Source organism: Trichoplusia ni, chromosome 1 (assembly GCF_003590095.1).
Source record: "Trichoplusia ni isolate ovarian cell line Hi5 chromosome 1, tn1, whole genome shotgun sequence".
Taxonomy (NCBI): Eukaryota; Metazoa; Arthropoda; class Insecta; order Lepidoptera; family Noctuidae; genus Trichoplusia; species Trichoplusia ni.
In genome coordinates, this window is record NC_039478.1 from 6,254,161 (window position 1) to 6,398,339 (window position 144,179).

A 144,179-nucleotide genomic window follows, 5' to 3' on the forward strand; every position below is an offset into this window, starting at 1 on the left:
TTTAGATTACAGTTTTTTTACTTTAAATTAATCTCATTCTAACACTACTTTGATACACAATAATAGTAACAGAACAATAATTATATGAGTTATGTATTTAATTTTATTTACGAGATATTCCGAAAAAAAGAAGGAATGATTGTGTAAATACACAAAAAAGGTAGATTATCTATTTTTTCAAAGTCAAAAACATGCACTAAATTGTAAATGTTTGCTCTTTCATAAAGGTGTCATTGAACTCTTGTCGGTACACATTTTTTGTGAACTGGAATGTCATCTCTAGCTGAGATGAGAACATCCGACTCGGGGAAAAAGTATGTTCCCAGCATAGTATTTTATTTGTTATTGGTTTTTAGTAGTCTAAGTATATTTAGATGTTCAACATAATGTGTTTTGTTTTGTGGGTCGTACCTACTAGACTTCATAGTACAAAATAACCTGCGTAATTTTATTATAGGCTAATAAGTTTGCATTGTGCGGGTATAATCCTAAAATAGCAGTTTCCTTGATGATTTTTTTTTCATTTAGTTTGATGGTACTTAATAAAACCCTTTTTTTGTTACAGGTAATAGAATCAACATAAAGTTTATCAAAACGCCATCTAAGATTCAACAAAAGAAGTAATTTTAGCGTAGTATCACTACTCGATACTAGATGGCGCTTTTGTAAGTGAACATTCAACAAAATAATATTTTAGTTCTTAAAAGTATTTTAAGTGTGCTATATTTCTCAAAATAATTGCCGTTAAGGATTGAAATTTATAAATGTAATTTGAATAATCAAATTAAACATTTTTTATCAATAACGTCTTAATAACAAGCAAGAATTGTTGACACCTATTTCTAATAGATGGCGTCATAGAGTATTGAAGTTCTAATGAAAAAAATGAAAAATAAAAATACATGTTATAAAATTGCAATTTGAAAGTTAAGAAGTAGTAAATATTAAATAATGTAACAAACCTTACGAATGAAATATTTTAGAAAGATGTGCAATTCATTAAAGATTAATTGATTGATTTAATTAAAGCAGTTAAGAACAATAGCAAGAACGGCCTAACAAGGCAAGTCTATCGAGATGAAAACATTGATAAAATACAACAAAAATTATACTTTTCGATAATTTTCTTGAAACCGCTGAACACTAAACATTATCGTACTTACACCTCAAGACTTAAAATGATAACAATAATTATAAATAAATCACTTGAAAATAATCAATCACAAAGCATTCGTATTTCAATCAGAATAAGTTATGCTACATTTTAGTGGCCACAGTTGAAGACAGAAATAGTGTTGTCAATTGCCATTTTTGTTGTTCGAGTAGGCGTTTCGTCCTTTGAGTGTCTGATTCGGTCTGAATCTGTCCGACTCTGTCTGACTCCTCCGCTGGCATCAGTTACGCGCGTCCCGTCTAGTTGAAAGCAGTAAACCTTACTGGGTGCACATGTCGGCTCAATATAAATTTATTGTCCTACGTCTTGAGGCACTAACGCACGTCCCATGCTGTTAACGAAGTGACACTTAAAGTAGAATTGTAAAACGTATATTGTGATAAGGCTATTTTTGGATATCAGATCAATCGGTCTCTATCGCCTTTGATTAATTTGTGAATCGAGTTTTTTAATCAGTGCGGAATTTGTGTGGATTTTGTTGTTGTGATTTTTGAGTGACTTTTGATTTTTTTTTGGTATTCATTGGTAAGATTGTTTTTTCTATTTAAATTATTTTTAAACATACTCGAAAACCTTTACGTCTCAGTTCAAGAGAAATCCTTTTTATAGAAACAAATAACAAAACTACTCACAAAAACAAAGCATTTTTTAAATCTTCCTTTTTCAATATTTTTATTTTTTTAACGAAAAACTTAATACCATGATAATTACACAATAATACTGATGCCTAACAAAAAAAAAACTTAAATTACGTTGTTACCTTTTCAAACTAACAAACATGACACGCTCTGAGCTATAATTAGAATTAATCACACTCGATCACTTAACACGACAATCACATATATTGACTTACCGGTGTTTTCTTAGTCATAAATGTAATTATTATAATTAAAACAATTATTCCACTAATGATTTCATAACGAGCTTTCGTATTCTTGTTAAATAAAATGTTATAAGGTAACTTGTTTTAACTTGAAATTTAATGACTGTTATAAAGACTTGAACTAAAATGTATTAAATATTTCTGATTACATTGCAATAACAATATATTTCTGTTTCACATAACTTGCATTGTTCACTTAAACTATTGAAAGCTTGTATTCAGATCTATACATAGTTATTTATCAGAAACACTCAATCGAAAAACGAGGATAATCTATTGCATTGAATCCAGAAACTTCTTGTTTCACTCCAGCACTTCGTGTTTTTACGTACGTACGTTTGTAGGCATATTAAAAGAAAAACAATATTTCTTCTTGAGTCCAAGTGTAGGACATTTCCACTGTTAAGTGCTCGCTTTTCCGAAACACGTAAGAAGGCTTCTTAGACATGATTAATATTTGTACTTGTGTCAAAGTTTGGTCCGAACTAAGATTCAAGCAAATGCGTACCTAATAGTATTGAATTAAATTAAATTTAATGCACATTTACCACAGCAGATTTTAAAAATAAGCTCTGATTTTCTGCCACCATGCCACGTCCTTAAGTAACAGAATAGCAAAGCGGAAAGTGGAAGCGAGACAACGCACTACACAGCGTATAGCGTCATCTCTTTTCCACAACAGCACCAATATTACTTTAACAAATATTGGTAAGACCTCAGAACCTCGTTTAGTTTTTCTCGTCGCTTATGACGCGTATCAATTAAATCGCCCTTAAAATGTTGTGATAAGATACGATTAATTGCCGGTCGCCGTTTGATCTCGTTGCATTCGATTGTTCCAGTATCTAACTGGCTCTGCAGCTGTGCCTGTGGCCGCTGATAAGCACATCTACTTGCTATGTGATAGCTCGAGGACAAGTTGTTCAAAATTAATACATAGATTTCGAATTTACGATGGGTTTCGGTAAAGTCTGAATTGTAATATTTTATTTTAAAACTAGCTGTTGCCCGTGACTTCGTCCGCGTGGTTAGAAGATAATACAAGTTATGATTTATACCTGCCCTGTTTTTTCCACATTTTCCATTATATCTTTGCTCCTATTAGTCGCGGCGACGGTATATAGCCTTAAACCTTCCTCTTTGAATGGTCTATTCAATACAAAAATAATTTTTGTTTTTTTTCAATTTGAACCAGTAGTTCCTGAGATTAGCGCTTTCAAACAAACAAACTCTTTATATATTAGTAAAGATAAATAAAAAAAAGCGCGTCTAAGCGAGTTTGACATATTGTTAAATATAATAAACCATCACGCTGTGACTAATAGGAGCTAAGATAAAATGGAAAATGTGAAAAAAACCGGGCAGATATACCTAAATCATAACTTATTTCTTCTACCGACGGGGACGAAGTCGCGGCCAACAGCTAGTTTTTTATGACTAATTAAAAAATTAAAAAAATACCAAAAATTTAAAAGTGAAGTGCAATGACCTTTATCTTTTATGATTAGATACTAATTCGTGGACCATATTGCGACATCTATTTCGGTGATCGACCAAAAGATAAGGCTCATTTGCAATTACTTAATTAAAGAAGCGAGAGATGATGATTTTCATTGATTAAGAAACAAATGTCTTATTTTTGACCGATATATCTAATCTATAACACACTTTTGGCCGAAAATATCTCATATTTGACTCCATCAAATTCTAATAATTCAAAATTGTTAAATTTATACAAACACTACTACAATACCAAAAGAACGATTTTTTTGGTAAAAAAATACTGTTAGGTCTGAAAAAACAATACACATACTAGAATAATAGAATTAAATCAATTCTAAATTCAATATCAATTGCTAACTGCTAACCAACGTATAAAGATACCAAACTGCATATGATATGAATAATTGTGATAATTCCGCTCGACTATTTGCTATCAATAATGCGTGGGTTCAAAGAGTTCCATATTATAATGCCTCCGTAACCATGATATTACATGAATGCAGTTTATTGTGACTAATAAGTCTTTAAATCATCTATACTGTATATTATTTGCTGCAAAAAAAAATAAGTTTTTAAAATGAATATGTTACCTGTCAAATCTGTAATCTATCTTTGTAATGACTGATCATTGACTACGTTCAAGTCAAACTTCCCTTAATAACTTCTACTGGTTAAAGTCATTTATAACCGATTGAGTCGTCAACGAATGGTCCAGAGTCTGGGTGTCTTTGTGCATGTGTCTTGAATATTTGTGAACCCGTGAGACAAGCATTAAATTCCTTAGTTTGGGTTGGTTTCAAAATTATCATAATTATGATATATGTTTCTGTATAAATCGGAAAGATTGCCGTCAAAACACTCGAAGATTCAACTTTGAAATATAATATTTTTATTCCATCTCAACCGAGAAGAATCACGTGGTAATTCTAGGCATACTATACGATGTCTGTTTTGTATGTATACCCGGTAACATATACCTACATCATGTTTGTGTGTAGAGTTGTGTGTATAGCAATGTATCGGTATCACGAGGTTTCAATTACAACCGACTCGCTAAACGAACTGCCGGCGGCATTAATACGTCATGAAGCTTCTATTTAAAAGACAATTCACGTCTCTTGAACTCGATTAGTTAATCGATAAATTAGAATTCAAATAATTCGAGTCGATTAGAGTTGAAGCGGTATTTGATTTAATAGGTTCTTTTTGTGGTAAGCTTATGAATAGTCACGTGATAAATAAGAATCATACAATCGAAGACTGAAACTGAACGATATTTTGCTTCATCTTTTCTATCAATTAACAATATTTTTTTTTAAATGTCCGAAATATAAAGATTTTATAAAATGAAATCTTAACATGCATCTAAACATTGCATTGAAGCTAATATAGATTCATCTTTCAATAACCTTTTGATCGAATCAACATGATACTGTCAAAAAAGTCATGTTATATTTTCTCTTAGAAAAATGCCGTGTCATTTACTTACATTGCAGATATAATCTTACACTATGGAATACTATACGAACTCTAAAAATACTGAAAACGTAACTCATCCGGTATTTTCCGTAGAAAGAAAGATTATGAGATGACAAATCACGATCTATTAAAAAACCGACAACTGTCAATTCGTATGATCATGTATTCGGCGATTTAAAAGATAAAAGAGATAAATAAATGTACTCACGATACTATGATGGGAAATCCCACACGTTGCTGGAATTTTCTTATATTTATCGCTCTAGAGTGGAAAATATATGTACCCAAGTTAATTCTGACTAGAAAAATAGCTGCGTTGATAGCCGAGTGGTTGAGTCGCGGGTTCGATCCCCGCATAGGCCAAGCATATTTGTGTGATCTACGAAGGCTTGTTCTAAGTCTGTATGTCTTGCGCAAGTGATTTTTATTTTTGTAAGACCCCCGCGACACAAGGATTACATTTTGTGCTAAGGGAGGCGTTTTTTTAAAGTGAAATCGAAAAATTGTTTCTACATATTTTATTATAATGTATACGTATATACTTATAAAATTGACTAAGCAAATACGGTTCATTGAATCACAAAACCATTTAACCACTTACACATTTCAACCAATTTGCCTCATTAAATAATCTACGAGCAAGTTTGGCAGCGGCAAGTTATTAAAAAGTTGACCACGCCCTTTGGCCACTTCCAGTGTAATACAGACACCTCGCTGTATGAAAACTGTCAATCAAACGAGAGACCTTTCCATAATACGTAAACCTGATATAAACCTGTATCGCTGACGTGAAATAAAACCTTTTTTAATAAACATTTTGAGAAAAATGGCTACGTTGTGTTAACGCAAATATAATAAACAACAGTATTGCTTTTCTCCCCCGAAAATTCAAATTTAGAATTTTCTATTGCTAAAAAAGTAAACCACTGACAAAGGGCGAGAGATTTTTTTATGAAATCAGAACATAGAGAAATGGTGATTAATGTATTATTTTTGTAATTAGTTCTTTAAGTTTCTTTTTAAAATTTCCTGTGCCCATAAGTAAGACATATTCAGGCTCATTTTATTTCCTTGTTGCTTTACAGCCGATCTTAAAAAGCTTAATAAATTCAAGAATCGCTCTTTATTTTTAAAACAAACACTACTGGTTAACGTTTTTGACAGTTATAACGAAAGCCACATAAAATAAAATATAATATGCCGTTATAAAATAAATGTCAAAAATAATAATATAGCAATAAAACGAACGACTTTATTTAACTTTTAATAAATCGTTGGTAAAGATAAATGCTGCTGAAAGTTCACTGGTTCTTTTAAATTACTATATTTATAATATTTATGTATTTTTTTATGAAAGTTGATACTCAAGGCAGTTAGGTTTTAGATTATGTCAATATTTGTCTTTTATAATTGAAAAAGTGGCTTATTATCTTATAACTCAATATGTTAATTGACAACTTTTGGCATTATTTATATTTTATAATAATAATAATGGCTGCGGAAGTAGGAAAAAATATATTACTTTTATCCCTCTTTGCAACTACATATTTATTATATTTTTCACAACGTTGTCCAGGCGTTTTGAGGTTGTTAGACTACTTTAACACATATCAACCTGTTCTAAATACTATATTATAGATATTTTTCACAAAAACACAAAATAAATTGTTATTTCTCCTGTCTGGGTATCCAAACCAGACCTGCGGTACAACCAAGGCCAAGGATACAAATTTACTATTTGATAAATTACTTATCAAACTTATCACAAAAGAAAAATCTAGAATTCGGATATAAGTAATGATGAATTGTAAATATATACAAATTGTTCTATCTATATACAATCTCGTCGTGCGCACTTTGTCTATTTGACAAGTTAAGATCGATCTGATTTATTATTCTATTTGTGATTTACTATTTGATCTCAATGCCATGTATGTTAGATAATATATTATATTCAGTGTTAGCCATTTTATATTCAGTTTAAAAGTTATCTTGGAAATCAAAGGTTAAAGCAGGCTGAAGCTTGTGTTATTGCATGACTGCACATTGAAAAAATCAGCTAAATTATCTCTCTTATTTTATAATGTAAAAGTTATATAAAAGTTGTAAAAGAAAAGGCATTTTGAAAGGAAAAGCGAAGGCCTTATCCTAGCAGGATCGTACAAAGCTCTATGAAAAAAGATATTGTTGTAATAAAATTTCGACTGACTACTAGAAATACATTTCTTACAATTTTCAGTAAATTTCATTTCATCTTACGTCTGTAGGTATATTTATTATTAAATAAACATCCTTTTATGAAGTATGAAATAAATAATGTTAGTGCGGAAGTAAGACTGTTTATTAAATCTCGCGGACGTGACGTAACACCTTAGAACTAAAATCTTTTTCATGTCTACAATAAACATTTTTGAAAATTCTTGAAGATTCCCGATGATGAAGGTGTTAATCAAAAATAAATTTCTTGTTCTATCATCTCAAATTATCACAAATGAGACAAAAGCAAAGGCACATTGTCATTGTGGCTATAACAAAGCAAGCGATCCAAACATGAAGATCACATTTTAGCAGTCCATGTTTGTGCGCCTGCGCCGGTTTTAAACAAAGACTTATTCTTTGGGATCCATTTTAAAGACAAATAAGATAACTTAATATAATTATTCGAACATACAAGAGCAAATTTTTATTCCACTGTTAAATAAAACTACGCTAATTATGTGGAAAATTTTCAAGGGATTTGAGGATACTGTCAATTTAACATTGCTATAGAATGGAAAATTATTAAAAAAAAATGTGAAATGATATTCCGAATGACAAGTGACGTGACTGAAGTGTCAGTTCATTGGAGCGATTTAATTGGCTTTGGAGCTCGAAGAAATTAAACTTGAGCTTTTAATTAATAAAATAAAGAATCTTTATAAAAAAAACAAATGAAATCTACCTTGCAATTGTCTTTTGGATTAGAGTAGATATCATAAGAAATAAGGGTCTTTTTTAAATTAAACAATTTTTTAATCTAGTACGTGTTCTATTTTGAAATAACCTATTTTGTAAAAAAATCCGGAAACAAAGTTTCTTCTGCGCTCTTTTATGAGAACACTTCCTATCAATAGTTATCTGAAATCATTCAAATGTAACGGCCGTCGGGCAGACACGACACCTGACGTCGTAATTGCGTTTATACTTAAATAAAACGCTTCGGTAGTTTAGTTATGACTGTAAAATGTACGTGCATATAATAATAAATATGAAAAACAGTGATATAGATTGAATAAAGATAGCTTTATACTTATATTGTCTGAAATATTCAAAGAAAGATGACGTAGTTAACATCATGAATCATATCTTTCTTAAGAAATAGACGACTAGCACTTAGTCCTGTACCAACTGTACCATGACTATTTACTAGACAACTCAAACCAAAAAAACATTATTTAGTTTTCAGAACGTCATGTCAGTTAGTGAACCGCGTACGAATTAATTTCTGACTTATGAAAAGGAAAGAGTTTATAAATGCCAGTCTTTCCGAAGAAAAAAAACATATTAAACAAAGATCAAGTAAGCTACTAAATATCCACTAATTTCGATAATTCAGTGAAATTTTAAACCCACAAACTGAGTAGAAACAGGAATAGCCGCGGCATAGTCATGTATTGTTCAATTAAGCGACACGGTCACGCTTATTTCATGCAGTCTGCTTTGACAGCAACTGTTGTGTACATTGTGCGTTGTATTCAGTAGACATTTGCCCTAAATACAATGATAAATGTTTTGTACAGCATACGATTCTTTTATATGTATATTGACGTTTTGTGTCCGGTTTTACTATTAAGCGTGCGTTTGTTAAGGAAAATGTAAAGGTAGAGTTCTAAAAAAATAGGCTAATTAACAACTCCATATATTTAATATGGGTATGTTCAATTTTTTTCTTTTTTTTCTTCACCGTTCTGCATGTGCTGCATTGTGCAGTTAATTTATTATCAAATGAATTACAATATCGAAAAAAATCGAGTAGTCAAACACTGGTACTTAGCTGAATGAGATTAGACTGGCAGCCGATCCCCGACATACTTTGGAAAAGGCTAGGATTATGACTAAAGTTTCCTTCTGGTACTGAATTGAATCCATTCAACACATATTCTTGAATACCTACACTGGCATTTCTCAGTAGTGTTATATCAGAAATCTTAATAATCCTTTTGCGTCTCGCAAGCTGGACTGGCATGCAGACGTGCAGGTCATAACAAATAGATTTATTCACAAACAAGAGATTACCTGATCAACTTCAAATGAACATAAAACGCATCAGGTTTTGTTATAAAAGGCGATCGTCAATTGTTTAACACGAAAAGATGACGTTTTTAATTTCTTTCTAAATTTTTAATGGCGATAATTTCTTCCTTAATATTATAAAGGTACGGGAATTTTATGAGCAATCTCAACATTGCCTTGTAAAATACCGAGCGATACACATTTATCCACGTTTTAATATACTTAGGTTTTTTTTTGTTTGTTTGATCGTTCAAGGGTAGCTTCAAAGCCTTGCATGACAATATTGACAATGCAATTTACAACTATAAACGACTTGACCGGTTTTGATAAAATTGGAATGGAGTGACATTTAAAAACATGGATTTTTTCAATCTCTTGATATTTTAGTATTTTGCTTTTATTATTATTTAAAGTCAAAGCCTAATGTGTACCAGTATCTAGATACACAGGTTATTTCAACTCTACAAGTCACCACATACATGCATATATCGCATTAGAATCACAATGAGCAATTACGCTAATGACTGATTTAGCTCGTTAGAAGTTTCCGTCCAAAGACTAACGGGCTCGAATAAAAAAACTATTAATATTATTAGTTATTAATAGCCATAATTTAGCCGGCACGTGTTAAAGAAAATGAACAGGCGAGTCAGTGATTGATGTAATTAATACAAAATGATGTGTTGATTAGGTTGTAATTTGTTTGTCTCATAGTACGGTAGCTAAGATATATTGAAATCCGACTGATGTAAAACAAATGTATGCGGATGGTATACTTTTTTTAATAGATGATCACGTGGGTTTAGGTTTTAAATTAACTTCGAATAGATGATGATCCATTGACTTCACATTTTGAAGAGTTTGTTGTATCTCTATTTGTTATTTTTTTATGTTTACTTAGCTGGAAATAATCAGCGTCGTTGGTTGCTGCTAGTACCGTAGCTGTTATTAAAGTATCTGACAAATTCTAAAATTTGCATTTAAAGAAGTCCTTATTTTGTTTCATTTCCAGGTCTTTTTTTATTTCACGATGTATTTTTTTTATCACCAATAAATAATTAAATACTCCTTCATTTTATTTTCGAGATAATATTCTTTACCGCCATTGAAGTCAGCATGTCGACGCCTTCACCCAAAAGCGGTGATGTAAAAGTCGGACTTAAAACGTTTAAAATGTCTCAACATGTGGTCAATGGCGATTAATCTGTCAATGACCACCCATTTCGGGTACAAGTTCCGTCTTATGAGCTTAAGCACTGTACCGACTGTCAATCCAAAGTCTTTACAAGAACCAGTATTGTGAGCTCTTTAAGGAGGATGGTTGTGAATGTTAAAGAGAGATAGCACTAAGCATAGTGTTGTGTTTCGACTCACCTCCTCAATAACTACAGTCCCGCTTTAAGAGATCGTGGTAAGCATGCAAGAGACAGGCCGTAGTAGTTCAAGTTTACAAAATATGAGAAAACGAACTTTAACGCTTCGAGTTTTTTTTATTTGGGTGACTTCTAAAACAACAAAATTAATATGTTAAGAATAACATATATTCCTCACATCATACTATTAGTGCTATATCATACAGCTCAACAGAAACACTCGGATATGAATTATTTTTAAAAACAAAAACGTACAACCGAAAGACGACTTAAAGAAATTTTAATTCGTCTAAAAGAATCAACAAAATCGGTTCATTCTGTTCAAAGTTAAGAGGCGACAAAAAGACGATATCTTGAGAACCTCCTTTGAATTTTGGTCTGTTGAAAACAGTTGACTATCGTAGTTACTTGACATAAAAGTTGGAAGTGGCCCAAATTCGTACTCCTTAATATTCGTCTCCAAAGTCAGTGCACACGAACCTGTGTGGCTCAATTATTTAATGACCCAAACCGTTGCGGAAGTCCCTTATTCTGACGAATATAATCTAACTGTCGTATTGACACACCGCCGACTCTTGCGAGAGCTATGAATAAAAATAGGACAGCGATCGGTTTAAATCATGAAAGCATGCTTAAGGAAAATTGCCCTGGAAATGTGTAATTAATGTGTCAGAGAATATTTCATTTGACGCTGTAACAGGTTTAAATTCCAATCCAACATTTAATTTCATGAGTTATGAAATAAGAATTTCGAACGGTTTCTCTGTCGGTGCGAATTACAAAGAGGCTGGTATTCGTATACATCAAATGTGTTAATTAAGGTATCTGGAATATAGTGTTATGAAATATTCAATTTTGCGTCTACCAAATTTTGAGACAATATCGCAGAATTACTGACAAAAGCTACCGACGCCATAGAGGCAAACGATTAACTGATCAAAACAACACTAAATTGTTATTAAACACTTTGTTTAATAGCCTACCAGACAATGAAGAACAATTATTCTTAATTCCAAATAAACGCGATTTCACTAAACGCCACGTCACACACACAGCCGCCTCGTTACTCGTAAATCACATAATTGTACATGTGACAACCCTGGAGATAAAGAGAATTGAATTTAATTGACTGTTCTAAAAATAGTCCGGGATTTAAACTAACAGGGCTGTCACGTAGACGAAGCGTGATGAGGCCCTTACGAGTGCATTGTCTTGTCTTGTATGTGATATCTTGTAGTCTTTTGTTTTTGTTCCCGATCCTTGATGGGCTTGATTGAAATAGGTAGCTGTCTTTATTTGGAAATTAGGAGTTATTTTGTTCGATGATTCATCGATCACCTAATTAAGCAGTGATTCTGCAGTTGTGGAAGTGAAACGGAGCGATACTCGATGTAGAGCTGAATCTTTTTCCGACATCTGCATTTACTTATTTACTAGCTTTTCGGTCGGCTATATCGCATTTCCAAGAGAACTCTTCAAAAGTCCGGGTTATAAACTATGCTTTGCTGCTCAAGGTCAACTCTATCCCTGTACCAAATTTCATTAAAATCAGTTCAGTGGTTTAGACGTGAAAGCGTAACAGTCAGACAGAGTTACTTTCGCATTTATAATATTAGTAGGGATTTATTTATTAGGATACCAATTAGAACGGTAGGTATATATCAGTATATCACAAAAACAATGTTGTACCATGAGAAAGTGAGTTATAATAAAGTCACTCAGTCATTAAAAGGTGATGGTAGAGGTCCAGAACCTATAGATTCATTATTGTTCGGCATTACCCGCTTCTTTTGAAGTGCTCGATACATAACGATACATAACTATCATAGTTTTATGGTCCAGTTTTGATTAAATACTACGATGAAGTCTTAACGACTATTGCCACGATATAATCTATATTCGAGACAGCTGTACTAAAGTGCCTAGATATGCAATCCTCAATGCAAATGGTACTAATAAGTGCATATTAGGTACAACTTTATCGTATTGAATGGCATGAACTAACTACGTCAATTGTGGTACTATTGAAATCTTATCTTGCAGTTGCAAGTTTTAATTAATACAGAATTGTATTGTATGGTTATATTAGAATTATTATTGAAACATGTTTTATTCAAAATGTAGAGTCGCCGAGTGATATATTGATACAACTTTTGTATAAAAAAATAAAGTGTAAACATAAAGAAAATTATCTAATTATCGTATATCATGTTGACAGTTCTAAAACAAGAATTACGTAATATTAATCAGATTTATTTCGATCTTAAAGATATTTCGGTTCTCATTAAAATAAATGAGGTGTTTTAAAACTACAACTAAATTATGCTTTCCGCTGATGACTAGATTATTTACATCTCCTGTTTAAAAACTAATAAGTTACTTGTAGAACGTGCGAAAATCTGTAAAAAAGCTTTAGGTTAAAGTAGGTATCGAAAAAGGAAGTCAAAATTTCACAATCCTTAATACATTGCGCTATCCTAAAATAGTAGTGATTCAACATTAATATCAAACTAAATGTCACTTAGTCGGTGACATGAAAAAGGGAGTTAGTCTGAGACAAAGGCGTAGGTAATAGTCGCCTTATATTATTAGAATTGCAATAATTGTGATTTTGTGTCTAGAATAAACAGAAGTACACATTTTAGAAGCATATAAGTATAAAACTTTGAATCCAATTTTGTCTAAAATTATATATCATTATAGCGCTAATATAAACAATTATTAAAGAAAATTGACCCAAAAAATGAACTCAACCCATGCAATTATTTTATATGACGATACTTTTAAATAGTTTTATTGGAATTCACTGATGATTTAGAAAAAAGTTCGTCATTACTATGAACAGAAGCCATATGTTTAATATGAAGGTTATCTATTCAAACAAACTGTTTATTAGGAGCATTGGTTTTCCCATGCAATAAGTTGGTGTTAATAATCGCCCTGTAAAACCCACTTTCGACTTGTAGCAATGAAATATGACTCGGAAAGCGGTTACGCACGTAATTGTATGTGATATAAAAGTGATTTATGTATGGAATTAGTCTCTACTAGAAACTGGTATTAAAACTAGTCAGATCGGGAGATATAGTCGAACAAATATACGTTTTTAATATTGACATGCGCGTGCACTTAACGTCAGTTTCGTAGGACATATTCAATTAAGCCTTAGGTCTAGATTGAGTGAATAAAATTGATCGGATTTTAATGTGCTTTCTTGAACTGTGTTTGATTATTCTGTAAAGTCCGCCCCTCTAGCCAAGTGTAATTTCTGGGATCGTAAAAAATAACCTTTAAATATACGGAAATAGTATTTCATTTCGCTTAGTCTTACTGATTTTCTTTTATCATACGAAGTCATGAAAGGCCACTTTCCAAACTTGGCCAAAGGAGTGCCAAACTTCTAGTGACTAAAACCCACCCATGTTCCTTCCTTTGCCCTTCTTGCACCGTGGCTACATTTTGCTTTTACTTTTACTCTTACTGTCATATCCATCATCTCCGTTTTACGCGTACTTATCAGGATTGCCCGACTACATTGTCATTTTAAAATTCTGTGCGATGCTTTCATTCTGCACAGAATACAATTGAGGAGAGAGATTTCACAAATTGATACTTTTATTAATTAGGGTAAAATAAAACCTAACAAGAATGAAAAAGAGTAAGAAATTACATGTTATCTTAGAGTATAAAGAAGCCAAGCATAAAGGTCAAATTTAGGATTCTTTTAAAATTTTCCTCAAAACCCTTTCCAGAACATGAGGTCAAAGATGAAAGACAAAATAACTTAAAAGTCGTCCATTTATTTAAAAACTGTTCAATTAACTTTTAAAAAATAAATATAAATTTAAACATACAACTTAAGTGTGCAATACTTTACAGTGGAGATCAATAAACATTGTTGTAAGTTTAAACATAGCTTGTTAAACAGATTTAACGAGTAGGTACGCAAACACATATTTGGAACTCGGTAACCAGGCGAAACAAGTTTCGGTATCGAACAACGATATTGAAGGGCGAGTCAATCTGCCAAGATTATCTGAACATCCTTAGTGCTTTTACGTTCAAGTTCATGTAAAGATGCTTAATCCTTTGCACAGAGCACACATTAAAAAAGTCTTGAATAATCGCTTACTAACCTGCTTTACACGTCCACTGTGCAGTGTAAAATCGTAATTAGAACAGCTACTTGTAAAATTGTAAGGTATTAAATTGTGGTCATTAAAATAATTAGGTACAAATAAACGAAATGAATTCTTATAGGCGACGGGCGTGGCATACCAAGCTATATTCAGCTGCATTCCGCCATTGTGTGCATATGAACCGCCCTTTACCTTTGATGATATTTTATGTACACCCACCGGAACTAAACAATTAAGTACGGAACAAGTACACCTACTGAATAAACTGGAGTAAGGCCGTTTATGATTAACATTTCATTGCGTCAATGCCTTTGGTTCGTCCTTAGAGAAATTGTGAATGTTGCTTTTGAAAATATCTATCCTTTATCCGATTAATGACTGGCATGAAGACGCATGGCTGATACTGTCCGTCACTGAAAAGCATGACGTTACACAAATATATTATGTACTTGTAAAAACGTCGTAAATTTTAAGTTTTACTTTAGAGGAATTCGGGTAATAGCTTTATTTAAGTTTCCCAGAAAAATCCACACGAGCAACCGATTCCGAACGTCTGTAAGTGAATATTAAATAAGATATTAAAATATTTCAGGAAAATTTTGAAGTTCGTGCATACAGTTATGAATTCTTCATACGAAAATTAGTAAAAAAAATCATATGGATTTACATTTGACATAGATTGCTAACCGAATATTATATCGTCAAAATCAGCTTTGTTTAATAATAAATAGTTATATGCTTATTAAAGGAATTAAAATTTGCTTACAGTTCAAAAGAATACTCATCGATTTCTTCGTATTGTACCAGTACCGAAAGCATCAATTGTCTTTTTCTGTCTGGCTTCACTGTTGGCAGGGCAGCTGTCTCTTCATGTCTGCCAATTAAAATTAACTACATACCACTGTCTCCATTTGTAAAATTAACATTAATAGCATCTGATGAAATTAATAAAATGTTTTATCCATGCAATGTTTGTTTCAAACTATTGCTAGTTTATTCCTGTAGGACTAAATATCTCTATCGGTTTTAATGCCGAATTCTTCTTTTGCATGCTCTTAATTCCGTCTTCGTGCATTTCAATATTTACGTTCATCTCGCTTTGATATGACAATTTCATTAGTATTGGCTGTTTGCCCTGGGTCTGTCGCTTCCACCTTATTTTCTTCAACAACAATACTGTTTGTACAGTTAAAAGTGTCTGCCTTACTTTTAAATGTCTTTTCTATATTTAACTCCACTTTCTTTTTAATTAAGCCCAAATGGCCTTAATCGTGTTTTTGTAATGAATTCCAAGCTATTTTTATTACTAGGCTATTTTAAATAGCATTCATATCTTAGTCTTTATTTATTTGTGTTATTATTGCATTTCAATCTTTCAAATGTCAAGTGTCCAGTGAGAACTGATTTCTCAATGCAGAATCTATTCAGATACATTAACTTATCTAGCTGAACACATGTTTGTTTATGACTTGTGATTTTAATGAACCGGTTTCATATATTTAAATACAGTTTGAGGGATTATCTGTAGTACTATTATTACTTGCTATATGTGCATCAATATGCATACTTTGCATTACGGAAAATTTGTACTCACGTGTTTATCGTAAACAGCCATTAGTTTTGAGGCCAGCGTTAGCAATGACATTTTCTTGCAGTCTATCAAAGAGCAATTAACGGCTCTACGTACTTATGCTTCCTATCAAAACCGTTGTGTTGTCTTACTCCAAAGTAAACGGTTCAATTGATTTAGTAATATTGTTAAATCTTTACAATATCATATCAATTGTCTGTCCTCGTGTTATGTCAAATAGAAGAGATTGTCGATAAGATACGTGCGGTCATGTGGCAGACCGATTGCGTATGAATCAGGTGATCAGTGATCTTACTTACCAGATGTAAACAGATACAGCTTTATCGCCCCTTAAACTAGGTACAATGATAAGGTAGCCATTGTATTTAATGTCAGTTTGGATGTAGAGTTATGTTTTGATAAAACACGTCTTGTACATTCTCATGAGCGCTTTCATATATTTTCTCAACAAAAACAACGGAAACATTAGTTTCTGTGTTAATTTAATTAGCATAAAAAACAGTTTCTAAAATAAAATGGTAAAAACCTATATTTTCTTTTAAGGCTAAGTTATTTCAGTCGTTTGCTATTTTAAAAGATTTGTCTGGCCTATCTAATTCCAGATTACATTGATAATACTATCTAGAATTAGGTAGATACCAACTCAAATCACTGAATCTCACTCTATTTGTTTTGATGGCACTTGAAAAAAGTATCATTTCAAAACTAAGTTCAGCATGGATTTAACATTCATTCTGCTAGGTAAAAAAAATTATATATGAATGTTTAGTCTCAATGAAATGTTGTTTTTCTTGGTTATTATGATTATGTACTTGATAAGTAGTGTTTGTAGTAAAGCAAGAAAATAATATTTTCAGGGCGGTGCCGAGGCACGCGGGGCTGACTCCACGGCAGCGGACAGGCGGCGCGCGCGTATCTCCACTACTCCGCTCGTCCGCGCCCGCGCCGCACGGCTCGCACGCACCCGACCACACGCATCCTGTGCCCTCCCGAACCGTACTCGCGAACCGTTACCAAACAACCGCAGTGACAGTGGACATAAAACTACCTTAACTATAACAAAAACAAGTGAAATCCTCAGTGATTCCGTTTAGTGCTCGGTAACCGAGTGAATGCGCGTGTGTTTCGACACCCTCTGCTTTGGATCGTCACAGCGAACAGCTGCTGACGATGAGCCGAGGGCCTTAGTGAACACTGGTGGAGGAGCGCTTACCGTGGCGCCTACAGTGAACGGCGATAGACGTGCTTTAAACGAGACTTATAGAGAGATCGAATTAAATGGTATAATGGGGACTCCTAGCGCTATGAACGCGGATTCAGAGAATTGTGTTGCTAATGCAACGATGGCGAACGATATGCAGCCTCTCATAGAGAGGATCCGAGAACTGGAATCGTTGCTGAAGCAGCGAGACCAGGAAATGCTGGAACTGCGCTCGCAACTCGATAAGTTGCAGAGCGTGTTCCCGTACCAGCAGTATGCCCGAGGATCGAGAGGTCCCAGGAAGCAGAGAGCCCAGGGTATCTCTGCCGAGCCACAGACCAGCTCGTCTCTGCAGGACCTGACTCACCAAACATTCCCTATTTACGACAAGAGCGAAGCGTAAGTATCATTTTGTTATCAATACTCGATAAACTAAACAAGTTCACATTCATGAGATAACGAATAAATTAGGTAATGTATTGCTACAGTTAACAATCATGTTCAATCGTATTTATTTAATAGTAGAATGAAACATTATACATTTGGTCGTAAGTCGGTAAAAATCTTGACTGGGCAGATAATAGTTCATACCTTTTCCGACTGGTGGGAGTGAACGGACATACTCAGAGTGTTAATTAAGTTGCACCTGTTGCGTGCAAACCGATACTTTAAATAATAATACACATAAAGTACAATGCTGGCGTAAAATCTTGCGTAATCCCTTGACAGACCACCGGATCTAGTCTTAGTGACACTAGCTTTAATAATTTTGATAAATGACACAGACATTTGACATTCCATTTGTCGATTGCGTTTTGTTTGCAAACAAAGGAATCCTCCAATCAATCTTGATAATGACGTACTGTGTAAACGCATCGAGCTCATTCCAATTCCAAACATCGATAAGATCATTACAACGACATAGATATTTCAAATTTAAATACCTATCTAGGAATGCTGTCACTTCGAAAGTCGGAAGATTCAAGTGACCACGTGGAACGTTAGATTGTTTATTTAGGTTAATACCACTTCAAATGGTGCGACCGAAAAAAAGATCTAATAATAATCAAATCAGAGCCGTTTAAGAACAGCTAATAAAGACAGACAAAGTTAATGAGATTAGTGGCACTAATGTCCGAATTTCCCGAGCAAGTCCACATAAATCACAAAATTTTCATAACGTAGCTGGAATATTTGCAGATAATCTCAAATAACTTGTAAACAGTTTGCGTCATAATATACAGGCGAAGATAGTTTGCATCGCTTCAAATTGAAGTGACGACAGCGTTAATTTTTGAATCGTGACGGACAAATTTAATGGCCACAAATTAGCGTAATAACCTCTAATTTAGTTATGTAAATAGTTTGACATTCTTGTATAAATATCAACTGAAATTTTAAGGTCTTCGATATTTTCTTCGACAAGTAGAAAAAACAACAAAATTAGTTTTATAATTTTATCAGATTCTTTCAAAAACTTCCACGTGTTGAAGTCTTCTTAGTAAAGTAAATAAACTAATTAGTTGACATTTTGATTACTGTTGTGTATTTTGACAACTTGTCTTATAAAAATAGAGTATAGTTTATGACATAAGATTCACTTCAATGTAATAAATTGATAACCCAAGAAATGTTTGTATACAGTAATCGTAACGCTTTATAATAAAAAAACAACTGACTGAAAGTGACAAAGGAGGAAACTACTACAATATTATTTTTTAAAAGAATGTATTATGGTATTCGAATTGTAAAAATGTACTGACTTTTTAAAAAGGAGCAATATTTTAAAGGCATCAACGTGGCTAACTTAAAAAACAAAAAGTCAAAATAATACATTCATATATAAAAAATCCATTGATTATTTTACACAAAGCTTGCTTATCAACGGAATCTGTTACATGGTATTAGTATGCTTAATCAGAAGCCATTTAACCGACAAATGCAACAAAACGAGGTGTAATAGTGTGAACGATATCATGAATTTTAATATACCCATTAGTATTCGAACCGATGTCATATGGGAAGGAATCCAAGCCCATGTCATTTATCCTTCGCGTTTACCTTCATCAACAATATTCAGTCGCAAAAACAAACTGCAAATTAAATTGATATTACGCATAATATCGCAGTTATTTTAATTAATTTGACATTTATGGGCTTCATTCTCGGCTCAATTAGTATGTGGACATAAGTTTGCGATTTTATTTTAATCCTAATCGATATTCCAAAGTTGATCTGAATCTCGTAGTAGGCCTACCATATTCCGCAAGTACTTGTGATGTTACGATTTTGTACCGCGTTCTTGAAAAGGTACGAAAAGATCTAGATAAAGTTCTACGGGTTATTCATTAGCATTTATTAGCAGTTTAAAAATACAGTCAAAATGTGGCGGTTCAAGGCGAATAGATAACCTTTATGATTGTCCTTATCATGTCCCATCGCACTCGTAGGCTTCAAACGTTTTTATTCCGCAATGTCACATTTTTTATTTGTCTTTAGCTGCCGGTTATGAGTTTTTACCTCAATCTGTTCTAAAACGGAGGCGAAAATTTTAACCTTTCAATGTAAGGCGGTCACCATGACGGTTGACATTTACTGAGACAGATTTGTATTAACCACAAGGGCTAACAGAATATAAATTGACTCTTGGTATTCCAAGAAAACTGAAGGCATCAAAATAATTATACCTATGTGCTAGTAGGGTTAAATTAATTTTGTATAGCTGTATCATTTTATGTGACCTATTGTAACGGGGCTCCAAAAAAGAACTTCTCAAGAAATCAATATTCGAATTCGAATCTGGACTGACCCGTTAATAATGATAATTGTCATTTCATGGCTCCCCTTTTTTGCTATTTAACTTGCTTTTTTTATGGTATTTCACTGGTAAGGTCAGCCAAGGCTAAGGTCGTAACCAAAAGTTTCATCAAGACTTAAATTGTTTTCTATACCCACTTTCGACGAAATAAGTAGGCGGCTACCCAATTTATCTCCAGTCTGTATTCACATATTTATCGGCCCAATGGATATTAAATAACATTTCTGTACCACTTATCCCTATCAAGCCTTTATAGATCGTTGGAATTTTGTGTCCACATGCATTCAGTTTGTCATAAACTACTATCAGCTGACATCAAATATTCTAGGCACGATAATTTGTTGCTGTTTGAACAGCAATACGTCACAAATAATAAAAGATTAGATTCAATAGTGATAACAGGTGGTGATAATTTCGTTAATGGTGGGAATTATGATTTTATTGACATTTAGTATTGTGTTAGCGTGATAAAGAAAGCGTATGCTTTTGTTTCTGAAGGTGATCTTGACAAAAAGGTGAATGGTGACACACTGTCTCATACACTTCTCTTTTTATTTCATTTAGTAATAACCATACTCGTGACAATGAGGGTTCAATATGAGGTGACATTTCAAACAGATTCTTCTTCATTAACAACATTCTTTAAAGTCTATCTTTAAAAAAAATTGTGGTTTATAGTAACCTAACCTAACGGCGACTCGAAACTGACAATGTTTTAATATTCTGCCATATATAACATTGGTTATATGTTCATTAAAATTTAATATTACGCCCGCCTCATTCATGACAAAACAATAAATGTTTGTCTTTGAACTATACAATCGGACCATGAAAAGCCAGAATAAATAAACGCAACGAGCTGGAAACTTAGTTCGAAATATGACCAGTTATTGTATCCCAACTTGGCGAGGAGAAATCTCGTTTTCTGACACGCTCCTTACAGTTTAATTGGTAGTATTTACGAAGTTATTATATTTATTTCAATTAAATAATTCTGAATAAGGTTAATAGCATTTTGCAAACTTTTTGCTCCGAAATTTATTACGACGAAAACATTACAGCTGTGACCATAGTTTTACTGGTTCTAAAAACATTGATGTGATATACGTTTGATCAAAATGAAAAACATTTGAATATTCAACAGCCGATAGCTTACACTATTACCATATTTTAAGTATTTAACGTGACGTATACGAAAGAAACACATGGAATGTGCGTAGGATGAAGAATTGAATGTTCAAATGATAGAAAGACAAATGACTAGCAACAAAAAACCTGTTGTTTTATTCTTAACATTTAGGCCCAGTGTAAACAAGAAATATACGTACTCGATGGTTTTGTCTCCAACAACACGTGCCGTTTTATGAACCTCTATGAGTTTTATGGCTTTTATCGCGTGGAGACTAAGCATAAGCAAGACTAAAGCTAGCGGTGTATCGGACTTGCTTTGCCTTGCCTCCGAAGGTTTGTGACAAACATAAAATGAATATTCAAACTAGAATATTAACGAAGATGAACTTGATAATAAAAAATACATTTGGAATATCAGAATATTCAAAGGAATAAGAATTTCTCCGTCCATAAAATGTATGTCAAGTGATTCAACGACTATCTGACTTTGTTTTATTGTTCAAGTAGGTACTATACTCTGAGTGTCAAAGAAGGACACCGTGGTTGTAACTTTTAATGAAATTGTAAGGATATCAAGAGCATTACCTCTTTATTGCAGATGCTTTATTATTGCTAATTGTGGCTAAATTAGGTCGGCGATAAATGGAACGTGTTTAAAAACGCGCTAATTAGTAAGATTTTTCAATGTAGGCGTGTATTAACGTGTTTTATTTGGTGGTTTTAATGGGAATTGCCTACTTTAATATTTATTGGTTTAACTTGGTTATTAATGTCTTTGAGTTTTTGGATATCGCAGAAACCTTCATTACGTATTTCATCGTCCTCGATTGTATTGTCTAAATTATTCCGAAGTTTTGCAATGCCGTAAAGATCTGTCATGCCGTTGGCTGTCGATTGTATTAAAGCTCTGTCCCTGTATAAGGTTATATGTAACCGCAGGTTTACGAGGTTGCGGATATCTATTAGCTGGTGCATCGAGTTCAGAGGATCGCCGTCATTAAAATGTATTTACTGTCTTTTTGAATTCGTTCCGGATTTCTGACGAGTGTTTAAATTTATTGCTACTTTTATTTTAACTTAATATTTTTATTACTTTATTTAATATTTGGATTAAAAAAATATAATTCGTCACTCTTTCCTCATTAATTTCCTCTTGATAAACAAAATGTGAGCCAGTAAGCGAATCAAGATTGAATGGCTAATGTTTGAAACAAGTAGACTTTGACCTAACCCCTTATCTTTATGACAAATGAATGTATTGCACGCTATTTAGTCAAGAACATTGAACCAGTTTTAATTTCTTTGTGGCGGCTGTTACTAGTTTAACTCGCGTTGTTCTTACTCATGTGGCTGTCTAAAGTATGACCTATATTAGATTGTGTCACAACCAGACACGATGCACCTTGATGTTACACTTTATGTGACAGGTTGACTTACTAAAAATAGAGATGGAATTATGCGTATAGAAAATTCGAATAAAATTATTATTCCATAGAAACTTTATTAAAAACGGTATTAATGGAACGATTATTTGCCCAATCAACGATCCTCAAAACTAAATATGTCATAAACTTAGATAAGCCATAAAAAGAACATTTATTACTGAGAAACAAGAAATGATAAACAAACGAGACATTAACTTTAACGACAAATAAAACCGCTCCGGGCAAAACCAATCTCTCGGCATTTAAGCACCAAAACATTGAATAAACTGACGACTTGAACGATAAGCATACAATTATTAATCGGCATACAGCATTGGAATAAAGTAACGAAATTTAAAAGTCGATTTACTTTTAAACTGTCACTTGTACCAATGTATCTGCGACTGTTGCTAACGATATTGAAACTCCTTGGTACGTTTTAATTGGTACATCAATTTTCGTTAAAATTTCTGAAGGTGTAGATTACACTAAGTGACAATGTGGGTCGTTTAAGACTGTCACGTTAAAAACTTGGCAAATGGTATTCTCAGTTGTGGTGTAACAACTAACTGTGGTAACACCTGTATCTCATAATTCTTTCCGAAAATAAACCAAAGAAAGGTTAACAATTTATTGTCTTCGAATGTTTTTAAGAATTTTACGGATTTCTTATGGGGAAATATATTATATTTGAAGCACATTTTTCACATTGGATCAGTGTTTAGATTCTATATCAATATTTGAAAATCAAAACAAACGAAAATAGTCAAGACAGTTGAAAACAGCTACTAATGCACGTTAATTATTTCTAACAGATATTTGGCATGAAATTTAGTCACAGATCCAAAATAGTCGAGCGAAAGTGATCCTAGCGTGATCGTCCCAGCTACATTAGATGCTATATATATTACTGTACCTACCCTTGCAAATAACTCTTGTATCAATTCATAATATATCTTCACCTACATTACTGTTTCTATTAGCCCTACTTCTGAAAGCCTGGTCAATATAATCGGTTGTCAAATCTTCAGATCATACCAGTCACAGGACTGGTTGACAAAATCAATCACAGCGCTTGACAAGGTTTGACTGGTGATCAACGATTCCATCTCTCCAGCCCGCCATTCATGTTCAATCGTTTGACCTTTTTGGTATGTTTTTCCCTTCATAGCAAGGAAAGTAAGTCAAAACTACTCAAAACATGACAAAGTTTGATGATTAGTTGGTCTGTATTCTAGTCCAGTGAATCTTAAAAATAAATTACGAAGTAAAGTCTCTTTAATAATAAGAAACGTTTTTTTTACGAGAACTTTTCAAGGAATTGTTTTCCGGGATAGCAAGTGATAACTCCAGCATACGATTTTATTGTTAAGTACAAAGTCATATTGACTATTCACATAAGTTCGTCAATAAGTACTGATGATGGTCGACCATTGTATAAATTTCCCATTTCGAACCATTTACGTACATTTTAATTTAAATCTTTACATTTAAAGTGTCGTTCCTTATCCTTTTCTGAATGAATGTTTACTGTTGCATTTGGAGCAATTAAAGTATCTCACTTACTTGCAAAAACAACATTCTGGTCATAATTTGAATTCTTTATAAGATACTCTTGATTATGTGTGGCATTTATTTTATCTTTGATCTGCATCAATTTATTATTGCTACCAAAGAAAACTTTATCTTCATCTTTTATAAGTTTTTTACTTCTTAGTTCATCCATCGAATCATTCACTTGTTCACACACAATTCACTTAGCCAAAATGTGACCAACATGAACCAACAATAATCATTCTGGTGTAAAGTCAAAAGACTAACCTATAAAAAGAACCCAAAAAGTAAGATGTACTTATATTTCACGAGCATATATCAACTCAGAATGGATGTTATAAATCCATAAACTGACGCAACGTAAATACACTGTAAAATAAATTTCATCCGCAGAATAAGTTTCTTCAAGCCTCTTTATCTGATAATAAACCAAGGCAGAAAAGAGTTCGGTGCACTAAAGGAGGTATTATACTTTTAATGTAGCAATTTCTTTGTCAGTAATGATGATGGAGTGATCAACCTACCGTACCTCAAGGCGATAAACTCTTATTTATCAGATAATCGTGTTTCTCACCTTCGAGTTTTGAAAACGTACGATGTCAGGTGTCGAATTACTTTTTAAATATAGGTTAATGGAACTGCAGATTTTTTTTTGTTCCAAAAGAAAATTTTGCCATATATACTATATATATAATTTTGCCATATATATAATTTTGCAATATATACTCTAAGAGTTATAGGGTCCGCCTGTTCAGAATTTTGGAAATTCTGTAATCAATATAAAGCCACATTATTTGTTAGTTTCAAAGGCTATATTGTTATGAACAAAAAAAATACCGCTTAATGAAATCAGGTAGTTCATAATGTAATTTGCAAATTAAATTCGGTCTAAATTTAGGTGTTCAATATTACTATGGATGCTATGTTTAGTCGTATTTTTATCTGACTGTGTATTTTGACCTCGCTTTAATGTTATTTTTGTTAGCTCTTAATTTTGATCTTAGATCTTTATCAACAAAGGAAAAACGCAACGGTAACGTTGTCCTATTTTTTGCAAGATATGAATCGACGATAGGGTTGTCAATAACTGCGGTATATATTAATAATATTAATTATTTTTCCTATGTTACACTTTACAATTTTAATATAGAGCTATTTTTAGTTCGTCTTACTAGTAGGTACTGTAAAAGACAAATACTGTATAGAGTCATCGAAAAAAGACGGTAATCATCAACTTTTAAATGTTTTTTCTTCATCTCTAAACGGAAAAATAAAAAAATCTACCTAGAAACCAAACTCTCATGAACGAAGTTATCATCGATATCAGATGTTTCTAGGTTACAAATACTTGACGGCTACATACATGTTATGCTCTAAGCTTACAACAATAAACATCACATAACTAAGCTATTTTAAAACGCCTTATTAACTTGAAGTGTCTAACAAGTCATAAAAACGAACAACATACGGCGGCAGTAATTAAAACACGATACTAGTGCTACAAACATGTGATCTATTATTACGCTCCTATATTATTATGCCATTAGCGACTCCATTTAGGATCCCATAAAAAAAACAATTGAATACATATCTCGAACGATTTCGCAGACAAAAGAATGGTTCTGTCTTTATTGTCTCGCTTTTCTTTCACTAGAAATATGTTAAAGAGCCGATGAAAGATTCTTTCAAAATATTATAGTGCCACAACTTTTCATACAACGCCATCTAGTCTCAAACTAAGTGAAGCTTGTATTATGACTGCTAGACAACACTTATTATCACATATAAATTGGATTCCATTTTCTGTAGATATACAATGCATGTCAACGCTGTTTCATTGAAATTGAAAAATAATATAATTTCCTGCTAACTGATTCTAGATTTCAGCTCATTTTCTTATTTACAAATAACCAATTTGAGGGACAGTAAGAGAGCTAGACAAAAAAATATTATACGAATCTGTGCTTTTGGTTTTCATGTTACTTACATTCGGATTACTCTACAAAATCCATTCCAATATGACAAGTCTCAGGTTCTTTGTTCGTTGACACTTGTCACCCCTCACAAAGACGACACTTGCTAACACATGCACGATATTTTTTGAGTAAGATCATTCATTCAATAACCAAGTGCATCATGCAAATCAGTGCCATTACTTGCCACTTGCCTTCCATCGTCGTTTTCTTCGGGGCAGCCCTGTTTCTGTGACGAATGGAACTTTAATAAGTGGCGGAAGTGTGGCGGTAGACGAGAACTGGCCTCTTCCGACTGTGGCGGGGACGAAAGCGGTCGTCTGGACTCTTCATAATGTATTTTTCATCTTACTGAGTTTTTAATTGGAAATTGGAGATGTTCTTTCTTCTGCAGGATGAAGTGAACGCTAATTACTTGTCCTTTACTTGTCCTTTAATACACCTTGTCTTATTGGCTTCTGTGTTTCCTTCTGATAACTGTTTTTTTTTATATTATGTTAGAGTATTTATTTTCTGATTTCGTCTAACCCAACTGGATTTCATTTTCCTATATATCTGCTATAAATGCTACCGCGAAGTTTCAAGCTTCATACGATCCATATCTTCAGAAATCTTATTTTAAACCAGCGTTGTTTTGTTCTGCCATGGAACTATCTTGGATGGTGAAGTATGTTAGCGCATTTTAATACTTATTTCTCTGCGTGCTAAGATTAGTACGGGATATTTCTTCTTATCACCAATGAATGTGAGTTCTTAGAGTGTCGACAAATGACCATTTAAAACGCTTCTATAACAACAACTATTACCACAGTTCTGTCCGATTTCCTGCAAATGTGTTTACTGTGTTTCTTTAGATGGCTTTTAAGAAACAAAACCGTGTTTCATTGATGGATTTACTCTGTTTTCTGCAAAGTGCTTTACAGAAACTTAGGTAATGTACGAATGAACTAGATCATTTTGAATGGGCAAAAAGTTTCTAATCATGTTCTCATTCTGTTATGTCAGTACCCTAATACCTTTAGCCATACATCAAAATTAAAACTAGAATGTTAAATTTTTGAAATACGCTATAGTCCTTCCTAATTAATTTTCAAAATCGGAATGACTTAAAGAATGACAACGACTAAGTCAAATGAAATCACGATTAAGAGCCATGTCTCTGACACAATTTTCTCTCACTTATGAAACATCTGGAATAGTGCAGAAAATTGAAACAGCTATTGAGTGAAATACCAATTTCCATGCGTGCTCATGTTGCGGTCTATGTACCTGGACAGGCTTTGTGGTCAGTAGTTAACGTCAGGTCATTGAACTTTGTAATGGTTTTCTAATAACTTCCCGACTTGCATACGCCGCATACGCGAGATATGTGGAAATGTACGGAAGGTGAATTTGTCACGGGATCATATTGTACTGCGTATGGTTTTATCGAAGAGAAATGATTGTTGGAGAACTGGCTATCGTATTCATACAATTTTTTTGGTAAGAGACTGTATCATTGTAGTATATGTCAGGAATTTCCTCCTATGCATTTTTATTACCATGATTGGCTTATCCTGAAATTTAGTGAAATTTGCCATGCTTGTTATGGTCGTTTGGGTACAGTGGTATTTCTATACTGATTGACTGGTAATAAAAAATATTCTTATATCAATGTACTTCCCACGTTCTTGAAATCTCTGATCAGTTTAAATGCACGACATTTGAATATTCAGTAGCTCTTAATCAGACCATGCGTTTCATTTTTAATGACCGAATGTTGTAACTTTTTTCATTTAGAACCAGAAATAAATTGTTTCTATTTATAAAACATACGTATACGTTTTCTTAAAGTGGGCGAGATATGAGAAGACAAATTAAGGTCCATTTAAAAGGGGGCGGCATGGGATAAAAGCAGTAAATTTTTTTAAAAATCAGTCTTGTGGCTTTGATATTGAGTTCATATTCATTTGTATGCTATAAATTTCACGGTTACATTGACAGATTAACGCGCACCGTCGATACACTGAACACATATAAATCACTTTCTGACAAAGCTGTACAACTTTATAACAGCGATAACATCTACAATCGACAATTTTATTACGATCCTCCGCGAGATTTAAATTTTGCGCAATTCTCGGTCTTATTGTTAATAAAATAATTGCTTCGTTAAATTATCGAGTTGTCAGGCGGTTACGGCTGAAAAAAAACCGAGTAAAAATTGCGGACCACCAAATAAGTGTTTTGTGAGTCGATTACTCCGCAAGCATAAATAAAATTATATGTAATTATCGAGAAATGCCGCGTTAAACCTCGAGAGAAGTTGCAAATCTTAAGAGCGGGTTTATTGAATACTTTAATTATTTTGATACGCCCAAAATTGGCCCGTTTGCAGCTGTGATATTTTCACAAAATAATAAGTGCACCTTGGGAATTTAAAAGGTTATTTAAAGTGATTAAAGAATGTTTGAAAAATTGCGTACGATGTCACTTAAACAAACCGAGTAATTACAATAACTGATTTTGTCTGGTGTTTTAAATACATTATTACAACATTACATTACAACATTTAAGTGTAATAAATGTTTTATAAACATTTATTACACTTTCTTAATTTCGACTTCTCGTACACTTGGCAAGAAACTCACCCCTGATCGACTAAAATTATGAGGTATTAATCGAAGACTTCTATTCCTTTCTGTACGAAGGATCTCTCCTAAAGGACTTACAAATTTTAACCCCCGACGCAAAAAGTGGGGTGTTCTACGTTTGACTTGAATTAGTGGTGAGAATATGCGATATGGAAATCCGATTGTTAGGTGAGAGTATCAATTACTAGAACTAGAAAGATGATTATTTTGTCATGTGAATTATTGTCGGGGGTTTCAAATTTTATTCTAGCTTCTCAAAAGAAATGTAGGACAATCCACTCACAACTTGTACCAAAACAAATACTTACTACAGTTAATACCAGTTATCATAAAGTTATCACTATAATTAAAGGTTATAAAATAAACACTTCATTTATAACTCAATAGCCAGTGTTATGATTAGGAGCACTTAATATGCATTGATTTAGCAGTATGGTAATCTAATCGATACAAAATGATTTTATTTCCTGTAAACCTAGATAGTGGAGGACCGGATCTATCTAATTACGTTAAGTCATTTATTTACATGCATATGAGCATTAATTTAAAATTGAGGAGCTTGTGGCTAAGCTGAATATGCACAAGTTGCTTGATGAGATGTTAAACTCAGCTTATGCGTTCTATAAATTAGATTTGCTTACCCCAAATTGTTTATCTTTAGACTATTTGTGCGCTCTGTGTCGCGAGTCCGACTCGCATTTGACCGGTTTTTCTTAAGCCACATGTGTCCAGATAGTTAAGATAAAATGTAGGAACCACGTCAAATAAAATTATGGCGCATTAATTCACTTCTATATTAATCATTCAAAAACAGGGCCAAAAAGCCGAAATAAGTACATTTTTAAAGGTTTTAAAGGCTTTAACCATAAAATTCGTAACGTTTAGCGCGAATTCAACGCCTCATAAAATTAATATAAAAGTTACATTTTAAATAACTTCTTGCAAATTAAACGATAAAAAAGATTGTATCTGTATTTGTGATACGATCTTAAGTGATAAGAATGATTTTATGAAGTTTTTAAGAGAATATTTTAATCAAGAAAACTGCATGAATTTTAACACCTTCAGTATCAGATATATTTTAAAAGATGAAATAAAAGTCTTTTTCACCGATTCAATTAGAAGGAAGGCTATGCGTATCGCGTTTATTGCGTGTTTGTTTATTATTCAAATACATACATTTTTCTAAAATTTATTTGAAATGAAAGGAAATAATTTAGTCTACAAATAAAATAGATCCGACATTTCTTAGCTGACTCTGAGACTTTCTTTGGTCTTCGTGTCTATAGAGAAACTTAAAGAGTGTCAATTTAAGATTTATTACAATTGTTGAAACAACAACAATTAACTGGCATATTTATATTAATTGCTTAGTAAGTTATTAATTTTAATAAATCTTAAATAGAAATACACTTTAATCCTATTATATTCGTATTATAGTTAGACCTCGAATGAATGTTGACAGTGCTAAAACAATTTAAATAAACTCATAACTTAAATGTCAAGTGAAACCAATCCTGAATACCATTGCTTCATTAGTCTGCAAATTAAATTGACTAATGGTCATATCGAACGTCATTCTCAATGATATTAAGATTTAATACGTATTTGTGGGTGTATTTCATTTCTAATTAAACAACTGGTGTTAATGACTTCATTTTAAAGATATGGATATGTTAGTTAATAAATCGATGTAATAGTCCATGCTAAATTGATTTTAGTAGTGATAATTTTGTTTGGTTTTCATATATTAGATAGTAGAGAGCGCTGAACGTTGTGTATAAGCGGTCTCCTTCAAAGTTTCTTTCAAATTCAGCTTAGCAATTTAGCCGTAAAAGCTCAGATCAGGACAAAAATAATCTTTCCCATGCACAAAATTATACTTCTTCTCTAGGATAGGACACAGTATAATTGAAAAATGAATTAACTTATCTAAGTCAAATGATTTTGATTTGAAATATAATTGATAAAGAGAGTAGTGATCCCATTCGCTATCAACACATTATTTTGAAAAAGAAATATACAAGTTTCAGGGCCAATAGTATTAATAGCACCGACACATTTAAAGCCATTGTTTTTATCATCATTTTTCCTCGAACAAAATAAAACCTGGTTGTATTTGGGTTAACTGCTCAGATTAAAATCGATCTCTTCATCTATAATGACGATCGAAGGCCCGTATCACATTAAACACGTCATTTACTATGTAACACATACATACATGTGTATATAGTCGACACATACATGTCAACGGTCCGTGTTATCAATACTTTAATCGGATTACGTCGCGCCCAATGCGCCTAGTCCAGTTTTGTTTATTCGGACTTTTAAGGCCAGAAATACATGAGAGTTGCTCAATTATTTGTTCTTATTTTGTTTTTTTTTTTGTAGTGTTAAAGCTTTGACGCTATCACGTTTAAATATACCTATGGCTCTCATCTTGCAAAGATTTCTGTTATGCTAGCATAACCTTTGGAGTGTCTTGCCGGTTCTTCGTCATATCAATGAATTGTCATGAATTGCGGATCCGCGTAATTGGAGATACTAGATCGGTAAACGTTTAAAGGTTAACTAGAAATAAAAAAGATTTTATTTTGGGCGTCACTCTTCAATAAAGAAAGTAAGTTGGGATGATTAAATTTAGTTTAGAAGCATTACGATGACCTTTTTCTTTTTAACTTATTTGTTTAATTTCGCTGCTTTTTTTGCATGTTGTTTTTTTTTTAATAATGTAAAAGACTGGTAGTTTCCTGAACCCGGTTAGACAGGAAACCGACCCCTACATCGTTGGGAAAAAGCTAGCATGATGATGATTTTCGCTGCTTTTTTATAATACAAGATTCTCAAATTCAAGTTAGCTTTTTTTAATGAACTACCTGTCGTCTAAAGTGATGTCTTGTGTACCCAGCCTTAGACAAACAGCATGACGCCCAGTTTAACACTTAGTTAGATATAAATAAATTTCACATTATATCTTATTCGGCAATCAGTCAAGGGAACTCAGTTGAGCAGACTTTATTGCTCTAGGGCATTAGTTTATTACCTTTGCATTTATACTGAATTCATTAGTATACGAGAACTTGCAGCTGTTTTCATGTTTCCATTGAAGCCCGAGGCTTGAGATAACCGTTCATTTTTATGGTTCTGTATCCAAAGGGTAAAATGGAACCCTATTGGCTTCGCTGTCTTTTCGTCTGTCCATCTGTCACTCTCCAGGGTTTGCTTTCCCATGGATGGGATTCCTGATCCTGCTATTTACAATGGCCAATGAATACATGGCAATTGGATTAAATTTTATAACATTTTTATTCTTTGAAATAGAAATTCATTGTGTTTTAAGTTAGTGTTCCGCCACCGAATTTCCAATTATTGTATTTCGATTCATTAATCGGCCATAGTAGGTAAATAGCAGAATTTTGGCCCGGGCTTTATGCCCTGAACCATGACAGCTAGTTCAAATTTTCAAAAATGTGTTGGTTATAAAAACGATGTCTGACCAATTATTTTTTTCTGATTTGTTGTTTTCTTCAGCCTATTTGTACGGAACCCTCAATGTCGCGAGAGTCTCACGGACTTGACCGTATTTATTTAATAACACTACTCATTACTTTACTACACAGTAAAGGCGGATCCTAACTGGCCTGTTTTGCTTCTAGATACGCCTAGAAAAAAAAAGTGTAAATCATTTGTGACTTCAATTTAATCATAGTCGTTATACAGTAGTGATATTCCAAATTGCAGTAATCAGAAACTTATATCTTAGACTAAATTTAAAATAGTATGATCAAGATTAGATACGGAGATCAAGTCTACCATTATTAGATAGACACTAGATCAGTTTTGTCCGTACGAGTATGTAATTTTGGGATGGTTTGTGGAAGATGCGAATTGCTTGAATAGGGACCTATTTGAATTTACTCTTCAATAAATATTGTTTAATTAAATTACTTCCCGGTTTACCAATGTTTGTTGTTTGCAATACCAGTCCATATACCTCCCACTGTGGGTTGAGCATTGATCACCACTTCACCACGCTAGCCCTCTACGGATTGACGACTTGTACTTTGCCTTATCGAACCCGTAACTCGAGAATTAAAATCCATGCAAACAACCGCTGCTTCTTTTGTTGATTATTATAATTAAATGCGTAGTTATAATAACGATATTATTATTGAGTCAATGAACCCTCGGGTTTGCCTGCTTTCCAATCGTTTCCTGTTAGTGAGGGAAATAGTTCAAAATACATCCTATTATTAGTTTTAGGTACTTCTAGACAATTGCGTATGCTAGGTGAGATGCCAATGCCATAGCTCCGAGATTTGTTATCGGAATGATTCCTCCTTTGTCATCCAAAAAATTGATCTGACCACTGTATCCTCTGCAAAAATAAGTTTTTTTTTAGATTATGTCTAAACACAGCCATGATTATTTCAATGAGTATGATGATTCCAAGAACTAAATCAGACATGTCAAAAGATACCCTATTTCAACCTATAATATTAAGTAATCTAGTCGAAAAAAGTCGAAACATAATTGCTTTGGTTATTTCACGCGCGCGCCTGTATATATGAGTTTTCGGCATAACAGGTAAAACAATATGCAAATTATTTATAGTGCATTGAGTATACATTTTGAAAATAAATATCGATGTTATTAAACATGGTATTTAGCAGTTCCACGTATTTCCAGTAATACTCTATGATAAGAATAGGTTAATAGGGAAAATATTAGTGCGGGGTACATACTCCATTTGTTTATGTTTTAACTATTTTGGTGTATCCTTATGCATTAAAACTCAGTGAGATAAAACGCGACTAGAAAAAAATTTATAACGACATAAAATTTACCCAAATGTGCCACTGAATTGAATTATCGTTTATTTTTTTAACTTGTTTTCGTATAAAACGACACACCAAGATTTAGATTCGCTATTTTGAGATTGTTTGCCTTTTTCAAAATACCTAAAAATGCCGTTAGAAATTTTTCACTTGGATTTACCTGATCTTTGTTAGCCATTATGTCTTCTCGAGGGTTCGCTAGTAAGCATAACCTTTCATTATGATTTTATCGATAGTTATCATTAGATCTCTTGGCTTGTAATAAAAAAAACACAATACAAAATATAAAAAGACACTTTCTTAAGAGCCCCCTCTTTTTGGAAGCCAAATAAAAATGTATCTAAGATATTAATAATTAATATTATTTGGACATCTCGGATAATAATTGTTACGAAAATTAGTACCAACACGTTTAACATTTGCATGAGCATCAACGCTTTTAACTGATTCCTACACTAATATCTATGCTAATTCTATAGAACCGATTTATGTCGTTTTTATAGTAGCATCCCACTTATATTCAAGACTCTAATGAGACTTCTTAGAATATATTTTACTACCACATCCAATAACTCCATATTAACTTGATAAATAGGTCATAAAACTGAGCGGTTCTTTAAGATTGATCAGTGGGTGTTAGGAATGTGCCTAATGCTTAACATCTGGAGCTAATATGGTATCTTGAAAGAAGAAATCGGCGGTTGTGGGAGAGAGACGGTGCCCTATACTGTGTAGCTGGTTGTCTCGCGTCCACACCTGCATAAGTGACATTTTGATGAAGCAATCAGCTGTCAACGTCAAGTGAACTGCAATTATTACGCACTAATACTTTGGAAGCAATGTAGAGTGAAATCGTTTACACATAATGAGCTTACAAAGTATTTAAGTAGGTACCTAATGTAGTGACTAAGATTTAAAAACAAATCGCTGATCACGTGGTACTTATGCGGGCAATTGTCGCACAACTCTCCTACAATTGAAATATTCATGAAACCACTAAAGATCATCAAATGATAAAGCACAATAAGTTGTCATTGAGTGGCTGCTCTATTTTTAGACGACACAACAAGGCACTCACTGTGAACTGTTCATCAACAACGACTACGCAATCAATTTGACCCGTTCCTCACGTTGTTAGACTATAAATTAAGCATGGCTGCCTTCGTGAGTGGTCAGAGCTATAATATGATATAGTTTACAGATAACTGAACAAATAATGAACAATAATAATCTCTGCTTTGCTATTGTTCTTGCAACGAACAAAGCGCCATCTAGTTAAAAAGTGAGTAAATTAAAGTGCCATCTGCCGTCGAGTAGCAGACATATAACTTTTATATCAGTAACCAGATGGCGCTACTAGTTAACAGTTCAAACAGGTGATCTAAATTCGTCGTCGAATTTATGATAATGTGTGTCTAAAATTCACAACCACTTTTATTTTCAAACTACATAACACAAAATATAAGTCAGGCGTGACTGTATATTTTTTCACGTACTAAAAACCTTTATTGAACTCAATTTAAAGATATTCATTATCAAGAAATTTTGTAACCTATTAGAAAATAACAAAACAATTTTAAAGGAATCCAAAAAAGAATTTGTGTTGCAATGTCTCAATGTTTACGTTTTATTTATAGCTTTTGGAGAACATTGCGGTTTTCTATGAAGCGATGGTTGAAGATTGTTAAGAACTGTTTTATGTGCGGTCACACTTCACTCTAAAAACTAATATAACGTGTATTTATAGCCACAAGTGGATAGAAAAATACACGATGGGAGTCTTATATTTAGTTTATACTTTGCTTTAAAAAACTGTTATGCTGTATAAATATTGCTAGAAAAGCGGTTGGTATCTAGGTTGGACAACCACTTACGACAAGGTTGTTTTTAACATCTAAAATGGGATCGAATTTTGAAGAGCAATAGAACCTCCTCAGTTGTTGTTAAAAGTTTGTGGTCAAGGTTGCCATAAACGCAGATTTCAGATCCCGGACATGTCAACTCATATTTTTTTAGGCACCGAAAGACTTAATTTTTAAACTCGGACTACAAATGAAAGAGCCCATCCTCGAGCACTCACCAGATACCCGACTCTAAACTAGGAAAAATAGAATTTTTCAATAGGTCTCAAAAACATGCATTCATTCTTCGGAATAGTTCCCAGTTCATAAGCATAATGACTTTCTACGCTCATAATCACGTTCAAACACTAGCGCTCTTTAAGCAATATTTATACGGAAACGAAAGAGTTTTAATAACTATTTGATCATACAAGATCAATAAATTCAATGGCAAAGATTAACCCAAAACATTCAGTACAATTGTGATCATTTACATAACACAATAGGTACGTAACTACACCTTTTTACTCAACTAAGGCCCCTCCCTCGTCTGGCCTACATTTATTCCTATTATAAATGTAAATACAACCTATAAATCTGTTGAAACAACAAACAATGAACGATTAGGCGACACTCAACACATTATGTCAACTATTGTCCACGTCTTGTACGTTTAATACTGTGAATTAGGTACCAGTATAGGCAAGCGGACATTATTAAATAGGTAAGTAGGTACCTACCTAGTGTACCTATGTAACTAGGTACTTACTACTTTCTGAAGTCTAGTAGTTTGTTCTCAGTCTGGTCTCAATTCTCTTTCTAACACCTACCATTTCTCGGCTTTATTAAAATTTTGAAAGATGCCTATAAAAAAGTTGAGCTACCCCAAATTTTCAATATGAAGAAACCACCTGGTGGTAGTAGGACTCTGAACACTGAGGATTCTGTTCAAACTCTGGGGATCTATAGGGATTTATTTTTACCTCATGAATCTATGATCGAAATAATTATTGCTCAAACTTCATTGTTATTTGTTGCTACGAAGCGGCAACAGACATCATGTGTAGTCATCACGGTTCCGTAAATGCAACTTGGTGATGGACGGACTGACAGACAGACGGACAGACTTGCCCCAGTAATAGGATTTTGTTTCACCCGTTGGCACAGTAGTAGATTACTCTACTGTGCTTTCGGTACAAAACTCTTATATTGATATAGGTACCTGTACCTATCTTATTTCGTCTTATCTTCGTGCTTTAAGAGTTCCTGCCATAGACATTAATAACGATATAACAATAAAAAACAATGCATAGTAAACTATCATAAAGGCATATAGACAAATTTGAATGCCGTCAAAAAATGCTTGTCAGAGGTAACCTCTGAATAGCCAAAAGGTAATAGTAATTTGTTTCATAGGTACTTACATACTAGTATACAATACAGCGAGATAAACACGCCATGTCCAGAAACTACGTTAATAACGAACCAACGTCTAATTACCACTAAAATTGATTAAAGTAAATAAAACAATTGTTTTTCTAAAATCATAGTTACGTTAATCGTGACTCTGTAACTAATTCCAGACAGGACAGTTCAAATCATCGGCGCGCGCGTTTTCATGTGTGCGTGCGAGTGCCATTGTGCTCTTAATACGGAAGCTCAAATGTGTGACACTAGCACACAAATGTAATCCGTTTAACAAGTGTAATGTAAACGAGGGTCACACACACATAGCGCCGTGCGCAAAGATGAATCAAATTAACAATACCTAATATGGATAGTGGAAAACCAAGTTACGTGTTTCCATTCTCAATGACGTCACAATCATCGTGTTCTTACCTAATTGTTTTCAATGCTCGGGTACATCAACAAGGATTTAATTATTCCTTTTAAAAACCGCATCTTTTCACATCATGGCAGATTTTACAGTAATTCTTTGAACGGTTTTGTTGTTGTGGGGTTAGTGGCATTTATTATTGTTATAATTTTCATAATACATGGTTTAATAAGTGGTAAATATTTATTCAATGGGTAATGAACCTAATAGTGCACTTGACATCAATAGTTTTTGCTGAGGAAACAGATTTATTCATTTGCCCTAAGCGTAGAGTTAGAGTTCACCGAACTTCGCAAGAATATCACACTAACAGGATCAACTATTTTATTTAAAACATTAGAAACTCAACAACTTTTAAACGGCTCAACCGATTTTTAACAAACATGTCTAAGAACACTCATATATATTAAATTCCTGCCTACGGATACTCCAGCCCACTTACCCACCCCACTTGCCCGTAGGGAGGGATTTAGATAACAATATCCTTAGCCTCTGGTATTTCTATTTTTGATACAATTATAATCTAAATCTCTTCAGAAGATTCAGAGATTGCCCTCCACAACCTTAGAAACTCAACCACTTTATATTATTAGCTAAGCTAGATTTTATAAAATCATTAACTATTTCGTCATCTTCGATTTCTTTTCCTCCTATATAGTCACCACGATAGTCTCTTGCATCAGGTTCCCCAATAATCCATTCTATTTGATTATATTTACGAAACATTACGTATTCGTTCAATACATTAATAAAAAATACATCTGCACATACATACATAAATAGTATCATCAGTTTGACATCACTATCACGGATAATGATGATGCCAAATCATTGCATATCTAGTTCAAATTGATTTTCATCAATGCGCGTGCATCGAGAATCAAATGAATCTATTGATTCAAATTATGTATGAATTGTAACACGTGCCATTCTTTAATTAGTTATTGTCTTTATAAATAACATTTACCGGTGACCGCGAAATTCAACCTTAATACATTGTAATACAGTCTCTAGCAATGTCAATGGTATTGTTTTAGTATCGGCGGCTTTGGCCTCATCTTAATTTTAGACGAGAATTAATCAAATCCGAAAAATCTGATAACGGCAAGAAAATTTATGGATGTTAATGAAAAACGAACTGAAGGGCTCGGGTAATTTGACATAAGCTCAAGGCTGGATTAACTAACTGAATTATAGTTTGGCCTGTAAGTTGATAGTTTTAATAAGACGTATTTTACGGAGTCTGCGGGAGATGTTAGGGAATAGTTACTCACATTTTAGTAGTTGATAATGAGAGTCTTCACCATAACAATGACATAAAATTTATAGACCATAATGCATTGAAGCAGTTTAAAGTGGGTGGAACCACACACCCATATATTACTTATATAATAACGATTATCGGTATAGCAGCTAAAACATAATTACTAGTGACGCGAGCAACACATGGCCATTTTAAACATAGTTCATTATTGATGGTCAAAACATTAGCTAAGGTCACAAACAAGTCCATTAATTGTATAACCTTAATTTTGCTAAAATTTTATAATAGCCTTGCCAAAATAGGAAATTATCTAAATAGATTTCTCTACGCGGGCGTATTATGAAGCTAGTATAAATCACACTATAATTACGTAGAAATACTTTAATAAATCATTTTTTCAATTTATCATTTAATATAATTTATCATCAGCAGACGAAATAATACCGTCGGATTTATTACTAATATTCTCTCAATTATATTGAAGTCATGATATCTTTGCTCGGGTTTTCCACAGTATCAATTTCCTCAAATGCCCCACAAGTAGGACAGTTTGATTTGTCAAGAATCAGTATATTTCAAGCACTACCAATGGTGCCATTCCATTGAGTACTTCTTTATATCTAGATCTTTACATTAAGGATCTGAAAAAAACACTAAACTAACCGATCTTATGAGATTAAAGTACTAAAACGCCAATAAAATAATATCGGAATTAGTTCTTCAATGCTGGCTGAACACAATCGTGGCCCAATAAAGGTCTTTACCCAACCCTTTTTGATCCGTGACCCATGAATCAGACTATTACACACAATGTTATATAACAATCAACTTGAAAAACCTGACGATATCGAAGTCCTTTTAGGTCTGTACAAAGAAAAAGCCGTTGTATTAAGCAAGTGATTCAATTTAAAGTATGGAATAATCATATATCTGGTTGGTGATAAAAGAATAAGTCACTTGAACATGCATTTACAAAAAAGGTTCTATAACTTAAAGACCTTTCAACGGATTTCTTTTTAGACAGGATGGATTTGTTAAGTATGTCCGCGGCAAGACTGTTTTTTACAGTGTACTTCAGTTCTTTTCGGTTCGTTTTCATTATTATGACTATGCGTTTGATTTTTAATTACTAGATAATACTAGATATAAATAAAAACCGGCCAAGTGCGAGTCGGACTCGCGCACCGAGGGTTCCGTACAAACCTGCAAGGTTTACAAAGTTCGTTCATTACGACAATCGAGTCATATAAATATATATGACTCGATTGTAAAACGTTGCTTCATGCCAAATTTCAAGATTCTAGGTCGACTGGAAGTACCCTTTAGGTTTTGATTCCCTTGCGAGTACTCGCGCGTTTCAAAATATGCAGCTTAAATTGCTGTTTCTTTTGATTGCGTTGACATAGAAGTTTGATTTTGTTACAGCTTAAAGGTATTATAGACCTGAGTATTTGGTATGAATTTCAATTTAATACCTCTACGCGTTTATGAGGAAATAGGTAGTAAGTTTAAAATTATTAAAAAAAAAATATTATGTGATGTAACTAAAAATTTATGGTTTTTGTAATTTTTCCTTTATCTATGGTATAAGACGTTGCTTCGTACCAAATTTCAAGATTCTGAGTTCACGGGAAGCACCCTGTAGGTTTTGATTCCCTTGCAAGTGTCGAAAATTTGCGGCATAAACGGCTGTATCTTTTGATTGCGTTGCCTTAGAAGTTTGATTTTTTCACAGCTTCAAGGGACAGTAGACCTGAGTAATTGATATAAATTTCAGCTTCATACCTCCACGCGTTCCCGAGAAAAAGGGTCTTGACAGACGGACGGACGGACGGACGGACAGACGGACGGACAGACGGACAACAAAGTGATCCTATAAGGGTTCCGTTTTTTCCTTTTGAGGTACGGAACCCTAAAAAGTATTAAGTACTAACCCAATCTTCAAATCCTTAGTCTGTCTCTTCTAATCAACAGCTATCATTAAAATTCATAATTGAATCGAATATTTGAAGGACATCTTTCAAAAATTCTTAGCCTGCAGCGACCAAACTAGGTTTAGTGCTGAAACTCAGGCTATCTATTGCGTAAATCCGGTCGTCAAAATTCTGGTACGTATGTTGGTAAGCCATCACGCGGTAATATCTATAGTTGACTCACGTTCAAAGCCTCGTAAGTCATTTGGACAAGGACGATAAGAATTTCGGTGACCAATGGCGTAACTCTATCATGTCTAGAATATTCCGATTGTATAATTTTAATATAGACATAGGGTTAAGGAAAGAGCTATTACTGTTTTCCTTTTAAAATGTTCGATACTGCCACGTTGTCATTTGTAAGTTAGGACCACTTAATTAATGATAGAAATAAATTTCACTAACCGATTGTCCGCCAATTTTCTACCAAGTACTTAGATACGATTTGAGTTGAAAAATCTTGCTTACTTACTTAAATTATGACATTTTATAGTCAAGTAAACTATTAAATTACTCATGCTACAAGGAAAGGTGACCGTAAGGTGAAAGCTAAAGCTGGGATTAATATTAAGATTCACGACTCTAGTTTAGTACTTATGGATTTGCCCAAAATTAAACAGTCGCTTCTTCATAGAGAAAAAGTGAGCAATACCGTTACAATGGCAAAATGTTTTACATAATCATTAGCATTAACATGTCAAGCATCCAAATAAATAAGTTTCAGGATTTAACAATCGACATCTAATTCTTGTGTATTCTCAATGTTGTCACGAAATTCTTGAAACACTTTCATGCCAGTTGCCTTTACAGTATTCAATGACTCTACAATATTTGCATTCCAGAATTCACTGCTCACCAAGCCATAATTACCTATACCTACAATATTTACAGTTTGATAGCGAACATTACAACCAATGAGATCATGTAACTGAAACTTTTGTAAACATTGTCTGATGGAAATGCCCGCCTCACTGAAGATTAACGTCAATTCGTTAACTACGGTATTAAAACATTTCGTCACATCGGACACTAGTAAGGCCCTCAAATTTGCAATTTGACCATGTAAACTACTTAAGCAATTACAGTATACATGACAATTAAAAGTAACGACTTCCACTCGTTAAACAGTCAATCAGGACGACCATAAATTATTCTGATGGCAAACACTTTTATTAATAAGCATTAACATCAATAGTATGTCAACGAATTCATCAGTGGCAATCAAGTTTGTGTAGAGAAGTGAGCGAAGACCGACTACGAGTGTTTTGCTGAGCTGAAGTGGAAATTCGCGTCGTTCCTTACTCACTTGTTCAGTATACACGCGACGCTCAAGCCGGCATAACGTGGCCTGCTGACTACGCGACTGTAATCTCATAAATCGACACCGCATGTTATTCAACTCCTATTCCAAATTAAAATCAAATTGTTTTATTTTTTTCGTAAAAAGCTAGCCAGTGTTGTTTCTGTCTTTAAACTAGTTCGAATCGAAACGTGGAATATTAAGTCTAGTTTTAATAATAAGTGTGAATTTAAGCAAAATGTCCATATTTGTTATAAAATCTCAAGTGACACCCATCAACAAACCAGTAGCGACAAATATGGCGCAGATATATGTTTATGGTCATATTCTTGATCGTGTACAATAAATTTATTGTGTGTGTGATTCTAGTGTTGAGTAAAATAACAATTACCAATTTGTCATTTCATAAATCTTCATGCCGCAGACACATTGAATATATTGGAAATTATATTTTTAGTAACATTGATGACTCCTGTGAGATGTCGAAACAATATATGCCTCATGGGAATTTTGCCTTACATGCAATAAACAAGTGGAGGAAAAATCAAATAACAGTAGTGCTTAAAATATGCATAGCACATGTTATCACATCACAAATAGATTTAAGGTAAAAAGGCTACGAGGATAAATCTAAACCTAGGCTATTTGTCTGAAAGGAAACCATGTAAACTGACTGACAAGTAGATATAGGTATCAAGCTAATTTATACGTTTGTCTATTTTTAATCCAAGATAGAATCTTTCAAATGTTTTAGAACTCAGAAATACATTTAAGTAAGGCATTAATTTTATCGACTTTTATTCAAATAAGCATTTTTAAAAACGATTTCGCAAATATAACTCAAGCAAAGACTTCTAATAAAACAAGCTTGATCGTACGTCAATTCAAAAGCAAAGACCGCAGTTGACGTCCAATCATATGATCATATACAATTGACCAATTATCACCTATTGTTGCTATGACCATTATACATCAGGGATATAATAAACGTCCATCTGATGTAACTTTATAAGTTGTTTATATCGTCCACTGTCTAAGGGCCTTCGATGTCACCTTCTTCATGATTTTCCTCTAAATTCATCCCTTTATTCAGAGGAAACGACTTTCAAGCACTCCTATTTATAACAATGAGGCGCCCAACATTATTGACTGTTTCAACAACTTTTATTGCCATTTCTATAATATTTTTATCGCGGTATAAAATTTTAGTACACATTAAAAAGCTGTAGAAGTGCCCATTCAAAGAGCAGAGGATAATCACAGATGTTTCCGGTTGATTTGCATTCAATACAGACTATTGTGACGCTTACTTATAATGATCTGAGTGAAACCGATCTCTACATAGACAATACGAATGATGATACTAAATAGGTCGAGAAATCTTTTACGACTAGAATATTTTAAGAGTTTTTCTATATGATATGTTCTACTCATAAGATTCTTAAGAGATCTTATAATCAATTATTTAATATTTTGTTCTAAAATACTAAAAATTGTTTTCGTTGACCAGTAAGGCTAGAATTGACTGATAAGTTCTAGGAATGTACTGTTTTTACGAAGTTTTGTTAAATATTTGATAAATGAACTTCTAGAAATGTCCCTAAAACGTCAACTGTGAAATACTTACGTCTGGAATACAGAAATAGCCAGCGTGTTGTCACGCTATTTTTCCAACGGAATGACACCAACCTGAAAACCGTGTTAATTTTTTAACGATCGTGACAGTTGCAGATCTTCTGAAAGCACAATATATGTCAAGGCTTCGCGAAATTATACCTCAGATTCTTTTAATTATCTACCACCAAATAAGTATTCGGAAAATGTGAATGTTTTAATAGAAACACCTGTAGCTAACGTTTCGGCGTCCGACCTTAGATTATTTTGGAATCCGATTCTCCAGCTAGATCGCTCACACGTAAATATTTGTTTAGACTGAACCAAATATAGGTATCATAAATATTTGTTGCTGTTTTCTTAGAAAATGTTGATCGAATTTGCGGATAAATGATTTAGGTGAAACCAGTGGAAATATTGTTTGGTAATTTTGAGTTCTAACGTACCTTATATTTCTTTTACGTAATTTCTATGATACCGACGCAATAGAGGAAAATAGTGTAAAATCTCACTATAAAAATACGTTTTATAATTTTCCCATCAATTAAAATGCAATAACAAACACATTTATTAAAAACCCCATTGGAATTACCTTATAGGCACCCAAGTATACTCGTAGAAAACCGTCGTCTTATTTCATGCCTCGTCGCTTATTTTCGTCAATTCATATCGTTCTATATTTCGGCTGAAGGCAATTTCGATAAAATCAATAAAAGTATTACTGTGTGTTATGCATGATGTTATGTTATAAATATGATACAATTACGCCATAAGGCTGCGCTTAATCTAATGCTTTCGGTAGTTTCAACTCTGTCGTGATAACGTCAAACGCCGTAAATAGCATTAGCCTGTAGTTTGTCAACTTTAGCCGAACTGAATTAAGGTTTGATACATACAAAAAATTTTCCTGCTTTCTCTTTATTTTACCGTTTTTTTTGGGCAATCAGAACAACCGTTCAACTTTTCGGTTTTATTAATAAGGAAATCTAAATGAAAGATAATATTAACGTTTGCTACTTTTAATTTACTTTTTAGTCAATTTTACTGTTTATACCACTCATTTTGCTAAGCATAATAGTGCTGCTATTTCTTCCGTTTCTCAAGAATAGTCGAATTTGGTTTTATGGTAACTTATCTAGCTATATTTACTCCAAAACTCACTTTATCTGTAACATCTACGCCGAAAATACATTTTTTATTGTCGAAACATTTTATCACAATTGCCCCTAAACATCTGAACGTAGCCTTAATGTAACCGCTGTGACGTAAATGCCCTGATGAAGATTATCGGCCTTTAGATAAAATTAAATAACTTTTGCGTAATGACGCTCGCTAAACAGATTTTCCAGTATATTTATAGCTGCCAGTTTATTACTATGTGATACCAATTATTCATCATCATTATGACAAACAACACTTTTTAGTACCTACACCTTCAGTAAATGGGTATAACTCGACCGGTGTTTTCAAAGGTAGACGGTGTCCAAAAAGGTACAAAGTTGACATAATCTTTAAGCCTTAAATTTTGAATTCATACGCCCTGAACACTTCGGTTATGACCTTCGGTTATAACAACTTTTAGGCAGCTGATTAGCTTCAGTAAAATCTGAAACTGGGACCAACTCTTAGTCAGAGAGGTCAGGAGGTATTTGTATAACAGGGATATAGGAAAATTCAGGACAAAGTTTTAATAAAGTATCTAAATGGTGACATCAATCCTGTTTGACTGGCCCTTTGGTCTAGGGTCTATTCGTTCGTAGCCCTGACTGTTATACCGCAGATATATATCGTGGGTTCGATTCCGTCGATACGAGACTAGATGGCATTGTGTAAAAAAAAAATATTATTTATACATATCTCCCAGCTGTTATTCGTTAAACAGTTAAACGACTATAGGTTTTAATAATGGCAAGCCTTTTTTCACCAATGACTATCCTTATTAAAATCCAATATCAGACCGTAAAGATAAAACCTAATTAATTATTCAATGAACTACACTTATTTATAGCAGACAAAATAAATCTTTAATCAGTTTCGAATACAAACGTTATTCTTGTTCCAATTTATCAGAGTGGGCTTGTTTTATCATTTGGCCAGACGATAAATGATTTCATTAAGATAAATTTTATTGAGTTATAAATAATTGGATGGGTTATTTGCTATGACGATGGGAAATGTTTATCATAGGGTTAATACATGATCGCTATTAGCTAAATTACCAGTTGTATTCATTCGTACTTCTACTTGTTTATCAAATCTAGTTTTTTAGTGACTAGTGTGAATTGCTTAGTCAAGAATGTTAGAAGGCAATTTATTTTGTGTTGTCAAAGCAAATTGTACCTACTGCTTTATTTAAAAAGTTGCAGAATTGTGATTCAAGTATAATATGAAATATGACAACGTTTAATCTAGATACAGCGCGTCTGCAAATTATGAATTAAATAACAAAATTACATATTAATAGTTCAGTTTTACGAATTCTCGCTCCACATTCATAATTGCGTTTAGATGTTAAGTTTACAACAAAAATATTGATATTAGGATTAATGTGGCAGAACACTCTGGGCTTTGGTCCAAAATTAAACAAACAGGTCTAGGTCAACTTTTGTAGTGTACGATTATTAGCCGTCGCGTGTTTTTAACATAGACTACATAGATACACACGATTGATGTAAAGAAAACTTGTAATTGATGATGTAACGATAACGATTTATCTTATCAACCAATAAAGATGTTGTGACTCAATAGCTTTTGATACTTGCGCCTCAAAATATTCTTAAGCCGTTAAAATTGTCGGCGCTATTTTTCTATATCTTATCTTGACCCGTTTCCATTCCGATATGTATTATTTCCCTATTATTGTTTGTTCTAAATCCGTTTGGAACTGAATCTATAAATACAGTGTGTGCGGTAACTTTAGCATTATTGTCTTTAACGCTAATACCATCTGTAGTAACATAGCCATGTGTAGAAGCTTCATTATCATTCCTAGAAAAATTGTTGTCAGTTTTCAAATCACGTGTTACATGTTCTCTGAGACCAAGATCGATTACTTTGTCAAGAACATTTGGCAAAATTCTAAGTATGATACTTCACATGCCAGCAATGATGTCATGGTCCAAATAGTCAGTATCAAAAAGTACTGCTGCATTGACCTTATCTGTACTTAGAAAGGCGTTAGCTTCGACCTTTACTAAAATATGTACTGTCACCTACGCTAAGCAACATGCATGTCTACATATGTTGACTTCCTTCTTAAATGTTGCTCAACGTTCAGCCATTCAGGTGTTCATTATTAGGCAGACACAATGGTTGAATGAGAAATGCTGAACATTAATATTAAGCTATGTTAACACATGTCTAAACAACTTGTCATTCTTTGATAAGAAGTTATTGTGATCGATTATGAATGGTCAATGAAATATTTATTTGATAGATGACTTTAGGTATTTGTATGAGAATTTGCGAATATATTTATTTTGTATTATTAAATACCTTATTTTGAATATTATTATACAATGTGCATGTTTCTGTCTGCTACTGCCAATTAAACACAATTAATGTAGCAAAATGATAAATTATCTCCAATTAAGCCTTTATTAATTGACTTGTGTTTCTTGATTGTCTTGTTTCTGATGGTACACTAAAACATTTCAAGGAGACAACGATTAATTCAACTAATTTCACTTCGCGTGTCCTCGCTCGAGGCTCTGAGCTTTAAGCACCAATTCGATACTTACTCTTGAACTATGCACATTTATCAGCGCCATTAATCATGTTTAATGAAAACCAATTAAAACTTAGCCTGATCGAGTCACGGCGTGCACATACTGAAACATATTCCCTACGTGTGTGCGGCGCAAGTCATTGAAAGGTTGACTCACCTACGTACTGACACACTTGGAAAACGAACAATCAGTCGCCACAACTATTAATAAGGCAACGATTCAAATACACGTCAGTCAAAGTTATTGTTATTATGTCTTTAGGCTCAACACTGGCTAGCGAAATCGAATAAAAGGAACGTGGAATTTAAAGTCAAAAACAACATGAAGTGCATTCAATATTTTATCTTTCCGTTGATAGGTGTATTGATTATACGGCAACACTGCTGAGCAGTTTCGTAAAAAATAACGCGATAGTGACATTGAAATCCGATAAATTTATAATGTGGAATTTTAAACAATAAACAAATTTAGAGGAAGTTCTGTGATTCATTTTCGAAAAAAGTGATAAAAATGGCTCAAACTCACACGAAACAGTGTCAAATAGACCATAATTACAAAATGGAGAAGAAATATCTGGAGATGAAACGGCTAGTAATGGAAAAGACGGAGGAACTGAAGAGGAGAGACAAAATAATAGCGTTACTGGAAAATGAAATCGACGAGAAAGACACGACAATACGATATTTAAAAAATGAAATAGACAAGTTTAGACAAGTCGTGAAACCTCTGACGAGACAGCTGATAGACAGGAACAGGAACGGTATAGAGGAAGAAGAATGTTTCGTGATGAAGACGCCTGGTATTGAGAACACCAGAGTGTATCATGTCGGTGAGACCAGATTGAAGAGGACTGCTATATCAGCGGAACCATTGTCCTCACTCACACAGGATTGCGAAATGAAATTAGTGAAGATACCGAAGAGTCATACGTAAGTATTGATCGATATTAAAGAAGTTTGTATTGTCGTAACAAAAAACTATCGTTGATTCGACGAAATGTATTAGACGGTGTATTATATACAGTAGGAAACTATAATGTGGATTTTAAACTAGGAATAAGAAATAAAATCAATGCAATACATATGCTTCTAGCTTCAAAGCGAGTCTATTGTAATTGCGGAAGCGAGAAAGTGCACGACACCGTGAGTACTAGCATCTTACTTCTTCAGTTAAAACAGTTCTGATGCACGAACTCATTTTAATAGTAAGCATACTAAGCCCCAATTCCGCCAATGCCTATGTACGAAATTGAAAATTGAAAATGTTCAAAATTGTTCTAAATTTCAAACGTCGTTCTTATTCATTCGTATTCTACTTAAAACATTTTGATCACTCAAACATTGAGCTATCATTACATTGCCAAAGGGTATTCAGTTCCTGGTCTATATTTAGATACACGAGCGTTTTTTACTGTAAAAAGCTGTCACTATGATCGATATCATAATTCTATTCGGTATAATGCTCTTCACCTTCAAATGAGCAAAAAATACCATGATAAAACCATAGGTCAATTGCACCAATCTCAAACCGGTTTCATAAAAAAAAATCTATAGTAACAGTAGTTACTGGTTTTTAATCATATTAACTTTGTGCTAATCAAATTAATTAGTCTATTTCAATCTTAATTTAATTAATGAATTATCTTATTAATAAACTAAAAGTATATTTATGCCAGACAAAATTTGATTGGCATCGAAACGTTGATGTTGAAAACAGCAAATTCAACGTTAACTGAATGATCATATTTCATCAGAGAAAAAAAATCCACGTATTAACAAGAATTAGACCCCATTATCTTTTGAATTACATTTCTATGAACTTCTAAAACCGTGGGTGACCCTTAGATAGTATATTATAAGTGCTCTAATTCTAATTTAGGATACTTTTTGAAATACTAACTGAATTTAAACGAATCCGTAGAACTTTTGTCCGTAAGTTCGGGAAAAAACAATCGTTGCTTCTTCCTAAACATTTTTATTTACAATGCATCACGTTTACTAATGTCATTCACGTTTTCTTTTGTAAATAGTACTTGGATTATTTACATTTTAATTCAAGTGATTTCATTGGTCACGAATAAGTACTTAGCTCGTGTTTCGTAAGTTTGTTCATCATCCTTGTGTTGTATGTGTTTCGTGTCTTCAGATCTATTTATCTTAGTTTCGACCGTGGCTTTGTAACCTCAACGTCAAGATTCGTCTTGCTTAGACAGATTAATTGCATAGGTTGGAGTTTCAAAACAAAGTCATCATTGAACGAAATCTTTACTTTGAATTTAAAAAGTTTTTGTTAATTTTAATTCTTGATATATAATATGAAATTCAATAACGATAATTACAATTTCATTTTTTTTTTTATATTCCTTATTAGTTTATTATGATTAGCTCTCCTAACACCACGTTTTCAAGTTCTATTACGGTGAGGAAAAGAGATGCCATTCTATATAGCATCTTGCTATCACGCTTACACAACCATTACAATATTTCTTTAAGTCGTCATAGAGACCCTCTGAAAATATTTTCTACGTTATTATGTCATTGGCAAGTTGAATCTTTATTTCCTTTACCTCTTTAGGCAAATAGTCACATTAATGGCACTTATTTGTATAAACAAAATCATCACATGAACACAATTAAGGCTTTAAACAACAGAAAATAAATTTTAAATTAAAACATACGAAACGTCACCCTTATACGACATCCAAGCATCCTATCCAAACAATATTTCAAATCAGACTGCACTACAACAGTCATTTAGTACGACAAGTTGTATCGATACAAAACGTCATCGATCAATCAAGGTAGTGATTGAATTTCTTCTCAGTACAGCCATCGTAAGGCATTCGCAAGGCCGACGTGTGTTAGCCGGTGTGCCTTCGTGATCCCATTTGGTATAATTACGTTTGAACTTTATGTGACACCTGGCCTCGCCAACGGCACTGGGTTCAATTTTTTTTGTAGCTTAAATTTATCGCTGCTTAGATTTTTTGGGTATGCACGAGTAAGGATTGGAAGCAGATGGATTGCCAAGTTGCTTGTTATTGTAATAGGTTTCGTGAAGCGCATTCATAATTATTTAATAATGGTTTAGTAATTCGTATTTATAGGGAGAGTCCGACTAGTTTTCATTCATCAGTATCAAAAAGTATACTAGAGTTATTAAAAAGTTTTGCACTATTTAAATACTTTAAATATGGAACTCTAAAATTCGTGAATAGCATTATTACCTTATTACCAAGCTTGCCAAAAACCATTTTTATGGGATGTTTCGCATTCATTATTTCATTATTTCTCGGAAGAATATTTCGATAGTTCGCTACATTTACGCAATATTTTGTCAATAAAGTGAATGACGCTAATAATAGAATCTATTGTTATCTTTTGTACCTTTTAATAAAGAGTCGTCTAGAATTTAAATGAAGTGTCTTTAAGTAGATAATACCTGCACTTAATTGGACACTTGTAATGATTAGGTAGCTTTGTTTGAACGGCTCTTAATTTACCATCCATTTTTGGTATTTACAAATAACATAAATAAAAAAAATGTACGACTTTCTGTCTTAGTGTAGCAGTTAAACGCTTGAAACATTTTCAATACGATTTTATCATTTGCAAAGGGGTTTTCTAGCAAAAGGTTCTACCAAAATCCGTCCAGACATTTTAAAAATCTCTTTTCTAAGAGATTTGTTTTTGGTTTTTTGACTGCTAGGTATACGTGGCCGTTTGTGTCGCCGCATTTTTCATTTTTCTATTATTTATTATTTTACGTCATTTTATATCTCAACATATATCTTTTTATAAATAAACTAGTCACCGTTTACACCATGTCCTTCTTACCCGGTAATATCATAGTTTCATCATAGACAGGCGTTAGGTATGCTTTATGATACTAATTTGCTGTAATAATTTTAAGGTTATTGCCATAAAGTTGATAGCTTGATAGCCCACTTATAATGTACCTTGTATTGATAACTATGGGAAGTATTTTCTTATGATAAATTGACCATTACGCATGACGCTGTCCATTTAGATAATATTTATGTTTTGTTTGTATCAGACTTAAATAGTTTGTTTTGGAGTGGTCAATGATGGTTGCAAATGATTGCTGAAATTGATTCTGTCAGATTCCGATTTTATGTAGATATTCAATTTGTTAATGTCTTAATGTGAGTCAGAAGTGCGAATTTAGGTTTCATTCTTTAAAAGGTTACCCTAACTAATTACAGTTTTCAATCACTGGTAACTAATGATTTTTTTCAACAACTAAATAGACTAGTGTTACTTACTAAAAATGAGATATAATTAGAATTCGTTTCAGATTTTAAATAAGACAATTATCTCCAGATTAGGAAAAAAATAATATTCTATTTTCATCGTAGGGATTTCTAATCAACTGACTTTGTAGTTTGTTTTCAACATTTCTAGTATTCATGATAGTTTATAAGGTGCACCTGTACCACCTCAGTCTGTATTCTATAATAAACGCGGAAATAGCAAACTGTTATGGTTGACTGAATACGGATGAAATTTGGCACAGATGCAGTTAGTCATTACGAACAGCGCAATGCTAAATTTCGTCGAAAGCAATTTTATGGATGCATTCCTTCCTAGCACACAGGGTGGTGCTTATGTAGCGTACTTGTGTATTATACACCTAGGTATATTAAATGCTAACTTTATGGATGGGATGGGGCTCGTTTTCCCCGGACACTGCTCTGGTGTCTCCTGTCTCCTGAGGCATAAAGCCTCAAAACAGTATCGTCGTTTTAAAAAATGTAATCTCGTCATTAAATCCAAAAAATGGCACCATAATATTTTCGTCCCGTGGCCCAAAGCTGGTAGTGCCTATGAATGTTGTACCTATACATATTCATCTGTAAAAAAGTGGGCATGCCCTGCCCAGCAACGGGATGAACTTAAAAAAAGTATTGCTAATATTTAGCTATTTAAGGCACATGGTTAGGTTACAAATGTTTACAAGTGCATTGTTGTGAACAATATGTAGGAAACGGTACACATAGGTTACGTGAGAACGCAAAAGGCGATAAGGTTCAGCTTAATTTGTGTAAAAGAATGCGAATAAAGAATTTTAATGAACCCTGAAGATCATAATAGGCGGTAATGAAAACCCCAAAAAAATAATAATTTGTGAGGATTTGCCTGAACCACGCGACAAAAATTTTTTGTAATTTTTATTTAAGTACATCATAAAATGTGAATAAGTATTATAACCTAAATCCTGTTGTTATAATATACGGCTTGCTATTACTTACTTTACAATTAATTTCATGTTTTCCTGTTACAGATCCCGGGAACTAATAAAAGGGGCTATCTTGGACAATGACTTCATGAAGAATCTTGAAATGACGCAGATCCGCGAAATCGTAGACTGCATGTATCCTGTTGAGTATGCGGCTGGTAGCCTCATCATCAAAGAAGGCGATGTTGGCAGTATTGTGTACGTTATGGAAGGTAAGACATTTTTAAATTTTATGACCGCCATCTAATGTACAATAGCGTTACTAAATCTCGAACTAGTGACATCTAGTGTCAAATAGCAGAAGCTTTACAGTGTGGTTGAGCCTACTCCTCTAGCTAGTTACGGTTCAAACTGATAGATGTCGCTTTCAATTATTTCTATAGCTGAAATGTAGATGGCGTAGTTAAAGCAGTGTGTCTACTAGATAGTAGATGGCGCTGTTTAAAAGTTTGTTGGATAGTCCAGTTAGAAAATTAAATATTAATATTGTATTGGTGTTACTATTGCACACAAGATGTCGTTTCACTATTTTGTAATTATTTTTGTATAATGCTTTGTGAGTTTACGGGTTTTACAGCGATGTGTGCCGTAATATTTTTTGTGCCGACTATTTTTTTTTAAATCGAATAATACGGGTTTACCGACAAGAGTTTAGATTAAGTACGAATAGTAAATTTCTATGAATATAAAATCTCAATTAAGTGGAAAATCAACCAATAAAGGAATTACCTACTGACACTACTAAAAATATCAAGCATCTAACTGACCCACTTTCATAACAAGAAATTAAGACAGGATACAAACTTTGTTAACATGCATAAAACACATTGTTTAAACAAACCAAGTATCTAAGTAACAACTATATTTAAACGACACTCATCCGGCGAAATTCGTTAAACAGCGACTTGTCAATGGTGTTTAGATTAGCCAACATAGTCATATTCTTAGTTACCAGTCAAGTAGACACTTTGATACTTTCCCTGAGCGAACTCGAGAAAGCGGAAAAGCAGCTGCCGCGCACCTGCGACTTTTCCTGACTGCTCATACGATATGTGCACACGTGATAGTACGTACTAGGCACTTACCTACAGGATTGATACTGACAGGGTGATAACATAGTGCACAGATAGTTTGATTATGGCTGTATTACCTCTTTTACAGTTTAAAACTGAGGTCTATTGATTCATTATTTAGACTTTAAGTAGTATACTGTACAGTGAATAAGCAATATTTTAGGTTTATTAACATTAATCAGTCCGTCGAAGTGTACTTTTATGATGAAAATTTTTAATTTTAATATTTTTAATACTATTATTTTTTGGAGCTAATAAGCTATCCGTCCTCCTGGGTCACTAGGAGGGTGGATAGTTTATTAAATAAGCAGTGTGTCAAAATTGTACGATGTCTGTTACAAAACATTCTGAATTAAAATAAAATATTTGAACTAAAAGTATCTGTTGTTTTTTCTCTTAATTACAAATATTTTGTAACTCTATATTAACTGTGAAGGTTTGAGTTTCATGGCTTAATTTCATTTTATTCGGTGTGATAACAATAATTAAAAAAAAAATCTGTTGAGAATATCTGTTTTACAAATGTTTTGCCGAAAACTATACACTGCACTATATACGCATATACTCAATATCACTTTCTTCAAATTAATTGTTTTTTATTTTGTTAATAACCTTGAAGTGTAATTAATTAGCCAGATAATAGTAAAAACAGCCTCGAAATATTACCTGTCTGATGTAGGTTACTTAACGAGTACTAAAAAATGTATTCGGTAATTATCCTCTTTGACTAACTGCTTTATTTGTACTACTACTATTACTTACTATCAAATAACTACAATTATCACAGTTAGTGTTAATTAAACCACACCTCTAATAGTTTAAAATTGCGTAAGGTAATGCTCACTACCGTTACAATAGTAAAAAATACATTATATCATTAAAAGTTAATCACTGTAAAAACAAGAACAACATCATTGTTTTTGTGCCAAATCTTTAAAAAGTTACGTAATTAAAAAAAATCTCTGCTTACCTAATACTTAGTGTTACAAAAACAGAATAGTTTGTATGTATTTAGGTTTCTTTGAGATATTTTTAGCTTTGCAATAACGAAACGAGTTTTTTGTATCCTAGTGAAATCATAGCGTCAAATATAGACAAAGGTCAAATCATTCTATTAGAGCCCTTTTTTAAGACCCTTTTTCTGAACTCCGAATCTTGCAATTAGCCCTTACAGCTACATTATATAGCTCACAGCTCGTAAATATTTTTCACGTCCCTTAAATCCACTCCCATCATGATTATAATTAAATATTTGACCAAGAAATAAACTAAATTACAACTCACGTGGGTAACTACACTTTTTTTCTATTTTATTGTACGCTTAGCATGCTAAAGCAATCGCTATTATATTATATCTTGATCAAAGAGAATATTGTTATAATAAGTTAACTATGAATTAGCTCTCTAAATTATCGGTACTAAAATAGTGTTTAGTTCGTCGCCGCGTCGGTATTCAAAAGTATGTTCAAATCACTTTCAATCATGTCTTGACACTTGTGGTTATAAGTTGAAGGCAATACTTGTTTGGAATTATCCTGCGGGTATCGACTTCCATATCTGAATATGAGTTTCAGTGAGTTACAGCCAGGTGAAGCTAGATGAATAAATCTTTTTCAAAAAGGGGGGAATTAACTATCGATTTATTTAAGTGAAGAATTAGAATTAAATTACTACTAACTACTGAACTTCTTAATAACTGTCAAACAATGTTTTAAATCGTTTTATAGTTAACTTGATTAAATTACACATTGATACTATAGCATATTTATTTTACGTCCAAGATTTTTTTTCTTAAAAACAGTCTTAAATCGAGAAGAAATACATTTTTAGAATAACTCAAGTACATGAGAGAGAATGTTTATTATCTATTAAACATCCCTAACTCACGCGTATTTATCGGGATAACCCGACTAGTTTCGGACCCAACTGGAGTGCCTATGAATACATAAGTAAAGCATTTTAAATATTTTTTTTCGATATTTTTGTTACATACTTACCATCTCTGGAGTTTCCACAATTTATAACTACAGAAAAGTATTTTCTATAAACGACCTTCATTGAATTTATATATTTCTCATAATAATATATTATTACAACAGAATGCGTCAATATAATGATTCATTAAACAAGCAACTACAAGACCTCACGTGCCTTTTAGCAAACATTCTGTTATTTCAAAACCTTGACATTAAAAGATATGGTTACTTCAAAAAATGAGCGGAACCTAATTAAGTATGTCTAAATTTAGGCAATCTACAGTCTAAACTAATATTAGCTGACCCGGCAACTGTTTGCCTTATCCCAAAATAATCGTGTATTTTTGAAGAGGGTCACCCTAATTTCTATGGATGTTTAAACAGCCTAAGAACATGTCTTATTCCTTCTAAGTAAACCAAAAAAAAAAACTGTTAAGCACCTTCAGGAGTTTGAAAACAAACATCAATTTGATTTACGGGTTACAAGAAGAGCTCTCTGTCATTCTGTCCATCTGTTACCTACTGTAAAATTGTATTGTATCATGATGAGAGACCGCTATAACTCTTTGGAGATTTTTTAAATATTAATAACTAAATAATAACACTTTGAGGCTAATTATAATATATTGAAGGCCAATAATGTGCTTCTACTTCTTCTACCGCAAGAGATATTAATGTCAACTGAATTTTATATATATACAATATTAGTATCTTGCTACCCGTTTTATTACCGGACAAACATAACAAGCGACACTGGTCATTGAAACGAAGAATAATAAAACGAATCATAAAGCTAGTTGTTGCTAAATGTTAAACACAAGGTAAACTATTATTATTTAATTGATTCCGAGTAAATAATGTCACTGAATGCGTTATATAACTATGTGCAATCATTTTCTAAGATTTTATTAGCTGTTTCTTAAATGGGTATTACTACATCGACTTCGTCACGTGATTTTATTGAGGAATTGGTATTACTAAATTATTTAAGATCATTTATACTTATAGTTCTCCGTAACTCTACGTAGGTTAAATACTTTTTATATAGAAGAAGAAACGAGTCTTTTTCATAAAAGCTATGGCATCGTAAATAAACCCATTCTCGACACAATTGATGATTTCTAGCAACGGAAACTAGTCAAAGAGAGCAAAAAGCGATTGGTCCGGTTAACTTGGTACACGGTTACGAAATGTACAAAAAGTTGTGATTGTACCGACAATGCGTGATCGGACGCCGGCCTTGACAGACAGACAATCGAGACCTTGTCGACTTTTTGTTGGCTATAATGGGTGACGTTACTCCCGGCTTATGGTCGACCAAACTATTCAAAGTGAAAGTGAAGAGCAGATGTGTGTAATTTTCCCTGCGATGCCGATGAACGATGCCAGAATTGCAGGGTTCACACTGTTCGTAGTCAGTCTTGCGATACACAATTTCAATACAAGTTTCATAAACGATTTCCAAGTCCGTTTAGAAACGTAATATCGTGTCTTTAATCGTTTGTGGAGTTTCATTTCAATTATGAACAGTAGCATCAGGCAATAAAACAACAATATTTTCTTTGACAACCTTGTGAAACGACTTGTATGTTCTATGTATAGGTACTATAAATGAAGTAGTGAAGTACTTGACAAGTATTTGTAAACATAGACAAGTGGTTCCTTTAAACATATGTTCAAGTGCTGTAGATGTTCATCCATATGTATTTGCTAAGAATGTTATTGACTTGAAGACGGTTTAGGTAGTATGAACAGAAATAACATAGAGTCTAAAAGCTTAGTGACATATGTTGGTCGAAATTGGGAACAACACTTGCAAAAAATATAAAAATTGAACACCTAACATATTTTAGACATTGATATTTTAGAAAACCCATAGTAGCAATTGACCTAGAAGGCTAAGCATAAAGATATTTTAGTATCAACTTAAAACGTTCATAAAAGAGGAAATCAAATAGATAAATGAAAATTGTCGGTTTTTTATAATGATTTCATGACATATGACACGTACAGTAGAATTATACAAAAAGATCCTAATAGTTTTTCAAGTAGTACATCTAGTTTGGTAATACCATGGTCTTAATCAATTTAAAACGTGGCAGACAAGACTAGGTGACAGATAATAATGATGCCTATTCGGCACGTATGAGGTTGTTACCCCATTTCTTCGAACACGTGTTGACCGACAATGATAAACTTGGACACAGAAATAAACTTAACATTAATGTAAGTAAGTACATTAAGTACATCAATCTCATTCGGAATTCCAAAAACACAAATTAGATTGACGACTTAACAAATACGACAGCAAATAACTAAACCGGAGCAAACGTGATAACATCCTAAAAATTCTGATCCCCATTTCCTAATAACACTAATAATTGACCAACAAAGAAACAAGTAGAATGGAGTTTCTTAGATACATTCCGTGTTTAAGAAACTTCTGAACTGATTTAATAAGTATTTTATCGACAGATAGCTTATCATTTAGCGTGAAAATGCAAGGCTCGCTACACCCCAAACAAATACCAATCTTCAACATGATAATTAAATTCAATTTCGAAGATTCTATCTGCTTTGATGTCACTGACGTCATCGACTGGCTCTCTGATACTATAATTAAATGTATTATGAACATCTTTAATTATGCCGTCTTTGTAATGATAACCAACCATCTGACCCACATTATCATGTTCAATAACGTTATCAACCGAACTGCGTCTTCCTTCACTTGTTTGTTTTGTATTTTTGATAAAACAAAACAAAATTAGATCCAGAAAGTGATCTTGTTTCGGTAATTGTAACTCTTGATATTTTTGTTCTTGGTAATGGTCACTCTGATTGTAATAACGAAAACCAACGTGAATTGATGGCAGCAAATGACTTTACTTAACTTTAACCAGATAATGAAGATGACGATGGCGAAATACATCTGATCTTATGTTCCACAGAAATCACGAACATGGTTACGTTAAGTGCGTACAAAATTGCCTATTCCGAAATTTTACGACACTAGACACATCATACTGACGCAATAGGCAATTTTCCTTTAAGTTCCACTCGCTTATATCCGTCCATTGGCCAACACGACCTTAATGTCTCGAAACATTTGAGTCTATTGTGCGAATCGTCTTAGAATCACGTTTTAATACTGACCCTATTATTACATTAGGATGTGACAGATTATCTAAGTACGTGAGCCGTTAAACAGAACTGACATGCGAAAGAAAAAAATTTAGTTCTCGGGCCCCAATGTGCGATGGAAACGCAAAGATATTTGTGTCCAGTCAAAACCAAATATAGTTTTAGTTGTAATTCTTTGGTTTAGAGGAATTTAGTCTTTATTTCTTGACTTACGAACATGTAACCTAACAAAAATGCATGCTCAGGGAATGCACTTGGTTCACACAGAATAATACCCTGAACTATCAATATTTTGGCGTCATTTGCTGACTTAGAAACGAGATCCCGATGACCAATACCAATTCCAAACATGGCGACAGTATACTTATGTCATCAATCATGGTTACGATAAAATAAGACTCAATGTTACTGGAATTTGGAAAATTAGACTGTGATTTCAAATAGCGTAAGAACGGTAGGTACGCTTTTTTTTCAAAGTTAGGTCATTAAAAACCCCCAAATCCTCATTCAAACTCTTCTTAAAACCAACAAGCATTTCAGAAATCTTGTCGTTCACTGACTGAATAACAATGAAATCGATCTCATTCTTTATCGAGTGCTTTTCAATTAGCGTGTGGTGCATTGTTTATAGTTATTTGTCTCTACGCATGCATTCTGCCTGGCTGGCCATCCGTATCGCGATTTCTCTTAACGATCTGAATACTTCTCGTTATATTTACTCTGAACGTTATTGTGACCCAATTCTGATATTGCCTCTATTAACACTTGTTACAACTGTCTGTTATTTAACAGATGATTATGATTTGGTTTCATAAGTTTAATTATAGCATCATATTATTATGTAAAACAATTCTGTTTTAGGTTAAAACTATATAGAAGATTATTATCGTTAAAGCATTTCTTGTTCATTTATATTAGAATCTATATAAAGACAAACCAATCATTTTATCGCCACATATTACGCAATTATTACCTCATATATTGCACTTATTGGATTGCTATATCAAAGTTGGAGCAGCAAAAACTGTATAACGTTAAAATATTTCTGTAAGAATCAATCACAATTACTTACAAATAAAAAATACCAAACATATCGGCCATTCATTCCGTAATGTAATAAAAATGTGAACGTATTCATTAAGGTCTTAAGGACACCCTTCAGACCAGATACGGGCCGATGACGTCACCCATTGAAAGTGCGTTATATTTAAACTGGGGGAGCATGACTGCATGCTCTTCATTGTTCAATTAGACAAGCCAACGAATGGAGTTAATGCTCGTAAAAGCATCTATTCACTCGTTCCGTCTCGACGATTGTAAACGAAGACAATAACTGGGCTCACTTTAAACTTAGTGAAGACATTTCCATTGAAGATGAGGAATTCAAAGGGGAATTATCAGCATTCATTTAGGATTAAGTAGTCTTAAATATATCGTCAACAATCTTAGTAGAAAAATGGTTTGAAGATTAGAAATCATTAGAATAGAAATGTCTAGTGCTTGAATGAGCTGTTATTATACTAAGAAAATTTCTCTTCGCACTAGTGAGAGAATTCCATCGAGTCATTGCAAAAAAGTGCACCTACAAGTGTTTCATATTTTTAAGAGTCGAGTAGTAAAAGTGAAACCATCAGAGTATTCCCAGCCTTGACCGTCGTAATTGCGTCATAAATGAAATTCGAATAAACATCTTTGATTAGCATTTCTACTTTTACTTGGACTTTCTTTGGCTGTAACCATAATTGCATGTTGTTTTCTTCAATAACTTTATTGATTTTGTTTACTCTATTTATTATTTTCTAAATCTCTGTAACTTTGTTTCTATGCCCCTTTAGTGTATAAATATTGGTAGTTTTTAAAGGAGGTAATAAAAGTAAGACGTGTACGATGATATCTTTATGATGGTTAACGTAGCGGTTATGTTCTGCACCCATTACTGCAAGTTGAGCCAAACAAAGCGAACTAATTGCTATATGAATGATTGTTCTGAAATCTTGGATCATAATAACTACTTTTGAAGAGTTACGTGATTTATTTGCACTGCTAACTTTCTTTTATATTTCGAAAAACTGACTTTAATCAATTTAATATTTTTTGCTCTCATTATTGACAGTCCTGTTTTACCAGTTTAATAAAATGTTGGTAATCGATTTGTTTCTATTTAAATTGATTCGTCATCGATATTTGTAATATTTTTATTTCAAGTTTTAGTTTTATTTATCGATTGTACATAAACACGAGTTTCATTATAATATATTAAAAGTTAGATGAGGTTAAAAAATATGTACTTTATAAAAATAAATGATAACGACCATCAAACAAACAAACTGTTTTATCAATGTACCTTAGGGACTTAGGCTACGTGTTCTGCGTTCTTTTTTAAAACCTAAAATTATAAGAAATAATTTTTTTTTTGTGTAACTTGACAAACTTGACTGTATTTAATGTCAACGTTTTCCAAACAATTATATTATTTCGCCAGTATGAATGAAGCATTGATGTCGTTCAATTGTTTCAGTATTATATCAAGTGTTTAATGTGCATACGTAAAAATGATGATTTTCATACCATTGTCTAGAAATTTAAATCAAGTTAATTCATATCGGCGTTTTATATCGTACTATACTGTTCTACAATATCTCTAGGATCAAAATTAAAAGGTTCACCACCTCGTCCACCTTTTGTGAGCTTGGAGCTTTTATTATTCAGGTAAGTATGCGTTTTGTCTCTGTCTAACGCGTTGTCCGTCTCGCCCGCACGAGCCGTCAGCCGGCTGCGTTTGCGCAGGAGTTGATCGGATCGGAGACCGGAGTAGAGCAGTAAGCGAAGCGGCGCTGACGTGATTGGTCGCCGTGTCGCCGATGTCTCGCGTTCCGAATTTAAAATAGTCGCGATCGAATTCTCTGTGAAAGAAGCGATGTGATTTGTTGATAGTTTTTTTGTTTCGCTATTAAATAATATTGCTGAGACGTTTTCTATTAACTATGGTAAATAATGTGTTGTGTTATTGTGTCAAAACAAAGTGTTTTAGTTTTCGCGGAAGCAGCTGTCGTATCAGTGGGATTTCGGTGGATTAGAAACGTGTATCCATATTCCGAAAAGGATATCGTTCGGATTTTAGATTGTTTAATGTTGCAGCAGAATTTAAATATTACTTGACACTTGAAAGAAATAAAATTTAAACTTAAAATATAAATTAATCATACTATAATATTATGCTCATGAATTTTTATAACCGTCGTGTCCTTTCGTCTGTTTCACGATTTGAAAGTAACGTTTTGGAGGCTCTCATGCACTACAAGGTTATTGCAAGCCAGTCGTATTTGCGTGCACTACCCGTGCCGTGAAAGTATTTCGGAACGTTGTCTTCACTGTGAAGATAATTTAGCATATTAATGTCCGAGACTCAAGCTTTCTTGCCTGTGTTTGGCTAAACAGTATGACATCATCCTCTTGTTAGTCGTCCTTTCAAATTACATCAGAATTGACCATTAATTCTATGCCACCGTTTCTTTGGAGTGCGTTATCTTTGAAGACTATATTGTGAACTAATTGAATCATTACCGGTTTCATAATTAATGATAGCTCTAGTACTTACTTCAAGTATTGCAATACAGTTCAGTTCGCGCTTCGGTAATTTATTGAAATTATAGTTGCACTAACACACATTAGAACTTGTTTAACGATTGGAATAAACGATTTGATATGACCGCATGAGTTATTGTCACGTTTCAATATTCAAACACAGATTAGAAAGTTACTTAGATAGCATCGACATACCGCTCATATTATTGTCTCCCTTGCATGTCAACAATACTGTACATACAAATATGATGCTATCACAAATAATAACTATAGCTATTATGACAATTATCATCAGACCGTAGAAAGTGTTTGTAACAAAGACATTTCGAAATAGGAACACCGGTTGATGATTATAACACCATGTTATTTTACGTCATAATAATAATTGCTTACCTGAAGCAAGACGAATTTGTTTGTTGAATGTCTGGTTCTGTACAGTGCGGTCTTGTTTCTACTATAATCCATGTTATCCTCGTATAATGCGCCGCGAATGTCACCATGAATAGTAACGTCGGTTGAATAGGAGAAAGGGCTACCATTGTTTATGATTCGAGTAGCTTACCGTTAGGTCTAAATAAATTCAGCGCGTGCTATTTGCGTTTCGGACAAACATATTGTAATTCTATCAATGAATATACTTCATTGATGAGTCAGATTTAACGGCAGCCGTTTGATGGCCGATGAAAAACTAAAATGCAACGCATAACAAATGAATGACGAGTTATTTGCATTGTTTTTACCATTATCTATTGCTAACGGATCCGCAAATATACGATATTTCTGAACGAGAGTACAGTAATATTATTTTCTGCAATATCATGTTCAATTCTTCTGGATTTATTACCAGTGGCTGAACATCTGATAATGCCATTAAGTCTTAATTACATGGCTAGCTCTGTTCGTACATTTGTACGATTTTTTTGGTTCCGTTGTGCTCGTAATATCCCTCAAGTGATTGATTGATTGTCTTGTGTTCACGATGCACCGGTTTATAGACACCAGGTGCACGCATTCTATTCTCTTCTAAGAAAAGGAACTTGACTTTATTTAATGCACCTCCAAAAGAATCAAGTCTTGTTTTCAATGTTTAAAAGTCGACATCAATTTTGCAAGTAATGATGATCTTGCTTTAATTCTAAATCTCCACATTGAAGTCATTTAGATTCAATTATGTTTAGATCATGAACTTTCTCGTCGGTTTCGTCTGGGGATTTTCCTTGAACATTATCTTTTACTAGTGAAAGAATGATTTACCATGCATCGTCTACAATTTCTTGAGTTCCTGCATATGTTTCTCACGTATCATCGCTGACCAGCCGACTGGATATGTGGACCAATAAACTTGTTTCAACTCGTCTATCGGTTGATGTCTTAGAAATCGTTTCCTACTAACTCGATCAGGCGTTTAATGATTGATGTTAATTTGTTACTAGTTAGCACGTATAGTTTGTTATTGTTTTCTTCACCTACATTTCATTTATTGTCATTTTTATCTATATAGATAATTACTGTTTCTTGTTCAACACTGACTTTCAATTCCGTATCTCGCTGCGCATCTGCTTTATTTTATAGCCTCGTTAAGTAGTCGGTGAAAGTGCGACAATATTAATAACAATAAACTGTTTCTGTGCGGACTGCTAGTGGCACTCACTAAGGCCCCATTATCTAATTATTACGTAATGTAATACCATTTACATTCGCCTTATGGACTCTTGAGGCCCAGTTTACGCTTCCTCGTTGCTCGTATTGGACCAACTAGGTACTTATTGTGCAATAATAGTGCTTGCGTCCCGTGTTGCGAAGTGTTGTCGAGGACAGGTCTGCCAAATTACCAATGAAGTATAACGTGAAGGTCGTGTCGAGTATAAGTGAATGTAAAATAATGTTCTTAATGATGTAGACATATATAGTTTGAATCAATATCGGTAAATTAAGCAATTCCGTAGGCTCGTATAACAATTTAGAGAGTCGTAGCATGAACATTTTACTAATGATGCAGGGAGAAATAATTGATGCAGTATTTCAGTAACTTGGTCAATATAAAAGAAGCTATGTTCAACCTCGTGACACATTCAAAGTCCTCATGTATTTTATCAGATGGTACTTCGTTAGCATTGCGGTTAACTGTGCACCTGTCGAGAAGGTGCATTCGCTTTGTATCTTGAGCAAAAATAATAGAGTTTCTAGACACGGATAAGTATAATAGTTGTTGCAAAATCATTCCATTGTTATAGGTTTACGTTAATCAATCGAACGCGCCATTCTTAACGCAATCATTTTGTAGGAAACTTGAGAAATGTTCAAACCAATTAACCTCATACGCGTGAAAATTATGGGATAATTAAGTGTGTTAAATTTTGCTGCAATATTAAATGTTAAAACTTTGTTTTATTAGATTGACTCGAGTAATTTATGTTCCTGATTATCATTACAAAGTGACAAAAAGAGCGAGTGCGTCACATTAATCTTCTATCCGACGACACACGACCGCCGCTGTAACCTTTAACAGATAGTTGATAACATCCATCCAACGGGAAAATGGAATTAACATTAGCCAATACGACTCCCATCTTACAAACGTATTGGTCACTCATCAATGTAAACGCAACCAACAACAAAAATTTGATGACACTATGAAAATCAAGCACTATCCTGGAAAAGCGGTCATGGAGGACCCGTGGCTGTCCATTACGGACAGAACTATGGACCTTGTGTACGCAGCGAACTGGGTCGGAGCTAAAAACCTAAGTTCGTATAATGAAAACGATGACCAATCAAACAGTGTTAAATTCAACTCAATATCAAGAAGCAAGTCGTGCAGAGACATTGGACGTACGAATGACAAGGATTATGATAGCAAAACATATTCATTGGAGGATAATGACTATAGTTATTCTAATGATGTTCCTAATGATAACATATCTCAATTAGCTAAATATCAACAAAACATAGAAGAGAAGGCAAGAGCAAATAATAACCTTCTGGCACAGAATAAATTGAAACATAGTTATAGTTTTAAAGATATGCCCAATGGGTACAGACCGTCTACATTAAGAAGGGTGAAACGAAGAAATTTCACTGAGTGGGATATTGAAGCATTTGCATCGAACAGCAAACAGCCACCTGTGCCCCCGCAACGTAAGGATTCGTTAAAGTATGCACACCGGCAGAGGAAAGTGGACACTAAGAAAAATTATTACCCGCTCCCCGATCCAGGAGCGGTCCCCCCTGACCCGTCTTCTGAATCTTACTACGACTACTACTCAAGAGTCAGTCAACAAAACAACGACACTGACAGTGATAAGATAAAACAGATGCAAAAGGACACGAAAAAAGATAAGACCTCACATAGCGAACCTAAACAAAATGGGAATACTATGTATCAATTAATAAATTCTATGGCAACTTTAGACTTAAGTCAAATAAAACAGAGGAACGGAAAACAGAACCTCGATATGGATTTCGAAGCGGAAGATTTAGATACGTACATGCAGCCTATTAACCAGTCGTTATCTACATGCGATCAACTTCCTAAGCACACAACGCAACTGGCAAACGAACGAAACGGACGCATCGAAGATACTAAACCTAGCTTTCGTTCTAAGTCATTGAGAGTAAAAAGCGAAGGGAGAGCGCCTCTGAGAGCTTATCTCGATGCAGTCCAACCCGAAGGAAGTTATAATGGAGTCACTGTCACTCAACCGAAAAGAAATTTGTCGCCGAGCGAACAGCTGACGTTAATGCAGTACGAAATGTTCAACGGAAGCAAAAGCCAAGCCACCCCGCCGATTGCTAATGGGTTACACTCTACTGATCTGGGTAAAGAAAGTGACTATCGGACTACAAACGGTGTTACGAAACAAATCAAACGTGATAAATATGGAAAGCAGCTTTACAATACAGTGCGAGTGAAAAGTGATGATAGGTATGACAGGTATAACGACATTATGTCTTTCGGGGCACAAAAAGACCGTATCAGTGAGGAACGTGTTACAAATGGCAATGGTGTGTTCTCTAGAAGTGCAAAAAGTTCATCTAGTGGGTCAGACTCGGATTTCTCAATACCTAGACCTAAGTTAATAGTGCCCGTTCACACGTACGGGACTAGAAAAAGGAGGACAGGTAATCTCTGTCAGCGGGACAGTAATGCGACCGAGTCGTCACTGGACGCTGGCGTGTTATTAGACGTAACACGTCTTGAAGATCCCAGCAACAAGTCCGTGGATAAATATCATCGGAATGGTGAAACAGGTACATTATCATTTTAAAATAATCTTTCCATTATATAACGTAAGCCTAGATTTATGTAACAACCTTAAAAAACTGTTATCTCGTTGATATCAGGAAGCTATTTTGATCTCAGGCGAATTGATGTTGATCGATGTATGAACACTATGAACGTGTTTGCGTCGAAGTAGTTTAGAGGTCTCGCGGATGACATTCTTAGTGACGTAACTGTCAAATACCTACACACTTCATGACTCAGAATCTTATAAGGATTAAGACACTACCTCAACAATTCTCATGTTCAACACATTGATTACTCTCGCTTCTATTATGTAAATATGGTTATTATGTCCCTTATGAATAGCATGTGAACGATAATTATTATTGTTGCTTCATTTTGTAGGCGACTTAGAATAAGTAGCAACAGCCTTAAGACAAGATATTCTATACTTACTCACTTTATGTACAAAACAAGATGCTGCCCACAGTTCTGATGTTATCGCTGTCAAATTTATAACTCCCACGTGCAATGACGTACCTCTATACGGACCCTACTTAGTTGTTAATGTGCTAAATATAGAACTGATTGTTTATCTTGATTGTCTTCCTAATGATGTTTATTATTTAAGTCTCTCAACGATTTCATTACTTTGCTTTACTCAAAATCATGATAATGGTGTATTTTTACAATGATTCGAATCTAGAAGTATATATTCACCGTAAGTGACTGTTCTAAGAGTAATCCCAAATTCCTCCGTCCTATTGATGTTTCGGCGTAACATGTGTGACCTGCAAACTTGTGCACACGAATTTAGTCTTAAAGTCCAACTGGACATGATAATAAATCTTCTATTTTCGCGTGTATTGTTTCTACATGAGCAGGACATTACGCCACTCGTACTCCATTTACGATCGAGGTTTTGAGCTCCTTGGCATCTGTATGTATATACGCAGTTTGCTAAACACACCGAGACCTGCATATCAATTAACTTCAACTTTGTATCGCCCTACTTTTAGTTAAAGTCATGCACGAATATGAGAATTAACATACTTGTAGTACAGCAATTTGAATTATTGATTGCCATTTGCAATGTATAGTTCGACGACCATAATATTAATTTGTTTACTAAGTTGTCGTAGTGGTCTTGCAGTTCTATGCATGCACTTGTGTGCACGAGGCGCGGGCTCGATCCCAAGGCAAGCAAAGTACCAATGTGGCTTTTTCAAATGTTTTATGCACTTTATTAATTATTCTAAGACACCACTGATAAACGGTGAAGGAAAACATCTTTAGGAAACCTGAATTCGAAATATTGTAATCTGAAGTCGCCAACCCGCAGTGAACTAGCGTGGTGATCAATGCTCGAACCTTTCCTATTGTAGAAGAGGCCTATGCCCAGCAGTGGGCCGTATATAGGCTGGTATTATTATTCTATTATTTATGTACCAACAAGTCATAGGCGTGGTGTAAAATTTTCATTCGTTTCGGTACTTTTATTTTAATGTAGTATTGTTATATTATTGTAAATCAATCCTTTTTTTATTTCAATACATATTAATTGAACTTGAAACAAGAAAGTAGCTTGTATCGATAAAAGAACAATGGATCTCGTGTAACACTCAAACGTAAAGAAATCGATTTGTTACGGTTAAGTTTAAAAAATTAATTAATATTTACCTCTTTCCTAAGTTAACGTAGGGTCAAAGTTTCAAGGTGCTTACTAATAATTAGCACGGACACTCGAGTGGTTGAGGTCAAGGTGTCGTGGGTTCGATCCCCGCGTAGAACTAGATGTGAATTGATTATTTGTGTGAAAACCCCCGCAACACAGTAACTATTTTTTTAATGCTTAAAAAAACTAATTAAACTTAGGTGTATTGTATAATTGAGTAATGAATTACCTTTAAGTAAATTTAACAGCCTTAGAGAATACAATGGACCACCAGTGATGGTTGTAAATTCAAAACACCTTAACTTCTAGTTATTTAAAAGTTCATTAGGTTTCAAGATATATCGTGAATGAACAATGAAAACGACGTAATAAAAAAGTGCACAGAAACATTACTTATGACCTAAAAGTGCCGCTTTGTAGTTAAAATTTAAAGATTGCAATGGTTAAAGGTGTGAGATGAAGTAGTGTTTCTAAAATGCAAATGTAAGTTAAAAATAAATTGGAAGTCATAAAAGACGTAAAAACATTTACCTTTCATGATTAACGTGAAGGAAATGATTTGTCATGTTTCTAAAAAAAGACATTAGTCACTTTTTCTTAGTATCCAAGTACATATATAGTAGACGCTTAATCTTGTTTTGAGAAACAAAATAAACTAGTTTTTTGCGGGACCATCAACAAACATACATACGAAGAGACTATTCCTAAAAGTTTGATATTTTAAAGGCTGTTATTTTAAACTGTTAGTACAAAACTGAAATTAAACCTTAAACCACTCCTTCAAAAACGAGATATTCGCAAAACATTGCAAATGTTATAATTAGCACTAAAATATGTACGCAAAATACGAATTTACAAGTTGGACATGCGAATGGTTGGTTAAGTCGTATCTGACGTAAATTAAATACTAAAGAACGAAAGTGTTTCAAGGCGACTGGCTTGTTGGAACATAGCGGGGTCAAGAGTTCGAATACGTGGTCAGGCTTATGGACTATGGACGTTTTATTGTTCAAGTATCTTTATGTGGCAGTTATAGATTATAGATTATATAATATTCCACAACTTTCACACAACGCCATCTAGTCTCAAACTAAGCAAAGCGACTACTAGACGACTGATACATGTACTTAAACATAAAATATATTATGAAATCGATATTTTGTTTAGGTACCTTCCATTGACGGCTTTGTCCCTTTCGATTGTTTTGGGAAAGAGCGAGAACTATTAGCACAGCATATACCTAAATGTGTATTAATGAGTCAACTGCGGTACAGTCTGGTACATAGCCTATAATAATTATGTCTTACGTTTAAAACCCCTGCATACCTATTTAACGTTAGGTTTTTATATAACGAAGATAATTTAATATGATGTTATGAATTACAGATCTGTGTTTTCAGCACTAGATTTTGATTTCTGTTGTGTATCTTATTACTTTTACTTAAGCTTATTATTTTTTAACACTCCTCCTCTCTTTCGGTTTCAATAAAAGCATCAACATTGTTCGTAACTCTTGCCCTAATGAAGGCATTAGCTAACGTACCGCAAAAAATATGCTAAAACATAAGCTAGAAAGTCAAAATGCTTCCCAATAATGTATTGTATTTACTTCCTAAGAATTTAACATTGTCATAATTTCACACATGATTAACCAACATGTATATTTCACGTTTTAATGTATAGACTTCGATTCGTAATTGTTGTTGTCGTAAAATGAGAAATTGAGATGTTATAACATCGAAACTTCATTTGTATTTTCGAATAGAAAATAAAATACCTTGTTTGATTATTTTTGTGATTAAAATGATCATATCTTGTGAGAATTCATAAAAACTGGTCTTTATGTTATTAAATTGGATATTAACTCAGTTTTTATGTTGGTGATGTTTATTATAAATATGTTTTTTGCAAACTTGGCCTTTACAATTGTTTTGCTTGTTTAGTAAGATCAAAGTGTAAATAAATAGACTGATCATGTAACAGTAGGTATTAATAGGTGTATCTTTAGTCCAAGAATCCGTGACGGCTAGAACTTTGTTATTTAATAAGATAATAATTAAAACAAACTTTTATCTTTTTCACGTAACGGTGTTCCGGACGTCATGGGCTCCTGGTCTATATGTAATTAGCGTTCTATCTGATTGTTATTGAACTTTGTCATTATTGACACATCGGATGCTAAATATATTCTCAATTGCTATCGTACTTCTATAAATATACAAGCCAGGCGGCACTCTCCTTGTGTGCCGATGATAAAAAAGTTAATTTTATTACTCTTCTTTAAAAGCTCTAAAGGTTAAAATTCATCAAAGTTCGATCAGCAGTTTATGCGTAAATAGTAACATTCTAGTGGCGGCTGGACCCTAGCTTAGAAGTTCTACTATAACTTCGTCAAATATGAACTAATATTCTAATATTCTGACATACTTATAGAATAAAACATCTATATTATCTAACAAACACTTTACTTCATTTTATTAAGTACCGTTAATTTCTTGACCAACCGAATTATTTCGTAACTAAATTGCCTACAGTATAAAATAAAAACGGAAAATTAGTTACATCTGTAGCTGTGACTAAATAACTAGTTTTTGGGAATCAAAATATCCAAGTCACTTGTTTTTATGCCAATGAAATTAGTTCCATTTGATTAAGTTAGGCTTATAACGCTGTCATAATTGTTTTAACCGTAGAAATGCGTCAGAGAGACTAATCATAACGTTATGACACTTATTCGGAGGACAATAAGGTCTTTTTTTTGTGTCAATCACCAAACTTTTAATAAAAACTGTTTGTTATTTCTTGTTTAACATCTTCCTTTTCTATAACAACCAAAGTTAACAAGGATATTATTCAGAATAGGAGTAAAAGTACATAAGCACTAACTACGGATAAGCTTGCATGACCATAATTCTTGAAATTCGATATCGCTATGTAAATATTTTGATACGATGCGTGTTGACCAAGCCAAGATTTGAACATCTGCTGAATAATTTAAGAATTCAACTCATACATCAAAATAATATCAAGTTTGGTAATTTGATATGGTCTTGAAAATATTTATAACTTCTAGAATTTTCTAGAAACTCTATTTTAATATCTGCTGGACTAATAATAACACTATTATTAAGTATTTAAATTCGATCTTTAAAAATGATACTGCATGAATAAAAACTATACTATAATTATTATTATCAAGCTGAAATGTTTGTTGACGACGCTCATCTTTGAAATTACTGAACCGATTTCAAAAATAATTTTACTGTTAGATAGCCCATAAAGAGAGACTAGGACAACATATCATAACGGTATTGTCAATAAGAACAGACAAGTACCTAATGCAAAATCTTACAAAAAAGGGGAATCAATCACCATTTTTGTGCAAATTACTTACTACAAATGGAAATCCAAGTGACGATCGTCATCAAAATTAATTTTATCTTTACGTAACTAATTTGGAATATAGCTAGGTAGCATATTTTAACGAATGTCACCACAATACATCTATTTAATACTTTAATCTGTCCATGAATAATTTAAAACTGTTTAATGTTTTAAAACTATTGTCGGTACTGACGTTCATTCAATACTAGCAAAATTTTCACATGCCCCTCTATATATTCTCACACTTATCTTCTCATAGTCGATAATACAACAATTACAATAGTAATCTTTCACACTTCGAGATAAGAGTCATAAAACCTGATTGTTTAGTTTTTACACTTTTGCATTATATATATTAACCCTGTCATGTCCGGCCGTTGGTGACTCATCAACGTTTGTTGGTGAATTGTCTTTACCCTCTGTACTATGAAGGTTTCATAGCAGTCATCATCCTAACCTTTTCCCAACTATGTTGGGGTCAGCTTCCAGTCTAACTGTCTGCCTATCTGACCTCCTCAACCCTTAATGGGCAACAGCCAGGACCCACAATTTAACGTGCCTTCCGAAACACGGAGGAACTCGTTATGACAAAGATGGTCACCCATCTACGGACCAACCGCGTCAAGAGTAGCTTAACCTGCGATCGATCCACTTATGCAGTTATTGCTTAGCCACGAGCTCCTCCGAAGGTTTTATAGCAGTACTATTAAAAATTTTAAAGCGAGGTGCTATGTAGCACGTAGCCCCATCTCACTTCCTCAATGACGACAATTTTTGCTTTCAGAGCTATAAGTTAGCACTCAGATCTTAGTAACCTTGAGCTTTATTATTTCAATTGATATTGAAATTTTCCTCTTTCTTAATAATTTGATACAGACTGGTTTATTCAGTTTGCTAGTCAGGTGATACAAAAACAATGTTGCTTAATCTAATATTAATAACTGGAACAAGATCATAGCTTATTTAAGACGTGCTGCACTCAATACCTTTCAAATCGGTAATAAATAATAGTTTTGCAACAACTTAACTTGCCCCCATTACAATGTAACTTAGCCCTTAGCCCTAATAACTGTTATCTATTCGCCTTTATGTATATTCATCATTTTATTTGCACTTGTTAAATCTTGACATTAATTTAGTTTTAAATGTCGAATTATTAAACGCCATACATATTCAAATGTATGTTAATAAGCAAGTGTTCTCTAAAGCTCTACATTTTAAGTGTAGGTTATTTATTATGAATATCCTTGACTTGAATATTTGCACTGATACATAATAGTTCATGCATTTCTTTGTTCATTTGTACACTAAAAACTAATTTGCTGATATAATTCATGAAATCCAACACCAAGATCGTTCTTTATTATGATTTTTACACTGCATGAAAATTACATAACCTTTCGTTTAGTCACATGACTGTTATCTCCATAAATCTTAGCGTTTTCTATTAATGCCAACAATGGTCGAAATGTCATTTTGCTTTTGGAGCAATCCAGAACCAGCTTATTCATATGATAATGAAAACAATAGGTAATCGTTTAAAGTTCGTACGATTTGGACTCTTGTCGGTGAAGCATTATCAATCCAATTTATACATTAGATCTCCCACGATTTCTTATAGTAAGTCAACAATTTTTCTATTCAACATCTAATAAAACCGTTTTGCCTAACAGAGGGTCGAGTGGAAGTATCCCGGGAGAACAAGTACCTCAGTACGATGGCTCCGGGCAAGGTCTTCGGCGAGCTCGCGATTCTGTACAACTGCAAACGTACGGCCACCATCAAGGCTGCTACTGACTGCAGGCTGTGGGCCATCGAGCGACAATGCTTCCAAACCATCATGATGCGTACTGGACTCATCCGCCAGGCTGAATATACTGACTTCCTTAAGAGGTAAGAACTATTTTACGTAAAATTAGAGTACCACAAGATATAGAGATTTCCTTTACTAGAGAGTGCCCGGTGTAGTTGGAAAGATTTTTTTTTGATAATATTATCATGATTTGGTTAGTTTTATGGTTATTGATCTTATTAATCGATTTTTATTTTACCTTTAACCATTTTGACGAAATTCCATAGATTTTCTACATCCATGAAATCAGTGCAGTAAAAGAGTGCGCTTTGTTCTTGCTTAGATCTTAAGCCGTCAGTGATTTTATGACTCTTGGTTCAGCAAATTAGTCGTGGTGATCTGACGAACACACACTTTCTCATCAAAGTGAGGATGTTTTGGTCTTAATTCGTCTCATAAACCGAGGGTCGGGTTTCCGTTAGGTTATTGGGTTAATGTGAAAATAATCCAATAAGGCTTTGCATTCTAGTTTCTTAGTTGACACAAAACTATTAAATTATAGTCACGAAAGAGTATTTATTTACTTTTAAAATTGTTTCATCATCACTGATTCTAACCGCATAATAGAAAAGAATCAACAGTATTGCTATAATTTTATTTTATACAATCATAAAGCAACCAGTTGTAGAAATCTCGCTGGTGATAGAAAGAACTTTCTCAAGCATTTGTTTTTAATTTAGATAGAACCTAGATATACCTGTTTACTTCATAAATAGCAATACGGATGCTTTAGTGTTCGTTTTATAGCACCATTCAAGTTTTAATGATTTAAAAAACCATTGAACTCACACCGTTCTATATTCTATTAATAAAAACAAGAGTCATTCATACTTGGCACAGAAATCGTTGTGTTTTTGTACGATGAGTTTTATTTCTGTGAGCTATTTCGACTTTTCTTACCAAATAAGACGCGTTGTTTACAATAACGAGGGCACTAACCCCGGAGTATGGTGACTTGACTTACAAACATGCTTGCGTACCTCGTCTATCACAACTCGATACAGACTGCCCTAATTTCCATTCACACATTTGTTCCTAAAGCAAAAACTACAGACTTAACTTATTACGTAACATATAACCGGAATGAAACGGGTTCTCAGATTAAGTGTATTTTATTTGTAAGGATTCTCGGAGGTAACTTTCATTTGTTTTTATTACCGAACAGCCGTTTCTTCATGAAAACAACATGAGCAATGTTACATACGTCAACATATATTTAAAATTATACCTAAGTATCCAACATAATTAGATGGCTCTGACGCTTTGTTATTCGCATTGAATTCTCACAGACAAATGGCAGACAGCATAGGTCTTAATAACACTACTTGAATAGGATCTGTTATCGTATATGTGTATGTACACGACAATACAAGCTTGCTTCTCGAAGTACCGATGACAGACTAGGATATTGACCTCGGGACACTTATGCAAATGCAATGGGCGTGCAATGGCCCATTCTTCTGCTTTCGACGGGCCTACACTCTCACAATACAGTCTAAACGAGAATCAAGATGTATATGAACGCTTTGAAACGCACGAACATTGATTTATTAATAACTTGAACGATGTTATTGGAGCTGTCGTCGCGAGAATCGATATCAACTTCAATCTAGTAACCCACATTCAATTACTGTATCTTCGTATAAAAATACAGTTTTTCGAACTCATATAGTTCACGCAGTTTTGAATGCAATAATTTCTGTAGTAAAGATAATAATAACACAATTGTAATATAAAATACCGGCGACAGACTTATGAAATATTAAAATGTTTTCAATGCGCGCTAGCCATAATAAAAAGTTTTATTTGAGCACGTCTCAAGTATCGTGTAACTCGAGACAACCTTCCATTTAATATCAAGGGTATCGTGTTGTAGAATGCTTAGTATCTGCTGCTTATTACAGCGAACCAGTACATATTCTTAACTCGGCGATCCATCTTAGTTGAAGCCATCATCCCCAAGATTAATGTCTCTTTCGCAATCTTCATCTAAGTTGTTTCTTTATTTTAAAAGCTGACAGCTTAATGTGAGAAAAAAAACATGATTTCTCTTGTTCTATAAACGATAAAATGATGAGATTATTAACGAGCCCACTTTGGTTGTTTCACTCTAAATTGCCCAATCAGAGGCAGTATTATGTAAATTACGAAATCATAATAAAGAAAGTTGTCATGTCTGCTCCGATTACCATATAAGTCGCAGACCGTTTTGGCACCGAACGGTTAAATTTTTACGACTTTAGAGTTAAATATAGTTCAGCAGACTGTTTAAAATCGCATTAGATATGTCACACACGTGAACACGGTTACACACGCAATTTTCTGTTTCATTCATTCGAATTCTTTGCAGTATAAGATAAATACCTTTCCAAAGTAACACGCGAATCCGTTGCTAGTATTAGTTAGACACGAACATTGTGGTGTCTACGCATAGAATGCAATATTCATCGAAGCTATCAAACCGACTATAAAACAAAGCCATTGTTGGCAAACCAGTGTCAACGCAATTGCCCAAGCACTCGCGCACAATTTACGAAACTCACTTACTGGCTAGTGAGTTTCGTTCGTCACGTTTGTAGTTGACATTTTGAGACTGCAAAATTGCAATCCTTTCACTGCAACTACGTAATCTGTATTAAGAAAGCTAAACTAGAAACACGAGAACATGTATTATGGTATATCATTTTACTCAGACTTTACTGAAAGGATCCAAGTTTAGTCTGACTCGTCAGACTGATTCATTACTTTTGTCTCCTTGCTTTGTCATTCTTTACGTAGGAATGTTGGTCATCTATGGTTTAAAGTGTATGATTTGAATAATGACGTACTTACGTGTCATTTGCGTCGTGTTGCTAAGTAATATCTCAATACTTGTTTCATTATCTTTTACGATCGTTTCTTTTACAAAGATATCTAATAGTACTACTCATTCTACTGTGAGAGGTGAACAGCTCTACACTACGCATAGCGTTGTCTCGTTCCCACCACGACGGTTCATCTTTACAAGCATATTAGGGAACCAGTTGAGTTAAAATCCTTATTAATTTTACGCCGCAACTAAGTCTGCTTAAGGAAACTTTGCAATTACTGAGTATTCCCTGGCCCATCAATAATTTTACGCATTTCGTCATTTAACAATTTTGTTAATATCATGTAAGTCTGTCGTAAAATGTGGTAAACATTGATAACGTTACTTGTATGGCTCGTTAAATATGTACAATGGATTTTATGTCTGATGAGGTGTTTAGATCATTTAACAACGGCTCATAAACAATAACTACTGACTGCTTATTGCGATGATAGAATAGACCACCTCTAGCGTTAATCTAACCTAGAGTTATCTGGTAGCTTATTCAAGAAATCGCTCACAATCGGCTAAGAGCGCGGCGTCTTTCTTTCAAAGCAACAAGGCATAGTGGCCCCTTTAAACAAAAAACATCTTGAAATTTGATTGCACGGATAGCCGAGTGGTTGAGGTCACCACGCTAAACACACTGTACGAGACGTGCCATGGGTTCGAGCCCCGCTTAGGATAAGCGTATGCGTGATCCATGAATGATTGTCCGAGTGTCTTTGTGCATGTGTCCTGTATGTTTGTGAAACCTCCTCGCGACACAAGAATTCTTAGAGCGGGAGTCGTTTTTTTTTAATTGAAAATATAATCTAGTACATATACTTAGCTAATTTAATGAAATATCGACTAGTCAGTCAATCTTCTGGTACGTATTAATGATATTAGGTTTTTCTCTATCCAAGATACCACTCATGTGCTTCTGCCTCGACATACTTTAGTTAATTACCCGCTTGTGCATTAGCATCGAGTTACACGATGTTGCAATATAATAACGCAACCAGACTTCAATTTACTTTGTGTTATTGTTGGACATTGTTTAGTAGACTGACAATCGACATTTGCCGCCGTAACGCTATATCTTGCGACTTTAACTTATAATAATAACAGTCTTTAGATGGCACTTCACTGTTTAGGGATTATTTGAAAATTGATCGTTTGGCAATTTCAGATTCGAATCGGGAATTGAGGTTTCCTCACGTTGTTTTCCTCCAGTGTATATAAGTTTTTTTTTAATTCAAAAAGTCCCGTACGGTACTTGTCTACGTTGGGATCAAACCCGCACCCCATGCGTACAAGTCTACATTTAGAACCGCAACACCACCTCGACCGTGCGTAACTTATTAGTTACTCTTTACGCGTACGATAATATTTCTTCTCGATTTGAATATTTTAGAAACGGAGTCTATACAACTAGTACCATGTAAATTCGGTAAACTGTAATTTGAATAACGAGTAACCATGACTGATAAATATAAGCAATAAAAATCAACTTCGCCTAACATTGCGGAACCAAGCACTGTCAAATTGACCGAGGCCACTGTCAAACCTTGCATTGAGGCCGGAATACTGCCAATGAATGAAAAAAAACAGTCAAGTGTGAGACGGGCTCACAACACGTGAGGGTTTCGAATAAGCAGGATAAAGATAAAAAGGTACTCATTAATTTTATGACGAATTGTCAAGTAACTTTTTATTATTCCTTGTTCAAATGAAGACATATTGCACATCATCTAATATTAATAAAAATATAGCTGCTTTACTATCACAGCCGAACAAAAAGTGGATTTCAGTAATAGGGTTCCGTTTTTACCGTTTGGGTGGTACGGAACCCCGAAAACTATTTCGTATAATGTTTTAATATTAGATCACATGTTTCATGGAAGAATTATTAATGAATACTATTAGTATGAATGTACCTTGTGTACCATCAAACCTTGCGGTTCAATGAACGACTTTGTTTCGCACGAGATTGCAAGTTAGAATCCAATGCTAGGAAGTATAAATGTGACGTTTTCAAAGTTGAATGTATTACCCTAATTCCGGAAACAAATGAGAGGCAACATGGGGCCAAATAGAAAAAATGACATTGTCACGACAAAAATTGCAAACAAGCGTAGATATTTATCAGTGCTCATCCTTAGGATATGTGCTCAGTGCTCATTCTTATATGGGATGTCTTTAATCACATGTTTGACATTTATAGGCTTCTAAATTAACAATAATTATAATACCAGCCTATATTAAAAAGTTTGACCATCCCGAAGGCGTATGTGAGTTGTCATTATCAGATTCCAATAATATGAAAACAAGTTTAAGTACGTATTTTTCATCCAACGTTAGATTAGTGATTAGACGTGTAGGAAAATACATGTCACTTTAAGAAAATCACATTGAAGATCGCCTCATGCATACAAGTCTATACTTAAAACCGCAAGGGCACCACGACAAAATTACTAATACAACAAACAAAAGACGAGCAGAATATGTTGTATGGTACTGAGTATAAATAGCGGTAAAATAATAAATATTGACATCACAAGCTTTTAGTTCACAGTGTATTGACCGTGAAAAATTGTGCGATTGTAGCAATTTTCATTGGAGCCGACTGTGACGCACAGTTACCATAATAACACGTTGTACTGCTCTGATGACTCGATTCTGTATGTTCGTTTAATTTATATCTTCTATACTAATATATACAGCTGAAGAGTTTGTTTGTTTGAACGCGCTAATCTTAGGAACGGTTCAAATTAAAAAAAAAATTGTGTCGAATAGACCATTCATCGAGGAAGATTTTAGGCTATATACCATCACGCTGCGACTAATAGGAGCAAAGATACAATGGAAAATGTGGAAAAAGCAGGGATAATGATTCCTCTTCGAGGGCTTCCATTCAAAAATTCCTAACTTATATCTTCTAACGACGCGGACGAAGTCGCGGGCAACAGCTAGTTGTCTGATAAGAGGGACATTTCTATACAGTAGTGATTAAACTATAATCAATACTTGTCATTCCAGATCTGAGTTGTAATTATTGCGTTGTGTATGCGACAATAAGGAAGATACTTTATGTTAAACAATCCTACTTCCTGTTTATTAAACGCGATAGTTTGGATGTATGGATGTTTGTTCCTCTTTCACGCAAAAATCACTGAACGGATTTAATGAAATTTGGTGCTCAGATAGTTTATTACCAGGATTAAGACATAGGATTGTTTGTATGCCAATTTTATGTTCCCGTAGGATCATTTTCGATTTGAATAGGCGGGCCTGTGGGCAACAGCTAGTCATACATAGTAGAAATAATATTTTTTCTCGTAGTTAATTTCGACTTTCAACCAACGTTATATCGAGGACAATGTATTTCTGCCTGATTTTTTATGCCCAAAGAGCATCGATCATCTAATTTTGTATGTATAGACTAACGACCTTTATTTTTTATTTCGTGTCTAGCACTGTGTCGATACTTGAAATATACCAGGATACTCATAAACAACTTATTTAATACGTCAAATAAATGTTTATCGAAGCCTATGACTCACATACGGAAACCTTGCAACGTTGACCGGACTCTCAGCGTTCACTTTCAAAAGTACCTCGCTGAATTAATTAACTATAAGTACATTAAACTGGATGAAATATAATCAGGTTATTTAATAAACTTACCGTGTATTTTAATGTAAGTTTAAAGATATCAGTGCAATAAAATGTAGGTACTATCATGTTTTTTTTACTTTAATTACAGACGGTGTATTAGGAAATTAACAATAAATAAATAAAAAGTAAATTCTTCTCATAGGCAGAGTTAGAAATATTATAATGCTTGCGAATAAAAAAAAAACATAAATAGAAAATTATATAAATAAAGTAAAACTTAACTTAAAGTTAATTGGATCAGCTAAAAAAGCAAGCAATAGGTAGACCTTTTATTACACACTTTAACAGAGCGAAATGTTTTCTTAAATCTATCGACAAGAACTTATACCGAAAACGAAACACTATCAAAAAACACAAAAAATATGACATAACATTATACAACATAACATTGCCACTCGTTTATTTTCTAACTTAGAAATTCCATAACCAACAACTGGGCACTTTCTATTCGCAAACGTAACCGAACCTACTTCTTCTGATGATATAACTATGATAGCAGCTGACTTGCTCCCGAAATTGTTTAAGTTCTGTTTTTTATTTCGATTTTTTTAAGTTCAGTATCGAAATGAAAATCGATTACCAATCGAGTGTTATCAACGTCGTCAGCTTTCGATCAAGTGTTGTTCCAAATCGTAACACTGTACCAATTAGTGCTCGGGTCGGGTTTTCGAGTAAAAACCATCGATATTAACTTAATCGGGACGATACTCGATTCTATCGAGTAAACTCGATCGAAAGCGTCTGTGAAAATTAACGTGTATTTGTTTTTCAGTGTACCGATCTTCAAAGATTTGCCAGAAGACACCCTTATCAAGATATCCGATGTACTCGAGGAGACACACTACCAGAATGGAGATTACATCATTAGGCAAGGAGCTAGGGGTGACACGTTCTTCATCATCTCTAAGGGACAGGTAAGATTACTTTTTATTTATTATTTTCCTTTTAAGAACTCGTCGCTTAGGTCCCGGCACCATAATCTAAAAACTTGTAAAAATAAGCGGCAAACCTTGATTAATCCATCAAATCTAATAACGAAAAATAATAATACTTTTATGATGTAATAAATACTTGAAATAATTACAATCTGAGATACTGATTATATTCTATATCCTGGATACTTGATCTTTAAAACCAACATTATATATGCATTGCTCCATTCTCATTAAATACAAAATGTCAAAGATAAATTACAATATTGTAATTCCTAGGTTGATATTTAAGAATCAAATCAAGGTTTCAAAAAGAAACAACCTTAGTTATAAATAACCTTGTTGTATGAATGTCTCAATAATCATAATTATTATTGAAAACAAAATGTCGTCAAGAATACGATGACAACTTTTCCATTATTTATAAATAGATGTTGTTAGTCATTTGTTTTTATCTTGCCTCGTTAAACAATTATTATCTAATCATTTTCTTGTTTAAACCAGTTTGCGGAATAGTTAAATTTATAAACATTATGGCAGTGTGACAAAATAGAATATATATATATATATAAAATACTTTTTTATTGGTAGAAACCTGATGAACGTTGTTATGATAGTTAAGTGTTTTTTATTAGAAAGAAATTGTATTTGCCATTAAATGCTATTTTTATCTCTAAATGCATTCAACAATACATGTAATTAAATGCCTTTACAAAAAGGCGAAGTTAAAATTTTACTTTGAATGTACCAAACTGTTTATTTACTGAAAAATCAATAATCACTTTTGCAAACCTATTCTCGAGTGTGTTACATTCATTTTCCAATTGTTCATTTACATACGTTTATAAAAAAAGAAGTTATCTCAACTTTAATTCCCTACTCCACAAAAAAAAAACCATTAAAAAGCCGTCGGCAAAAACAAGTTATATATTAATCTGGTCGATCTCTAAACACGACAATTTTACTATACGTGTGGACTGGACCGACTTTCGTTTGGCCCACAGTCGCCATGACTTTTTTACCTTTGACCACACCTCCGTATTTTGTAAACATATTATCCGTCTTCACGTAATCCGATGATCCGTAATCTTTTCACTTTCAAAATATTACTTTTGATTATATAACAGTTACGGCGAACAATAAGTTGTGATTGTAGAGTTAGTATTCTAGACGTGGAAAGAAACTCCAAAAAGGTTTTATTGTGTTTTCCTTAACGTGACGTGAATTTTGTATAAAAAGGACTCTCTGTTCTTCGAATGAATTTTTGGACAGTTTTTTATTACCGCAAATACTTGCATTAATATTTTTTTTCGAATTGTATTTGTGAATATCTGTCAAGAGGTATTAGAATTACAAGATTTTTGCAGTGTGTAACTGAGCCAAAAGCCATCCAAGTGCTTTGTACCATGAGCTATAAACATGCCAAAACCATGCCTGGGTCTCTGTCTCGGAATATTTTCTTCTCCTTAAAAATCTTGCAATCATTCCATATGACTCCGAGCACACGTGTCGAATATTATCTTGTGTTGTTACTTGGGTACGTTACCCTAAAACACAGGGTCTTTGATGTAAGCCCGTTTGCATAACGATATAATACCTGGTATTTTGTCTCAACCAGGCACTTTCGAAAGCCTTATAATTTCCTATGTCCACATAACAAATTGTATATAACATTCGTGCCGCGGAATGGTGACTGTGCAAGAAGTTCACCTTGGCATTTAGAATTACGTCTCCGCAAACATTGATTGTTATTCCTGCCTGGTGCAAATGCACGGGTATTTCGATATTAATATAAATCGCCCAAGTCTTGAAATGACATTTGAAATATACGTATCTATAAACATTAATTTACTATTATCTTGTTAAATTTCATTGAAAATCCGACGCATGCAAGAAAACATGATTTATTAGACCAATTTAAGTATAATTATAATTTTCGCCTACATTATTGCATTAAATAATATACATAAAAATATAGTAGAATAAAAAGTTGATTGAAAACAGAAGCTTCAACGTAACATTCGATAAGACTCATTCATTTGTTTTTAATGACAATTCATTGTCAATCACTGTATCAGTCGAATAAAACAATTGCAATCATTGTACCGACATTTTTATATAACACTGTGGTAGAGGCCAAAAGCCTGGCCATTGTGCCCACAAGGTCAGCGCACTGTGCACAAGCGAGAGGATTACAAGTATGGCATTTTGAGGCCAGATTTTATACAATTTTGTGGGAAATATAGCTCACTGTTTTTATTGTTCGAATAATTGTTTTGCGTATTTTTGTGTTGCATTAAAAAAGGGTAAAACAGGGTAACCTTGGGCGTTTTGGTTCTTTTTGGGGTCCTGTGGTACATTGAAAAATGGTAATGAATGAAGGTCGAATAAGTACAATTCTGGAAATCGACTGCAAAATAGCTTGGGATAAGGTTACTTAAACTGAAAATTTCAATAAAGTATTTGATAAATCGTTTCGTCTCTACGTCACCCTAAGAGCGGTTGCATTAAAGAATGCTTGCATTGAGTGCGCATAGCATCAATTTATGCAAGTACACGATTTTATTTACATAAAAATCGAAACGAATCGAGATATTTCGCGCGGACCAATCAACAAACATTTAGATATTGAACTAAGCTATGAATGCGGAACCATTTTGTTATTTGTCTTTGAAACTCGTTTTTATTTCAAGTGTCAAGTATACAATGACATAGAAATATAATATTTTTATTCGGCATGACGATAGACACTTTTGTCGAAATAAATACAAGTTAGGAATCTTATGACGATCATCTAATTATAATTAGTTCTCTCATTCTCGAGATAATTGTTAGACAATTTGAACAAAGTGTTGTTATCAGTCCGTTTCGAATTTACAAGGTTATAAGACAGAGCACTGTTCTAAAATCCAAGAAAATATCAAAACTAACAATAAGTGATAAAAATGAAGTAAGTAATTCTTTTAAATGTATGTAGATGATATCGGTATTTCAACGAATGTTCCCAATTTTTTTCTGTAATCGTGTTTCGTAACATGTTAAATATTAACTTAGGCTATAAAGGCGTAAAAGTCGGTCAAAGGATTCGTTACATAAATTTTATATCTGTATGAAGAAATTTGAAATTTAAAACAATTAGTACAAATACTACGGATCGCCGAATTATTGGTCAAGCGGAAAATACTAACTTAGTTGAACAAGTTGTTACATAACTTACGACTTAAAAATAAACGTTGATGTCTTCATAATAAGGTCCATTTTTGCTTATTACGAGTATGACAAATTGTTTAATAAGCCTGTACAAATGACAGAATTTGTTGAGATCTAGAATAAACCGCGATGGTGAGAGAACCTGTTATGATTGTTCCAAAGCAGCGGATTAAATGACAATTCGTTACAGCAAATGATTGCACAGATTACTCGTTACGTTTCTTAGAAAAACATTTATATTCTCAAGTCTAGCTCTTGTCTCGACCTTTAAGTCAGAAACGATTAATGTTTATAATTTAGTCGTTAGTTATAAATGTGTATTACATTACACGTTTGTATCAGGACGTGTATAGGTTCAATTTTTGGATTTATCGAAGCTTTTTTGTAAATTATATTAATATTTAGAAAATTCAAAACCGTCTACGACATATGCTATGTTGACGCAAATTAACATTGAGTTAGGTTGCGGGTGGGGTACTGCGCTGAACGGAAACGACAATTACTCAAACACCAATTACAACGCTTCCATTTTAGTACCAATTTACCAATAGGGAGTTCCTTAAAATGGTATATTTAGAATTGCTCAATAGGTCTAGTAGGCTTAGGCAGGAGAGGGTTTAATCCACTGATTTTGGAACAAAATATCAAAAGACCCTTAAAGTTTGAACAAAGTTCCTTTTAAAATTATTCGGATGACTACGTTTGTAGGAACCGTTATTGAAACTTCCTTATCTTCAATTTTCGTTGCTATCTCACGAATGTTTGTAAGCTTCACTTTTTATCAAAATTGGTTGTTTAATTTGACTAGTCCATAAAACCATTTCCGGACTATTTAAGAGTGAGAATGATGTTCTATGTTTATCTTTGACCCAGTATTTACTCAGTTTTTGAACGGGTAACTCTTTGTTTTTCCTATTTAGAAAAATCTTTATCCATATTTAGACTAAATTTTGGACTATTCAGGGCTAGGATTTATTTTCACTGTAAACCCGGATATATACCGTTCTGTTTTTCTACCGTATAACAAGCTTATTACCTAGCCTGAAATAATACGGTTTTTTAAAGCACAAAAAAACTACGAACTAAATGTAGAGCATGAAATATTTCATTATGAACACTTAATGGTATTAGTATGTGCCAACGCTCCTATTTCCATGGTTATAGGTATAACAATGACAAAAATAGCTAGTTCTGAAACGGAATCGTCTATTTTTAATGTTTTAATCCAATGCGAGGTGTGAACGTTTCGGCTATTATGTTCTTGATGCATCATTGAGTCCGCCTCGTTTCGCTTCGGTTACCGAATAACGCGGGACTAGCTTAGTTCCGGATTTATTTTGTTGTTCGAATTATTTATTTTGTTTTTATTTTTCAAGTGTTTGTTTGTAAAGCCATTTTAATTCAGAAATACTTCATTCACTTTTATTTATACAATCGGTGGCAGGCGGCCTATTACGTTTTTTTCTTATCAAATGTTTGTCTCTTTTTCGTATAACATTTAAAACAATAATACTTAAAAAAAAAACGAATATAAAGAAATCTAATTTCGAGACAATTGTAATGTCATCGTTCCATATATCTACATTCGATTGCTGGTAAAACCGTGGCTCACTGGGTTGGGTACAAGATACAATTTCGAGAAAAATATGTATGTCATTATTCAAAATAGATAGAAATCGAAAACGGCCTTAAGCAAGTAAATTATAAACTAAAGGATAGCTTCACATTGTTTGTTACCGTTGCATGTTCCATTTTTAACTGACTCAAGAAACGTAAAGAATTTATTGCCTGCCTTATCAGCTAGCTAATTACTAATTTACATAACGGAGCAAATAATTACATGGTAGTGGCTAAATTGCTGAGCTTATTATGATGGCTGAACATTAATGCCTGTTAGGCGGTGCCATACCTCACTGGTTCATCCGGAATTTAATGACAACTTTCGATGTTAGCATCCGTTTCACATTTTATAGCAATAAACGGGGTTCGTTAAAATATTTTTGTCGTTTTAATATCTTACTGGCTTAGTTGTTGTTAATTAATTTAAGGTTTGACAAGTTAAAAATATTTTATTATAAATAGATATGAAACCAAAATTTTAGAATGAATCCTGGAGAAAACAAGTTTAATCAAGCGGTAACTCTACTTTTCCTGTGTGTCCTGTTGTAGGAATAACGGATCTTAAACATGCATTTTATAACCGATCAGACGAATACCTGAAACATTTTTTGTAAGCAATACTGTTTCAACCTTACTAAGTGAATGGATAATTCATAACTTAATGTACTAAAAGTTATCTTTTATTTTTTTCAGGTGAAAGTAACTCAGAAACCGCCAAACACTAACGATGAGAAATTCATTAGAACTCTCACGAAAGGCGATTTCTTCGGTGAGAAGGCGTTGCAAGGGTAAGAAAGCTTGACATTTATTTTTTCATACTAGCACAATCCTTCGGTTATGCTTATATTTTCCATTATTTTAAGATGAAAAGTATCCTTTGTTTTAATTCAAAAATCAAACTTTATACATGCCAAATTTCATCGAAATCTGTCAAGTAGTTTTTGTGTGAAAGGACGACAAACATACATCCAAACAAACAAACTTTCGCTACGTATAGTTTTAATAGAATTCTTAAGATATTTTTATGTGTACGCTGTTAGTTAATAAAGAATGTTTGAATGTTTCTCGTCAACTCATTTGTCTAGTCAATAGCATTGTCTATGATCTTTGTTGTTTACTTTAACGATAATCTTTTGTTTTTTTTCCTGCTTTGTTATAAAGAATGATGTTGACAATGTATGTACGAGAATAAGCTAGAAAAAGATCTGAAGAATTCTCCTGTCAACAAATTGATTATTAATTGAAAGTGGGAATTCTTAGCCAATGGTTAATAAGTGCAATCCTACTACTATTATAAAGGCGAAAGTTTGTAAGTATGGATGTATGGATGTTTGTTACTCTTTCACGTAAAAACTACTGAATGGATTTGAATGAAACTTGACCACAATATAGCTTATACATCAGAATAACACGTAGGCTACAATTTTTGAGGTTTCTAATGTGAGGTTGTAAAAAAACACATTTTTTGCGCTTTCATTGCAAACGCTGACTGAATCCTACACGATATGTAGATAGAAGGCAGATGGATAGATAGAAGACAGGTATAAATTATAACTTATATCTTCTAACCACGCGTACGAAGTCGCGAGCAACAGCTAGTATCATCATATATTCATTTATTCTCTCATCACAAACTTTGCAAAAGACTAAATACATTAATTAAGTGAACAATCAAAACTTTGTGAGAGACTGGTGCTTTTCTTAGATTTTCTTGGAAATCTGTATGTATTAACATTATAATATATCAAGTTCCTTTATCAAGTCTTTCTTTATGTTTACTTCCATTTCTTTTATCAATCTGTTCCTAAAGTTTCCCATCACCATTTTCCAGGGACGATCTTCGAACGGCGAACATTATCTGTGACTCGCCGGAGGGCACGACGTGTCTCGTCATCGACCGAGAGACCTTCAACCAGCTGATCTCGACTCTCGACGAGATCCGCACCAAGTACAAGGACGAAGGAGAAAGCAGGGCACGGTAAGTCCATCTGATCATTAAGTAAGCGAATAAGAACAATACGAGAGATCCGAAAAGTAGGAGCCCCATTTTTCTTCTAAATTATGTTTAAGCCCGTTCTTTCTTAGCTACCCACTCTTAGACAGATGTCAAGAAGTAGAGATAGAAAGACAATTGGGAATATCAATGGTGTATTTAGGGTCAACTGAACAAGATAAGTTTCTGCCGATATTGGCAGGGGTATTGCAATTGTATGCCTATTGCAGAGTGGTTGAGGTCACCATGCCAAACTTTTCGATACCCGCTTAGACAAGCGATGGTGTGGACCACGAATGCTTGACGTCCTAAGTTTGGGTATTTTGTGCAAGTGACTTGAATAGTTGAATGTTTGTAAAACCCCCTACAACACAAAGAGTAAACTCCTTAGTGCAGGAGTCTTTAAAAATAGTCAGCATATAAGTTCAAGTTTATTTAAAGTTATCTTCACAATCTGTAATGGTAGTCTTATTTTTATTACAGAGGATTATAATCTTATCATGTTTTGTTTCCAATGTCTACTTTCTTATGTCAAGTTCACACAATACCAAACTTATTTTCTACGATAACGTCACAATATATACGCACTTGCTACCATTGTACAACTATTTTTACAACGAACAATAGTACTATAGGACTTAAAACAAAACGAATGGAAAAGTGATTTCACTTCTTTAATACATTTTCTCTCTTATCCCTGCAAACGATACGGATTTTAACGCACGGTAAGTTTACAGTAATTTAAAAATAATTTATTAACTTTCTACTCATCAATGTCGAATTTAATTAAAGAGTGGAAGCAAATCGGTTATTAACTTTCCTCTTTGACGTAGAAAATGTGTCTGCTGCGGCATTGAGCGATAACAATTACGTTTCCCGCGTTTTTGTTGCACAGATTGTGAATGTTCCAATGAAAACAATAGGTGCATGGCGCATCTGGATGACTTAGTAATGGATTTCGAGAAAAAACAAAAGACAAATCAATTATGTCTGATAAGAAAGTTATTATGAGTTATTGAACTGAGATTTTGGTGCTTAATGTCTTGGTCTTCTGAATTACAAAATGTACTTAAATAAAGGCCTTAGATTGAAAAATTTTCACTGGAAAAACAAATATCTGTTCAAAGTATTTCTTCAATACTTGTATTCAGAATCTAATAAACATTTTAAATCCATTAAATTCGTCGTGTATTCCAAAAACTGAGATCATAAAAAGTAACAATTTAAATTGTAAATTTCAGATTGAACGAAGAATTCGCAAACCTGCGTCTATCAGATCTCCGCATCATTGCCACACTTGGTATCGGAGGCTTTGGTCGCGTGGAGCTAGTCCAGATCCAGGGCGACTCCAGCAGATCTTTCGCCCTGAAACAGATGAAGAAGGCCCAGATCGTTGAGACGAGGCAGCAACAGCACATCATGTCAGAAAAGGAGATAATGTCCGAAATGAACTGCGAATTCATTGTCAAGTTGTATAAGACGTTTAAAGATCGTAAATACTTGTATATGCTGATGGAGACTTGCCTTGGAGGAGAGTTGTGGACTATTTTAAGAGATCGAGGTGAGTCACCTTTTGCGTTCCCGAACAAAAATAAACTTCAACCTTTTGATTCATGGCTTTCTTATGTTAATCCCGTTTTTCTGTTTCAGGACAATTTGATGACGCTACTACAAGATTCTACACAGCTTGCGTTGTTGAAGCCTTCCACTACCTTCACTCACGGAATATTATTTACAGGTAAACAAATAGCTGAGATTTAGACAAAAAAAAATGATTTCGATTAAATTCACCAGTGGCGTATTCTGCTGGAAGTTGTATCTACCATTTCTTTAGATTTTCATTTTCCATTTTTTCTGCCTCCTGACTTGCCCCTTTAAGATATCATAGTTTAAGTAGGTAATTCAATTCTGTTTTCAGGGATCTCAAGCCAGAGAATTTACTATTAGACTCGAAAGGCTACGTAAAACTAGTGGACTTCGGTTTCTCAAAGAAGCTTCAAGCAAGTCGCAAGACCTGGACGTTCTGTGGTACACCGGAGTACGTTGCTCCTGAGGTTATCATGAACAGAGGTCATGATATCAGCGCGGATTACTGGTCATTAGGTAAGGAACTTTATTTATAACAAGTATGTGCGTTATTTGTCTTAGGTGACGCTAATACGTAAGAAAAAAATCACCAAACGGCAAAAAATGTAGGAAATATGTGTTATTCCTGTTAGTTTCAATGTCTGATCTGGAGAATTTACCCATACAGAAAACATAATGTGTATAATGATTGTCATTTACGACTTATACAAGTTGTCAACTTAAAGCCGACTGATATAACGCTTGATATGGCGCATTAGTCATTAGTTTCTCACAATAGTCGCACTTCATTTGTCATTCACTGTTTTGAAACCACTTCCATCCTTTGAAATGATGTCAAATACCTATTACCTCATGATTTGACCGTGTCTAGTTTCGCTTAACGCTTGAGTAAGTTTGATGTTATTTTTTTTCTATAGTTCGTTTAACAATAGTTCTATTTCTTTAGTTTTATTTTAAGCTATAAAACTATCAATGGCCAATACAATTGAAAATGCAGCATTATTATTTACTGAACATCCTAAAACTTTGACGGACACAAAAATAAACCATTCCATGTATTTTTCGGACATAAATCATAAATCCATACCTGGTTTCAGTGCCAGTTTTTCGTTTATTATTTCGCCGTTATTCACTTTTTTCTTTCCTTATTCTAGGTGTCCTCATGTTTGAGTTGCTGACTGGTTCACCGCCTTTCACGGGCACCGATCCCATGAAGACATACAACAAGATCCTTAAGGGTATCGACGCAGTGGAGTTCCCTCGTTGCATCACAAGGAACGCAGCCAACCTCATCAAGAAATTGTGTCGCGACAACCCTGCAGAACGACTTGGTTACCAGCGGGGAGGTATCACGGAGATACAGAAACACAAGTAAGTAGAGAAATAAGTATTTAACATTTTGGGAACCCAATTGCTGATGATGATGATTGGAATCTTCTTTTTTTATTTAATCATGTATGGGAAAGTCTTATGAGGACTGGATAGTTCGACATTTGGGTATAGTGAATATTCAGACTTAAATTGTCTAGGATTAATTAAATTTTTTATCATCAATGACTTCTGAAAGCATTATTTGACAAAGAAAATGTTCTATTTTTTTTTCTCGCAATTATTTTCTTCTCATTACTCAAATGTATTTCGAAGTAGAATGGACTTGAGAGAAACCTCTCATGGACAAGTGATAACACCTAATTTTCTTCTAAATTCCAGATGGTTCGATGGCTTCAACTGGGAAGGTCTTGCACTTCGTTCCCTGGAGCCGCCGATCACTCCTGTTGTGAAGTCTCCAGTCGACACACACAACTTCGATCAGTACCCAGCTGACGGCGATGAACCGCCACCAGATGACCTTTCTGGATGGGACAATAACTTCTAAGTGTCCACAGCCCATATTCAGGCAGAAGATTCATTTCTTATAAATCACAAAAGTAATTTTAGATTTAGTCCGAGACGCCAAAAGTAAATGCAATATAATTTTAAGACAATTGCTTGTTTGGCATATATTTTAAATTTATTTTTTTCATGATACGTATGAAGTGGCAACAATTCAAGATATTTCATGTCTTAAGATGTACAAGCTTCAGCTTTTGTTACCTCTGTCCTATGGTGGAAAAGGATGGCGCTATCTGTCTACATATTGCCATCCCTCACTTTTACTGAAACTATTGTTATTCTAATGCCACAATACAGTCTTTATACAATTCGAGAATACTTTAAAATATGGCGTTCTTTATTACGTTATGTCAAGGCGAGTAAACTGGTTTCTCACATTCACGACAGTTGAAAGTTATTAATGCCATTAATTTTATAGTTGTTAGCTCTTGCCAGTTGTTTATCAACTGATAGTGTTTGTTCAGAGTCATTTGAATACAATAATACTATCATTTATTCTGGCACTCGAAAATAAACCGTAATGCCTACTGGAATAAGGTGTATAAATGCCTAATTTGCCTCGTTGTGTTTGCGTGAACATTTTATTATGTTCATACGTTCTAATTATGTACTTTATGTCAAAGGCCTAAAGTTGATTTTCGAGTGCTACGCAATTCTCTTTGCTGCGTTGACCCTAAAGCTCTGAACACCACTATATATTGTAAATAGCATAAATTATACTCTAGCTTAAAGTCTCAACTATTGAATATTATTATTTCTTTTTTAGTAAAACGTTGCTATATTATTCATTTCAACAATACAAGTAGTACATTAACAGTAATTGTATGGTTCTATTACTTTTGTACTTATTTAATCTTTATGTAAGTATGTATTTAAAAGGAGGTTTTGATTGTGATGCTTTTTGATAATGCTATAATCATGATTAATGATTGAGACAGATGAGACATGATTAATAATCATGATTTATAATAAAATATAATAAATTAAATTAATGTTTTAAGAGATTTGTGTTTATATACATATTCTTATATGAAGTACCGACTTTTTGTCACGCTTGAAGTTTTATAAGTTACAAGATTTCACCCTACTAAGGCACATTATTATATATTTATTTATTTTGACTACTTTCTGACAAGATGGTAATTCTTAAGGAATTCTTATACTTGGTGCCAACTTGATCACTACATGCTTTATTATTAGCCGTCAAGAAAAGACCAGTGTGGAAGTGAGATGCCGCTACTCACATTGTAGAGCGCTGTCTCTCTCCCACAATGTACCTTCAAATATTTTTGTATACCTGTGTCCTGTTCTTCTCTGTCATAGATGCGAATGCTTCTTATAGCGTATTAGTGGTGACCTAAATGCCAAAATATTGTGTTACCACGTTTAAATGCACACTTTTCTCTTCCTTTTTAAATATAGTTTTTAGTAATGAATTGATAATGAGCTTATTTTGAAAATTTGACCTCGCCCGCTAGCTAAACAATATTGAAACAAGGCTTTTATACTAGCCTTTTTATAAGGACGAATAACCTTCTACAGAAATAAATAAGCGTGTAATATATTTACCATATAATATCCATGGTATTAAATATTAAGCGATCAGTATCGATGTGTATGCCAACTGTTAACGTTCATCCAACGTTGGAGCCAATGTTGTTTGCAAAACCAAGGATTTGCTTTGAATGTTGGAACCAACGTTTGTAGCCAGCCCAATACGTAACTAGTACATTATGGGTAGATGATTGGTACTAACCAAGGCACAATAACTAAAAAATTTAATTATACTGTAATAGAAAGTAAACTGCAATTTTCTCCGAGATCTAGTAACCGTACTAGATTTTGATTTTTTTTTTTGGGACAATTGCAATAAAATCAAGATAGAATTGAAAAAGCTTTTCCTTAAATGATTTTCTTTTCCTCGATTCAATTGAAATGTATAATATTATAACTAAGAATTATTTTAACAAATAAATAAATATTTTAATCGTTTATACAAATATTTGGTTCACATAATAGTTACCCAATAAAGTGACAAGTAAACCGAAATATATGTAAATTTTATTTTGAATTTAATGTATTTATTAAGAAATGTATAAATAAATGTATTCAAGAGTCCACTAATAGTTATTTTAGTATGTTTAGTTGGTCATGTACTAAACTTATGAAGCTTATTGGTAGCTATCTCTGAACATGACATAATTTAAGACTTAGGTAACATTTAATTCATATTAATAGTCAATTTAATTATAAGTCTTCCATATCTAGGCGTACGCGTCATTGTAAATATTCTTTAGTAAATTTAAACGTAAATATACATCTTGTAAGTTTGAATTATAACAAAGTTTGGGTGATGCAATCAAAGCTATGTAACTACAAATATTTTTTTAAAAATTGTTATAAGAATACTTATTTTTGTAATCCTTAGGATTAAAGCAATTAATTAAATAGATATTTTATTGATTTTTTTTTTGAAACTGTAAAAAAATACACTATTTCAAATGAACTCTTGTTTTAATTAGCTTGCTTTCTTTTATATAAATACTAGCTGTTGCCCGCGACTACGTCCGCGTGGTTAGAAGATATAAGTTATGATGTATCTCTACCCTGCTTTTCCACATTTTCCATTGTATCTTCGCTCCTATTAGTCGCAGCGTGATGGTATAAAGCCTCGATGAATGATCTATTGAACACAAAAATAATTTTTAAAATTGAACCAGTAGTTCCTGAGATTAGCGCGTTCAAACAAACAAACTCTTCAGCTTTATGTATTAGTATAGAAGTATAGATGTAGTACATTTAATAAACTTAAATTAGAGAGTAGGTTGAAATATATTACAAAAACGTTGAGAGGATGCGGAGAATATAAAACTATGAAACCTTTTAAAAATAATATGGAAATAATTATACCATGACACAGAAAAAAAATTATGCGCGTCTCACAAACATTTGTCCTGGGTAGTAATCAAACCTACAATCTCCGGTATTGTATGCAGGCCCACTAACCACTTAACGACACTAAGCTTAAATTACAAGTCTTTCAATAGCAAATACTATGCACGTTTCACGCAAAACAACACAGATTTAAACAACCTTTGAAAAGAATAATTAAAAAAATATCTGGAGGTAGATCTGACAAGTAAAATTAATCCCACCAAAAACATTAAATGTAAAAAAATGCCAAGTCTCTCGATGCAGTCTTTCCATCGTAAAAAGTTTTGAGATCTCATAGAAGCCAAGTCCTATTCAAAATATTTTGTAGTTATAAATCAACATTTAGTAATTGTATCAATAGTTTTCTTTATATTATAATTATAGTGACTTGGCAATGAGCACAAGAAGAAACAAATAAAACGGCATATTTGTAGGAGTTGAAAGTTACACACACCGCATGCGTAAACATTAATATCACAAAATTAATTTTCTTTTGGTTTATCCGTGTCGTCCCAACCGAATTTCGGCAACGGCAGTCAGTCTTAGTGTACTCTCGATTCATTTACTTTCATAAAGCGATGGCCCGTAAGGTATTCTTAATTATCGTATTGGAGCATGTAGTCGGTAGTGACCATCATGATTCACACATAACAAATAATCTGATCACTGGTCTCGTCAGTAACATTTGCACATAATTCCAGGCATCAAGCAGCTTTTAATTTGTGCTCATTGCCAAGTCACTATAATTATAATATAAAGAAAACTATTGATACAATTACTAAATGTTGATTTATAACTACAAAATATTTTGAATAGGACTTGGCTTCTATGAGATCTCAAAACTTTTTACGATGGAAAGACTGCATCGAGAGACTTGGCATTTTTTTACATTTAATGTTTTTGGTGGGATCTCATTTATTTTTTGTAAGTGTATTTCTTTCTTTTTTTTTAGGTGTCATAATTTCTAGGACTTCAGCTACTGCTTTGCTTAGAACCCATTCTCTATCTCTATCTCTTTTGTTTCTTCTCTGAGACTTCGTTACTTCTAATGTAAACAAGCTTAAACTTATATATATATGCATATATATCTACTAACTTACAAACTATAGCTAAACTAAACTAAATAACACGTAAAGCTCTCCGAATATCAATTATCACTACAATATTTTTTAGTTTCGAAATGGTTTTTCATAGACAGGTGGCGCTATCAAATGAAAATTATCGAATTATTCTGAAGTACTACTTAGACTGCGCTTTGTAACGAAACCATAGCGCGATTCAGACACGTACAACGCCATCTATCGAGCGCGCATACAATATTTATCGCAATACAATGGAGTTTTAGCTTTATTAATTTAATGAATTATGAATTTTATGTATTAATTTGTATTAATGATAGTCTGTGTATTACATTTATATTATTCTTTTCTATTCTATGTATGTATTCATCCAATTGAATAGGTACTTAAACAACGAACAAAGTTAACAATGCAGTCAAAATCCATACATAATGTTCTTGCCAAACCGCAAATATAAAATTGTTTTCTATGGCATATTATTTTTTAATGTTTTTATAATTTTTCCTTTATATGTGGCTAAGGACCTATCTTGGTGCAAAATTTGAAGTTTCTAAGTCTGCTAGAAGTACCTTAGATTTTTGATGATCTGTCAGTGAGTCAGTGAGTGACAAAATGGTGTAACTTTGATCGACCGTAACTCCTAAACCATTAATTCAATTGGCATGTAATTTCGAACTTAAGCTTGTTCTAATGCCTACTATTATTCCCCGAAAAGCTAAACTCCTAGCTTTGTCCACGTCGAAGATACAGGGGGGGCGAAACAGCCGCGAATCGCTTCGAGAAAAGATGGTACGGCCGTGCCCGTTTTGCTCGAGACTTGGCAGGGGCACTGCCGTGCCCTCAGATTGTATAAATATAACGTATCAGATTGCGTAATGGGACAGAGCCAGTTTGTTGAATTTGTTGTTGTAGTTGTGTTCAAGTATTGGAAATAGTGGAAAATATAAATTTAATAGTAATCGGAAAACATGTAAAATATCCAAAAGTTTCTATTGGAAGCAGGCAACGAAACTGCTGTAAGTAGTTAACTAACATTTCTGTATTATTATAAAAACTTTCGTAATACACTAATAATTAAACAAAATAAAAATAATTCATAATTATTTATTGAATAATGGTTACGGTGATATTATATTAACATTCATAAGAATGATAATTCAGAACAATCTGAAAGCATTCCATCACAAACCAAAGTAATTTAACTGCATAAAATAATTGTAGTCCTGAATTTAGGTTTGCATTTGGCATTTCGCAGTTGGCTCCTGTATTTCTATTTACGTATGGTACAAGTTACAAGATATCAGAGTCGAAAATTAAAGGAAAATAGTTCTTATAACTCCTAATCTACTCCAGTAGCTTAAACTCAAAAAACTTTATTCCTAAGTAACCTACACACAAAAACCTTCTAAGATGTAAGCAAATGTATAGAAAAAGCAAAAAAAGAAAAATAGTTAGCAGTATGTAAGTAATATTCCCAGAAGCCAAGAAACTATTTAACCGCCGCACATATATCACCAACTAAAAGAACCGTAGAATGATCGACTTATAAATGAACTTCAATAATTCACGAACAACTTCATCAAATCCGAATCCGTAAATTGCGGCACGCTCCAACTGCATCCCGATCCGGAATTCCGCAACGAGGCCCGCTATCTGCAAGTTGTCCTTCCCGTCCTGTCCACAACTGCGGCGCAATAAAGTTGCGGCCGACACACTTAGGACCGGACATAGGCGCTTTATAAATAACCTACATACGCAGTTTGACTTGAGTGTTTATTAAGGCTTGATGACTATGAGCTTGGTGTGTTGAAGTTTTTAATTATTAGTAGAATTTCAATGTGTATTAAGAGTCTTTTAATTCAATCTTTTGGGTTCATCTACTTGGAGATGTGAGGGATAGAACTGAAGAAACATTTTTTATTAAAGACTGCTTTATGTTTTTCGGACTTCATGGTCAACTGAAATTTTAATATTTCATTACTTATTTCCGTTTATGTACCCATTACGTTTTTATTCCTACAAGATGTTCCGGAATTCGGCTATACGGCAGCATCTGAAGATGTGTTCCAGAAATTTTATAAATTAAATTTTCTGGAGTTCTAGGTAATGTTGTGAAGTGACTTATTAAATTTTACTCGTGAGTTCGACGATATTGGTTGCGTTGCATTGATCTTTGTGCTAGCGTTATCTCAATGAAGTAATCTCTTTTATTCCTTAGAAAAAGTGGAAGAGTAATTTGAAGAGAAACGTGTAGAAACACCGTAGAATCCTGTTTTAAGGCCTAAAGGCTTTAGATTTTTTTTGAAAGCTGCATTTACTAGTGTGTTTAACTAATTCGCATTATGCTATGTATGGAACAGAACTTGGAACAGAGTTTAGGGATTCATTGTTTATTCGATAAAATTGTGGTTTTCGAAATACAGTGATTATAGAGTTTCAATGTAATGTCTCTATGTCCAAAGCAAACGTGGGCCTGCCTATGCTATGATATACCCGAATACATATTTTAACGTCACCACAATCAATTAAATCAGGCAACACGAGGAAGGGTTACCTTTGTCAAAGAGAGACACAGCTACGCGCAATGTAGTGCCGTCTCGCTTCCTTCACTGCCTGTTAGCAACCGTGTAGCAAGGAAGCGAGAAATTTTCGCGCGTTGATCATTCCATTCCTGTGGTTAATGGGATAATTTGGTTCCGCAATGCAGGGGCCCGACCCTCGGGTATTGGTAATTCTATACAAATGATTGACTGTATTGAAAATAATTGTGAAAAAGAAACAAAGAGATGACTGGAAAATATTAAATTAGTTATTTTTATCCGGAAATGTGAAACTTTTGCGATAGCTATGTTCATTTAAGATTTATTTTGTAAATCGTATACATTTTGACTACACATTTCATTGTAAGCGAATTCAAGTCTATGTTAATCGTATTTGGGATTTCTCTCACGTACTTATGCACTCACTTTCTTGTTAAAATTTAATAATTTAAGGACAATTGACATTTTTGAAAGTAAAACTCTTTTTCTTTCGAACTCTGCTACTACAGTAGGTATGCGTATGCTATGTAAACTAACTCAAAAAAAGACTTACAAAAATAAGATTTTTAACACGAACTTAATAGCGTCAGATTTTTCTTTTCCAGCCTTTAATGAAACTGTTAAAAGTCTAGCCGTTTTCTAAGTTTATGCGATACATTTACTAAACTGTCTAAGTAACGAAAGTTTTCCTATTACATTAAACTGTTAAATAAAGTTGATCCATGTTCTTGTTCAAACTACGCTAAACTTTACTATGTATTATCTTTTTTTCTGGCTCCGAATTTCACCGAATAAAGAGGTTCAGCTTTTTAATTTTATACTAATTAGAGCAATTACATTTTCTAAGAATTTTTACTTTCCAGCTCGAATTTTAAAATCATGTTTTAGGAGACTTTTTTTTATAAAGTTAAAAAATTGATAAAATAAATTATAACTTCATTTTTATTGTTTATATAAGTCAAACTAACTAAGTCGTACGTCGTGGTTAAATGTATCAGATTCAGATGTTCAAGGTTGCGGTTTCATAACCAAACGTGCCTACCTACGAACGCTATGTAATTATTTAATTTTCTTAGTCATATTAGTTAAAATAAGTCATTTGTAAATAAAGGACATAGGGCAACAGGATTAGATAACAAGTGACAATTTAAGTCTACAAAATACTATATCATTTCATTTAGGTAATACTGGACGCTGGACTTTTAGTAATAGAATTCCGATTTTGTTTTTGACGGTTGAAGTCATGTCACTAGGGTTAGTGACGACAAAAAATATATAATTACAAGTCACAATTAGGTTAGTTTTAAGTTCAGTTTTTCCAACATGGAATTATCGCGATCATTGTATAAAAGTATGTCTTGTATAGCCGGGTTGAGCCTCCTCCCAACCGATTACTCGCTTGACTAAACAGTTTTACTAGTTCTTAGAAGCCGACTAATAACGAATGTGTAGTTTCAAAATGACATGTAAAAGTGATAACGTCTATCTTATTTGCAGAATAAATTATTTCATTTCTTTTCATTTCAACTAACACAATTTATACACAAAATCGTAACACAGAAAAGTCTCTTCTTTTTGAATGGAAAATCATCAAATGAGGATCTTCACGCTTTGGGTTCAGCGGAAGGGAGTATGAGACCTGTACTGACTGAAACCCTTCCTGTTTTTCCTTTACTGCGTTTTTACCGGGGCCATGGTAAACCTAACGAATAGCCCTAATAATTCCCCCTCTTACCTTACACACATTGCTTTGAGGCAAACGTGGAAAATGAATCCGTTCGGCAAATCCCAGATGTTCTACTGCCACATCTTAATGGGCCGACTTGGAGCCTACGTGCGGAAAAAGGAGCCCATCACCAGTAACCAGTAACCAGTAACCGCCACTCCATCACAACCATTATAAAACTACTTTGAAACGCGATTGTAGACCATCTCAGGTCGCGGTCAGGCGTTGAGGTACCCTGCAAATATCTCCTGAATAATCATTTATAATCTACACCCCAAAAATACATCACAAAGTTAGATTGAAGTTTACTTATTCCTAATTTTCTGTAAGCTTTCACTTTTCATTGTAGTTCATCGAGACCTTCAACCTATTAAATATTTCGGAAAATGGAGTCCAAACACTGGAACAAAGGCAAACATCATTTAATTCCGAACTGGTGTTCAAGTTTTGATCAATTTATAAACTTCCCCTAATGGAATTGCGAATTCTGGTTTGTTCTTCTACAATTAAGCCATTAAGTAAAATTTGTTATCATTAACCCTCGGGTACATGCCTATCATAGTATTGTGTGTTTTGGATCATATTTTGAACAATGGGTGGCATTAGTATCGAAGCTCCTGACTCCATTATTTGGAAGTGACGTCAAATACTTCATGAGTTATTTTCAAACATTATAAATCCTTTTGACGTAACAAAATTTCAAGCGGATCAGGACTCTAAAATGTCTAGAACAGCTTCTAATTTCTACAAATCAAAAATCGTTTTTAAAATGACACACTATGCACGTGGATCAGTAACCATCCTGCGCCATTCAAAAATCATAATGAAATGAATTTTTGAATAATATAGAAATGTAATATACGAATTTTGACTAAAATCAAATTGAAAATAGATTCGACAAGCATCAACTTAAATGCATAAAAAAGTGCATTGTAATTACTGACAACATATCAATGTTTCTTCATAAACAAGATTAAAATAGATCGGTCAACTTTCCTGCGAGCTGTAATTAACGCCGGCCTTATTCGGAAAGTACAAGGGGGCTTTGTTTGTATCAACGAAGCAAGCCTAATAACGCCCAATCACCGAGGGCAGCCTTCATCTCGACAGTATTGCTTTTGCGGAAAAGAGATACCGCTCGCGCGCTCTACACTATTTAATGCTCTGTCTCGCTTCCACAACTACAATAGACGTGACCGTAGCCTCCTTGATTTTTTTTCAGCGCCTGATTACGAAGAGCTAATGAAAATTTCATTAGATACAATTTTACGTGATTTATTTCATACTTCCGTATCTACTAAAATTCTAATAAGGCTCTTACACAATTCGTTTAATGAACATAAATATAATTGAAAATGGGGGTTAATATCCGGTTATAAAATTTTAATTGCCATTCAATATAAATATGAGTTAAAGTCAATTCAGCTCACCTTTGTGCGCGGCACCATTTGTGGGTAACCCTTGTTAAAATATAGGCATATTACGTACATTCATTTGTGTGTCACTGTAACACACATTGAAGAACTATCGTAACGCACGCACGCACACATAGCGCAACGAGTACAGATGAGTTGAACTATCTGTACTGTTTATTATGCTTAGCTCGAAGAATGTGATGTCAGGTCAGTCGCCACTATTACCTGTCCATTGGCAGTTTAGATAATAATATAATAACACCACTCTAAGATACAAGAGATAAAAACTAGCATGGCATGTTGAAAATGGGAACTAAAAGTGTAAATAATGACCAATTTGCAGCCAGCGATAATCGTGCAATTATTTTGTAATCATAGCAATTGCAATTTCTACGAATATGGTGTGGTCAGTTGGTTTGTGAATTAATTCACATTTCTTCGTTAAAGGTTCTTTTCTAAAGAATAATCAAGTCTAAGGATCTCATTAGATGTGGCGACCTCATTTTGTTCAAGATTTTTGTTTTTTTAATTCTATTTACGAAATATTCATTCAAATTCAATTTCAAGCTAAAAACGTAGTAGACTATTAAATTAATTTTGATGTAATTGGTTTGATAAAAGTTTTATTAATTTCTGATAATATTTATTCGTCATTTATATTTTAATTAAATTACGACTTATAAAATATCGCTACTAAAAGAGTTTTCTTGTTACTTTATGAAACTAAATCAAATTAATGATTTCCAAAGAACAATTAATTGTCTTTATAAATAAAACTGTTAAACAAAAGTGAAGTTTCTAACTGACGTCACAAATTTATTTTCGAAACAATATGTATTGACGTAGATTCTTTACGTAAATATTAATAAGAGCACGAAAATTAATTCAACGGTTACTGCTTCATGATTATTTCACTCTTGACCTGAGAAAAAAACAAAGGTATCATATTATTGCATTGTTCTTTGCCTTGAAATATAAGGGCCTACCGCCACGTTTAAAATAAAAAATAAATAAAATATTATTTAACTGGAGAAAGTGTGACTACACGTAGAGCGGCATCTCTTTTCCACGACGGCTATAAGGGGTAATGATCAATTAAACTCATTCCAGTTGCAGGGAAAATTTACTTATTCTTTTCCGAATCCCTCACGAGGCCATATTTCGGGATTATTACTGTACTTTTGAAATAATTTCTATATTTTTACCTTACATATATTATCATTTGATCGAAGTGACGATAAATGCAGACGTAAATTCAGCTCTATTTTTATTTATTTTATTCAATAATTTAAAAACAAAATTCTCCAGTTTTTATTGTGGAAAATACCTACACTTCTTGCATTTCAGTTTTTCTCATCAAATATTTTTAAAGAAGAATTTAAAATCGAAAAAAGCAACAAAATATACATTTTACGAAACAGAATTTTATTTAACACATTCAAAATATAGTAGGCACGGTTAACCCTATGCCTGCGTGTAGAGCCACGACCCTGTAATTTAATTTTCATAGAGTGAACTTCTCAGCTCACGTATGCATGCGGGGGTTGACAGGTTATTTACATTTCACAGAGAGGCCTCCTGTCGGCTTTTATAATTATTAATAATTTCACCGAAAATGAGAGTACGTACTTGTAAATTAGAATCTGGAATTAATTTAATAAAAAAATATTTTTACCACAATATTTATTTGGAAGACTTGTTTTGCGCATGATGAACGCAACGATAAATAAATCTTGTAGTACTTAGGGTTTAGTCCAAACAGACAGATGACGAAAAATTCTGTACAGAAAATTGGCCACCAATCAAAAAGGTTTTATTTGTTGTAGTAGCAACAATAATACATGATGTATCAAAATTTCAGTTCATGAAATACAGCCTGGTGACATGTATGTTGTTTTATTATACCACCTGAACTACTGAGCAAATTTCCATTGCAAACCGAATGGTCCTTTTAAATTGCACACAAATGTAAAGCTAAGCAATACACATGCACTGATCACGACTCTACATTGTGATAACCTATTTGTTGCTATCCAATTTCTCGTGTAATTTTCCTTCGTATCGAAGCCTCATCAAAAGCTGTCACGGAGCCATCAGCTGATACACCAATATACAGATATATAGCATACAAATAGAAGTAGCTTAGACGGGTAGAGTTTCTTTCATGAAACCTTATAGAGATTCTTACCAGACTTCTTAACAAAACACTCAATACTACCAAAATACATGCTACTAACAAAATCAATACGAATTTTTCATTTACAAAATATCTTACAATGTTGAAAAGAATAGATGTGAAATTAAAAATATTATACGAAGGTTTCCCATACAATTTTGTTCTTAGAAACGGATATATGAATACTTACATTTCTAAGGCTGTGTTATTGAACCCTGATAATGAAATAGATATACGTAAAATATGGTTGCTATTATACACGTCAAATAAAAGTTAATTATATAGAATAAGACAATTTAAATATTTTAAGTCTTCAAAATTATGATGTTTATATTACGATTAAGAAGATTCACGCATTGCCCTATGTATTTGCCCTATTTAGTACGAGTCGATTCAATTCGACGATAGATCATCGAAACTAAACGCAATCACAAATTACTACTCAAGTAATATAGTACACATTGCATTACATATTGTCACAGCAAAGAGATCACGTAAAAAGAGTTCTCACTTCCAAGCTTGTTACTATGTAAGACATTGTAGGTCTGTGTACGTACATATTGAGGATATGACCAGAGCATTTTCCACAAAGCCGGTACAATTTTCATCGTTCGCCGTAGCAGGGAACACGGTGCTACGCCAGTACCGATCGTGCACGCGGGAGGGCCGCACGCGCGCTCTTTCCCCGCCACTCGTATTACGAATCAAACGTAAACAATACGGAACACAATTAAAAGTCTAATTTCGGTACATTTAGAATTGAATGACTCGATTTATTGTTTGTTATTACTCAATTTAGTGCAACATGATGTGGTTTTGAATGGACGTTTAATGGTTTAGTGTTTTTCTGTGGGATTTTAACTGGTGAAAATTGTTTGCGGTTATTGGCTACAAATTTAAGGTAATTTATGACCTATTTGACTTTGCTTGCATACAAAAATGTATTGGGTTTTTATGTTCAATGAAATGGATAAATGATTTGGTAATATAGGTAGGTAGTTTTATTAGAGTAAAAAGTGGAATTAAATTAAATTTAAATTGTATAACACTAATTAAAACTATGTTTTAAGAATGATTACAGTATTATGCAAGTAGGTACGTACTAAAATGTGATTACCAAATTAATTAATTTAAAATTTTAATTAACTCTAACTGGTTTCTTATGAAATCACAAGTAACTGATATTAAACAGTACTTTTAACAACCGTACGTATGATTGTTCAGATTCTACCTAAAATATTTGCCAAAATAACTTTGGTTAATTTTTTAACCTATTTACATTACCGATCATGAATATTCATAAGGCCTTAAACTCAGAACATTTAAAGCTATTCAACTAAAATACTCCATAAATTCAGACACTAAGTCAGGCTTTATTTTTTAACACCAATGAGGTTCGATCTTCACGTGATTTTTATTACCTACAGTCGCACGTTCGAGCAATTATTTTATAATAACCACGATGTCAAGGCTTTGAAAATATTAAAAAAAAACTTAATAATAAGTTGTTAGTACTTAAGTACCAGTATTATCATTAATGTAAAGACACTTCATTAGTTCAACTCATAAAAATATGCAAAGCCTCGAAAGGTTAAGGTTTTATAGTGATGCATAAAATGTTATAACATTCCTGTAAGGTATTTAAATTTTATTATATTACTAGCTGACCCAGCAAACGTTGTTTTGCCGATTTTTTTCTAGTTTTTTGTATTCTTAATGCCACATTATAAAAAAAATAAAAATAAACAATTTCGTACAAAAAATAAAATATATGTTTTTAGTGTGAGCAACCCTTATCACTGAGGGGTATGAAAAATAGATGTTGTTCTATTCTCAGATCTACCCAATATGTTTACAAAATTTCATAAAAATCGGTCGAACCGTTTCGGAGGAGTACGGTAACTAACATCGTGACACGGGAATTTTATATATTAGAAGAGACGAATTGTATCACCTATGAAGTTCTTATCATTTTGTTCCATTTGTTTCACATATTGACATTAACTCTTCTTATCTCAGGCAACAGGTTTGAAGGCGACCCTGTAAATTGAAAATTTGTTAATTGAAACCTATTCTTGGATCCTATGTGTAAATCCTGGTTATAAACTATCTGTGTAAGCTTCGACTTGCCTTTTCCGTGAAAGAGGAACAAATATCCATACAAACTTTCGCGTTTATAATTTCACTAGGACGAAACTGACAAGTTAACGACACGTGGTAATTTGTAATAAAAAATTAATAAATAAATAATGTAAAATAAAATTTTGGTCTTCGTAAGCGATTGCAGAAAATCAACAGATAATTGAAAACGTGACTACCCTCGCGTACGTCAGAAAATGGCTTCATAGATCAGATTAAATTCTTAAACTTTTCCTATGAGTATAGTCCCCCATGCATTTCACTCGGCCAGTATTTTATAAATTAAATCTGTTATTTTCTCAATAAGAAACAAAATGTTAAACAAAAACCTATCTCACCTATTGTTTAATGGTCAAGTCACTCTGCATTGATGACAGAAGACTGATCTACTACACCACATAAGAAATATTTTTATAAATAATAAAACAAATGCAATTCATACATTTATTGTTACGACAATTCAAAGGAAATAATATATAATGTCATATGGAAAGATATGTTTTTAGGGTTCACTCACGAATGCCAGATTCTTTATTACACTCACCATCAACGAGCTGTATAATCTATTTAAAACTAATTTCTCCTATCCGCTAATATATGAAATACACTGCCACAATGTTGTTGCGATTATTTAGGACCCTTATGCATGACACATAAAGTTCAACAACACCTAAACACATTTGACTGTAACATGTGTAGTGTGTACTCCATCTTTCCATTCATTCACTCACACACCCACAGGTCAATGCGTGTGTGCTTGCTCGTTCGTTTGTGCTTACGTATGTTTGCAACGGAAATTGCTCGAACGAGTCCATGAACGGAAGTTACAGTCGGGATCAGAGATTCGTCCCCCAAATACTATGATGAAAGTACTAACGAATGTAGTACTAGTTTTCTTTGTAGTTGTAAAATTGTTATAATTGTAGTCGTTGTGTATCAGTTTTCAAGGCACTGCTGTTTATTGACGAAAAAGAATGTCCCTCAGAAAATTTGAATTTAGTGGGACAAATTTGTCATGTATTGTATTTTTTTTCTATGTGGTAAAAGATAAAAAATCTCCCGCTTTGGGTTAAGTAGAAGGGGGTGTCAGACTTTTACTGACTAACATATTCCTTCCTTGACAATCTCCCTCAATTTTATATCTTAAAGTGTAAACAGTAATATTTGTATTTATATTTCTACTGGTATGTTTTGCACTGAACTCCTAAACTGCTGAACCTAGTTTTAATGTTTTTGGATGGAGTATTTATGGTTTACATTCACAAATCGGTTGAACAAAAGTCTCGCACTTGACCAGTTTTTATTAACAATAATAACTCGGTAATAAAATAAAACCCACATAACTCAATATTCCGGTAAAAGTTGTTGTTGCTATGCAAACTGTGATAAAACAGTCATTCATAGAGAAACAAAAACACATCAATGAAAATCAATCAATGGGACGTCGTTGTAGCTATCATTGGCAATATGTAGGAACCAATTGAGAGGAATGGGAGTAATGTAGTGTTCTTAATATATTAACGAATGTTTCCTCCATGTATGAGTAAAGTTGGTATTTTGGAACATCATTAGGTACTGTGTTTTCATTTAAGAGTATGCGGATAGACAAAGTTTGTTTTCGTCCATAGTTTTTGGCATTTTTTTGCAATTGAAGCTTGATAGAGTTGTTTTAAGTTTTGTTAACTTCAAAACAGGTTTGAGCTTTAATAAAACCATTTGGTTTTCTTTGAAATTACATTGCTCTGTAGACAAAGAGCAATGTAAGTTCATATCGAGGACTTTAAATGTTACTGCTAGTTGTGTTATGTTAAGCTAAAAGTGCGTAAAAAATGTTTTTGCGTCTAGTCCACTTAGAAAGTTAGGAATAATCATCATCTTTTTAAAATCAAAACATTCTTAAGTGCGTGTTTCGAAATGAACAATTTTGTAGAGAAGCACTGGAAATAAACCCTTAAACTAATTTGTGAACACCATATTATTATACAATAAGAAACATTTTCGTGACGTTTAATTAATATTCGTTAAAGTAATTATCGCAACTGTTAATATTTCAATTAACATGAGAAATAAAGAGTATTAATTTAGTTACGTAAGGAGTTCATGGCCTTCGAATTAACTAGGTAACGATTTACGACTGAAATTGAAAATATTCTAAATTATCGTACCTATATCACGCTAAGGTTATTGCACTGCTAAAAATCTTTAAAGTAAACAGTGTCGAGTTTATCCACAAATGATATAGATACTAAAATAGTAAAGGAAAATCGCAAACCCAAGATTTATGAGCACTTTAACCGTCGAATAAGAAATCCACAGGAATTTTTCGATATTGGAGGATCAGTCACCAAAGAGGGCAAATAATATTTTTGTTAGTAATGCCTCCGAGTTCGAACTAGTTATTAAAAATATTCAACGAACTGTAAACAAGGCTTTTATTAAATAAAATGTTAGCTAGCTAAAAATATCGGGAGGCCAACTGAATCAAAGTTGATTGATTCCGCTCTACAATTCGAGTTAACGAGATTCAAATATAAAGGAATTATTTCTGATTGGAAAAGTAGTTCAAGAATTTCATGATATCTGTTGTTTCATCTTATAGCTCATGTGAGATAATACAAAAAAGTGGTCGGGAAAATCTACTTAGGAAACAGAAACTTCCACTTTGTGCTGCTGATGACCAACGGGGTGATTTTATAGAGCTAAAATACCAACATTCTCTGGTGCTATATAAGCCCGGTGTTACGTACCTAGTAGGTGAAGTGAATTCTATCAGTAAAACTACGTTACCTAACGGTAATAGGTGAATAGTTGATGTTTTTTAATAAGAGGAATAATATAAATATTTGGGGAGCTTCTATCCACCAATCATATTTTTTCGTCGTTTAATAAATGACTAACGCTACAAAACGGTTTGTATGCAAGTCCTATTCACATTTGACCCATTTAATTCAAGGTTTTCTTCCATAAACAAAAAAGGTATAGTTAGTTATGTTAATTGCATCCAATTTACATAAAATAGTGTCCTTTTATCCCGTTAGATAAAAAAGCGGAAACAATGCTCACAATCGTTACCAAGGTTGGAGCGGATGCGTCCCCATAGCTTTATTCTCCGTGCAATTGTAAGTCGATTGGAGGGAAGCCTTTATTTACTGCGGTGTTCAGGGGCTGAAGCAATTCATTAGGTATACTTGTAACACTACTGGTATATACGATGTATCGGTCAATTGTGTACTCTGTGACCAGGTTTTAAGTTTCAAATTTGATTAGTGTGTACTTAAAAATCTCAAAATGTGTAAGGTCCTTATTGAATAAATCTGTATTTTTGTTCTGTGTCTGGGTATAATTTATCTATATTTTGTGTGTATTTAGAAAAAAAATAAGTGTGTTTAAAAGTTATCTAGTTCTCACTATACAAGCTTTGCTTAATTTAAGATTAAGTATCGTTGCACGAAATTTGTGGAATATATCTTATTACAACCAAAAATCAGCCGTTAAGGCTTTTTTCGTACGAACGGCTAAAGAAAAACTAATACGTTAACATACCCAAATGAAATTAAATATTTATCGAGACCCGAACTTTGCCCTCTCTGCCCTTTCGCCTTTTTGTAATTCCAACTACATTTTTTTCCTTATGATACGTTCGTTTGGAAGTAATTTCTTATAGTTTTCCTACTCTACGCAACTTTTACCAGTCTGGTAGCTAAGTAAATACTACATAGTTTTTCCCTTTGCCAAAGTCCATTTTCGTAATAATTCTTTGAGATTATGAGTCTTTGACGGATATTGGATATTTTCATTTGTTACGGTATCTCGGTATTAAGGTAATATTATTTGTAATGTAATATTATTTCGTAAGGTAATATTGTTGCTTGGTTCCGGTATGAAATACAGATGAAATGAATTTCAGAGATGTTTGCGTAATTGATTTATGGGAAATGCGGCTGCGAAATGAAATTAGATGGGTTCGGGAGATGAAAAACTGATACATCTGTATATAAGTATTAAATTTAGTTAAAAACCGGTTTTACATGAAATCAAAATCAAAAAGTTTTTATTTCAAATAGGCCGTTTCTCAGGCACTTTTAAAACGTTAAATTACTGACTCTAGTTGCACGGTTCCAAAGTGTCATTCTTATGGAGAATGAAGGTAATTATTGACAAACAAGAATTTACAACCTATAGAAATACGCTGATATACTTAGATACTACATGATAAGAAGTCGGTGAAGGTGTTATAAAAATAACTACGACGACTTATTAGACATTGCGACATATTAGATTTTTATTAGACATTGCTAAAAACATATTTTTAGTTATTTCGATTAATTTGCCTTTCAATACAGAAAAATCCAAATAATTTCGGGAGCTAAAAACCACAGACACGCCAAACTTATTCGCCCCAGTGATTTTGGGTCGTTTTTAAAAAGGAGATCAGCCATCCAATATATAACAGCGAACTTAAACATTTAACACAAACACAATTTAACACACAACTTCGCAAATGACGCCACACCTTGTAAGTAATTTTACGAGTCTTTACAAATAAAGTTTCATTTATTTTAAAACTATACTCAACCCCGTTCAAAGTAGTTTACTGAAATAAAGCGCATAAGTAAAACTTAATTTTTATCACAGTTATAAATTTTGAATTCTCTTCATTTGTTCTGAAACGACGTAAAAGAATTTCGGCCTCGTAAATACTAGAGTTACCTAAGCTAAGGATTAAAAGCTACCAAAGTCCATATAAACTGACGAGAATATCTCTTGATAAACATTTGTGTAATCCACTGCTTCTTTTAATTAACGAGCCTATTATGGAAATGAAATGTAAACAAGAAATGAATGAATAACAATTTATTCAGTATGTACTTTAGCCATTCAGAAATTTCGTTTTACTTTATTTACATTCGACTTTGCTGTCGCCGACTAATTTAACATTCCAATGCCGTAGAGATTGAATAAAGCTAATTCCCGCGTATTTACTTTGCTTCAAAAGTATAACGGGAATCGTTGTGGAAGCGAGACGCCACCAGACACATTGTATCGCTCTGTCCTGCTTTCACAATGTCCTGCTTTTAGAAATCATAACACCGAATGGATATTTAAATAACAGTTTAGCGGACCACATACTATTATAATCAATTCATATGATTTTTTTAGTAATTCAGATTCATGTCATTATCCAGTTAAACTTCATTTGTATGGGTATTTAATGTATTCGCGTAGGTATACTTATCAATATTTGTATTCATATTTATCATTTTAAATACCTACATGAGATCATTCAGGACCTATACAGAATTTCTGTTTGTATGATGTCAACTCGACCTTGTCTCGTGCATGAGTTTTTTTTTGGTTTTGTTGTGTGTATAGAGTGAGTGTGTGAAGGTCTTTGCCTTCCATTTAAAAGTATTTAGTCCTACCGAAATCAAATTTATGCCCATTTCGGTGTGTACCTATTATAACTATTATTGACGCAATGGGTAACCACATGTTTTAGAATTCATTTGATAGTATATTGGCAATATTTTAAAACATTTTTAAAATAAAAGCATTAACGTAAATAATGTTGACTAACAGATTTTTAAAAACGTTTTTGTTTTTTTTTGGATGGAAAATCATGAAATGTCTCTTCCCGTTTTAGGTTTGGCGAAAGTAAGTTCCTTACATTTGGACCTATTCAGTTTTTAACCTTTTAAATGGCAATCATCATTTCATCATTGCAAACATGTGTGTCACATCATCAGTTGCAATACAGTAAATTATTGTACCGTTTTATGAAACTTGACCGAACGGGAACAAATCCATTTACATAATACATAGTGATGTGCTTATAACTTAGATTTTTGCCTTTAAGAGTTTTCTCGTACAGAAATCTCAGGAGATGTCGAAACTGTGTCGTTAGGAATTCAACGACTCGGAAAGTTTTTTAGCTTTTACTATCTTCACTAGTTCTGACATATATTGAAAGTTGTTTAATTTGTTTGTATGGGTCTGTTTTTAGGGTACCACACCAAAAGGTAAAAACGGAACCTTATTACTAACGAAAGACTGCATGTCCGTCCGTTAGGCTGTAATGCTGTTGATCTTATAGCGACAAATAATAAATATCGAGGTCAGGAACAGTTCGTACGGTCATAAACGCGACGTGATGAATTACAATATTTTGGGAGTTTTTTTAGGCAATACTTACTATAAAAAATATGTCAAAAAAAGAAAAAAAAAATACAAAGCCTTGTATTATACCGTGTAAAGAAGATGCCGATACATTTTTAAAATATAATTAAGAAAGAACTTTGAGAAGGTCGCATTAGTATTTTGGTAATAAACCTCGTGCATAAAAGTCGGAAAATCTCAATCATACCAATAAAATAGACATAATAATAAACCACGATACTTTTTATACAGCTCATTTATCCCACTACTACTACATTACTAAATTGTAAATACTAATTAACACCTCACACGTGGACACAACACATATAATATTGCTTATATTATAGATAGTCCTTAATTGCCTCCAAAGAATTAGATAGACTGCAAGTGAGCTATTACGATTGCGTTCCAGATACCGAGTGTTGGGTACACATAATCAAGTAGCAAACGTACGTACGATACACGTGTACAGTCAGCAAGAAAAGTCGGTTAACACAATCTGACTTGAGTTTTGACTGCACGGATAGCCCAGTGGTTAAGGTCATCAAGAAAACCCACTGGTAGGACAAACGTTTGTATGATCCACGTCACTTGATTACTTGTGAAATCTCCCGCGATAAAAGCATTTAATTCTTTAGTGAGAGGGTCGTTTAAAAAAAGAAAGAAAAATCCATTTTACAAAGTCCTGGCGTTAAGTGAAATTTGCTTTTACAATATAATTCAAGCATCTTTTGTTAGCTTATAGAAAAATCAATTTATTGAATTTGATTTTCGAAACAAATGAAGACACGTTTGCTTCGAAAATTTGTTTGTGTTATCCGGCTTCTGTTGCCGATTGTACGTGCGATACACATGTGTGTATTGATCGGGACCAACTTAGTTTACCGAATGTTCAAATTGTATGACATAACTAGATATACAAACAACGTTTCGGTGAAACCTATAAATGAACAAATGGCTGCAAATAAACATACACAATAGGAATAAACAAGTTTCTCCGAAATCAGATATTTTAATCCAATTTTACAATTGTTTGTCAACGATTTTGTATGGTAAGCTCTATTTTTTTATTAACTGGTATTTTTCAGATATTTTCATTTTCATGCATGCGTACATGCACAACCTGCGTTATGAAATTCAAATTTATTTTCATATCTGCAAACCAATCGGTATCTATTTTTGGTATGTCCTATATTTTTTAGATAATTTCAAAATGTATTAAAATCCTAGGCATTTTTTTCTACAAACTTCCGCAGTGGGTCAACTTCTATTAGGCTATCGCGTGCAGCTGCAAATACATCCCTTTTACAAATTACACAACAACACTTGGTCCTTTATCTTCGATAATAATATGAAGCCCAATAGCCAAAAATCCCGTAAAACTAATAAAAGTTGTGAGTCTCAAATTCCGTTGCGTGCGCGAATTAAACTAGTACTGGTAGACGTAGCGCACTGCGCAAATACGACCAGACATCGACTTAATATGTAGAACAGATTTTTAGCAAAGAAAAAAGTAAAAAGTTGTTGCTGAATCCATTAAATTCCACGATTCGCATTATGCGGGAGATTCTATCCCCGGAATCCTTACATGCAGTATAATGGGCATGCTATTGCGATTTACAACCCCAAACAATAAAAGTACCTATCTAAATAGTTTTCCCAAAAATAAACTTTGATCAACATCCTGAACAATTCGCCGTATACTCGTAAACCCTTTCTAATAAACTCTTTAACATCTCAAAGCCAAACAGTTTACAAAAAATCTTTACCTAGACCTCCAATCATCCCCATACCATATACATATCAGAATTCAATGCACAAGTAAACATAGATAGGAAAGCTTTCACACCATTCACGGATGCACAACATGTGCCTCGGATACGGTAAACGAATATTCTTCTCTTTTTATGGTTCATTTGCCGTTATTTCGACACCACATAGTAAATTTCCGCCAAGAAGGGCTACCTGCAAATAGGTTTGCTTTGTTTTGAATATTATATGATGTCGGTGTAAAACTGTTATAGTAAGGGTCTGTGAATTGGAATTTGGTAGCTAAGTGCTAGTATGTGCTTATTGTAAAAATCATGAGGTAGGTTTTATTCGTCAAAGGTTTTCCGCTTATTTGACCTACATTATTTTGTAGGAAATTCAGGCGGTTTTATTTGATTTTCTTCCAAAGATGTTTTCAGTTTATCATACTAATGGATATTAGTATTGTGCATAATAAGTACGTACTTACAACACATGTCAAAGTAAACATAAATAGTTTTAACTAATAATTCATCTACAAATCTCTCCAAATGTTATTTTAACGGAAAATAGCTGCAAAACGATAATCTGGCTGGAAAACAAATGGTATCAATTAGTACTTAAACAAACTGAGGAAATGATTTATGAAAGCTTTGCAGTATTCTGAAAGTTCGAAAAATAAATGAATCAAACAATTCCACCATCCCGGACCTTTTTAATGAGCGAATCGATTTACAAACAAAACAATAATGTATCTTAATATTCTCTCATGATTAACAAAGAGGTTTTGCTCGGGGTTCCAAACGTGTTGACGTCACTTGTCTGTAGCTTGTCTTGTGACCTGTGTGTTTCTGTCTATCAAAATATTTCAGTATGACAGACAGAATGAAGACTGGTAGTATTAGTCTGACTAGCGAGAATGAAGGTTCCGTGCAAAAAAAGACAGATAATTATCGTTGTAACAACTATGTTTTTCGTATCAATTAATATCTCATGCGTTTATAGACGACTAGCTGTTGCCCGTGACTTCGTCCCCGTGGGTAGAAGATATAAGTTATGATTTATATCTGCCCTGTTTTTTTTACTTTTTCCATTATTGTATCTTCGCTCCTATTAGTCGCAGCGTGATGGTTTATAGCCTAAAGCCTTCCTCGATGAATGGTCAATTTGGACCAGTAGTTCCTGAGATTAGCGCGTTCAAACAAACAAACACACTCTTCAGCTTTATATATTAGTATAGATTAAGTTTTTCTTAATTAAATCACTTAACAAAAGCTAAGATTTTCTAGTAATAATATTTTTTAATATATTTTTGCTTAAGAATCACTAGAATTTACACTCAGTTCTTACCGTTTGGTATTGGTTTTACGAGTATGCGAATTCGCACGGTATTCCCTTCCGGCAAATCCATAGATTTGGTGATAAATTTTACTATACCATTGAATTATGCACAAATATTCCAAATAGACGGTCATGATTTTCATAGGTACATTTCTAATGGCATTGGTAAGGCTTATTCATGATAATGCTTGCTATAAATACAATGGCAATGGGTTTATTACGTAAATTACAAAAGCAAAGCAACACCAATTGATAACAATAATTATTCTGGATGTTATTGCGATGTGTAGTATCAGTAAGTTATTTTGCTTTAATTATCTACATAAATAAAGAAATGTAATTTTAAAAACACTAACTGCACACATTTCTCCGCCTCAATGTTAAAGTAATTAACAGTACACATTGTAAAAATTGTATATATATTTGTTCTTCTTATTTTGTCTTGCAATAAAGTAGCAATAATTGCGCATACTTTGCTAGTTACGTAATACAGCCTTTCAACCCAATTTGTCGCCCCATCCGTTGGGATTGATGTTCGTATTCGTCGTGCTGTTTGTAACTATCTGACCGTATCCCGAGTTAAATTGGTTTGAAAATCACTGTAAATAAATAACAATTAGTATTTTTGCAGTATTTTGGTTATGGGAAATTATTTTAACTAAATAAATTTGTCGCGGTGGGTAAAAACTTATATTAATAATAAATAAATTTAAAAAATCTAAATATCCACGTTTTAAAATTGTGCTCCATTCAAAATTTACTAAAATCGGTTGAGCCGTTTTGATAGCTGTAAATGGCATTGCCATTAAGTTTGAAGCTACCCTTCAGCCTGTTAGCTTATCAAGAAGTGCCTCAAAATTGAGTTGCAAAATCCAACCAGAACGAAAAACAAACAAACAAGGAAGTGAGTGTATAAAAAATTGAATATAATAATTGACTGAATATAAATAAGCTAGCGCTGTTTTTTTATTTACCTCAAAAATGTCGATACAAAGTTTTTTTTTTTAATATTCCATCACCTACATAGAGAAATTTATTTCGTACTCCTTTATGTCACGCTGTTACATCTAAAATGTGTATAGTAAATGTATGCACCAACAAAAAGAACACTCTAGTTTAATAATATAATTAGTCACACTACGTATTCCAATTTCAGAGGTTTACCAACACTGACATTACGCAATACATTTAAACGTATATCTAAGCCAACGATAATAAGGTTGACACGTTTTTTACTAACTTCTAAAGCAGGGCAACATTGAATAACCTTTTAATCGGTGTTCCCATTATGTTAATTATTATGGAGTTCTTATGGCTTGGCTTGAAGGTTGTCTAATCTGTGCCTGTTGCATAATTGCTGAGTTTATATGTGTATTATAATTATTATGTAATGTTTGAATTAAAATTACGGGGATCTGAGGGCACGGCAGTGCCCCTGCCAAGTCTCGAGCAAAACGGGCACGGCCGTACCATCTTTTCTCGAAGCGATTCGCGGCTGTTTCGCCCCCCCTGTATCTTCGACGTGGACAAAGCTAGGAGTTTAGCTTTTCGGGGAATAATAGTAGGCATTAGAACAAGCTTAAGTTCGAAATTACATGCCAATTGAATTAATGGTTTAGGAGTTACGGTCGATCAAAGTTACACCATTTTGTCACTCACTGACTCACTGACAGATCATCAAAAATCTAAGGTACTTCTAGCAGACTTAGAAACTTCAAATTTGGCACCAAGATAGGTCCTTAGCCACATATAAAGGAAAAATTATAAAAACATTAAAAAATAATATGCCATAGAAAACAATTTTATATTTGCGGTTTGGCAAGAACATTATGTATGGATTTTGACTGCATTGTTAACTTTGTTCGTTGTTTAAGTACCTATTCAATTAGATGAATACATACATAGAATAGAAAAGAATAATATAAATGTAATACACAGACTATCATTAATACAAATTAATACATAAAATTCATAATTCATTAAATTAATAAAGCTAAAACTCCATTGTATTGCGATAAATATTGTATGCGCGCTCGATAGATGGCGTTGTACGTGTCTGAACCGCGCTATGGTTTCGTTACAAAGAACAGTCTAAGTAGTACTTCAGAATAATTCGATAATTTTCATTTGATAGCGCCACCTGTCTATGAAAAACCATTTCGAAACTAAAAAATATTGTAGTGATAATTGATATTCGGAGAACTTTACGTGTTATTTAGTTTAGTTTAGCTATAGCTTGTAAGTTAGTAGATATATATATGCATATATATATAAGTTTAAGCTTGTTTACATTAGAAGTAACGAAGTCTCAGAGAAGAAACAAAAGAGATAGAGATAGAGAATGGGTTCTAAGCAAAGCAGTAGCTGAAGTCCTAGAAATTATGACACCTAAAAAAAAAGAAAGAAATACACTTACAAAAAATAAATGAGATCCCACCAAAAACATTAAATGTAAAAAAATGCCAAGTCTCTCGATGCAGTCTTTCCATCGTAAAAAGTTTTGAGATCTCATAGAAGCCAAGTCCTATTCAAAATATTTTGTAGTTATAAATCAACATTTAGTAATTGTATCAATAGTTTTCTTTATATTATAATTATAGTGACTTGGCAATGAGCACAAATTAAAAGCTGCTTGATGCCTGGAATTATGTGCAAATGTTACTGACGAGACCAGTGATCAGATTATTTGTTATGTGTGAATCATGATGGTCACTACCGACTACATGCTCCAATACAATAATTAAGAATACCTTACGGGCCATCGCTTTATGAAAGTAAATGAATCGAGAGTACACTAAGACTGACTGCCGTTGCCGAAATTCGGTTGGGACGACACGGATAAACCAAAAGAAAATTAATTTTGTGATATTAATGTTTACGCATGCGGTGTGTGTAACTTTCAACTCCTACAAATATGCCGTTTTATTTGTTTCTTCTTGTGCTCATTGCCAAGTCACTATAATTATAATATAAAGAAAACTATTGATACAATTACTAAATGTTGATTTATAACTACAAAATATTTTGAATAGGACTTGGCTTCTATGAGATCTCAAAACTTTTTACGATGGAAAGACTGCATCGAGAGACTTGGCATTTTTTTACATTTAATGTTTTTGGTGGGATATCTTTTATTGATTACTACAAATGTCGGGTATAAATAAAAAGTCTCCTCTTTCTTAAATTCCCTTTATACGTGTGACGTCACTTGGATAACCAACTATAGCTAAATAAAATGGGTAGCCATCATGCATAAGGAAGGGAGATGGCACTCTACAATGCGCGTAGAGCAACAACATTTAAGAAGATAAATAGATAATATTTAAAAACGAAAGTTAATCGGACTGTTTAAATGCAACATACTTATACAAAGGTTTACGAACCCTGAAAAGCTCTTTATAAGCGCAGGTGGTAAATAATAATAAGCTTTATTTAAAAGGGTAATAAATTTAAATTACCTTGCAAAGACAACGAACTCTACAGTCTGAAACATTAAAATATTTTACAAAAATATTCGCAATTGTTTTTAAAAGCGTTTAAATATTCGCCATTTTCTTACTTTATTATTGGATTACCTACTGCTTGGAGTTAATGAGCAGATTATGTTCAGTGGTTCCAAAAATATCGATTTTATAACAGTTCGTTGCCCAGTGTACGTTTTTAAGTCGCTCGTTAAACCTATTACGGAGTTAGACAGTCGTTTAGTATGACTCAAGATATTTTTTTAGTTATCGAGTGCTTATTTAGAGTTAATAAACGACTCTTAAACTTATCTCAATTATGTCTGTCTGCTATGCGTTGTTAAATGTGTTATTTGCGAGTTGTAAAGCCTAAATTCAATAAGAATTCAATTTAATCTAATTCATTAAATTCAAGTCAATCAAAGCTAGTTTTAGTCTAAAATATTGCACGAGTGTTATTCGTTCGAATAAAGATGCTATTATATTATTAATAATACAATCTGCAGATCACCATCTAACGTACTAAATAATCTATTATCAACAGTGTACCTTACAAACTAGAGGATCAATGCTGGGGTCTAACTTGGTCAAGATGTCCCAACCGAGTGGCCTGCAATAGATTGCCGTACTACAGAGATGAAGTGCTTCTGGCTTATCTTGTATAGCTGTTGCCCGCGACTGCGTCCCCGTGCTTAGAAGATCTTGAACCGTTTTCGCAGCGCACCATTTTCCCCGTTTTTTCCACATTTTCCATTATATCTTCGCTTCTTTTAGTCGCAGCGTGATGGTTTATAGCCTAAAACCTTCGTCGATGAATGGTCTAGTTAACACAAAAAGAATTGGCAATTTGAACCAGTAGTTCCTGAGATTAGCGCGTTCAATCAAACAAACAAACCCTTCAGCTTTATATATTAGTATAGAAATATAGATTAGTATAGTAAATATTATAATATAATGATAGATTCGAAACTTATTCCTAGAAATAGCAACTAAATAACCATTCAGTACTTTGTAAGACAATTAACTATCAGGTGTATTATAGAAATGGATTCGAAACTCATCTGTAGAAATAGGAATTACAAAACTATTGAACATTGTGAAACAATTGACTATCGGTTGCAGTTCTAATATATGTTTCAAAGTGACATTTAAAGTAGGCATTTCAATTTAGTAGTCTGAAAACAATTGATCTCAATGTTATAATTATTTGAAGATGATCTGATAAAGAAAAATATAAATATACTAGATATTCAATACTATAGCTAACTTAGACCAAATTTAAAAAACATATATTTGAAAATGAAAATTTAGATTCAGATGAATTATATTTTACGGGACCAAAACACTAATGAGCTTGAAATATGAATGCGAAAAATGGATTAAATATTTAGATTGAATTCGAAGCTTCATAATAATTAACATTTTGCCCGACAATCTGAGTTCACTGAATGAGGTAAGTGTGAATACTTAGCTTTATTTATACAATTTGAAATAGGTCATTGCGGTCGAATGCTAATGTACCTTCTCATAATCCGTCCTGCTATTTTATTATGAATGCAAAAGTGAGTCTGTTTGCTACAATTTGACTGTTAAATTGCTGAAGCGATTTCGGTGGAATTTTATTTGGGAATAGCTTGGATTTGCGATTGTGTCTTTTTTTTGGCAACGAATATCCACGTTGATGGTGGTGATGTAAAAATCTAGTTTTCTTTTAATCAAACTGAGATACAATTCAATAATAGTTATGGCAAGCTATAGAGGCTGTTTTATAATAATTTTTATGTTTAAAAATGCAAGTAACGAATATAAACTATACTCAAACATACTTTTTTATAACTCCTCGAATACTAAAAAGAATTATACTATATTTAAGTTTTAATGACGTGCACTAATAGTGTGAAGTTGGTTATTATTATGAATTTAAAACACTGTTTTTATACATTTACATTTATAGCAAAAACTATAAAAATCGACTATTTAAAGGCCCTTCAATTTAATATGCATTCATTCTTACTGTTTTACTGTGTGGACAAAATGCATTAAAGGATAAACTCAAAAGTAAATGCGCGATATAAAAAGCATAAACATTTTATAGTTAATGTGGATCGTTTATTTTGTTTTATAGAGTACTAGCTGTTGCCCCCGACTTCGTCCGCGTGTTTAGAAGATATAAGTTAGGAATTTTTGAACAAAAGCCCTCGAAAATGAATATTTTTCCCAATTTTTTCCACATTTTCCATTGTATCTTCGCTCCTATTTATCGCAGCGTGATGGTTTATAGCCTAAAACCTTCCTCGATGAATGGTCTATTCTACATAAATATATTTTTTCAATTTGAACCAGTATCATCATTGGCCTAGCCTTTTCCCAACTATGTTGGGGTCGGCTACCAGTCCAACCGGTTTCAGCTGAGTACCTGTGTTTTACAAGGAGCGACTGCTTATCTGACCTCCTCAACCCAGTTACCTGGGCAACACGACACCCCTTGGTTAGACTGGCTGTCAGACTTTTTCAAGCTTCTGACTACCTGTAACGACTATCAAAGATGTAGGAATAACAGCCGGGACCCAATTTAACGTGCCTTCCGATACACGGAGGAACTCGCTATGACACAGATGGTCACCCATCTACGGACCAACCGCGTCAAGCATAGCTTAACCTGTGAGCGTTTCACTTATGCGGTTATAGCTTAGCCACGAGCTCCTCAATTTGAACCAGTAGTGCCTGAGATTAGCGAGTTCAAACAAACAAACAAACAAACTCTTCAGCTTTATATATTAGTATATAGATGTGGATCGTTTATTTTGTTTTATAGAGTATTAACTTTAATAAATTCTGGAGTATCTTATCAATATTGTAAGTGTGAAAGTTAAAGGGTTTTATGTTTGTGGATCAGTGGCTATATATGTATGATTGCTGAACATTTATTCCACTGATACAAGTTTTACGATATGGTAGTTTTATTTTGAAACTAACGCATTAAATTTTAATATCATTAATTGTAATTATCTTGGCTTATATTAGGTTCATTCATAATAGCAGTAAGTATATGTATAAGTCAAAATTGATGCTGCCTCTGTCATTACCAGTGTTCAGATGTTTTCAAACAATTTTTTACAAAATATACTAAAAAAACTAGAAATCACTTTGTAACGTCGTAACGAGTTAAAGCAATAGACCTTCAAAAAGTATTGATTTTCGTCATCGTCACGTCAGGTCATAATTAAGGACTCTGTTTGGATGAGAGATGATTATTACTAGATATATTGCAGTGAAAAATTAAGGCCGGTGACACTGATTTGAATTGTCCGGCAATAACACAGCGTGGGCTTGCTTCTACCTGTCAATGTTTCATTCATTGACGATGAAGGTACTATGGAATTACGCATCTTAAACCAGCGTTTGACATCTCTCGATCCCTGTCAACAATGTCACATCCTTTATCATCTGTCTTCCAGACACTCTAAATTCCAGTGTATTTGCTAATTTCCGAAGCTATGGTGTATGGTAATTAATTTAGTGAAGTGGAAGGGTCACCTTTCGTTATTATTTCTTGTAAAAAGTGATTTAGAGTTAAGCGAAAGGAGCGAGACCCGTTTTGAATGGAGTGATTGATTGATACTCGATTTTCATGGAGGGTAACGTTATTTGTGTAGTTTTTGCTGTTTTCACCGGTTTGATTTTAAACTGAAGGCAAGTTACGATTCGTTTTATTTTTGAAATTGCCAATTAAAAGTGACAAAATTTGCTCGAAAAATGAAAGTCTTTTTCTCTAGCCCACTGTGTCCCACCACTGGGCAAAGGCATATCCCCAAATCCTTCCACGATTTTCTATTTTTTGGCGCATGGAGTCATCACGAAAGTGTTATAATTTAATATTCCCTTGGCATTGCATTATTCAAATGAATTGCCATTTTTCTTCTAATCTTTTGCAATATTTGAGCATCATATAGACCTAGATACTTCTATAGAAACCCCAGTTTTCGTGTCTTCTATTACTATCATAACTTTTTCTGCTCAACGCCGTCCGATAAGACCGTGAGAGATGCCCGCTAGCACTGTCTCTACTTGTATAAAAATATCACAGCACACAATACTGTAATACGTCTTATGTTGTGTTGCAAAACATTACTAAAAAGAGATCATAGTCGCACGCTCCGTGCACGACACGCATCTACTGTGTTGTATGGGAGTCACGGTTACACTGCACAGCATATAGACATTAGTTGTCACCTGATATGTTAGAAATTGTTTTATCCCGTGACTCCAGCCGTATGGATGTAGTAAAAAAAAATACAGGTTGCACTCCGAGAGTGCCGGCAGAAGTGAAAACTTGAATTTTAGCGTTGTACATCTTTGATATTCTGGAATGGTTAGGGAATAATTTTGCACGAATTGTTTTAATTATCACTATTAAATTATTTTATTTATGTGGTAGAATACAATACTTATTGATTTCACTATCGATGCAGTATTGTGCTAAAGAAGTTTTCTTTTTATGAATTTTCGATCAGGTCACTTGTCCGGACGAGAGTTTAACAGTTTATACTCATTACAAAAAAGTATACAACGCCGCTAAAGTAGTTTTCACTTCAATAATTACTAAACTCATATTGCTACATGCATTTTGAAAATACAAAGCATGCACATAAGTACATAACTGCAAAGAGGGCCAACTGTTAGCAAATTTTTTATTTAATTTCATTATACATCTATGCTATCTTACTGACGCACGTTGTTTACCTTCTCTATAAAAAACAAATATATTCAACATAGTATGAAAAACAGCTTCATGGCCTTATAATATCCAATATATGAACAGTTAAGCTCACACTGGTATTGTATACCGTCAGTCGAACAGTCAAGCCTGTCAATCAAAAGATGGACAATCGGTTTATTCTATGCAAATTACGTTAAGCTGTCAATCCCAAAGGTCGTTACAGAGAAAGCCGCTCAAAGATGCAAATAAATAGATTAAGAATTTATAAGGCTATTTTGTTGAAGATAAAATTGGGAATAAGGTAGATGACGGATTTGATTTAAATGATTATTTTAGTAACACGTTAGGAAGTGACTTTTATTATTTAAGTAGTTCTGAGTTTTTTTTGTTTAACTGGCTGTAGTAAATACACTTAAATTGAAATTTATCATTATGTCATAATTTTTGAACGCTGCGTTAACTTTTCTTGTGTTAGCCAATTAAGTTTTAAAATTTCTTCTTCTTCTCTTTCATATCACTCTTGTCAGACTAACCGTGGTCATAATTAATTGAAATTTAAACAACATTCAAATAAAAATATTTCCCTCTTTTAAAATGCCTTTAATCTTCAACAAGACAGCAAATAACACCGAACCTTACCTGAAACCCACCTCTTTTTTAGTTTTTCATTTCCATGTATCTTTTCTCCATGCCTTTCTCCTTCCCTTGGACTATAGTGCGATATGCAAATTGATTTACTGTAGCTCTGATGCTGGACTGGGTGCCCGATTTGTCACGGCAGAGGTGCGGGTACGACCTCATCTAAATTTCATGAGACTGCGGGCGCCTCTCATCAATTACGGTTATTCGGGACCTGCGATACCTTTTGTGTATAGTTTAGAGTTTCCCTTCAGTTTTAGTTTTGTTAGTTGGTGAATATTTTAGGATGTGGATGCGAAAAAATGAAGTTTAAAAATTATCGAATATTTTACCTTTTTAGACTAAACTCTTGTTGTCGTGTATAACATGTTGTTTGTAACATTTTAAAAAGTTCACAAAGTTGGTAGTATCGGTTAAACATTAATTAATTAATAACAGTTTTAGAAAAATTATACGTAATTCTTGAAAAACAGTTCTGAATATTCAAACGGAAAGGAGTAACACATCCAAAATTTAAATCCAGAATTAGACTGAAATTAAATTATTTAATTTGTTCGCTCGAGACAACCCTAGCCCAGTATAAGGGTTTCATTACAGCTCACTGTGAAACGCTTATATCCAAATGGGTGCCCAAATCACTGTTTAATTTGGTAATTACGGCGTAGTAATTGCTTGCTTAATCCTTTGATTTCCATGTGGGTTCAGTTCCCGACGCGTGTTTATCAAACGCATCTGGTAAGCAAAGATATTTATCATGGCTTCGTAAATTGGGACACTTGAAGCGATTTAAGATGCTAAAATAAACTTACACTGTATTGTCGAAATGTGTCAGTTTATATCTGAGTTAGAAGAAAAATAAATGTTATTCGTTATATAAAATCTCAGCAAAGTTATAGTGGAAAGTTATACTGTAGAGCTCTGTTTCGTTTATACAATGGCCCATAGCAAACACATTGACTGCAGTGTTGTTAAAACATAAGATAAAATCGGTAGTTTAATAAAGAAGAGATATTTTTAAACATCTCTCTTAATTTCCTTAAATTTAAGCCTTGTGTCACTGAGGGTTTAAAAACAGTCAATACTCTTGCACAAAGACAGCCTCGTCTCGGAAAAAGCATTCGTGGATCACACAAAAGCTGGGAAATCACACCCGCGACACGTTGTGCATATTGTATTTGTCATGGTGACCTCAACCACATGGCAATCCATGCAGACATAGAATTAAACATAAGCACAACGACCCTAACGTTTACTGAAAAATAAACATTGTTCAGCTCGCAAACATTTGGAATAAACGGGAATGTTATTAGTTCCTAACGACAGGCTTGCTCTGACCGCAATTTCCAGTAACAACATTGTACTAACGTGAAATTCAAAACAGGGAAACGACAACACTAGCAAAATTGCCGAGATGAAACCTAGCTCGTCGACATGTTTGCACAAATTAACGTTAATGCATTAATAACTACGCTTTTTCGCGTTTTTGATATTTTATAACATAAACTAGTTTATGTCCCCGGTTTGACTAAAGATTGACCGTGTTTATGGTGTACAACACCGTCAATAACATAAACAAAAAGATTTTAAATGTTTCTTCGCTTCTTTAACTTGAGTTTTTTCATGTTATATTTGCCTAAGCGTTGTCCTCAAAATGTTCAGTTACAAGATTTTTTTCATATGTATTGGTGTTTTTAAAGCCCGCCGCATAAGAGATAGCTTAACACACCTTTGAAAACAACACTCCTTGACCTTTCTAAGTATGCTAATCTCGATTTAAAGACCAAGATTTGCTTAAGTTTAAGTTTTTAAAATCAAATTCATCACGTCATACATGAATAATTTCGATGTTTAAGACTTCTATCATACCCTAAAATCTAGTCTATATACGGCTATACCTTAAATTAATAAAACATGAAGTAGCTAGAACCAATTTCAATTGAAAAACAAGCTTAAATGATGAAGCGACGCGGATAATATATTATTAAATTAGAAACTGGTACGAGCTTATTTAAGCACGTGTCACAAGTAATAACAGAGATGTGATGTATTAGTTGTTGATCGTGATGACGGATCTTTTGTCAAAATTATTATAATTATGTAAGTAGGAAAACATACTTTGTTTATTTAATGAAAGCGTAAGATTAATTGAGATTGAAAACTTATAATTTTGAAATTAAATTAAATGTATATTTAGTGGAATATCTTATAATTTAAGATTGTTATAAGGTCTACAAAGCTGTTTCCCGGTTTACACCGTAAAGAGAAGAATAGAACGAAAAGACAGTTTTGACTATTGGTCTTGTGGAGGCCTTAACTGCCATGCTGCATTTGACGACCTCCGTGGTCGAGTGGCGCACGCACCGGTTTCAAGGTGTCGCTAGCTCTGAGGTCCCGGGTTCGATCCCCGGCCCCGGCCGGGTCAATGTAAAAATTCACATTTCTACATTGTCTCGGGTCTGGGTGTTTGTGGTACCTTCGTTGTATCTGAATTCCATAAGACAAGTGCTATAGCAACTTACTTTGGGTTCAGAACAATGTATGTGATGTTGTCCGCATTTATTTATTATTTATTTATTTATTTATGCTGGGGTTCGACGAGTAGAATCATTTGGGTCTCGACGTAATTTATCTATAATAATATGTATTTAAATTAGATGTTCATCAGTTGTGAAGTCTCATTACATAAATTGCGCTTAGATTGACACAAAATATATAAATCAAAACCCATATCATACATATTATAATACCAATAAACTCCTGATAAATATATTTAATTAATTAATTAATATTTTTTTTGATCATGCAAATATCGTTATCTACCGCCTGTACAAAATCTGTAACTCTACCGAACGCAACTATTCTATTAACGATTGTTTAAATGACATAATTTCGTTCAACACACTTGTTAGGTACCAATTCAAATACAACAAATATACAAATAACTTACCAAAACAAACCTTCTAGGAAATAATGTTGACAAACAACGTCGAGTTGAACTAGATTTTGTTTTGTTTCAAAGTGCATATTTCATTGAAACTGTATGACTGTACTTTGGGAATTGTTTTGTTTATTTTCTTCAATGAATCGCAGTTTTCTAGTTAAATTATGACCATATCGACTAAACAATCGTAACTTTACAAGGACTAGTCAACTAGTTTCTATTCACCGATCAAAATTAAATATTTTTTTGTCTGTGTGTTAAATATACTGTTATTTGAGGTTTTAGGTATTTATGTAAACGAAGGGTAAATCAACCCTGTCATTGAGGTACCATTATCTGTTCGGCTGCCACCAGGCTGTATCTCCTAAACCGTCATAGCTAGACTATTAAGTTTTACAAATGGTATACCTTCAGTTCCCTCTTTAACTCTTTAATAAGACTCGTAATTTATCTACTGTCGTGTTTAAACACATCGTATGTATCTCCAAGAAGAAGTATTGCGTTAAGTTGATTTGCCGTAATAACTTGTCTATCACACTAACGCTATAACGGTATACAATGATAGCTGTAATACATGCTTCGAGCGCGCATACGACACGGCGACGAGCGACGTCACAAACAAAAAACAATCTCGCATCATAATTACTTTACGAAGAACCAAAGTACAGTACACCCTCATATACTTATCTCGTTATTGTTAAAGCTGGAAAAATGCCTACGTGTAAAAAATACAAAGATTCCCTTTTAATATTAGCTCAGTATCATGAAGGACCTATCCAGTACAATCACTTTGTGAATATTCTTTCAAAGTACTCAAAAATCCGGTGGCCCTTATATTGTCGGAGCGTGTCTTATCAAAAGTGCTAAGTACTTGATTAGGGCAAAAAAGGGCTATTACTTTATCCGTGAGGTTCGTTGCTCGAATGGAAATTGTTCGTCGCTTACGCGTGTCTAAAGGACTTCCGCTTCTAAGTTCTCGAGGTAAATTAATGGGGATTAAAATTTATTAGTCATTAGGAAATTTGGTAGATGGTGTATCTATCTATGTATTTGTTTTAACTGAGTTAGTATTTAATTATAAAGTTTGAGCTAAGAAAATTGCCTTATTTCAAACTGAAGCTACTTTTAGTCTTTAAGAAATTGATTATTGTCATCATCATTATCTTATCAGCCTGGACTAGCGTGGAGTCTTCCACCGTTCGGTATAGGTATTCAATCGTTGCTGCCTCTTATGCCTTATACAAAAAAAAAAACAAAACGACACATTATCGGTGTAAAATAGAGATTCCACTAAATAACAGTCCCCCATCATTTAAGACTATACCAGCTTAACGTCCATTTTAATTTCTATTATTAGTTATTATATCGGCAAAACTCTATAGATGAGAGTTAGAGGATACAACTTGTAGTACTTGTACTGTCAGTGGAGTTTTAGTAATGTGGTTCCGTTCTTTCCGTTTGCATACGGAACCCTAAAAAAGAAAGTAGAAGTGTTTAGAGGTATTATAAACCACTCTTCCTAATTACTTGACTTTCTTTCACGTTCCTGCCTTCACCTGAAGTTCCTGTAGGTAAACATGTCCACAAACATTGACCATATGTACACTCATTAGTTATACATACTTTTAGGTAATTATTGTGGAAAAATAATAAAAGAATACATTCAAGGTCAGCAATAAGGTAGAATATAATATGGCACTCTAAAATAAACTTTAAGACTGTTTGAATAAAGTGCTTGAGCGCTTTGAAATTCAAACATGTAAAAATATCCTTCCATGCTTAAGAGACCATGTAAGCATAAACACATTTAGGCAAATTTTAATTTTGTAATTATAACTATAGAACTCATTATTGATTGTCATAAAAATATTTTAAATGTCTTTTCTTGGTCTGAGCAAACCCTTAATCGCTTTTACGGCTACGGTTACCGAAAAGTAATTCTATGAAATAAAGAAGTTAGAAATACAGTTTTGCTAGATTTTATACGTGATGAACATTCTAAAGGGAAACACGTGCGCAATGTTCAAATTTCTTTTGGATTTGTTCTTATATTTATTGGGTAAAGCGGTTATTTAATTTTGAAACTTTGAATATTTTACTAAATTATCTACTGGATAATGTATGGGACTGAATGTTTCACATTTTATATAATTTTGGAAAACATTGTTTAGGGAGTTTTGAAGGCTTTTTTAAATCAAGGAGCAGTATGAGTCTTCTTTTTCGTAGAGACTGCAGGCAAAAAGTTAGCTGTTAAATAATAGTATTTGTAACAGTAACATTATTAATTTTTAATGATAAACTAGCAATCCATTAGCGATTTCTTTCTCTAGCAAGAAACTAAAGCAAATCTATTTTTAAGCGCAAAATCCATCTAAAATGATTTAAGGAGTACACTCTTAAACAAATACAAACGGTTTCATCTGGCAAGGCTGCGAGACTGCACGCGATTCAGTGTAAACAATAAAAATATGTTTCTCATACAATGCACTGGAAACATTTCCACATCCTTGTTATACCTGCCTTTGTTCGCCTCCATTCCGTACTTTCGCACAATTTCCACTGTCCTTCAGCGTATCACGCGTTTCGTTGTAACGCAAACCGGGCTATTATAAGCTGGCGTAGTTTCATTCTAACTTATCCTTGTTAGTCCGTTAGCGTTGACAATGTTTAAGAAAGTTTACGTTGTACTTTTGTTTTATTTCCAGCCTTTATTTACACATGTTTTCGTTTGTTTGTGTTGTGTTATAACGTAGCTCAGAGAATTTTCCGAAGCGTGAATGTTGTTGGTTGCCTAAAGTTTCTTTTGAGTTGTTTAAACGCGGAGTATCGACTGTTGAGTTTATTTTGAAGTTTGTTCAATTTACAAATATAAGGTTTTGAGATCGGAGTAAACGATTAAGGGAAAAGTTTCGTGCTTGATATAGATGAATAACCTGTTATCGATTGTTACTCGGCATTAATCACAAAATAATATGTAAAATGAAATCGAGTTCTTAGAAAATATACACGTGTAAAGGTAATCTATTCCAGTAAACAATTATATTGGCACGTGCTCTTTAAGCGACGAAGTTATAATTGGACTTCAGAAATTAGAAGCAACATGACCACAAACGATTTCGGGTGTAATATTCAAACAAACCTGCGCATTTCGGTTATTTTCATATCACTCGAGCAAAAATTGTGAACGCAACGAGTTCGCTTCACTGCCCCAAAGTCATTTCGAATATTACCCTTTTTTATTTTTAATCGAATAACGATTGTATATTCCTTTGTCAATTTTGTCGCCCGAGCATCGTGGATATCGAACACTCCGATCGTTAGCCTGCCTTTGTTCAATTATAGCAATTTAGTTCATACTGGTTCGATATAACGCTCCTGTTGTGCAATCGTGAAGTTGGGTTTATGTTGTGATAATATGACTGCAGACTTACTCCTACAAATAATCGGGTTCCTTCTATTTTCTATTTCGATTCGAGTTTGGTTGTGGTCTCGCTTCGACTCTGCATTGGTTGGTATATAACTGAAATAAAACAAAGTAATTCAGCAAAATAGGTACACTTTTGGAATAATGGAACCAAACCAACATCCTATAACCATCCAGTGGCGATCCTAGTGTTACCGTCGGTAGAACAACTGACGATCGAGTTAAAACACTAAACAAATTGGCAAGACGACGGTTTCCAATCCACCATCTCGATATTAATTCGTGTCAAACGAAACTCGATTCTGATGGAAGTTACTACGGATTACTAAACCGATAAGATAGGTGTAAATTCTGGTTGAATAAACAAACATTTCGTTGGAGCAAATGTCCGAAATTGCCTTTCGCACGTGATCTCGCTCGCCACATGCCCGATGTGTACCAAGCGGGTTCGTCGTTCAATGGGCGCTTGTTACATTTGTATATGAATGAGAACATGTCACGTTGTGCTACCTATTCCGTGTTCTATGGTTGGTCATTAACTCAGATGATTGTTTTAAAGGTCGTTGGCATTCCGTTCGTATATCTATACTTCTATACTTTTTTTAATATATAAAGCTGAAAAGCTGTTTGTTTGAACGCGTTAATATCAGGAACTGCTGGTTCAAATTGAATTTTTTTTTGTGTTGAATAGACCATTCATCGAGGAAGGTTTTATTCTATATAAAATGACGCTGCGACTAATAGGAGCGAAGATACAATGGAAAATGTGGAAAAAATAGGGCAGGTATAAATCATAACTTAAATCTTCTAACCACGCAGACGAAGTCGCGGGCAACAGCTAGTGTTAAATAATGCAGATTATAACGTACCTTTACTACAAGATATTATATCGTGTTTGAGTCAACCAATTCAGTTCAATTTATTCCACTTAGCTGTCTGGAGCTTTGTTGGATAGGTCAGTTACATTATTAATGTGTTTTTGCATTAACGTCTGTTTTAATTCTCCTGTTGGTTTTATTGTTTTGACTTTCATTTGTTTATTGAGTCATCGGCAAACTTGAAGTCAGATATTAAGTTAATTACATAGATTTTTGTTAAAGCATACCATGGGCTTGCATCGCTCAATTTCGGCCAGTCTATTTTATCCAAATGTTACTTGCCTCTGACCTGAAGTTTTACCAACGTAATGAATGTTTTTTTTTAAACAAAGTAAGGTCATGGAATCTCTTTTGCCACTGTTCTGAAGACTGTCTGAGTAAACGTTTGATAATCTTTTTGATCCAACCTTCTCTCAAATCACCATACAAATTTCGTTTTCATTTCATTTTTTCTTAATTCACTATGAATACGTAACTCAACGTTCTAGTACTGTTGAGTAATTTGCCTGAGTTTACTCACCTCTTGCTAACGAGGCATCTTATACAGTTTACTATATAAAATACTAATCAGTCCGTCACGGTTTGTGCTCGACATACATTCGTAATACTAGTTAATGTCCCTTGCGTTGTTTAGTTGTAATTCAGACTTTCTTTAAACGATATTTCGTCGACGAGGTTCGTCCGTCTATCTTACCGTCGGAAAATCGTGCCAGTTGAAATTTTAACATATTGTATTTCTGATGCCGCTGTATCAACAAATATTATAAAACTCAAAATAAGGATCAAAGTTAAGTAACGTTTACTTTATCTTAAATGGATCAGGAAAAATCCGTCCGAGCTATGTAACTCAAGAACAATAAAGCTCTTAAATTTTTAGCTTAGAGAATATGGTATACAACCCATACACACCGGTATATTTTTCCCACAGCGTATCCTATTTAATTCGTATCGCAAAACTTACACTGTTTACCAATCCTTTAACATCTATTAGATATACCTTGATAATTAGTTTTTCTCTTTTTTGCACACATACAGACAAGCAGCTTACAGAAGTGTCTGTATACAATTGGATATTTATATTTTAACCTTCACGTAATAAATTGAGACACGACACGTTAAACACTGCAGAGAAATCGGCGTATTATATTTATTAAATTAGTTTTGGAATTTGTGTTTCAATAAATTATATTATTACAAAATGTCGGCTAAAAAGTGAATTTAAATAAATGAAGTATTAATAAATACTATTATTAATTCGACGTTGAAGATTGAGGATTTTTTGCTTTATTAGTTGGACTCTAGAAGATTGTCTAGAGTCCAACTTCATGAATATAATTTCTATACCAGCATTTTAATGTAAAGAAGTCCTTAAGGTTCAAGAAATAAGGTTCATTATTGCAATATCTTCATCGTCTTGATACATTAAGTAAATAAACAAAAATCTTTCATTCATCAATGGAGCATTCTCTTGAAGTTTATGACTGCTGTTCTTACGCATTAAGGTCAGTCCAATTACCTAATGTTTCTAACTGTTAGCACATTAACAGTTTATACAAAGAGACTAATTGTGATGATGCAATGTTACAATAGATGTAAGATCTTAATTATAGTATACTACGTTCACTTTCGTTGCAAATCACGAATGCGGAACGAGTTAAAACCGTGAAGAAATTGTGAATAGCAAACAATACAGTTAGGATAGGCTAGTAGAAAAAATTGGTTTACTTTTTTAGGGTTTCGCACCCATAGGAGAAACCCAAATGGAACTCTATCTGTCCGTCCGTTTGTCTGTCCTATATGGTACGTTGATGGTGAATTTGTAGATGATGTATTTGTGGTGCCGCTTTAATAGCAAATACTTAGGAAGAAATTGAGGCCGAGCAACGTTTGGTACGTTCGCAAATTCGATGTGTGACCATTTTATGTTACAAATTTGTTTTTCTTTAGGCCGTTTTATTACGAAAACCTTATCGCCGCTAGTCCGACTCACACTTGACCGATTTTGTTTATGGGAGAATTCCTTTGCGAAAGTTATAATATTCAGCGGTGAGTTTGGGTTTTGTAGGGGATAATGCAAAAGGGATATTTATTGCACAAAAATATATATCGAATATTATTGGAAATTTTCCGTATATGCATACATAAACTTTACACGTGTAGGCAGCCAACAGAATCGAGATCTTCAATCGAAGTGAGATGAAGTTGGTAATCTGAAACCCGATACTAGCCTATTCGTGCACTGGTACGATTTAGAACTACGCTTGATCGACCGACAACGATGATAAAGCTGAAAGACTACTCAATCTTTGTTTGGTCGTATATTACCATTTCAGAACCGATTCAAAAACCGAATCATAGTTGTCAAAAAATCGGAAACTTTTTTTTATCGACAACAGATTGACACCCCGTCTTATAATACCGCGGTGTAGGTATATGATAAAGCGTTACATTTTACCCCTAAAACGTTATAAAAACAATTCCCAGAATTAAAAGTATAAAATTAAAACTTTCTTGTGTTATCTTAGTAATATAAATAGTAATATAAATTGAAATAATCTGATTTCTTCGCGTTGAGCCTTGACAAGTTTATCTAAAGGAAACAATTCTCCTTTATTCACGACAGTATCAATTAAATCTTTAACATAATATAATAGTTGTCTACCTATTGAAATCGGTCACTGAACCAACTCAAGGCCACACGAAAACTTTTGTTTACTACGATTATATAAAGCACTAGGAACATAAACAAAGTACCTAAGCTAGCACTTTGATAAATAAAAAGAGCCATTACGAGGACAAAAATACGCAAATAAAGTTTTATTGGACGTAACGGTGGGCAAAAACTAATAGCTTTATCTTTCTTGTAACGTTTCATGGTAACGTTATTGATTAACATACATGAAGTATTTTCTCATAGTAAACTATTGAAGTGACTCTCTTAAACATGATTTTCATTACACTTCCTATCCCTGTAGCCAAGTGACATAAAGGTATGAAAATTTATTGATTAGAGAGACAGTCTATAAGTGAATTTTAAAATAGAAGCGCAATAAACTTTATCTCCAAATGAACTTTCAATAGGCCCAATAATAACTGCCAGAAACTGCCATTAGCGTCTTCCTCTTAGTCATACAGATGCCTAGAGATTCAGTGTGAGCTGAAGGAAAACGTAGTAAACAAAGCACTTTCCAGTACCTAGTATATCTCGTAGAAAAATAAATAGGTTACGGGCGATTTCCAATAGTAATAATGATACCTATTTCGCCGCGATCTGAGGAAAATATTTTCTTACCTTTCCATTCCATCGACCGTTAGGCATTGAGAGATGCTAAGTTATATAAAGCGAGAGATATAAAGTTAGCGCTATCACTTCCTCGAAAACTATTCAGGAGTTATAAGTTACCTAAGCAAACGTAAGTTTCATGGATAAGTGAAGTGATTACAGACGCCCCGATTTCATGAGTTCTCAAATCAGTGAGTTTGGTAAGAGTTTAACGTGGGTATCTGTTATGTATTTCTAAGTGCCTTTAAAGTTTGAGACAAAAGCCCTACGCTGAAAAAGTAAGATTCGAAATCGCTGATAATCATAATCATAATTTTTTTTATTGCTAAAGACAAACCCTTTTTTACTTCTAATCGACCCAAGAACGTGTATACAAAGTTTTTCGCATGAAAGCGTAACAAACAAATTTAAGTACATTCACATTTATAATTATAATATTAGTAGGATTTAGGTAAGGTATATTATGATTTATTAGGCTAAACTTACTTTACTTGTACGGTCTCAAAGAAAAGGGTTCTTCTTTTTCTGGCTAAATTTTCTTGACCTTTTAAAAAATAGGCAATATTATTCATCTCATATCTCATACCTTTCGGAACGGCCGCGATAAAGAGACACTACTTCTTATTTTCGTAACCTACATTTAAGAAATGAATAGGTCTACCGCAAAAATGCCACTCTTGGGACCAAATATGTAAGGAAACTACTTTCTGAAGACCTGTAAGAGTGATATTCAGAAAAGTTTTGTGAAACTGTGTCTAGCGTGATGTGATCGTAATATTTGAGTCATGTTTGGGGCTCAGTAGGTACTCAATGAGAAAAAAGCCTGTAAGCAATAGGCTAGGCTGCTTGGCCGCCTGACCATTCGTCTATCATCAGGCTTTATCTCATGAACCTTAAAAACTAGGTTAAAACTTTAGTAAAGGATACATTCCGGTGAAATTAAAAGAAAGTTTGGGGTCAGCAAAGTATGAAACGATTATAAATTTTAGTTTTTCTTAAATCTATTTTTTCGAAACGCTGAGCATAGCGAGTCCGACTGGCACTAGAACCCTTTTAGGTATATTTATTTACAATTTTAGGTATGATGTTTGCTAGCAATGACCTCAATGGTGTTAAAGTAAACAGATTTTATTTATTTTTAATATTCATGATGGAATAACAATAATGTTGATAATATAACAATTCAGCCAATAAAAGATCCTTATACTAATAGGATTAAATCCTCCTTTTAAAAGTTAGCTGAAAATTGAACACGAGCAAAACCTTGCAACCGTTTTTGTGTAATATGTGTTTCATTTTCTCTTTAACAAAAACGTTGTTGATACATTTATGAATAAATAATTATAGTAGAGCAGAAATTTGAGTATGAACGATGTTAGTAAAACAATGCAAGCAATAAAATTCATGAGGTGCATATTACATGCCACTCATTCCAACATTATAGATGCATGAGATTAGCCATTTTGGTTGTTTGAAATTCATGCGATGGTTATTTTGGAATAAAGCTAGATTATGTTTGTATAGCAGACCACATATTTATAATACGCTTGATCTTTTTCACACCTTTGTATTTAGTTACTTAAGTAATTTTAAAGAGACTTTCATAATCCGTGATTGATTTGTGTGGTTCTAGATTTTTGATCAAAATCTAAAGACTAACAAGTGATCACAAAGAATCACACAAACTTAGTTTTTTGCCTTCATCAATAAATAATTATAACATTTTTATAGTACTTTAATGACACCCGAGATGATTTCTGAAAGCACATTATCCTTACTATTTTTTCCCTCGACATGTTATAGCTGCATACGGCATAATGACTGATATAAAACCATATCAACCAATTAAAAAATTTAGCCTATCGTTGTCCAAGGCTAGGAAAAAGCCTAGTTAAAAAAAACCGCAATCTCTGTTGAAGCCAAGGAAGTAGTGACCAATGTGATTAGCCGAGAGACTTGTATTATCCGTGCTATGTCTATATCACTCTGTTATTACATCGGGCTAAGATCAGCCGTCTCGGAGACGACGCGGCGACAGATTCGTTCCACTAAGCGCTTTGTATAATAAGAGCTTCATTCTAAAATGTTAAACCTAAAATGATACAACTTCATTGTATCAACTTCTTGGTTTTGAACATAGAAAATTACTCAAAAAGTAGTAAGAGAGACTTTGGTTGAGATTTTCTTCATTTGGTCTTCATAGCACTAATCTACCAAAAAGTATTTTCTAAATCGGTTCAAATGCAAATGTCGAGGAATGTGAGAGTGGAACGTTTATTGAATAGATTTCGACGACCAAGCGTTAATTTTTATGAAGACTCATCCAAAAAATAACTACTTGAATTCTGATTCTTTAAAAAAGTAGAGCATGCTCTACAAAAAAATACAGTTAATGTGATTAATCGGTATCTTCATATTTCACGAACAAAACAAACTCCTTCGTGTTTGTGTACAAGTTATATGCACGTAACGTTTAAAAGAATGAGGAACAATGCCAAATGTTCAGTGTTTAATCAAATATTTTAGTGGCATTACCGTGTTTTACTTCTTTATTCACTGTTATTTAATACAAGACTGACGTTCTTGATTTACGGTTCCGATACATACCATTGTAGATATATTTGTGTTGAGTGGAATTATTAATTTGTTATTAGTCCGATGTTCAATGTTTGCGAGCTGGGTTTTAAAAAAAATCTGATCGAAACAATTTGAAAGGTTGAACTAGCGAAGACACCAATAAATGATGGTGTCTTCGTTAGTTCAACCTATGCGAGGAGTATTTATTCTTGTAAGCATTATTGTAGTACTTAAATCGTATTCTAGATTGAAGATTCAAATAAATAGACAAAAAACACAAAAGAAAATTATACAGAAGTATCTGGTGAAACTACTGAGCAAACTCTCCTTTCTCTTCCAGATCTCTCTATCTTTCACGACTTCTGGGTACTTGCGTCCCGCATATCTGACTAGATCATCACACCACCTTTTCTACTGTAACAATAGATATTATTCAATAATATATTGCACTGCCCACATGCCTTCTCAAAACCAGAGAAGGCATCAACAAGAACTATGAATTTTGACGTATCATAGTGTCATTTGATACTAAAACGTTATTTGTCGTAGCTCGTACGTACACAACAAAGAAAAGGCTTGATTGAATCCTGATTTTATGAAGATGAGAGGCTATAAGTCTCGTGTTGCTATCAAAATATTTGTAAACAGTTTCGCTTAAGATTAGTTCGAGATCATCTATTTTCTTGATAGACTTAAGCTTAGGTGATCTATTATATAGATACTCTAATAACAGACTAGGTATATATTCCCGACACAAATGGCGATCGTTCAGAGCACGTGACGTCATCATTCAACTTCATGAAAACCATATCCGTATACAGAATAAATGGACTAATTGTTAAGATTTCTATTTTATTCGAGACACCATTTTTGCCAAATCGCATCCAAAACAATTTTCTTTTCATTTTCTGTATAATTGGAAAAGCTATAAAGATGTAATCATACCAATTTGTTATGTAAATGTAATTTTACAAAAACTTTACTGTTCAATTATCGGTTCTATCAAAAATATTCGGCATGTATCATTATATATATAAAATATGATCTACAATCAAAAAATTTGGACTCACTTTATGCTATTGGCTTGCTAGCATGGATACTATAGATATTGTATTAAAAAACAGGGTTTTTAATACAATTACCAACAATTATTATTCATGAGAAATTATGAAAATTTAATTACCAAATTACTCTACAACACAAAACATATAAACATTTTGGTAACGACTTTTCCTAAACTCTACCTAAAAATATTTCTTATATCATTTTTTTTTAGTCACAGCACTAACACCCTTTTCAAATGAACTTTATCGAGTATTTTATAGTGGGACCGAAGTGGAATCGATCAAAATATCAGGCAGACCTACTATAAAGCCTATTAGAGTGACAATCTATTTTCCGTCGGCGCACTATCCAATCTTTTAATAGGTCACCCTTGTTCCAGGATCTAACCGGGTAAACACTGGAAATGTCACGTGACTTGACTATAAATGACTGGGTACCTTTGTAGTTGTGACATATGTATAATAGGTATTTATAAATAGGTGTATATTTATAATATTGTGTTGCGTAATTTGGTAACTATTTTTATTCTCCGTGTGTTACTGTAGTCAAATACCTACTTAATCTGACAAATGATGCTCCAAAAACTTGTTTATTATTAATTTCTAACAAAAAAAGACAACCGACTTCATATGAAACTACTGCGCCAAAATTGATGAAATTTTACCAAATTATAAAAAGAATCAATCGAATTCCAGACATTACAAACATTAACATTAACATAAATATGTGTATAGAGTATAGAGTAGAATTAAGAACCTTCTCCTTTTTGATTTGCAGTCTGTTGAAAATACGGAAACCCTCTGCTAATACGATGTGGGCGTATATTCCTGTTTACAGCGCTACGTAAGAGGAGGAAAAATATATCACAAACGGGAAAAAAAATAAGCCAAGGAATTAAATATTCAAAAAACACAGAAAACATTTTAAGTACTCAGAATATTTCAGTACCAAGCCTCCAGAAATTCTTTTACTTGCAGAAATGTGTATTTGTATTTTTTTTTATATAAGCGGTGTCTCCATGATCTGATGTGTACAAAATTTTAAATAAATAAAACGTCCTTAAAGCCCTACTAATTCATTTTTATTAATATCTAGGATTTTCCGTAAATAAAAGAGATAAAATAAGAAATAGCAATTGTTTTGCAACAATTATTTTGCCCTATATGTCTCTTTTGTATCACTGTAATAATTAAGCTCGACAAAAATATGTGCACAAAGCTAGTAGATAAAAGTAATCTACAAAAAATCGATCTACTAAATTCTTACGATAACCGTATTAAAAGTAATTCATATAAAGACTGTTTTTATTCGTTTTCCAATTCTCCAAATCGATTGTTTTTGTAATAACAAGTTGTTTATACAATCACCAATACACAAGTATTAAAATAAACAACTTTAAATTATTTCTATCTACCCGTACATTTTCACAAATTCATCTCTTTTCAAAACAACCCAGTTGTTTTCTATTCCAGATAATTTATTTTTACTACTATTTCCCTCTGAGATTAGTTCAGCTTGGCGATACTGAGTCGGAAGACTTTTTCGCAAGGTGAGGTCAAGGTCAAGCGTTCTATTTAATCCTGAGGGTTCCGTAAAACTAACTCGTCACGAAATCGTGCAGGAAGAACTAGAAAAAAGTGAAGATTCCGTTCTATTTATAGAACTTTTCCGTTTCTTTTTTATGTACGTGTAAGGTACACGTACATAAAAAAGAATGAAACCAACAGTTATGATTTTTTTTATGTGCTGAAAATGCGATGAGTATCATTAACAGGCTATTTTGCACTTTAGATTAATGTAGACATAAAATCCAAAATCAATTGAACTGAAATTATGTTCTGACAGATCTCTAACTCCACACATTTGTCTGATGACATCTGAAAAGCAAACACATAGCTAGCTTTCCTGGATAGGTCAAACCACTTCAGCCACCTAACCTACAAAGATCTAATTAGTTCCTTGGACAACTACCTCAGGAGTATAGACAGGACAGTGGAGAATTAACAACTGTGGGATGTTGTTAGTGATTGAGGTAAATCAATTGATGCTGGTTACTGAAATAGAGATAAATTTAACCTAGTTTTTGTAATACCTACCTACAGTACCTACAATAGTCCCTTCCACCACAAACATTCATGGACACATCTGCCACGTGTCAGACAATTATTGGGCCAAGCGAACAACGCCCTTATTCTCTCCAAGTGGCAAAATATATCTCGGCAGGCCGTAATAGAGACCCAAACTTTGTTTAAAATCAAAAACAAAAAGTCGTGATCTGTGTTCTAGGCAGGAACAGGAACAAAGGCAGTTTAGATCCATTTTCTAAAGGGAAACAAGTGAAGATCCTACACTAACAGTCGTCTTGAGAATAACATGTCGTTGTAATCGATATTGTTGACTCCAAACGTTATTATGTTCCTATCACTAAACTTTTACGATTCAAACAAACAAGCGTTATGTTGGAACTTTTGTTTTATCACTATGCTTATCAGGCTATGTAAAAGGCAGGGCCGACCGCAATTCGTCTTATAGAGATATATGTTCACAAAAAATACAGGGTGAAATTTTAAGAAGGTTAGTAAATTTAATAATTTCTAGAAGGTTAACTGTTGGTGAATTAAACAATGAATAGTATTGAAACTACATAGGTTACGAACTCAATGACGTAAATGTAGATTTAACCAGATAATTATACCTATATTATAAGTTTTAAAGGTAGTCCTATCAGTATCAGAAAATCTACTTAAACTATCATTTCTCTTAAGAAGACTTTGATTGCGTTAAAGTCGGTTTGTTGAACAGTTTAATAAATGGAACTGGTAAGCCAAAATCAAGTATGTTTCTGAAAAGGAATGTCATTTGGTTTTCCGTTTTTTTTTAGCTCTCAGCTCAGTCCTCAACAATACTATTCCGTCAATCAACGGATTTTCTAAAAAACAACATCCTATAGTTGGTTTACCTAATTTTGTACAAACCTAAACAGACCAAACACGGCATTGAAAGGTCACGGGGTAATCAGGTGTTGAGTCATTCAATGACGGTATATCAACGTCAGTATTCTCGAACTAAGTGGATAAGGTACGGATACCTATTAGATTGTTTTCACGAAGGTGATATAAATAATTGGCAGCGAAGCTTCCCTTTTAGCATAGGGCTTTGTTGCTTTTATTTCATTTGTTTTTGTTTTCTTTTTTCTGGTTTTCAAGGATTGTTGGATTTGATTTGGAACGGTTTGTGTGTATGTATGAATATTTTCGAAATTACTGTTTTGCAAAATGATTAGTTGATTAAAAATACATATATATTGGGCTTTATTTAGAAAAAAAAATGCAGTATGACGCACTTAATGGTTTTTGATTTTTGTTAATTTCTATAAACAAATGAGGTAGTTATAATAAGACTGGGTTCTGCCGAAACACGTTGTCACTACACAATTATGCGCCTATAAATATTACATCCTGCTTTCCTAGTAAATGTACCTAATAATGCTACTCTTCCTTATTATCAACAATTTAGTATTACATAAACTTGCTGAAGACATTATATGGTTGAAAGACAATGACTCAGAAGTGACGTCATTTTCGGGTGCACGAAGATCAAAGTAAAAATAAATATCTCACCCAGACGGAGCCAATATACGTCTAACATCGGACTTTATAGGCACTTTGAAATTTTCCTTTGTGTAATAAAATCATCTCGCGCCGTTAATGTCTCATCAGACAATACCGGCACCGGACGTGCCGACCTTATTGTACTTACGTAACTAACTGCTTCACAGCCCTTACCAAAACCACGCTAATTCAAACACGAATTTAGGCAACTGTAAGCTTTAACTCCATCAAAAAAAGACCAAAATCGATTGAATGAAGAATACACTTAGGGTTGAATCACGCAATCCCATCGTTGACGTAGGTCAATTTCGCGTCCGGTTGAAATTAATTAGTGTCTGCCATTTCATTATGAACTGTATGGTAACATTAAGAGGACGGTGACATGTCACGTACGTGCAGGATTTGCTAATGCAATAAGTAGCTTGTAACAAAATATACGGGCATTAAGGGGTATAATAACAATAAAGTGAATTTAGGTATCTACGCGAGCTACGATAGAAGAATACATAAGTAGGCTGGTATTGTTGTCCGTTTCGTATGTTTTACCCATTTCTTACTATAAGGTCTATAGAACTATAATGATACATATTATACAACATAAAGGCTTTTGAATGTTTATTGAACTTTTAATATCATTATTTCTAGGTAATCAAATGATTTCAGTGATGGTTAAAATAATAATTTAATTAAGCTAAACTGAATTTTCCCTTGATATATTTTATAGAAAAAGTATTTTTCCATCTAGTATAAGTATGTAAAATTCTCGAGACTTTTTTGAAAATATGATATATGTTAGATATTTGGTAGATTCATCATTATTCCTATTTTTTTAACGTTAATCATGAGGCAAAACAACGTTTGCCGCAGTTTACCTTACTTGATTAGTAAATTGATATTCCAATTATCAACATTACACTTGCAGTCTACACTCATTATCTTCTCAGCCAAAATGTTGGTATAAAAATATGGCGGCTAACATGGCCGCCATTTTATTGCATTAGTCACCCACTAAATAATTTACATGAACGCACTCAAATTTTGATTGACATGGTTCGTTATGCAATATTATATTTTGATGTTCATTATTGATGATTTTATAACCCTTTTATAAAAACGTGTTTTTATCGGGATTTCAGGACTAGTTGTATTGTGAGACAACGCGAAGGGGTCACAATTCAATTCGAAACTAGTCGGGCGATAGCAATGAATTCGGATGAGTGAGCCGTTATAAACAGGCAAATTTATAACTGTAAAAAAAATCTCGTAAAAAAGTATAATATATTATTAACACTATTTTTATGATCAAACATATAACTGTTACAGTTGAGTGGTAATTTTCAATTAATTCTGCAACGCTTGCATGTATGACATAATAAACAGAGTTTATTTTATTTTATTGGTTATTTATTATTTTAAACCTTTTGTAGTAGAACTGTTGTTTATAGTTTATAGTAGAACTGTTGAAACAACTTAAGTGGCCTTTAAAGGATATGTAGGCGTTGAAATACGTTTTGTCCGTTTTTTTGTTATAAAACTGTGAATAAAATTCTGCGTGAGTTGTTGAGTGCAGTTCACACTTTTCCTTTACTACGCAACTCAAAACGGTACTCATAGTGCCACTGTTGGCGCCACTATTATTCTCATTTCGCAGTTTTTTGAAAAATATCCTGCATTTTTCAGTTTTAATTTCCTTTTGTTTTCATTTCAATTCTTTTTTATTATTATGATTTAATGTACTCGTATTAAGGGTATGTTAGAATTTTGAGACCGAAGGTATTGTTTACGATTTTTTACGTGCACTGAACTTCTTAATTATTTAAGGGACATTTCTAGGACAACAATAATATAATAGAACTCACTATTATGTAGGGAAATTAGTAAAATGTTATTGGCATAGCTTTATTATTGCCTACGGAATAATATGATTTTCGTCAACGAATGTGAAAATATCACTAAGATCACATTATCTTGCAAACATTTAAAAATAATCCGGTTAACCAGTTAAGCAGTAAAATAACGCTCAGGGTAGCGGATAATCAGTTAAAAACTTATTAAAAATTCACAAAAGAATGTCAACAACAAATTCCAATACAATCTCGGATCATATTTACTTGTGTCAGTGCGGAATTTAAACTCATGACCCTCACGCAGAAAGCCAATCTCTTACCAAGTTACTACTTACTAGGTACAGTCAACAACGTAAGTCTTTCAACAACATCACAATAACGAAACGGCGGATGTCCTTAAAATTAAATGCAATTTTAAATTTAGCATAATTTTCTTAAAAGACATTGTTTCAATTCAAATAGCATTTAAATGAATTTATTGGTTTAGTAAATCTGATAGAGATCATATGAGAGTAAATTTTTCACACAACATAATATATAAATAAAAATATAACCTTTTGTTGCTGACTGTACCACGCAGCTTATAAATAACTCAGTTTACTTGACTACTATAAATTATCCGCTGTGACTATGTTTAATTAGTGGACTTGAGCAATGTAAGTAAAATGCTTACATGTTACTGGGCCCGAGTTGAACCTTTGACCTTGGGGTCGCGCCGAGAATTCACAGCCAGCTTCCGTAACATCGCACAGTACTTCGGTACTACTAGTACTTAGATTTATTTCAAGTATGTATGTCAATGTTCTCTTACTTATACGCAATTTTGAGTACATAAGTATTTTATAGATTGTTACTAAGCCCTGAATAAGTATTTATTAGGTCCCTGTTATTTCTGTATCAATATTCTTTTTAGAAATAACGTGATGGAATTGAAATGGTATTACATGAATATTGAAAAAAATATTCCCTGTAATGTTTTGTGTCATTTATAAAAATATCAATGTAAGTGTTTACAT

At 33.4% G+C, this 144,179-nt stretch overlaps 2 protein-coding genes across 8 annotated transcripts in view; both read left to right on the forward strand.

Annotated features, from left to right (window-relative positions):
• Nucleotides 1-593: 593 nt before the first annotated feature.
• On the forward strand, nt 594-93,842 carry LOC113492093 (cGMP-dependent protein kinase, isozyme 2 forms cD4/T1/T3A/T3B-like). Of its 7 annotated transcripts, none has more exons than XM_026869421.1 (12): nt 594-665; nt 17,272-18,014; nt 52,848-53,014; nt 73,538-73,757; nt 81,000-81,141; nt 86,683-86,777; nt 87,821-87,967; nt 89,224-89,543; nt 89,633-89,720; nt 89,901-90,085; nt 90,724-90,940; nt 91,280-93,842. In XM_026869421.1, the coding sequence occupies exons 2-12, from the start codon at nt 17,527-17,529 to the stop codon at nt 91,443-91,445; spliced, it is 2,235 nt and encodes a 744-aa protein (XP_026725222.1). In that variant the 5' UTR covers nt 594-665; nt 17,272-17,526; the 3' UTR covers nt 91,446-93,842. The 7 variants fall into 7 exon arrangements, with proteins under 7 accessions (XP_026725222.1, XP_026725212.1, XP_026725239.1 ...); XM_026869411.1 differs by lacking the exon at nt 594-665 and adding an exon at nt 1,517-1,699; XM_026869438.1 differs by lacking the exons at nt 594-665; nt 17,272-18,014 and adding exons at nt 42,221-42,291; nt 47,902-48,472.
• Nucleotides 93,843-103,908: 10,066 nt separating this feature from the next.
• LOC113492131 (rap1 GTPase-activating protein 1) overlaps nt 103,909-144,179 on the forward strand; it is a 276,804-nt gene continuing 236,533 nt past the window's right edge. Inside the window, exon 1 of the mRNA XM_026869483.1 lies at nt 103,909-104,233. The gene's annotated coding sequence lies outside the window, so the exon portion shown is untranslated. The remainder of the gene's footprint in view (nt 104,234-144,179) is intronic.

Bases quoted from the DNA above. Each gene is read 5' to 3' on its own strand.
- LOC113492093 (XM_026869395.1), top strand. From the start codon at position 65,214: ATGAAAATCAAGCACTATCCTGGAAAAGCGGTCATGGAGGACCCGTGG. The intron at 81,142-86,682 runs GTAAGATTACTT...TATTTTTTTCAG, and splicing joins TCATCATCTCTAAGGGACAG to GTGAAAGTAACTCAGAAACC. The intron at 89,721-89,900 runs GTAAACAAATAG...TTCTGTTTTCAG, and splicing joins TCACGGAATATTATTTACAG to GGATCTCAAGCCAGAGAATT.